This window comes from Myotis daubentonii, chromosome 10, assembly GCF_963259705.1.
Source record: "Myotis daubentonii chromosome 10, mMyoDau2.1, whole genome shotgun sequence".
Classification (NCBI taxonomy): domain Eukaryota; kingdom Metazoa; phylum Chordata; class Mammalia; order Chiroptera; family Vespertilionidae; genus Myotis; species Myotis daubentonii.
The window spans coordinates 48,384,104-48,505,133 of record NC_081849.1 but is presented as its reverse complement, the minus strand read 5'-3'; the positions used below and the strand labels follow the sequence as shown (position 1 = coordinate 48,505,133).

General features: G+C 37.8%; 4 protein-coding genes across 6 annotated transcripts; 1 reads left to right on the top strand and 3 right to left on the bottom strand.

Annotated features, from left to right (window-relative positions):
• Nucleotides 1–26,292: 26,292 nt before the first annotated feature.
• Nucleotides 26,293–30,316, bottom strand: LOC132242949 (guanine nucleotide-binding protein G(I)/G(S)/G(O) subunit gamma-11). 3 transcript variants are annotated; one of them, XM_059712330.1, is made up of 3 exons: nt 30,299–30,316; nt 29,766–29,907; nt 26,293–26,724 (listed from the first exon to the last, which is right to left on the bottom strand). In XM_059712330.1, the coding sequence occupies exons 2-3, from the start codon at nt 29,859–29,861 to the stop codon at nt 26,599–26,601; spliced, it is 222 nt and encodes a 73-aa protein (XP_059568313.1). In that variant the 5' UTR covers nt 29,862–29,907; nt 30,299–30,316; the 3' UTR covers nt 26,293–26,598. The 3 variants fall into 3 exon arrangements, with proteins under 3 accessions (XP_059568313.1, XP_059568315.1, XP_059568312.1); XM_059712332.1 differs by lacking the exon at nt 30,299–30,316 and adding an exon at nt 30,182–30,254; XM_059712329.1 differs by lacking the exon at nt 30,299–30,316 and having other exon boundaries at nt 29,766–29,951.
• Nucleotides 30,317–33,817: 3,501 nt separating this feature from the next.
• LOC132242948 (guanine nucleotide-binding protein G(T) subunit gamma-T1-like) lies at nt 33,818–39,672 on the bottom strand (the record flags this gene model as incomplete). Its single annotated transcript, XM_059712328.1, has 2 exons — nt 33,818–35,630; nt 39,550–39,672. Coding segments are annotated over 2 exons (252 nt in total), but the record flags the coding sequence as incomplete, so codon positions are not given.
• Nucleotides 39,673–48,167: 8,495 nt separating this feature from the next.
• On the top strand, nt 48,168–52,148 carry TFPI2 (tissue factor pathway inhibitor 2). The gene is made up of 5 exons (XM_059712327.1): nt 48,168–48,348; nt 48,571–48,753; nt 49,588–49,767; nt 51,009–51,179; nt 51,521–52,148. The coding sequence occupies exons 1-5, from the start codon at nt 48,273–48,275 to the stop codon at nt 51,595–51,597; spliced, it is 687 nt and encodes a 228-aa protein (XP_059568310.1). The 5' UTR covers nt 48,168–48,272; the 3' UTR covers nt 51,598–52,148.
• A 6,069-nt stretch (nt 52,149–58,217) lies between these two features.
• Nucleotides 58,218–59,573, bottom strand: LOC132242946 (tubulin alpha-1C chain-like). The gene has a single exon (XM_059712326.1). The coding sequence runs from the start codon at nt 59,571–59,573 to the stop codon at nt 58,224–58,226; it is 1,350 nt and encodes a 449-aa protein (XP_059568309.1). The 3' UTR covers nt 58,218–58,223.
• Between the last annotated feature and the right edge of the window lie 61,457 nt (nt 59,574–121,030).

Genomic DNA, 121,030 nt, shown 5'->3' with positions numbered 1-121,030 from the left:
TGTATGTATGTTTGTGTGTATGTATTGTCACTTTAAAAATCTCAAGCTGTTTTTTAAATAGGCCTCTAAAGGCTAAATTTTTGAAGAGGAATGATTTCCTTATTCAGAGACTAGAAATATCTTCATCCATAAGTACTACAATTGTATAAACCTAATCTAAACAAAGAAATAGATTGGGTAGATAGAAAGGGAGAATAAGTAAGAAGAAAAGAGAGGGAGGAAGGAAGAGAGAGAGGGAGGAAGGGAGGGAGGGAGGGAGGGAGGGAAGGAGGAAGGAAGGAAAGTAGGAAGGAAAGAAGGAAGGAAGGAGAAATTAATTTTCAGGCCATTTATAATGGATATACAATACAGAGATGGGAATAAGCAGGTTTACAATTGTTTGTATGGAAATCACAATAATTAATAAACAATAATACAAGAATAAACTCCATGTTTCACACACGCACAACTGTAAACCTCCTTTTGCTCACCCTGTATATATACACACCTATATACAAACATAAATGTATACATGTCAAGTTATGTTGCCATTTATCTAGACCAAATGGTTTGGTCAGAAAATTTTTGTTATATTTAGATATTAACACATGTATCTCTCTGTAAAATTTCTACCTACAACTCATTTTCAGTATTTGTGATAAGGTGTTACATAAAACACATGGAAATTCCTCAAAGTATATATATCTGTGATTTTCCACTACTGTCTCATATCATGCCTCAGATCATGCCAGGCACTCCATCTCCTCTTCTGTGCTCCATTGGGTGCACTCAATTTTGTCTTCAACAAAAGTTGTGTCATATGCCCATTGTGCCCTGCTGACAGTCCATAAAATAACCTGTTCTGATGAGCGGCCCATCTTTTCACATCCTGCCGATTCTCTTTATCCTTTATGTAATTCTGACGAACCACTGTGAAGACAGCCAATTGCCGGTCCCTGGTCACACATTTGTATGTGTGTAGGAGGGAGAGAACACCGAGGCATGGGATAAACTCTGCCCTTTCCCATGTTTCTCAAACCAACAACAGGTATAACCCGGTCAACCTCCATCGATGTTACTTTAACAAGGAGGGGGAGGAATTCTCCCTTTCCATCATAAAAGTTCTAATGAAAGAAGTACTCTGTTGAGAGTAGGTCTACTTATTACGGATATCTGGTATTGCCCTTCTCCAATATGCATATTCTATTAGTAACAGAATAACAAAAACATATTTTAAAAGGGTAAAGTTACAAACCCTTGGGGAGAAAAATGACTTGTATAATCAAAATGCTACCAGGCACTTAACTGAAGCAGCTCTGGCGGGGATAATTATAATATAATTTATCACCAGAAAGCACGCTAAGATGCAGAATACATAATCATCTTATCAGTAAGCTGAGAGCCGTGGCAAAACTCATTTGAATTAAGAACCCAAAATGTAAGTCTCAAGGAAATTATAAGGTGTCAAGCAATCAGTAAAATTGAGATGAATGCTAACAGTCTTTCAAGAGGTAGATTGGATTTTTTTTTTTATTAAAATCTGTAACTACAAAGGGTTAAAAGTGTACTTCAAGGTTTATGAGTCAGGATGGCCTTTTAGGGATGTATATGTACTTGAAACAGAATAGAATTTTCTACTTCTTTTTTCTTCTAGAGAACGATATATTTAGGTATCACAACTATAAAAATGAAATTATTTCCATTTGCTGGGAGCCTAAAAGTGCATCATACAGGGCCTACACTACATTAAATGCACAGTGTTTAGGTTTTCTCTGCTAGAGTTCCTATTTTGTTTTGTTGTTAAGGGACTTTGTGTTGTGCATAAACCACCATCATGCTCTTTTAGACAGAAGCTCCCCACAGTCAACTGCACTAAAAATGTAATATCTGGCACACTTAAATAGTACTTTGTCCTTTTTTACCATTTTCACCTGTGCTTTTGTAAGAGCACTGCCCTGGGTAGGGTAGGTAAGAGCAGTCTCTTCGCCCCATCCAATCTCCCAAGGAGAACTCCATAAATGCCCTTCTCCCTGCCCCTCGCTCCTCAGCACAGGCAAGCCAGGACATATTTCCAAAAGAAACTGTTCTAACAAACAACAGAAAAATAAGCAAAGGAGCTGCAGAAACGGAAAAATACATTTTAAAGTGCAAGTGTGCAATCTGGGATACCTAAAGACTGCAAGAAAGAACTGGTGACAAAGAAGAAGGAAAAATGAGATTTATGCAACTCATCTTAATTTAAAGCCTCCGTTTTGCCTTTGATTGGATCTGTGTGCTTGGATATGGTGGACCCTCCATTTTTGTTTTAATGTGTAAAATGTGATGAGTAACTCTTACTTTACAAGGCTGTTATAAGGATTAAAGTTATGGATGCAAACTTTTCTGTAAATTCCTGTGATGGAATGTCAGGCACTTTTTCACCTGCAGAAGCCGTTTTGATCAGGAATAGCATGCTGCACCTGCTATAGCTGACACTGCCCTTCAGGGTGGCAGAGCTCCCTGGTCAGTTCAAATCTCAAAAGCAGATGAAGCCCTAGCTGGCTTGGCTCAGCGGATAGAGCGTCGGCCTGTGGACTGAAGGGTCGCAGGGTTCGATTCCAGTCAAGGGCACATGCCTGGGTTGCAGGCTTGATCCCCAGTAGGGAGTGTGCAGGAGGCAGCCGACCAATGATTCTCTCTCCCTCTCCCTTCCTCTCTGAAGTCAATAAAAATATATTTTTTTAAAAAAGAAGATGAAGTCATAGCACTATCTGTGACCTCCCCAGGGAGTGCTGCTCTGTGTCTGAGACCCTGGCCATGACCCACATGTAATAAGTTAAAAAAAAAACACACCACCACAAAAGTTTGGCCTCATCCAACAGTCCTGTGCCCCTGTGATCTTGCCCTTCCCCTTCTCTATCCAATTTTCAATTTCTCTCCCAGGTGAGACTTCGTGTCTCCTTCGTATTTCCTTTGAATAGCACTGAGATCAGACTCTGTAGAGCCCTCTGAAGCCAGTCCCGCCCTGTTCCAGTTGCGCAGTTCTATACACAACTGAAAACCTCTATCCCTCTCCCAGTCTTCCTTCAGGGGTCGGGGTGGGGGAGTTCTTGTCAAATAAGGACAGTTTCCCAGCACGGCAATATCTTATGTATTGAGAAATAGTCCTTTGCATACATTCCCTCCTTCGTAGTGCCTTAGATCAGCGGTTCTCAACCTGTGGGTCCCGACCCCTTTGGGGGTCAAACGACCCTTTCACAGGGGTCGCCTAAGACCATCAGAAAACACATATATAATTACATATTGTTTTTGTGATTAATCACTATGCTTTAATTATGTTCAATTTGTAACAATGAAAATACTTCCTGCATATCAGATATTTACATGATGATTCATAACAGTAGCAAAATTACAGTTATGAAGTAGCAACGAAAATAATTTTATGGTCGGGGGTCACCACCACATGAGGAACTGTATTAAAGGGTCGAGGTATTAGGAAGGTTGAGAACCACTGCCTTAGATCCTAGCTGTGAACCAAGCTCGGTACATTAGTCTCTACACAAACCACGGCCGGTGCAAAGCCTCATTGTAGACATGAGGAAGGGCTGCGGAGAGCAACAGCCCTGCCTTCACCACAGGGACTGAAGGAGGAGCAGGAGAACCAAGGAATAACTTCCCGGGGTGTTGGTCTGTGTCAACTTCAAGGCCGTGATGGTCTGCCCCAGAGGGAAGGGCGGGAGTGTTGAGAGGGACCCACAGTAAGGTGCATGAAAATTAAGTCCTTTTGTGTCTGAGGGTGGAAGAAACATGACAAAAATTCTCCTGCTCTCCTTACCCTACATTAAATATAGTTAGTCACCCTTATCGTGGCTTCACTTCCCGTGGTTTCAGTTACCAGCAGCAGTTCAAAAATATTAAATAGAAAATGCCATAAATAAACAATTCATAAGTCTTACTTTTTTTTTTGCCCTTCTGAGTAGTTTTGGGAGATCTTGTGCTGTCCCATTATGCCCTGCTTTCCCCCCCACCGCCCCCGACCCCCGACCCCAGGACATGAGTCATCCCTTTGTCCAGCGTCTCCTGGCTGTACATGCCCCTACCCCCTTAGTCACTTATAGCCATCTTGGTTTTCATATCAACTCTGTCTCAGGGCATCACAGGGCACACATGAACTAATTACTAAAATTCTGTGACATACTAAAACATATTTTTTGCCAATATGACAACAATAAGTATAATTTTGATTCATTCACACTGGATGGCTATTGTTGTGGCTGTTGTCATTTTCTATTAGACAATCTAAGAGAAAAGAGGTCAGTATCCCTGACTAAATAGTCAGGTATTGCATATTTTAAAAATTCTTGTGGCACACTGGTTGAAAACTGCTGCTTTAAGTGAAAGGGTGAGTACAGTTCCATAGGATATTTTGAGAGAGAGAGAGAGAGTGACACACACATTCACATAGCTTTTATCACAGAATATTGTTATAATTGGACTATTATATTATTAATTATTGTTAATCTCTTACTATGCCTAATTTATAAATAGACTTTATCATAGGTATGTATATTTAGAAAAAAACATAGTACATATAGGATTCAGTACTATCTGCGGTTTCAGGAATCTGAACATATCCTCTAAAGATAAGAGGGGCTACTTTATGTTATTTTACACACAATGACCAGCATTCAATAAAAATAATAATACACATTAAAAAACAAGAAAATACATAATCAAGAATAAACAGTCAATAGATAAAAATTCAGGTATGAAACAGTTGTAAAAATGATCAGACTGGGGCTTTAAAATAACTATTACTATAGACCAGTAAGAACAGCATAACATCAATAGCTCTCTATTCAAGCAGTAGTTCTGAGTTTGCTTTAAAAACCATCGCCAAAAGCAGTGTCTCAGGGAACTTATTGGAAATTCAAATTTTGGGGTCTCACTTACACCTACAGAATCTTGGAAGGAGGCTGCCAGGTGACTGTAAAGCATGCTAAAACTTAAGGACCACTATACTATGGAAATTGAATTCACTACCATAAAAAATGATAACACAGGGCCCAGATTTCTCCATTCATGGCTTAAACTTTTTGGATAAAATAACAGCAATGCAACACAAGCATTTTCAGAAAATAAAGGAAAACGGAACTCTTTTGAACTCATTTCAGGAGACCAGCATAACCTGGATACCAATCTGATAAAGATGGTACAGAAAAAGAACACTATAGGCCAGTATCCCTCACAAACTCATATCTTAAGAATTTTAACAAAATATTGAATAATCTAATTTTATATATAAAAGGACAATACATCATGGCCAATGAGATCTCTCCCAGGAATGCCAAGTTGGATTGAGCAATAGATATTCAGCCATGCAATTCATGATATTAACAAAATGAAAAAAATATTATAAGATCCATTTAATAGATGTAGTCAAAGCATTTGACGAAACTCAACACTCATTAACGTTAAGAATTCCCACCAAAGTAGGAGTAGAAAAGAAAATTCTAAATTTTTTCAAAGGCATCTACAAAAAACCGACAGCTAACTTCCCATTTAATTGTATAACATTGTGCATAAAGCTCTTTGAACAGTGCCTGGTACAAAGTAAGTACTGCAGAAGGGTTTCCAATAAAGTAATTATGCGAGTTTTTAATTGGTCTTGTCAGAAATGCTACAAGTAACTACATGCTATGGAAATTTATAATATAATATTAACTTTTATCCTGACAAAAATTAGATGTTCAATAGATGTTCTTTTCTTTGTTTTTGTTTTTTGAGTACTACTTTCTTTTAGCAATTTACTTTATATTTGGTTTTGAAATCTAATGTTGTTGGAATACTCTAGTACAGGAAAAGAGATTTTGAGTCATAAAGTTCTTTTTAAATGCTTTTACTATTTTCTTCTTCTTCCCAGAAGAATGGATAATGTCTTCCTTTTTTCATGGACTGACAATCTTTGCAGCAAAACTATAGGTTGTCTGATGGTGTGACTATATGTGTTTCTGAGAGAAAGGAGGGTGTATGATGTATTTAATCTTTTCTGCATATTGAAGTCCTTTTGTATGTTTTCCTGCTTTACATGTCTGTCTGAATGAGGCTCCGAGTTAATTACATCAGGTATCACTAAAGTACATACTTAGGTGATGGCTCAGTGGTTCCAATTGGACCTGAGTGTCCCACTAATGTTTCCCAATACAGACCCATTTAGAAAAGTGCAGTATTTCTCTCTTTCTCTTTAGGCGTGTGAAAGATAGAGGTTTTCTTCCTTAAAAAGTTGCCTTAAGGGTCAGGAACTGTCCCTAATGCCTTATTTCAAACTCTCTAAACTTTAGTCCTCTTTAATCAGAAAGAAAAAACAACAACAACCCACCTTTATCCATAATAATTCACATCCTCACTACAGTGATAGGATATTAGTGATATACTAGTATTATCCCCATGTTCTAGATAAGGTGACTGAGTCAAAGTGAGACTAGGCAATTTAAAGTGCTTTAGCTAATAAGTGGCAGAGCTAAGTTTTGAATCCAGGTAGACTGGCTACAGACTTCCAGCTTTTAAAGAGTGTCACTCAAATTAAAATTGTTTTCTTGATGTTTTCATTAAACTGTAGGTTTCACAAAGCCACCAACTATTTATCTTGCTCACAGGACCTAGCACATAGTAGAGATCTAAGAAAGATGCTGAATGAATGAACCATATGAATGAACCGTTACCTATTCTTATCCTTGATTTATATATGAGGAAACAGAGACTGAAGCCAAAATAATCCACTCAGAATCAAACAAACAGACAGGATATCCAAGATTTAAACCTGGACCACTCTGATTCCAAATCTTTTCCTTATTCCTCTTAGCACAGCACACTAACTCTTCTTTAGATAGTTTAAAATCTCCAAAAGATTACTAGATAGCAAAAAAGCAATGGGGAGAATTTGTTATTTTGAGAGGTTATTAAGTCACTTTTGTCATAAGGCCTTTATAAAATAAGATAAGCAACATAACCTGCTGACAATGGCAGTGGCCTTGAGGTACCTGATGATAATCATGATCATGAAGAAGAATGATTACTTTTAGTATCAGGGAAAAAAAAAAGAGACGGAAGTTATACTTTTAGGACATAATATTGTTTACTTCAGCTAGCCCATTAGGAATCATGTATGAAAACTTCTTGAGATGTTCTGTAATGAACAGACATCGTCTGGGCAAGTGAAAATTTCCCTCAATTCATTAATAAAACATCAGATATTGATTCAGTACTGTCATTAAAACAACATTAAAAAAGCTATTTGTTTATTTAAAAATTTTTAACTTTTTAACTATATCCTTGACACTGTATGAAATATCCTTAAATAGGAAAGGATACAATAAATGTAAGTTAGATTCAAAGATATCGATACAATCCTAATAAAGGATAGATTTACTTAGATTCTTTACAGATTCAAAGGTAAAAATGGAAATATTTTGGCAGGTGGCTAATTGGTAGTCTAATAGGAACAACATTCAGGTCACTAGCCTCAAAGTCAGAAAGCCAGTATCTTAACAACGATGTTCAGTGTAGTCCTATCCTGCTGTAAAGGAGACTAAAAAGGAATTGGAAAAGCAGCCATTGCTACCACTCAGGGTCAGCTACAGGCCTGGCCAGGGCTGTCCATGTAAATAATGGTCTGTTGCTGTCCAGACAAGCCAGTGACTCATTCCCAGACTTGCCCTCTGGATAAAATCGTAATTCCTGGAAAATTTCGCAATTTCTGCCTCATGGTGTCAATAATAAAAAAGTGCAAATGTATGTTTAATGAACAAATAAAACATTTGTTTTGCTGGTTTGAGTCACCTAATCTAATGCTTCAATCTTTTGATCAATAAAAGACTAAAATACTTTCTACTAACTCTTCAAGTAGCAAAAAAAAAAAAGGAAATGGTATCAGGAAAATATGTGTTGACAACAACCTTTGAATAAAGGCCAAAGGAAAGTAGATGATCCTTACTTTTATTCCTTTTTTCCTTCCTTGCTTCCCTTACTCATTCATTCAACAACGTTTTGAGCATGAACAAGGCCAAGCATGTGGCACTGTATACTGTGATACCAGCCCACTTTAGGAGGCTAGGACACTGCACTGAAATATGGTGGGTAATATTAAAAAGAATGATACGCTGAGTTCAAATCATTGTGCTAAGTGAGGTGAGATGAAGAGAATTTCTGGCTGGGGTAATCAGGTAAGGCATCAAAGACCCTTCTGACTCTCATCAGTATCATAAACCATTTTTTAAAAATACACAAGTCTTGCCAGACGAGGCATGGCTCAGTGGTTGAGCATCGACCTATGAACCAGGAGGTCACGGTTCGATTCCCGGTCAGGGCACATGCCTGGGTTGTGGGCTCGATCCCCAGTGTGGGTTGTGCAGAAGAGAGCCGATCAATGATTTGCTCTCATCATTGATGTTTCTATCTCTCTCTCCCAACTCAATAAAAACATATTTAAAAAAAGCACACGTCTTCTGTTTTCCTCCACTTTCCTCTTAATCAGAATGGATATATTCCATTATACAGCACTTCAATAACACCCTAGGTCACATTCTAAATGTATCTATGTCCTGATATTTTGATCTCTTTGGTCTTGAAAATAAACCCACCTTGCTTCTATTCTTTGTTGGCATTCCAATAATTTTTTTTTTCATATTATGCTACAGTCACATTACTTAGCAGTGACTATTTTAAACCTCTATTTTAAGGTGACTACTGAGGCTTTCGATCTAGGTGTCAAAGGTTGAGTAGAATTTGACAAGATGAAGTATAGAAGTAGAGGAAATCAATCTCAATATTGAAAGTGGCAAAACAAAGACACAAATTCATTTTAAAAAAAAGAAAAGACCAAGACAAATTTCATAATCAGGAAGTAATCCCCTTGACTTGAGCACAAGCTTTAAAAATAAGTTGAGCCTGAGTCATAAAGGCATTTGGCTGTCAGATAAGACAACCATTCCCACCTAATCAATAATAATAATTCCGATGATGGTTTTCAGTAAGAGTATCAAAACAATGATTTAAGATTACAAATCTCGGGGCTTTCTGAAAGGTGGTTTTATGGAGAAAGGGAAAAAAAACTATAGAAGCTGGAGCATGAAGTTGGACTATAACTATTTTAGGCTTTCTGTGTTGGTATGATAAAGGCCTTAATCAAGATGACAATGAAAGCTGGAAGAAAGAATGGGCCCAGAAAACACGCTGAAAGATAGCAACTAAATTTGATTAGCAGGATATACAGCAGATGGAAATTCAGACTAAAAAGTCTCTTGAAGGTTAAAAGTAGTTGGAAAAAGAGAATCACTATTTAATGTTCAGAAGGGGATTAAAAAATGTAAAACCAGCATCTAGGAAAGAAACCTAGGATGCTCATATTAATTTAAAAGTCATCCTCAAAGAGATGGTAGCTGAAAGGTTCAACATTGAGTTTTACAGAGAGAAATGTAGAGAAAGAGAAGAAAGTCAAAGATAAGTCTTTAGGAAGTATATAGTGTTATGGAAGTGAACAAAAAAAGAACAAGCAAAGACTTAAATTTTAATTTTAATTTAGCCAGAGAAGCCAAGGAAAAGAAGTATGCTAAGAATGCTTCTGAGAGGCCCAGGAGTGGGGAAAACACTAGGCTCATTCTGAGGGTTTTTAAATCCTTGTGAGGGATTAAGAAGAGAGTGATGAAAACAGCTCAGTCTTTGAAGAAATGTTGTGGTTAAAGGGAAAAAAAAAGTTATAAGTTGCTAGTTTAAGGAGGAAGTAGAGTTGGTGAAAAGTTTATCCTTTTGCTGGCTTATTTTAGGTTAAGAAAATCCTGATAGCATATTTATATAGTGTGGAGGGGAAACTGTTGGAGGGAAGAGACATGATATGCTGAAGAAATAATTAAGTGATAAACATTTTGGACTGAGAGAAGCGAAACAAATTTAAGGAATAGGGGGAAGATAAATTATAGAAAAAACAGGAAGGATCCTTGTCCTTCCAGCCAGTGCCAAACAGAGACTGGTTGTGAGGACCTGGGAAAGATGTGCTCGGAAGTCTTTTCAAAATGGATGAGATAATGTTTTAGGGCATTGTTGGAAAAGAAAGATGAGAAATCAGATCACTTTCAGTTATTCATCTCCTAAGATGTTCATGTATGAAACAGAAGGACTGTCTCAACAGTTCTTCAGCATTCCTTTTGAACGTGATTAATGATAAGTTTTGCCCAATGATTGCTGTATCTGTTACATCTAGAAAAGTCGAAACCTGGGAAGGCAAATAGGTATAGTCTGTCATGTCAACTCCAACTACTAGTAAACCTGCAGCTCTATTGGAAAGGGTTATGAGGCCTGCTCTAGGGCACCAGAAGAGCACCCTGTGATTGATTGGCAATGTCTGCTTTGGACCAAGCATAGGGGGTTGATAGACTTGCTAAATCAGGAATCATAACTATAAGTGATTCGGTCTAATTTTCTGATATACAGGTCAGAAGTATGACATAATTTAAATATACATCATAGGTTTATATGAAAGTAGAAATGTCAGGCAAAACCAACCTACTTTAAGATTCCTTAACTTGAAAGATTTGGACTTCAAAACTGGGTTTTGAAACCCCAGAGTGTTCAAGCAGAAAGACCAGATCCCACTCATTTCTCTAAACTGTTTTCAGATTTCATCTTTCCTCCTTCCTCCAAACTCATCTGGGACTGGCTTGTAAACACATTTGAACTTTACATTAAAAAAGTATAAGCAAAATTTGCACTGCTATCCAATATTGGTTTGTCTGATATTTTTTTCAGCAGAAAGAAACACTCTTCTGGATCAAAAAGAGTTCAAAATGTACTCTTTTAAGTGGATAAAGTGAGAGAAGATGGTAGGGAGAGGGGAGAGTAATGGTATCTCTATCTGTAGAGAAGTCTCTGCAGATGTGGCAGGGTAGGTGGGATCAGGGTGGCAATACCCTTCTACAAGGTGGCCCCGATCAATAATGCAAATGTTGGTCAGTGGGAAGAAGGCTGGTATGGTTGGAGCAGCAGTCCTCTTCATTTGCTTCAATGCCTCAATATAAACTGGAGATAGACATGACTTATAGAAAAGAAAATCAAAGGTCCATCATTTTATTAAGATATTTGATCAAGGATAGAAATATTAATCTATTTCTTGAGTCTAATTAACTTTTTTATTGACACTGTTGAAACTAATTTCTGAGCTTCAGAGTTGCATTGTTGTTTCCTATACTATAAAATTCCTCTGCTATTATGTAGTTCATTGTTCATGTGAAGCTGTTTTTAAAGGAAACACAGTTCTGTCTTGATAACTATCAGGAAACTGCCAGATGTTTCCTACTGTCTACGCCAAACCAGTCAACACTATGATTATGCTTTCACTGACACAGTCATGGACTGTCTACCTCCCAAGCCTCCCCCTAATACAGAATCCAAGGCTTTAGCACACAGAAAAATGTGTTATTTAATTAGAAAAAAACACACAAAATACAACCAAAAAATGAGGAACATCATTCTAATATTTTACCTTTCTTACTAAAAAAATATGTAGTAGTCATATTCAAACTCTTAATTTGAAAAAGGAACAGACTTGCTTTCTAATATCATGGGACACTTCCATAAATAGAACAGCATTTACTTGTCTTCTCTTTTGAAAATGGAGAATTATTTAAGAGATTAGAGGGAAAACAAATTAACTTGTTTAGGAATATATTAATGTTAATGGTGTTTATTGTGTACAAATAGTTATTTTCTTCAGTCAATTTATTCATCTTTCTTACCAGTCTTTGCATTGGTGTTCACACTTAGAACTGCCTTTCCCACCAAGAATACACATAAAAGAATAACATTTTAAGAAAGCCTCATTGCTAAGTAAGTTTGTTATTTGAACAACCCAGAAGTAGTTGTAAGGCCCTTGCTCAATGTGCATTCTAGCCTTGGGCCACCTGGACAAGGGAAGAGTGTGGGGAAGGAAGACAGAGTTTCAGACAGAGCTAATGGCGTATGCAATGCAACGATGGGGAGGCCTAAAAAGCTTACGGCTTACTTAGCTGTCAGCCAGCAGTCGCGTGGGCGGGCATCTACCGAAGAATCATGGGAGACAAATCTAACGGGGTAGATTCAAAAACGTGTCGTGTAGAACCTTGAAGCCATTCTGAGTAGTCTATACTTATATCTGTAAACAGGCAAAATAAAGCCATTGACGTTTTCTGAAAGGGAAAGTGTATTATTGGATCAATAGTGAGATTCCTCGTGTGAAGGGTCTGAAGGGCAGGATCATGGCACGTCTGTGTGTAAGAGCCTGGAAAGAGTTGCTACCAAACAAGGGGAAAAGCTCCAAGAGAGTGGGGCAGGCAGAGGAACATGGTGGGCGAGGTTTCAAAGTCAAGGGACAAAGGGGCTTTGAGTGGAAAGCAGCTTCCAACGAGAGAGAAGGTCACAAGTGAAGGGGAACTTAAATGCACTAGGTTTGACAGTTGGAAAGCCATGCGGAGAAAGTTAGTGAGAAGGGAAGGGACGTGAGATTGAGAGATTTCAAAGAATGAGTAATTAGTGAGGAATGGAGTCGGGCAAACGATGCAGGCAGTGCTCTATGAAGTGGAAACAAAAGTGAATGAAAGCATGGGCAGCATTGCTCCCACAGGGAGCAGGAACAAGGGAAACTTTCTCCTTTGGCTTTATTGTTATAATTGTTGTTGTTATTATTGATTTGGGTGGAAAGTGCAAGTCACATTTTTAGACAGAAAAGAGGAAACCAATCAAGGGTGGAAATTAGAAAATCTAAGGTATAGAGCATAACATGTAGACTTAATCCCAGGAGATCCAGGGGTACAAGAGCTCAAGGAGATAGGCTTAGCAAAATAATAAAAACAAAAATAATTTTGAAAAAGAAAATGTTTGTTTCTTCATCAGAAAAGAAAGAGACCAAGAAAGAAAGATGAGCATTGGACACTTTCTCAGGTAGAAGGAGAAAAAGGGAGAAAGTGCACATCCGATATTTCAAACCTTTGTACTGAGTAAAAGGGTAGGACATTTGTCAGCAGGATGGCAGGCTGAAGGAACGCTGAACTGTTGAACAGAAAAGAGAAAGATGGTTAACTGATGCAATGGAGAGTTCAAGAGAGAAGTAAAAGATAGGTAACAGTGACAAGGAAAGAAACCCCAATGCAGCAAAGGGCCTAGACAAAGTTAGGGGTTTTTCTCCATACCTAGTCAACATCCTGGGAGCCAATAAACTCCAGACTACCATGGCTAATTTTCATTCAAAATTAACTGGAATTTGGAGGTGAAATAGAAAGAAAATAGAGGAAGGGCAGGAGAAATGTTGAAGGGGGACTGGAGAGCAAGGCTTGGACAGAAGGATGCTGGGATGACAGTACCAGAGACAACATGCCCAACTCGAGGTTCTTTCCTCTTGTACCTTGTAAACTCCAATTCTTTGAGTGAATAATACCGGCTACATACAGAAGTGCCCTATGAGAAGAATTTTGGGGAAATAAAGAAGACTCAGAGGAGAGAATAGTGGCAGGAGGTGATATGTGAGTGGCCTGGAGGGATGAGTTGTGTAGATTCCAAACCAGAGGTGACCTGGAGAAAGTAAGTCTCAGGAATTCACACACAGGCCTCAGCTTCCCACAGGACATAACAACAGGAGAGCGGAGTGATTTTTGTCAAACTCTTCAAGGATGGTGTGAAATGATCTGACATTGAACTGATACATGTATGATCTTAAAATGCTGATCCGGACTGGATAGAGGCAAAGAAACCCAGAATGAGGCGGCGAGGGGCGGGGGGCAGAGGGAGGGGATTTTGGGAAAGTGGAGGGACTATGAAGGTGGATGTGGACAAACAACAGTAACCTGGGGGATTAGAATTAAAGCAGAAAAGTATCATTAGACAGCTTCACAGGGCATAAAGGGATCAGAATGTCTTCCATGTGGTAGCAAAAGTGTGTATGTCATAAGGTGGAGGCTTAGGAAATTCACAAGTTTGTGATTGAAGATGAAAGAATTTTAAGATAAAACAGTGCTGACAGAAGTAAAGAGGAAGAGGAGATAATGAAACACAGTAGCAACTGCAATACCAAAGCAAATGGACAATACTGATAGTTTGATATTTAAGTTGGTAATTTATCACAAAGCAAGACGTGGGTGTCATTATATTCTACAGTCTGCCCCAGGGTGCTGCTCCCTGAAAGAGGGTCAGGGTCCAGGCCTGAAGTGCTTTTGACCTTCTGGCTCAGATGATCCAGAAAAAGAGTCCTTGTTTAAATAAATCATCTAAGAGCAGCAGGGGTCAGGTCCCTGACAATTTGTCAGGCTTAGAATAAGAAGGGAAGGGGAGTGAAGTGCATCAGTAATCAGCCTGCAGAGATGATCTGGGAATTGGACGAGGTACTGACCTCCAACCTTTCATTACTGTCTTCTACTCCCACAACCCCCTACCAGGCGCTCCCCTATTCTCCATTGTCTCCCCCGCCCCCAACACACAATTTTTAAGATTCTATCATGAACCTCAGAAAGTGCAGGACAAACTGGCCTTGGGGGGAACTACAACTGACTGAATTATAATAGGCTCAGCTCATCAGTAACCTGGGGGATTAGAATTAAAACAGAAAAGTATCATTAGACAGCTTCACAGAGGATAAAGGGGTCAGAATATCTTCCATGTGGTAGCAAAAGTGTATATATCATAAGAGGACACAGCACAAAGAATTTTCACAAAGCAAACACAATTGTATATTTAGGCACCTCACCCAACACCAAAACCTTACCAGCATCCCAGAAGCCCTTTCCTATTCCCTTTTGTCACACCACACACTTCAGAGCAACCACAGTCTTGACTTCTAACACCGTAGATTCATTTTGCATTAAAAAGTTTACTGTCAAAAAAAAAGTTTACTGTCATTTTGTACACATTTTTTAGTACTCTCCGGACATAGCTCAAAATAGGAATTATTAATACCCCAAATTGCTAAGATGCCAACAAAAATACTAGTATTTTAACACTTTGAATAGCACAGAATAAAGTAGCATGGCACAGTGCAATAGTAGGATGAGCACAACTACTATTGTAATCACCTGGGTTAAGGAGTTTGAGAAACCTAAGGTTGAAGTGTTAAGAATCATCTCATTATTTTAGAAGTTGGCAGGAGAGTAAAGGGAAGGGTGGAGTCCAGGTCTCTGATGTCATCAAGGAAGAAGCAAAATTAGCAGGTGACTGCCTCCAAGGAGAGAGGATGGCAAAAGTAAGCAGCATGAACTTTTGGGTTTTTATGGAGACTCATTACATTAGCATGATTGATTACATTATTGACTATTGGCTATTGATTCAACCTCCAGCCCCTCTGGCCTCCCCAAAAGTCAGGGGATGGAACAGAAAGTGTCAACCCTCTAATCACAGGGTGGGTTCTGCTGGCAACCAGCCCCCAGGCTTAAGTCCGTTCATTAACATAACAAAAAACACTTTGAGGCTCTCCTCACTTAGGAAATTTCAAAGGTTTTAAGAGTTCTGGGCCAAAAATGGGCAGGCACAAAGACCAAATATGTATTTCTTAATATAAAGCACAACAGCACATGAAGTTTAATACTTATATTGCCTACCTCTCAGGATCCAATGAAGTAATGTGATGGGGCACAGAAAACATCAAAGGACCATACAATTAAAAGTCACTGTTAGTGTTTTTCAATAGAACTTATTGTGGTGACATTGATTAATGAAACTATATAGGTTTCAGGTATACATGTTCTACAATACGTCATCAGTACGTTGTATTGTGTGTTTACCACCCCAAAAGTTTATGCTTATCAATTACGGCTTATTCATCCCCCCAAATCCAGCTCTTCCTAGAATATTGAACACATGAGGAACAGGAAAACATCTTTCCTATTCTCACTGGTAAATAAACAAGTGAGTCTCCTCATCTGTAATCTGTAATCAGGGTTTGAAAAAAGAAAATAAAAACATTTCAAAAAGGAGAAAATACAATTCAAAAGGGAGATTTTTCTTTAAAAACTTTAAATGGTCTGAATTATGAAACAGTCAGAAAAGTCTTTTGATTTCAGTTTTAGGTGCATTATCAATGGTACTGATAGGAATTATACAGAGCCTATTTTTTCATTGTTTCTTAATCTCAGATTTCATTTTCTAGATGTGCTGACCCTAAGTGTCTGGGGGAAAAAGATAAATTTGGATTCCATAGTGCAGTAAACAGCAGTAAAACTCTGTTAGGGAAGTATTATAGCAAAAATCTATTCAAGCAAAGTTCAACCAAATACTACATTAAACTGCAATTTTGGCTTAACTCAGTTTTTAAGAGTTAAAGGAAGTTGAGATTAGTCTATTCAGGTTTTGAAGAATGAAGAGGAGGAGGTAAAAGAGTATGAGGGGAGAAGGAAAAGAGGAAGACAGGGAAGAAAAGGAGAAAAGAGAAGGGAGAGGAAAAAGAGGAGAAAAAGATGCAAAAGAAAACTAATATGTCGACAATGTGGAAAGTCAAGAAGGTACATGGGATTCTAACCCAGTGTCCTATTTCTTTCATTCTCATCCATTATCAACCTCTACTTATTAAAGGTTAACTAATGCCATGTACTGAGGGGAATGCAAAAGATGTATATGGTGAACTTTATTATTATTGTATACCAGATAACCTGATGGATTCACATAAAAGGAATTAAAATTAGCTTCACTAGAGAATGGAATGTATAACATCCAAGAAAACAATATTAAGCCGAAACCGGTTTGGCTCAGTGGATAGAGCGTCGGCCTGCGGACTGAAAGGTCCCAGGTTCAATTCCGGTCAAGGGCATGTACCTGGGTTGCGGGCATATCCCCAGTAGGAGATGTGCGGGAGGCAGCTGATCGATGTTTCTCTCTCATCGATGTTTCTAACTCTCTATCTCTCTCCCTTCCTCTCTGTAAAAAATCAATAAAATATATTTTAAAAAAAAAAAGAAAAAAGAAAACAATATTAAGCAAAGAGAAAATGAGATTCAAGTGGAATCAGACTCTCTGGCTTCAAATCCTGGTTTTATCATTTAAAGCCAGTATGAACCTGGGAAATGTACCTAACTATCCAAATCTCAGTTTTGTCGCAGTAAAATGGTGATAATCCTAGTCTAAATTTTATAGGGTCCTTGTGAAAATCAAAGAATTAACATGTACAAAGCCCATAGCACAAAGTCCGATAAACTGAACAAATGTTAGCAAGAAGCAGGAATAGGTACAGGAGTAGGAAGAAGCTTCTAAATAAGGAGACTGCACACCTGCTTCTCTCCTTGTGGCTTTGCCACTAATTTGCAGCACAACCTTCATAAATGCCACAGGCCCATGGTTTCCTCATTGTAGCAGTTAGAAGGACACAGTTCCCCAAATCCCCTTCACTTCTGCTACCCATGACAAGGCCAGGGGTCCTCGAGACCACCCTTAGTCACGAATTGGCGAGGATGATTCCCAGGGCTCACTGAAAGCCGCTTTGATTGCCATGACAGTGCATTACAGCTCAAAGACATTAAAATCCGCCACGGGAAGTGATGCACAGGGCAGAGTCCAGGAAAGTTCCAAGGACAGAGTTATGCATTGCCCTCTCCCAGTGGTGTCATGGACAGCACCACTCTCTCGGAAACATTGTGTACAATACACAGGGAGTGTTGCCAAACAGGGAGATTCACTGAAGCCTTGGTGTCCAAACTCTTTACTGGGACTCCATGGTGGCCGGCTTCAGTCTCCAGCTCTGCACAGGCCAAGCTGATAACCACGTGGCTCAAAGACTCGCCATACATCACACTATACTACTTTCGATCCCGGCCAAGTCCTCAGGCAAAAAGACACTCTTGTCAAACAGGACATTCAAAGGGCTTAGAGAGGACCTTCCAGAGGAGGCAGGGAAAGACCAGACTTCTCTTTGGACAAGGTTAATGTCTTCACTCTATACTATCCAATGTTGACCTTCCAGCTCTAACACTCAAAATCAGCTTTTACTGACTGCAACCAACAAAAATTAATTTTACATGTTGACTTGAACACATATATTTATAAGAGAAATACCCTTTACTATATGGAATATATGCTGATATTTTATTAAAATATTGGTAACATTCCACTAAATTGACCTTTAATGGGTATTAATACACAGTTTGAAAGCATTGATGTAGAGCAGAATCCTGTGAGCCAAATCCAGCTGCTTGTTTTTTATAAAAATGGTTTTACTGGAACACAACTACAGCCGTTCATTTATGTATTTTATAGTCTGTGGCTGCTTTCATATTGGAGTAGTTGCTACACTGATAGCACAGCCTGCAGAGGCTAAAATATTTACTATTTGGTTCTTTACAGAAAAAGTTTGACAACCCCTGATCTAGTGTATCATTGTGATTTATGACCCCAAGGAAAATACATTTATAAAATTGCCTATATTCCTTCCAATTTATGACAAATGCATAACCTTACACCCATCTTTTTTTTTCAGTTTATACAAATGCATGTTAATGATTTGGGAAATGTCCTTCTAAAATGGATAAAAGAATCATATATTTCCGGGGTCAGCTACCGAGTCAATGGATGCACTGAGGCTGTGTCATACTTTAAGCTCATGCTATGCGTGCCCTCAGATTTGGGATTGTGTTACTCATTAATCAAAAAGTATTCACTAACTCCTTCCTTTCCAGATAACCCACACCCCTTCAGCTATAGCAAAGTATGAGGAATTATGTGAGAAACTTTTGGCATTGTAAGAGAAATCAGAAACCTGAGAAATACTGGTTAGGATTACTCTCAAAGAGAAATATACTTACCAAAAATAGAAGTTCCAACACAGACATATACCCAAAGAAATATCAACAGGAGTCCCTCTAAAGACCAAGTTCAGACAGAATGTTCAAAGCAATTCAAACACAAGCAAATTTGGGAGGTGAGGAATAAATTAAATAGCAAACCCCAATTCTCTGGACATCTCACTCATCTCAGCCATCTAAGGTAGAATGCTAGAAAAGGACTAGAAAAAAAAAATGCAGGCTGCCCCAGGGAGTGAGCTAAGAGCGGTATACTATTATCAGTTTCTGAAATATTGGCAGGATTGGCTTATTATAGCTTTTACCCTCACTAGACTGGCTGATCAGTGTTGGGGACAGAAATAAAAGCTTGTGACTTCACAGAGCCTGGCTCTTTTGAAAATGAGCTCTACGTAAAGAGGAGGTAATGAAGAGGAGGTGATCCAGCTGCAGCAATTGGTTGTATTCTACAACATGCGAAAAGGATGTAATCAGAACCTGCGGTCTTCTGCTTCCCAGAACTTGAGGTGTCAATAAACTGGGTTAGCCAAGTTAATTTCAAGAGGCTGCTCCTTCTCTCTTAGGTGCAGTTCAGCTCTGCCATACAAATTGTGAGGGTTTTCAAGTTATGGAACTCTCACATTCATCGCGATGCTTTTCTTCTCACAACAGATTCTAATACCCCCTCCCACCTTTGTGCAATATTGTGAGTATGTGTCCTGACCATCCCCATAGTTTGTCGGTAGCATCAGAGTCTTCTGGTTCATCCTAATGAAGCCTCTTTTCTCACCTATCCCTAGCTTATTCCTATTGGCTTCCACTGCCTAAGGTTGAAACCACAATCCGAATCCAATGGTGTGGATAGATTGTAAAATGTCACCACCTTTCCACCCTTCTTTGTATCTATGCCTGTTGCCATGTGACTTGGCAGTTCCCTCACTCAAGAGAGGGCATATAGTTTCCCTCCCTTTGAATCTGGGTTGGCCTTGTGTCTTGCTTTCTACAAATGAATGCAGTGGAAGGGATGGTGCCCTGGTTATTTCTCTAGGCCTTACGATACCATTTATGCTTCCACTCTCTTCTTAGAACCCTGCCACACTATGAAAACAAGTCCAGACAAGACTGTTAAAAGATGAAAGAACCCAGTCACCAACTTTGCCCCAGTTAACTTTGAACCAATACCCAGCTAACAAGTCAGCCTCCGGCTGATCCATCAGGGGACTGCAGATGAATTGTGAAACCAGCCAAGATCAACAGAGCCAATCCCAGATAAAATGACTGGCCGACTCATAAGCAATAACAAATGCATTGTTCTAAGTCATTGAATTTGGGGTAATCCGTTACCCACAACAGCTGAAAAAGCATTTCAAAGACTTTTTACCAAAGGCAGTAGACCCCATTATCTATAGGTTTCCTCTGCTCTTGTTACATAAACTTGGTAAGTGCTTTTTTGTTTTGCCAAGCTACTCTCAGCAAGTGAAATTTCTCCCTCTTTGTTTAATATTTCACAAATTATTTTCTTTCACTTAAGCTACTATGTCTCCTACCATGAAATGTTCCCATAAAAAAAGTAGAAATGTCCTAGTCTTTCATTATTTGTTCACTTATTACCCTTCCTTTTCTCAAACACTTAATCCACTTATACTTTGTAAATAAAATCGGCTTAATTAATAGGACTTGATTAATGTCACTACTATTTGTTTCAACTGCCAGTTACTAGAATGAGGAAAAATATTGGCTGAACTTGTCCATAGACTGTCATGTTTACAGACTCCTAGTCCATTTGTTGAATCAAATTAAACAAATGGTTTTTAAATGTCTAAATTACTCCCTGCTCCAAATTGAAAACCCAAATGTTAATAAATATTAATTTATTATACCTTATATCTACTTTTATATTAAAACTAGAGGCCCAATGAACAAAATTCAGTTCCCTGGTCGAAATCCCAGTCTAGGGGACAATTTGCATATTAGGCTTTTATTGTATAAGATAATATATGTAAATAAGAATCAGCTGAAAGCCCAATTGCATACAATCTTTCAAAGATTAATTAAAATTAAAAAAGAGAAAAGGGGAATCTGGATATTGGCAATTAAAGAGCATGCACATCCATGTTGTGGTGCTCCTCTTTAACACTTAACTTTAGTTATAAAGAGGAAACATTTAGCAACAATGACCTTTGAATATTTTAAGCAATTAGTGAACTACATCAGTATTAGAGTTTTTAGATTACGTTTTCAATTTGTTTAAACGTTTCTCTCCTCTTCCTTCTTTCTCTCTTAGATTGAGATACATAGACCTTTTTATTCTATTTTATACTATTTCAAAATACTCAGTAAAACAAGATCAACTCCCTTTCCTTACTTCCCTACACAGTACCAAAGAGAACTGTGAAAATTTGACTAAATATATTGTTTCTATAGAATAGATATATTTTTCATGTATTTCTATTTAATCTGATTACTTCCAAAAGGGATTTGAAGGTGTTCATTGATGAATATTGACCAATGCCAATACACAAGGACTTTTTATGGATTTAAAGAGCTCTACTCATAGCCTTGGTAATCAGGCCCGTTAATTCCCAAACCAACTCTGTGGTGTAGGTCATTAACATCATATGCCTCAGGTTGACTATAAGAAAAGGCTGAGATGACACAGCTAAAGCCTATGGCTACACTTATTAGATAAAACACAGAGATTAAGCTTGATCACTTATTAGAAAAGATTGGTTAGTAACTTTAGGCATTTCTCTAGGGCTGACTGTCACTTAATCATTTCTATATTTCCGAGAAACTCCTTACAGCGTGTGAATTATTTCTTCTAGGCATTCTATCATCATTCATGTAGCTTCTATCAGATAAAATTCTGGCACTAAACTGAGAGAGTATATTATTCAGCAAATGAGAAAAAAACTATTTGATATATAATTAAAGTTTATCACTGTTATAATAATTGGGTCATGACATTATTTTTATTATGAAAGCAAAATTTATCTACTTGTTATAGGTTAAAATTGTTATATTAGGCTGTGATGAAAGATAATCAACCAACCAACAACTAAAATAAGCTACTATAAAGTTCTATGTCATACACCAGGGCTAATATTTTCTAAGGCTATAGCAGCTGACTTATTTTACCTATCTATGCCAAAAGCCACTTTAGAAGATTGCTGTGCTAATAGTTCTTTTTTTTTTTTAAATATATTTTATTGATTTTTTACAGAGAGGAAGGGAGAGAGATAGAGAGTCAGAAACATCGATGAGAGAGAAACATCGATCAGCTGCCTCCTGCACATCTCCTACTGGGGATATGCCCGCAACCCAGGCACATGCCCTTGACCGGAATCGAACCTGGGACCCCTCAGTCCGCAGGCCGACGCTCTATCCACTGAGCCAAACCGGTTCGGCCTAATAGTTCTTTTAACTCTGCATATGCATTGGCTTCTTCAAGAGAGGTAGTTTTGCATAATGTAAGGCATAGTCCCCGTTTTGCCAGTTACACTAGTTATATGACTTTGTTTAAATTATTTACCCCATACATAAGGTACTTGTGAGAATTAAAAGACATAATCTTTGTAAAAAGCTTACTTCAATACCAGACAAATATTAAACAATTCATTTGTATAAGCTATTATCATCACCATAATCATCATCCTCAAAAAATACAAAAAAACCCATTTTCCTACATATCCTAACTTATATATCATAATATACTGTCTCCACTGATATCTAACTTATTATCATTTCTATAAAATCCATGATATTAAGGACTTTGTCTAACCCACCACTGTATCTTTTAAGACTAAATGAGTGCCTCATACATACAAAGAGCTCCAAATATTTTTGTGGTTGAATGTTCTTCCCTTTAGGACGGCCCAATGCACAGAGTAGGGTATCAGAGTTCGTTCTAACCAGAGAGCACTTTTCTTCTGTCACCATCCCACTTCTCTCTATTAAACCAAAGATATCTTCTCAGTAGACGCTGTTCTTCTAGACTGGTATTCAAAATAGGGGTTTATTTCTTCTCATTATCATCCTTCTAAGACTCAGAGGGGATAATGATGAAATATAACTATTACTAACTCAATATCTTTGTTTTACTTGGTAGGCTAAGCTTAACAGACCAAAATATACTACTCGTCAAAGCATGTTGATTACACAAACTTATTTCTGATTGTTTAATACCAAATATACTTACTCTCCAAAGCCTAAACATAGCACTATAAATTTTGCTTCTATTTTTTATTTTGAAATTAATTTTTCTTTTAAAACCAGATAATATATTCCCAGATTCCAAAAGTGAAGACTTTATAGAAAGATATACCATGAGAAATCTCAATCTCATTCTTTCCCACCTGGTTACACCAAAAATTGGCCCTAACAGGTAACAATTTTTATTAGTTCCCTGTATGACCTTCCAATGTTTCTTTAAACAAATAAAAGCGGACAAAAATAGGCACATTAAAGGTGCTGAACATCACTAACCATCAGGGAAATGCAAATCAAAACCACAATGAGATATCACCTCACACTTGCTATAGCTATTACATTATTATGTTATGTAATTATGGCTGTTATGGATATTATTAAAGAGACAAGAAATAACAACTGTTGGTGAGGATTTGGAGAAGTTGGTGCTGTTACTATGGAAAACAGCATAGAGTTTAATCAAAAATTAAAAATAGAACCACCAGATGATCCAGCAATTTCATTTCTGAGAATTTATCAGAAAAAAACAAAAGCATTAACTTGAAAAGATATATGCACCCCCATGTCCATTGCAGCATTATTTACAATAGCCAAAATATGGAAACTAAATGTTCCTCGATGGATAAATGGATAAAGACAATGTAATATATTTATATATACACAATGGAATATTATTCAGCCATAAGAAAAGAAGGAAATCTTGCCCTTGATAGCAACAACATGAATGGACCTTGGAGGGCATTATGCTAAACTAAGTCAATTAAGTCAGACAGAAAAAGACCAATATTGTGTGTTTCACTTACCAAAAAAAAAAAAAAAAAGAAAGAAAGAAAACCAAATTTGTAGATACAGAGTGATGATTACTATAGGCAGGAAGTTGGGGGTGGGTGAAATGTATGCATGTGATCAAAAGGTACAAGAAAATCTGACTGTAAATATCACAGGAAATCAAGAAAATACAAATTTAGGCAATGATAGCAGTTTGCATGCAACATATAAAATAAATGTCCTTAAAATACCAAGTATGGGTGAGCTGGTACTGTAGATTATGCCTAGAAATGAAAAAGCCAATTTTGGCCCTAACCGGTTTTGCTCAGTGGATAGAGCATCCGCCTGAGGACTCAAGGGTCCCAGGTTCGATTCCGATCAGGGGCATGTACCTTGGTTGCGGGCACATCCCCAGTGGGGAGTGTGCAGGAGGCAGGTGATTGATGTTTCTCTCTCATCGATGTTTCTAACTCTCTATCCCTCTCCCTTCCTCTCTGTAAAAAAATCCATAAAATATATTTTAAAAAGCCAATTTTGCTAATTTGAGTTCATAGAATCTAAGTCTCAATACACAAAGCATAGTAACTATTTTATCAGTTACCAAATGATTTCAAACTTAATGTGTATATTAGGCAGAAACTGAACATATGATTTAAATTGCACTTAAATTCCCACTTACTGAAGGTTCCTTTTGTAATATATCCAAATGAACAGTTACCATATTTTTTCATTTTCTTCATAATGCAAGCTGGTAAGTTTTTAGTGGAAAATCAAAATGATTATATTACATTTCTCTAGGTCTGCTGAGTTACTATGATGAAATAGAAAGAGAGAATAGAATTAGATCTAGTATAAACATCTACGTGACTATTTGTTAAGGAAAAACCAGAAGTGGGCTAATTTGTCAAATGATTGAAAGTACATGAAAAACAAAAACTAGGACTTGGAGATGCACATGAATGGATAGTTGAATGTGGCTACCAGAAATCCAGGATACTGCCTTGTAATCCGCAACTCTCAAAAAGTTAGGAGATAAATGTATTGACTTAGCCCTCCAGGAGAGAAGCACATGATTTTATCTGCTTTACCAAGAACCAGAATTGACATCAGCTTTTTTATGCAACTGAAGAAAACCTTGTGACTTGAAAGGAAACAGCTCTTTCAAGTAAAATTCAGAAAGCACCAAGATACCGAAATCCCCTGCCACCTAAATGTTAAATGACTAATAGTAGAAACACATCCCAAATACTAATTGTTCTATGGCTGTTGGAGAAATGCGTATGTTTACTATTCTTAAACTCACCTTGGAGTAGATGATGCTTTGGGCTAAAATTATCCTGGGGCCCTTAGTAATTCCAGTTGACGCCAGCACTTGGAAAAAGGCAGGAAACTGGCGGAAATAGTCCCTTCTCTGTTTGCTGTAACCTGGTCTTTCAAATGCTGCAGGGGTATCCTGTTCTCTTGCAGCGAGGGAAAGGAAATAATCTCAGAGTAAGGGTGCTGATGTGCTTTAGGAAGCGGCTAGAGCTCACATGACCCTCTCTGACTTGATAAGATACACCTATGCATCTAAGCAGGAGAAAAGGCCTCATCAAGGAGAAACCTGGGCTTCTGGCTCCACATTTAGAATTGCTGGGCGAGTTAGTAACTAAGGCCATTTGAGCTGAAGCTAACTTGCAAAGGTTTTGCTCATCTGTTTTCTGGTTCAAACCTGGAGCAATTTGCATCCAAAAATTAGACAAAAGCGGGGGGGGGGGGCATAAAATGCTCAAGGGAAAGAGGAAAGGTCCCTTTCTTTGTGGTCCAACCTGCACAGTTGCCTTCATAAAGGATCCAAACAGATCACATACTCTGGCTAAAACCGCTGCAGCTGTGATCACTGTAAACAGCTGAGCCACAGACTGGGAAAAGGTATTTGCAACACCTATTATTGACAAAGGATGACTGATCAACATTACATGAGGAATTCCTACAAGTCGATGAGGGAAAAGGCAAGCTAGAAATGGGCAAAAGATGAACGGGAGACTTTGGAGGAGAAGGAAAGGAGGTGTGCTTGACTCAGGGCTGACTGCAAAGGCTGGCAGGACAGGGTACAGAGCCACGTGTCTGTGCCAATGCCACACAGCTGGAGGGCTGCTATGCCCAAGAGCTGGAGACCACATGGGAGATGCAGTGCCCTGAGGGTGAACATAGGGAGCTGGCCGAGGGTGCCCCTCATGATCCCCAACCCCCAAGGCCACGAGGACAGCAACACTTTGAACAAGATCTGTGTGATGATAAACTGAGGAAGTGCTAATGTAGTTGTGGTTTAGCCTGGTTCCTTCCTGACTCAGATAATCTGACTCCTGTCACCATTAGGGATTCTATTCCCCCAGTTCCCAAACAGTGAATGTTTGAAAACATTGCATTAGTCCGAACACAGCAATGTAAAGCTCTTGATAGGTCTGAAGCAGAAAGAACTGGATTGGAGACCTGATCTATCAAGCCATCTCATCTTTGGATACATGTCCCAAACACCCAAACTGTGTGGGGAGAAATAGTAAAGTGAATGCAAAAAAGAAAAGCCTTCTTAAATTGCCAACACTCATTTTCCAGTGATAACACTTTATTTGAGGCATCAAGCAATATACTGAAAGAGGTGAGTCATGCGCAAGTAATGTCCTTATTTCCATAATTGTACATTTGATACTCTCTGCCCTCTTCAAGAGGGTGGGGAGTGAGCAAAGATGAGAAGCACATAGCTTTTATACAAAACCGTATCTATGTAAGTGCTTGAGAAAGTCCGCTTTTAATTTAGTTTTTCCTTCTTTAAAAGGCATGTCGGTTTTATTTCGGAAAACTAAAATAAGCTAGTTCTGCCACTGAGGATACAGTTTCTCCCCAGAGTTACTTATGAAATAATGCAGCTGCCTTTTTCTTTAAAGGGGTTCTTGTCTTCTGGAATGCCTTTCACCAGAGGGTCCTCTCCAGAACGTTCTTCAATGTAGTTTTTTATTTCTTCAGAACATTTAGACACCTTGAAGTGGGGGAGGGGGGAGAATGAATTAGGTCAGGATTGTTCAAACTGTATCACCAACTTTTAGTGAAACGAATATAATTGGGTATGACCAACATTTACAGTGAGACTAAAAATATTAGAGTATAGCACGGAGCATATATAATATAATAAATGATACAATCTATGTAAAATATATTTCTAACTATGGGTTAAAGAGTCACTGTACTGAATAAATTATCCTCAGCAATTTCTATGCATTGTGGCTCACATGATTTCCTTCCTCTGCTAAAATGCAGTTAGTGACGTGTCCACAATATTTTAGGAACTGAACAAAACTGTGCTTTCAATTTTCCATGCTAATGAACAGGTGTAGTAGTAAACTCCCAAATGTTTTGGGGTATACCTGCCAAAATTCTCATTTATTATGGGTGTGTGCCACGTTCTGCAATTTCACTGGAAAGTCTGACTGGGGAAAAGGCTGAAGTTGCCCAGTCACACCATTCTGTCTCTGCTCAGAATTCCTACCTGTTAGTTGCTTGAGGGCCATGGCCATAATAAAAGACTTGTCTGAGACTTATTATGCTAACCTGAGATTCTTGTGTGTATGTAATCATTTAAAAACTTTATCTGAAATGGAGAAAGGATTAAATAGTTCCCTTAAAAAGTGTATCCTTAAGAGACAGGTTACAAGAGTGAGTTTTAAAAAAGTATTTAAAAGGAAAGGAAAAGAAAAGGATTCATGTCTTAATGAAGGTCTCTATTACTAGTAAGAAATTAGAAGCAAAAATTATAGAACTCAAGCAAAATTCCACAGGAGACCACCTAAGACTAGACAAAAATATTCCCACTAAATTTTTAATTACTAATCTTCAAACTGTTTTTGGTGGTAACCACTAAAACATGTTTGCATGTGTATCCCAAATGTATATAATTATTTACTTGGAAATAAATGCAGATACTATTGTGTCAATACATCATTCATAATTACAAAACATAATCTGGAAATTATTTAAAAATAGAGGTGAGAAACTAACCAAAAATATAAATTTTAATATTTTACTCCCATATCCCAAAGACTCCTAGCAACACCAGTGTGGAGGCCACTGATCTAAAATTTAAAAGTAGGTGATGCAATTATCTGGCTTAAAATGTAGCAAAATAAAACCCTTTCAAGTACCATTCCCTCAGGTCGCATCTGCTCTCCATCCTTGCTGACACTGAATTCTCAAAAGTGAGATGCAAGTATCCATGACGTGGGGTCTGTGGTCCCAGATAAATTTAAGGATAAGATTCAAGTTCCCCTAAATTGCATCCGTTCTTAAGGAGGCTTCTTCATCAGGTTTCCAAAGAGATCTGTAACTGCCAAAGTACTCCTCTGATGCCTTTCTTCCCACAATCAAGAGGATGTGTTTGAACAACAATTAGCTGGAGCCAGAGTCCAGCCCAGCTGTGGGCAAACTACAGCCCGCGTTTGAAATGAATAAAACTAAAAAAAAAAAAAAAAAAAAAAAAAAAAAAAAAAGACCATACCCTTTTATGTAATGATGTTTACTTTGAATTTATATTAGTTCACACAAACACTCCATCCATGCTTTTGTTCCGGCCCTCCGGTCCAGTTTAAGAACCCATTGTGGCCCTCGAGTCAAAAAGTTTGCCCACCCCTGGTCCAGCCTGTGAATTTCATGCCCTTGGCCTGAGCAGAACCCACAGCTCAGACATGAACAACTGATTGACAGAATAACCGACGGGCATCACAAGACGGTGTTCCAGTAACTGTTCTATCATTCGCTCTGGGGCCCCGTTGGGATTCAAGTTTGTGGTTGTTTTTTTTTAATTCTTAAAAGTAAGAGGGTTGAATGATCTCTAAGAGCCACAGTGTTTGTCTAGCACTAACATTCTATAATTCAAAGTGCATAATGAAATACGTTTGACTATTATTATTAGGATTTCAGTGCCTCTCCCGCGATCCCCTATGGCTATCCTTGACATTTTCTCTCCCTCTGGCATACAATTGGAGTTTCTGGAGTTGGAAAGCTGAACTAGCAGGGTGTGTCCTGGACGTGGATGATGGGGAACTGGCAGGGAGGACCTGCTAATGAATATTTCCACAGTCAGCTGCACCATGGCCCTGCCCAACTTCTAAATCGAAGCTTTAAATAACTGGGAGATATTTGTTTCTTTTCCCCCATAACTTCTGCATAGCGATACTAGATATTAGGATGTTCCAGCTTTGTGACAACACTTTACTTCAGTATATGCAACTCTGTTTAATATGTAACCTCTAAGTTCCATTGTGTGAAAAAAACTAAGGGGTCAACACATGCTCTACCACTGGGCGTTGCCAGCCACCAAATGGGTCCCTTAAATTTCCAAGAAACAAGCCTCTTCATTGAGTCAGGTAACTTTGGTTTTTTTCCCCTTTAAACACAGCAGTTTTTATAGCATCTCAGTATATGTGTATTTATCAATAAACCGATACTACTGTGTTCGTTCATTACTTATAAACCGGACATTACAGAGGGATGAGAGTTACAAATAAATATGGAGATTGCAATGTTTTGCTTCCAAGCCCCAATGGGCCGTTCACTGAACACCTCTGGAAAGAGCCCTGTGAAATTCAAAACTAGGTAATTCAAGACTTTAAATTGTGATTTTAAAAGGCCTTTCAGAGACCATCCTTCCCATGACGAAAAAGATCAAGGAAGTAAGCAGCCATCTGTCTTCTTCCTACAGCTTGGGGTTTTGAAACCGACGAACAGCAGGCACAGTTTCTTGCCCGTTTCCCCAGTCCAGGCGCCTCAGATGTTCTGACATTCGGCTTTAAATTACTCATCAGACCCCTGCTCTCTCCTTCACCTCCTATGATTTCCACATCAGCTGGCAGTTCCCAGGCGCCACCAAAGCCCTACTCCCAGCTGCAAAAACAACAACAACAACAACACACACACACACACACACACACACACACACACACACAGCCGCCACCTACTTGTTTTACGGCAACAAACCAGGAAAAGCTGGCCCTCGGGGAAGGAACAAATCTGGGGCAGCCCATTTACCTGTTGTCTCTGCAACTTCACTTCTTTGCGAAGTTGCTCCACTTCCATCTTCAGCTTTTCCTTTTCTGGCAAATCTTCGATGTGCAGGGCCGGCATCTTCGCCCCAGAGCCGGGCCCAGGGACAGCTCTGGAAGTGGAGCAGCTGGAAATGCGATAAACCAGGGCGCGTCCCAAAATAACTGCTCACCCCCGCCCCCCGCCCGCCCCGCCGGAGCTGGACGGGCCCGCCCCCCGCGCGGTGGTCCCCGGCGGGGAGCCGCTGCTGCCTCGGCCGGCCCCTCTCGCCAGCCCTGCCCTCCGTCCCGAGAGCTTAAAACCCCTGATCGCGCTCTCCAACCCCCCAAACCCAGCAGGCCTGTCCCAGGGAACCCGGGGAGGTTCAGCCCAAGGGCCCCGGGCCTGATTGCCGGCCCCACCTCGCCCTCGGGGGACCGTCCTGGGCTGGGGCCCAAGGGTTGGGGTTGCGCTAGCTAGCCTCTGGAGAAAAAACAAACGTTTTACTTTTTGTTCCTTTTTTTTTTTCCCTTTCTTACCCTTTCCCAAGTCATATCCGGGCTTTGTTTATGAAGCAAGAAAGGGGGACACTACCCGGCAGGAAATAACAGCTCTTCACTTCTCCGAGAGTTTCCAAAGGATACAGCACGTAACTTTTCCCAGTGACTTACACACATGTATTGGGGGAACTGTGGGCGCCGGAGAGAAGTCCCAGATGGAAAATGGAGCTGGGCTGTGACCTCAGAAACACCCGCCACAGCTGTTGGTGTCTGGCCCTCCAGTGTATTAAGGAACTGGGAAGGACTTTGACCCACATTTGGGGACCAAAGGGGGACCAGGGTATGGATCTTAGTTACAGTTTGCAGGGGCATTTTCTGACATTAAATACTTATCTGCATCCTGGATAGCAGCGTTTGTATTGGGGAGTGTTTTGTAATGATTGAACGGTAAGTGGATGATACCAGAGGAGAGAGCAAGAATCTTAATGTTCTCCCCCCAAAGATTTCTTCCACTCCATCTGCCAACGTGTGGGCGACACTTGACACCAAGGACTGTGAATTCCTGATTCACAAAGTATTGGTTTCTCCCCTTTCTGGAAAGCAGTATTCATCTAGCGGCCACTTTGTAAAGCCAGGAAAAGTGACGGATGTGAAAAATGTTTGCCTGCAATAAAACCTTTCCCTTGGACTATCAAGGAAAACCTTGTTAGTGCTGCTTAAAGAATTAGAATGAAAAATAAAGCGTGAATGTGAGAAAGCTTCCCAAGGTCAGATGTTTTCCTTTCTCTCCGGGACGACCTCCTGCTGACTGAGTCAAATTCAAGTTAAGAGTGGAGGCGTTAACTGAATTATTTCAGGGAACTTGGACTTAGCTATAGTCACTCCTCATTTTGTAAGCAAAGGTTTTGTTTGTCCAAAAAAAACAATGATCTACTTGCTGAGTGCTCCCGGATTCTAGTTTCAGCTCTGACACTGGCCATCCCTGGAAAGGTTACTCCCTCCCTCCCCGCTCCCTGATTCTGATTTTCTTAATGTGTAAAATATGTGATGGGGCAAGGGAGAGGTGAATTAGCTAGGGTGTGTTTCCTTTCTAATTGTATTTATGTCTCTACATCTGATACATCACTTTCACGAAGAAAAATGTTAGGAGGTTCTTTTTTTGCATTAGAAACACCACACATTCCAGGATCTCCCTGGCTCAAGGACGTTAGGTCAACTGATGGAGTGTTCCCTGTTGGTGAGCTATGAGCCAAGACAAAAACTCATGTTTCCAGAACTCATACATTTTTTTTTTTGATTCCCCATTGTTTAAATTGAAAAGGTTGGTTAAAAATAGCTTAAATAAGTTAGTGAAAGTAGTTAATGTGGCCTAAATTAAATCAGCAGCAGCATCCAAATGAAATAAATTGGTTAAGTAAATGAATGTCAGTGTGTCTGTTCCAAATCATAAAAATAGAGCTATTTTGGTCTGGAAATTTCTTTCCAGTGAAATCACCTGGTTGCACGCAGTGAAAAATATTTATAAATCCATAATGGTTCTTTAACTTCTTCCACAGTGTTGTGAGACTTAAATTAGAGATGAAATATATATTTGTCTATTTTTTAAAAAGTTTTATTCTTATTAAATAATTCATATGCTAATATATTTAAGTAAATGCTTGAACTAAATGAATTAGGAAAGTCCCATGATCACACAATCTTCTGAAAAATGTTTTGTTGTTTGGTTTTAAGTGGTAAAATGATGCAAATGCTTCAAAACACACACACACACACACACACACACACACACACAGAGTCTGTAGTCCCTATTCCTAAGCATGGAATTTACCTCCCAGAGAGCAGTCATGGCAAGTAATTTCTTGTGTATTCTTGTAGAAATATTCTATCAGCAAAAATTTTTTTGATAAACAAATGTAAAAGCCATATCAGTTGCATCCAAATGTACTTTTAACATTTTACATGTACTTTATGTGTTACCCCTAATCAAAGTTAGTGTGCAAAATATGTGTAGAAACCATCCTGCAGTGAAAATGACAGGTGTAATCAGAAATAAACTTTTATTATCCCACCGTCTGTTGACAAATGTTTTAAAGAAGCTGCCAGTCATAAAAAGCAGTCAGAGGGATGTAAAGTACAGCATAGGGAAAATAGTCGATAAAATTGTAATAATTATGTATGGTGTCAGATGGGTACTAGACTTAGTGAGGCGATCACTTTGAAAGTTATATAAATGTCTAATCACTATGTTATAGCTCTGAAACTAATACAATATTGTATGTCGACTGTAATTTAAAAATTAAAAAAAATCATTAGTTCCATAAAAATTTTTAAAAAGAAATCTTCTTAATAAAAATAATATTAACCATGTGGTTATTTTTACTTTTAGAATATAAAAGTGCAAAGGCCATGAAATATTTACCTTGGAATGTAAAAAAAGGAAAAAAAAAACACAATTCTTGGACTATTTTTCTGATGTATTAATAAGTATGTTGTTAAAAATCCATATAAAGAATATCATAAGAAAAATTTGAGGGCAGCTATATTAGAGTTGATTTTATACTAACTTGAATTAAAAGAAGATCTTTTAATCTTGTGATCTTTGCAAAACATAGATCTCTTTGCGTCTGTTTGGTTAGGGTAAATAAATGTGGTTACCTCCCAAATTATGCTCCTCTAAAATTTATAAAGTAAGTGGTGATTGTTTAGGCCATTAAAATGATGATTTCTTTAAGGAAAGTATTTAAAATACATTTCGTGCACTCTTGGTTCATTTAACATTTGGTTCAATGTATCATAACTATCACATGGGCATTTTCATAAACTGACCTATAAGATTCCTCTTCCTGATGGAGACACTGGGAAGTCTGATGCTCCAGTTACCTTAACAACTAATAATTCGTGGTATCAAAATTATTCCTTTCATCAATTACGTTCATACAAGACTTTAATTTTCATTGCATATAATTGGTCATTCTCATTACTCGGTTTATAGTTTCCCTCACGTGTTTTTAGGAGATTTGGAAGTTTAATATTAGCCTTGTTTTAAAATGTGGTTAACATCAATCAATCCAAATGAAAATAACAGTGAATTTTTTTCTTACTAAACCTTTAAAACTTACTTATGTATACAAAACACCCTGAAAGGGCTAATATCTCAAATGATATAGAAAGTATGTCACTTTGCCCGTTCTCACTAGTGATATCAGGTAGTTTTGTTGAACAGCCAAATGCTAAGGCTATGCCTGAAGTATTTTTTGTCTTCCTTTAGTTTTACCTCATTCCATTTAACCTAGTAATCCGTGTCCCTGAAATAACAACTTCTGGGGGAAAAAGAATCATTTACTGCCACTTGTAGTTGCATGGGCTATGGGACAGCCATGATTTCATTTCCTTCTCCCTGGACCATCTTTCTCTATACTTCCTTCCTATGATTTTTATCTTACTCAAAATCCCGCTGACAATCTGTATTTTTAAGCAATCGGAATTTTACCCTACTGCTGATTTAAGTAGTAAGCCAATAAGATTCTGAATTATCCTTAAATTAAACACTTAAGTCAATTAAATTTTAGAGACTTTATTAGTTGATTTTGCAGTTACACAGATGAATGGAACTTCCGGCTTGGGAAATTTACAATATGTTATTGAAATTAAGACAGCTATACAAGCTATAAGAAGAGAAAGCACAATAATGTAAAATCACTTAAGAGATACACAATACACATTACTCTTGGAATAGAGTGAGGGACAGAGGAGATAATTTTTATTAAGTGTCAGAAGAAAAATAGGATTTCAAATGGCTGAAATGAGATGGAGCAGAGGAATATTTCAGGTGGAGGGATTCGTAGGACTAAACTCGAGAAGATGGAAGATGGGGAGTCATGTGAGGGATTACTTAATATTTAAGTGTGTTGACAACAGGAAGTGTGTAGGGCTAATAATAATAGAGGACATTTATAAGGCTTTCTTCCATATATTCATCTTTGCTCTAGCGATTTTAAATATTCATACAATAATAGATCTCTTTCAGAAAAAATAATAGCTAATTCTTATCTTTTTAAAAGAATAATTAGCATTTCTAATCTATTACAAAAATAGCACTGTAAATGTAAGAGCGCAACAAGGAAATACTCGCAGCAAAAATAGTCATCTAGTTATCTATTAATACTCGCCACTTGTTACAGAAGCAGAGGCGTTAGCAGCGCAAAGGTAGTGAGGTCAGGCGTAGGCAGACTCAAGGTGAAGCTAGGAGGAAATCGACTAGCAGGAGGATGCGGATAGCTACTTTTCTATCGTCTTGCCTTCTATCGATGGGACTGGTGAGAGTTATCATGGGGATGCTATGCATGTAGTCCAGTTCCTTTCCCAGTAATAAACTAACACCTAGTGGGTCTTACTCTATGCCAGGCAAAATGCTAAGTGCTATAGTCACCCTAGTATCACAGTTAATCCCCAGGACAAAGGGGATAGCACCATTTCTTTCCTTATTCTACAGTAGAAGAAACTGAGACTCAGAGAGCTTAAGTCATTTATCCAAAGTCAGTTAGGCAGTTGAGTGCCAGAGCCCGAGCTGTCTGGCTTCTCATCCTCCTCATTCTGGTGCTGGTTACACCTGCTGTGCCCTGTGACCATACACTGAACCCTCGATCCAGTTGGCATTCCAGGGGAAAGTCACATCATTGATGACAACTAGAACTGGTAAGAATGGAGGAAGAGGTTAATGTTAAAACCATCACTGCTCGCTTTGGGTTGAAAGATAAAGAGAAACAGAAAACAAACCATCAACATCCAAAATCTTCACAGCACACATTCTGCAAAGATCAGTCTTATGAATCAAAAGAATAGACTTCCTAATTCAGTAAGCAAGAGAAAGGTTGAAAAAATATATACGTCTAACCATGAAATTTCCAGATGGAATATTATGAGTGTTGAAAAGGAAGTGAAGAAACATAAAACAGTAACTAAATGCTGGCAACCAACATAATACAGACTCATTCATAGATCACAGTAGTTACTGTTAAAGAAAGGGGTCAGTCAACATTATTGTCAATTATGCGTTAGACCCTGTGCTAAATAAACATATTAAAACATAGACTTAACATTATCACATGCCAATTTTCATTAAAGATTTATACTAATGAATTTTAAAATTCGTTCACATGCTTAATGATACTATGACATAGGATGAAAAATGAATGTTGTCATGAAAGCTCAAGATATTCCAGGGATTTTTATTTTTATTTCTTTATGAAATCACGCAGCCTCCCTTGATCTCCTTGTAGGGGTTTTTGTCATCTGGGACACCCTTCAGCAGTGGATCATTGGCAGCATTTTGTAGGACGTACTCCCGCAGATCTTCACAACATTGGGACACCTTAAAGGAAAGCAGAGAGAGATGACTCATTTGGTTTAACATACAAAACTGCAGAATCCAGGAATGTATTTACAATACTAATTTCTGTGTGTTCTATCTTTCTAATGGGATTCTGCTTTCTGTCCACACTTAGGTACTTTTTAGAAGAGAAGCGGAAATAGCCGCTCCCTCCCCTCCCCTCCCCTTCCCTCCCCTCCTGGATATCTCCTGGCAGAGAATAAACAGCTGGCCACACTCCAGCTAAGGGCTCCCAGCAGACACAGAGATCAGAACACAGCTGGCAACACAAGTCAAGAATGTCACCAGAGGGAATATTAATGAAATATTTTTCCTCATTCCAAAAATGTGACCTGTAAAAGTGGGAGGGAATGAATAATTGTTAAATTCCAGGCTTATCAACCCTGCTGGAATCTCAGAAGTATACGCAGATAATTTCATTTTAATCCTATCTACAGTGATTGATCATGACAATGTACCTGAAGGTGAACTCCAAAGGATTGGGCACCTTCGGCTGATTTGTTCACATGGATCCCAGGCATGTAGAGCAGAGCCTACATTTAGTTGGTGCTCAGTAAATAAATATTCGCTGAACTGAATAAGCTGTTTCATTTATAAACTTGCTCCTCATTCCTCTGCACCCTTATGAAGAAACAGGCTTTAGGACCTTAACGGACACAGCCAGAGCCTGCTAATGTACCATTTAACATATCTTTTAGGGAGAGGCAATGTTTTATACATATATAATATAAGTGTGTGTGTGTGTGTGTGTGTGTGTGTGTGTGTGTGTACATTGACAGGTACATATGGGAACAAGGTATTCATTTGTTTAACTTTCAACTTGCTTTGTTTTCACTTAATATATCATTCAAGACAATAACACAAAAAACTTCATTTTTGGCAGTCCATTAAGTGGTCATTTCATAAGTTATGTAACCAATTTTGTTTTTGTTTTTTTAAATAAAATCTTTATGCCAATTTTGGACACAGATTCCAAGCAACATTAGTCGTAAGATTACAACTCTGCAAACTCATTATTTACATTGCAGAACAAATCATTTCTAACTGGGGCAAGGCATCAGTTATGTGGCTCCTTCATAGAATGAAACGTGAAGTTTGTAAACACTTTTGAAATATACAGTCATTTAGGTTCACTTTGGTTTTTTCCTCAAAAATTCAAAACTGAGATTTAAATTCACTTTTCTTTTCCTCTCCTCCTAACACCAGCCCATTGGCTCCAACCAGAAGTCAGGAACAGAGGTTTAAGTTGCTGTCCTAATGCAGGACTTTGACAGCGTCTGGCTAGGGTCTCTATGTGAATGTATGTGTTTAAAATTATTTCAGCAAGGCTTCTTATTAGTGCATATGGCTTAATACAGGGTTCCATGGTATGTGGAAAGCATTCACAATGGATTCAGGCCACTCCAGGTTTGAATTTTGGCTCTGCCCTCTGACCAACTATGTATCTTAGTTCAAGTTAAGTTACTTCCTCTATGAAATAGCAAGAGCAACAGTAGCTGCATTAAGTGCCTGGCATACGAAGATGCTCAGTAAAATGGTAGCTATTTTTAGCCATCACTCCAAAGATTATCTTTAGTCTGCCTATTGCACTGACTTATAATCATTGCAAATCTCCCAGCTTTAGGAACTGGATGCAGAGTTGGCTGGCTGACCATACTGCACCCTGACAACAAAATAGGTCGAGGTATATTATGGACCAGTCTGGTTCATAGATATTAATAGCAACTAAAAAAATAATAATGGTAGAAAGTACTTGCCATATTCTAGGCATTGCACTCAGAATTTTGTATATATTATCCCACTTATTCCTCCCAATTGCCCTCTGCATTAGATATTGTCACTATGCCCATTTTACAGAAGAAGAAACAGAGGCACAGGTAAGTTAGATAACTTAGGCGAGTGTTACACAGGGAGTAAGTCATGGAGTCAGAATCTGAACCAGAGATATGGCTCCAGAGCCCATCCACTTAGCCATCCTGTAATGACACTATGTCATCCTCTGTCAGGGTGTTGGGTTCAGGACCTGGAGGTTCCGTGGTGTGAGTGTGTGTGTGTGTGTGTGTGTGTGTGTGTGTGTGTGTGTGTTCGGCAGTCTCAGATTAAATTAGTTTGACTTCTAAGAGTAAGAAGATGTTAAAGAACAGAAAAAGGAACTCAAAACCCGACAGATGGTGATGTATGCACTGTTTACTACGAGTAAAAATTCCTAGGTGAACTTGCCACAAGTGAATAATAAACATGAAGACAGCCAAATTGCCTACAAAACCACAATCCTGAATATATAAATAATAAACACCTTTTGGATGTTTTAAGTAAAGAAGAAAAAAATAACTCTCCTTTCCTCCAAAATTTTATTTTATATTCCTGAAATTATAAAGGTAACGATTTGAACTTTTTGGTTATGCTCCAAGCTTTTCTGCTGTGTATAGATTTAATTTTATCTTTCTAGCAAAATACATTTTGCCTCGATAGGAAGGGCAAAAGGGAAGTGTGAGATATTTGTAAACATCAAAAAAGCCAAAATTCTTATTTTTATTGGGAGTAAGAGTATTGAGCACAGTTTACATTCCTTTTTTCACTTTGGCCTGATAAAATGAGTTTTAAAAAAATATATAAAAATATACTTTTATCACTACACTTGTGAAGGAGCTTTTGTTTATACTAACTTTCCTAAAATGAGCAAATCTAAAAATACATATCTACATTTTCTAAACTCCATGGGAACTTTTATGCCTTTGCCATTTATTCTCCTTTAATGGCAGAGAATTCTTGATAACCATTTCTAAGACTTGTCAGATGTTTTTGGGAGGAACTATGAGTTCTTGTGCTTGAACTAATTTATGCTTCTAAACAAGGAATAGAATGTACTCATTCATTACTGGCTATGAGAGTACTAGAGGCGATGACTTCTTGGTTAAGAGTATTTGCACAATATCAAAGATTTGCATCAAATAAAGAGAAGCTTCTCAATTTAGAAAGATAAAAACAAAAGGCCAATATGCATTACTTTATTTTATTGCTTAGCCAAAATATGGTCATTGTCTCATATTCGTTTCTGTTCTTTTCTTTTCTTTAACAACTCTAAAAATGTAAAAGCATTTTTAACTTAGTGGTCATGCAAAAAGAGGCAACATCTGGATTTGGATCATGGAAAATAGTTTGCCAATTCTTTGATTTAAACCTAAATCAAGATATTATTGTGATTATTCATTTTCTTAATCTCTGATAAATTTTTACCTGCACAATTTATTTTTAACTCCATTGAACCTCTTCAGTGAATGGTGTGGGGCCAGAAAAATAATTTTCCTCCTAACTTTCTAGGTTCTTGGCTCAGAAGCCCTTGTAATAAATTTTTAAAAAAGCAGATTAATAGGAAAAAACCAAACAGAAGTTTAATAACATGTATACCTTCTGTATACATGGGGATACTCAGGAAAACTGAGTAATTCCCCAAAATGGCCCAAGGCAGCTCCTTATATACCACCTCCATCTGAAGATAAAAGATGGGTGGGAGGGTGGGACTGAGGACCTTTTATGAGAGGTTCCCAGGCAAAGCACAGCAAACTAGGATAAGATTGTACAGATTGAAGTCCTTACCGCCCTTAATAATAGTTTATAGAGATTTAGTCACCCTCCTCTTCCAGGTACAGAGAGGAGATACCCTCACACATGGAGATTTCCCTTATAAATGTCAAAATCTCTTACCAAAGGGCAACTTCTGCTACGTTTTCAGAGCTTCTCCTGTGTCTGCTGTTTCTCAACAATAATCAGACTAAAGTAATCCTTATACCAAAGAGGCATATTTGGGGGTAGCAAATTCTGTACTCTTTCAGTGGTTTCTAATCTGGCCAATCCTACAGTATCTCCAGGTGAAAATATAATTCAAAAGAAAACAATTTACCTTCATTCTTTCCAGTGCCGCTTCTCTGCGGAGCTGCGCAACTTCCTTCCTCAGTCTCTCCTTTTCTGCCATTTCTTCCATATTGACTGCTGGCAACCTTTTCTTGCTAAAAGGTAGAAAGTTAGTTCATACACCTGGATTGTGGAACTTGCTTCAAGTCAATGTTAGCCAACCCTTCCCTCAGCTCTTAACTTGCTGAGTGAACTGTCTCTTTCTCTGTGTGTTTGATAATCAATTTCTCACGAATGCTCTCCAAACAATCCTAGCACTGAACACCAGTCTTGGGATTTTAAAGCTTCTTTATAATCTTCACTAATATGATTAAACCAAGCACTAGACTCTAAACACCTGCTAGTAGGTTTGTGAGGGGAGGTCAGTGTAGTCAGTAGGTAATCTTAAATACCCAAAGATCCCCCTTCTTTTCCTTGATTTTTTTCTTCCCCCCCCCCACAGTGTCAAAATTTGGATTTCCTACCCTCATCTCCAGCTCCAAAGCCCTCCACTATATAATTTATGCCGTTTAAGTTTGTTTAAGGTCATTTTGAGGACTCCCCATTAATCCCTTAAATCACTAGAGTATTTAATCTGGTATTAACAGAGAACCATAAAAAAGTGTCATTGCAAATTCTTTATAAGTATGGGATTGAAATAGGCACCGATAAAATGGAAATAAAGTGAACAAACAACTTGGTTACTGAAAAATAATGAGCACATTACTTCAAAGCATTAGAATACTTGGAATTTGTATGTAACCGTCTCAAAGATTTAGACAGCAATGATGAGCAAATGTGGCAAGATATAGGGGGCCTAGTGAGTTTGGTCTGTCGATATCATCATAAAAGACTAGACTCTTCCTTTTGCACTCTCGGTAATCTCTTCTCCTTCATTATATCTGTGGGCCATGGGAAAGATGGCACAGTAGCTTGGTGGTATCTATATGAAATTGCCTGGAAGATATTTCATTAGAGCCAATGACATCATGCTTATAATCTCCACTTTTTTCTCTTTCGTCTCTGTGACCCTATTTTTATTCAGACTGTGCTGTCTTTCTTGTCACTTACTGATAGGTGGCATTATAAGTGCTCTTAAAGGATGGCATGAGGACATGATGTGGCTCCTTTAATACCAGGTCTAGTAGATACTCTTGGTGCCCTACCCAGATTCTCCTTTCCGGAGTGGGTATTCATCATCTTTCCAACAGCTGTGGGTTTTGACCGCCAAGGGAAAACCTTCTGCATAGGTTTGTCCTTGGCTTATGGGAACCACTTCAAAGGGTGATGCCTGGGATACTACTGGCCCCTGTAGGTGACCGGTCGTAAACGGCTGGCTGAAGTGAGGTTCTCATAGCCCAGACCACCTGACTCTGGGCTGGAGAATCTTGGTGTAACCGAGACCCATGGGTTCAGGATGAAGCTAGACATCTGAAGCCCCACATCTGCCTAACTGTTACTGCTTCATCCTGCTTTCCTCCTTCTTTCAGATGTTTCTCCTGAGCACTCACCCTCCATGAATCACTTGGACAAGGGTCCATCTTGGCTCTGCTTCTAAGAAATCTAAGACACTGGATAATAAGGGCCTTTACAAGAGCACACATATCTTTCATAACTTTTATGTACTTACTACTGCCTATTGTTCTGTAAATTTAAAGAGTGAGGAGCAAAACTCTTACCTTTCTCAAGGACACCCAGACACACGAATAAAAGTAGTATATACTGTCTATAAGGAGAGCCCAACTGCTCAGAGTTGTGTTAAGTTCAAGGGTTTAAAGAATTACAGATATAACATCCTCTAATTTAATCTCTATCCAATTTTGGTTGATGAGTCAAAGGTTGTCTAGAGAATTAAAATATCCAAAATATTAAAATATCCAAAAATCATACAATGGGTGGCAATAGAGCTGGCGCTATTACTTAGGTATTTGTATTCTGGCCTGATGTGTTTTCTACTCCAGCACACTTCTCTCAGTTACCCTTTTTCAACTAGCATAAAGAGACTTGTCTTTTTATACTCCACAATTACATAGAGCAACAAGGAGAGTTTACTACTCACCCTTTCCCATTCCTACGCTGCTGCCTGGGCTGCTTATATTCTATGCTTTCAGGTAGGGCTACTTCTCCATGGAAGTCCTAAGTGGGGCTAGATCAGATTGCTGGCCCTCTTACCAAGCATCCTAACCCCATCTTTATCAGAATATAAGGAGAAGACTGAAAACATATAGATCAACAAGCTAAGGTAGTAGCTAAGCTAACCCAGAGGAGAAACATACCCCCATTAAATAGAAGGCATTTGCCTTTTACATCTTCCTCCATCCTACCCTTAGAAGAGCTAAGTACAAATAAAAGAGGAGGGGAAGGACATATCTCACAGTCCTACCCTATCCTTGAAACAGTGGTTCTCAATGGGGGCAATATTGCCCCCTAGAGGGACTTTTGAAAATATTTTAGGTAGTTTATGGTTTTCCACTGGTTTTTGTGGATGTGGGTGAAGGGATGTTGGTAGCCTAAGTGTCTCACCAGCATCTTTAAGAGTTTCCATTAGGTTTCTTGCTAATTTATTTTATAACTAAAACAGGCTAGTGTGAAGTTCAAAGACTACCTGCTTTCTTTTTTATACTTTATAGATTAGCACATTTTGAAGAAAACTGGACAAATATTTAATTTTTAAGGGCTATATTATGGGAAAATTACTAAAATTAGTTTTTGAAATCCTTTGTTTTATACAGAGAGCAATCATAGATTCTTTGAAATAGAAATGTTGCCAGTATACTTTAAGTATTTTGAGTTACAAACATTCACCTTGACACATTTTTTCAGATACAAGTCAACTGTGTCATGTATAATAAACTTGTAATCATGTGGGTATAAATTTCCTTATTTCTTATAGTACTATTATGTGCTAGACACTATTCAATATAGATGATTAAGGGTAAAGCAGAGGAAAAAACTTAGAACTTACATTATAATGAGGAAAACAAAACCATGAACAAGATAAAAGAATAAAACCTACCTTGTATCAGATTGTGATAGGGGATAAGAAGAAAAATAAAATAGTGTACTCAACTCTCTACTAATGCAGACCTTTCAGTTCAACTCTACTTCCCCTCCTCCCCACTAAAAGTCAATAAGGGAAAAAAATAGTGAGAGTCCTAGGATATGTATGCCCCTTTCAAACTGCAGCGACTGCCTCTTCCAAAAGGCAGGGTTGACCCTCTCATGTGATTTAAGATACAAAGCTTTTCCACATGAAGCTATAAGAAATGAACATTTGGCGGGCTTAGGCCTCCTTAGTAAGTAATGTATAACTACCATGGGATTTGGGATAGAGTATAAAAAAATGAGAGTATTTTTACAAGAAAGGGTGGCTTTATACTTGGAAAGGTCAAGGTCCATTACTTTCTGCTAAATATAACCCTGAAAATAAAGACTTTAGTACTTAACTCTCTCAATCCTCTAATCTGATTATTAACTTTGGCAGATGTCTCTCTTAGAGCTTTATAACAACATATTTAAATTGTAGCTACCTATTTGTTCTCAATGATAAACGTTATGTTTGAGTGAGAAAGATTTCTGAGATAGAGCTGTCCAGGAACTGAACTAGGGTTATGAGAATATGTTGTATATGATAAACTTGAATTTGGTCCTCACTAATGTAGACAAAAAAGATGTGTGCAGAGTGAGCCCAGGGAATCCTGATTCCGATGGACTGTGCTAGCTGCATAGCTTTGGCCAAGTCCCATATCAATCTAGAACGTCAGCTTCCTTTTTAGGAGAGTGGGGAGACTACAGATCTTCCTTAAGTGGTTACTCCAGGGGATTTAATGAACTAACAAATACAAAGTAGAATGCAAACTCTCAAAAAACATTATATCCATCATTATAGTTACTGCTGTAGAGGTCCCCCAGGGTATACAGGAATTAGGGGAACAGAACATTTCTCTGCCTTTCTCCATTCGTGTCATGCCAATCTCCTGGGGACTGGTAACCCAGGCTAGAATTCTGGGTGGGTGGTGAGGTTGCACTGTGCAGGAAAGGTCTTGGATTAAATAGTCCAAAATGTAGCCCAACCTTCTGGATGTCCTACATAGTTAAATATACAATAATCTGGGCGAGAGAAAAGATGGCCAGCACCCTAAGTAAGCATGACATTTGAGGAAGCACACACGTAGCAAGAAGAGACAGGGGTTTCAGAGATTCTGCCCTCCTGTAGAAGACAATGCTTTGCTAGAACCACAGCTCCTGAAAGAACCAACCAAAGCAACGAGCTGATGAAGGAATGAGTCTCTGTGTCCCATAAGTATTGAAGATGGGATGTTAGATATGTTTGTGTAGGTGGGCTTTTATTTCGAATCAAGCTCTTGCTTAATTTCATTTATTTCCTCTTCTGTGGTCCCATAGGACCTGACCCATATTTTTAATGGTGTGCTAAGAACACTAGGTTATATCATGTTCATCAGTCCACCCTATTATGTTATGAGATCCTAATGTAGTTATTCACTCCAAATACCTAGCACAAAGTTTGGCACTTTTAAAATATTTAATTTGCTATTTGCTTCTTTTTTAAATAGGTGAATGAAAGGATGACCATGGTAGGAGACACATTATACACTCCAGGATCTCGTTCTTTCTAGAGAGAATGAGCCTAATAAAATTAAGCATAGGGAATGTCTCCTCCTTTCACATGGCACCAATTTATATAATAACACTCACATATGTGCTCTGAGTCAGACAGAGGGCATACTGGATAAACATTTCCTACACGCCCAACTTGCTAGAAAAATGCCTCACTGGTGAAGCGGTCGCCTAAACTTTAACAAAATCCTCCTGACCCCTAATCTCTTAGAAGAGATTAACTGGATTTCTTAGCAGATGTGTAAACTCTTCGTTGGTGCCAGCTGGACTCACTTCAGGCTTTATTTTGTCAGGGCTTAAACTAACAGGCAGCAAGAACTTTTTTTAATGAGTTACCAGTGCAATTCCTTAAGTAACTATTTTTTATAATATGGATCCCAAATCACTGGCTCAATGAATTCTCTTCCTTCACACATGGGCTAGACGTGCCAACCTCTCTAAGGTGTCTGACAGAGAGGAAGATCATGTGCCTCAATCCTTTTCTTGAATTCATCGTTATCTCCCAAGCCTGGGAGGTTCTCAGAGGATAGAACATCAAGCCAAAGACTTGGGAATTCTAGGAGTAATTTTGTAACTCTGTAAAATGGAAATACTGGAACAGACCTTATTTATAGTTCCGTTTGGCATTCTAATTGTAAGAACTCCAGGCCTTATTTTGCAGAACTCCAAATTACTTTGAGCCTCTGTGTTTAGCTGCAGTCACCCAAGCTGTCACTTGGTATTGCAATGACAAATCAGTCTGGGTGACTGTTCTTCCCAGTCCCCTCCAGCTTTGCATTTCCTGTTGACTTTGGGTAAAGGAATTGCTCTCCTCAGCTATGTCGTAACCTTTGGCTTAGACACTGGTTTAAGGGGATAGAAGTACAATGACATCCCTGTGGAGGCTGATTGTGGTGGTCACATGGATAAATTCAGCAATTTAAAGTAGTTCCAGGAAGTTTAGATTCTCCTTTACATTGGAAGACTTTATTTTTTTTTCATGGACATGAAAGTACTCAAGTGATTCACAATAAGAGGACCTATTTCCTTTCTGATAACCTGGCTTGATGATCTCAAATTTCTAACGACCCTGCTTGTTCAATGCTCCTTCTTCCCTGTCCTTGTTCTGTACTCACAGAGGTGTTAAAGATGCACCCTATTTGGCATAGAACAAGGGAAGGAAACTAACATTTCTGGAATATCTCTGGACATAGGTTTCAGACACAGACTCTGCACCACAGAGGGATGGTGAAAAGCCTGGATTTGGCCTCTTCCCGTCCCTTCCCTTTCCCCTCCATGTGTTTACACAGCAGGCCTGAGTAGACTGAGTACTCTGCTCTGGCTGAGAGACCCTGAAACTCCTTTCTCCAGAAGAGACCATCACAGAGTGAGTTCTGATTGTGTGATTCCTTCTAGGCAGAGAGGTGGTCTCTGACCTCAGCCAAAGAGAGGAGCTGATATGAGCCAAGTCACAGATTTCAGTCCTACAAGAACGGTTCCTATGGCTCTATTGCCTGGATGTGGTTGATGCCAAGGCACAATAGGAACTGGGCCATGAGAGGATGGGGTGGATTCTGCACCTGTGTGTGAGGAGCTGAAGCACGTGTCTCAGAGCATCTACTCTAGGCACTTTCCCTTTAATCCTCAAAACACACCCCTAAGGCACAGTTATTCTATCCATTTTACAAATAAGGAAACTGAGCCTTAGAGAGTTTATATAACTGGTCCAAAGGAGCAAGGGATAAAAATCCAGGTCTTCTTTGACACATCATGCAATTTCCCAAAATATTATGTCCTAATTCAAAAGATTCCTCTTTTTATATGAAGCAAAAAATGATCAAAACATGCCAGCAGCGGAGAACAAACAACAGAAGGGACAATAGTCAATGCTGAATGACAAGTTTGACTCCAAATCAGTCCAATTAATTGTAGTCCATTTGGAAGATACATTTAATCATATTCAGAAGAATGGAAATAGGTAAATCTGAAGTGGAATTAACTTTTCTCCTGAACATGATCCCGATGAAATGTTTGGTAAGAATTTCCCTCCCCTGGTAATAGTTGGGAGGTACTGGGAGGGTCTAATCTGATTCTCTTATGAATGTGTCTTTCTAAAACCAGCTGGCTGTCTCATTCATTGGTGTGCTAAGAGCCAGCTTACACTGGCTCTGACAAACTGAGGGTTGAAATTGGTCATAGTGGGGGCATTTGCAAGATGGAAATCAATAAACTATGCAAGCCAGAGCCATTCTTCTTCCTGGAAAGCTGTTGTTAAACATCTATCCTTGTATTTCTGTCATTCTTAACCATAAATATCTGGTAACTGACAGCATAAAGGACATTGAGTATTTCCAGCCAGGCTGGTTTTCCTTAGGAATATGATTCTATGCCATGATGTCAGAATAACTGAAAACTAGCACAAGAGGCTATGATGTGCAAAACAGCCAGACTATTAACTACTGTGAGCATACGGATTCTCAGAAATTTGGATGTGAAATCCTGTAAATTTGCTTCCATATCCTCAGGAGAAGCCAGGAATTGAGAATATTGAATGGAACAAGAAGAAAAGGAGGAGGAAGGGAAGTCACATTCATCAAGAGAACTCTTTAAAATAGCCTCCAAAATATCTTTAATATTTCATGTAAAATACCAGAGTAGATCATTTGTTTTGTATAAATAAAAAGTTAGACTCCCCCAGTCTGGTGGCTCAGTTGGTTGAAACAAAACCCCCTACACCAAAAAGGTTGCAGTCCGATCTCTGTTCAGGGTGCGTATAGGAGGCAAACATGTTCTCTCTCTCTCTCTCTCTCTCTCTCTCTCTCTCTCTCTCTCTCTCTCTCTCTCTCTCCCCAATATCCTTGGGTGAGGATTAAAACAAAGTTAGACTCAGGCCAATATGCCAAAGGAATAGTAATGAACTTTAACACATGTACTGACACTGTGTGAGAAGGGACTGATCTGTCCTGATCAAAAAAACATAGCTACAACTCTTACACGTGCTTGATGGGGGTGTAAAATGGTCTTATCATTTTTGGAAAACGATTTGGCAGTTTCTAATATTTCTAAATACTTTACCCAAGAGTAATACAAGTTGTATGTACACACTAAGCAGCTTTACGCATAATGATCCCAAACTAGAAACAACACAAATGTCCAATAACAGGATATTTGTGGAATATTCACTAATTGGAAGGCTCCTCAGCATTTAAAAGGAACCAAACTACACAGCAAATGGATGTGTCTCAAAAAAAACACACAAAAATAAAAATAAAAAAGCAGCGGAGCAAATGAAGTACAAAATAGTACTTGCTTTATGGTTTTATTTGCATGAGACTCAAGAACAGGCAATACCACTCTACGGTGATCAGAAGAGTGGCTGCCTCTGGCCTGAGGATGGAAGGATTGTCTGGAAAACGGTATGCCTGAATTTTCCGGGGTGCTGGGAATGTTCTAATTCTTGATTAGAGTAGTGATTACAAAGGTATACACAGTTATGAAAAATTCTTGAAACTACACTTAAAATATATGATGAGCCTTTTATTAAATGTAATGTGGACCTCGATTGAAAAGTGTCTGTATGTATACCCGTATAAATGTAAATACACATATACTTAAATTTCTAATCTAATGAAAGGGTATATTATCATGAGCCTCGGCCCCCTGAATTTCACACTTTCTCCCTGCCTTTGAAATACGTGGACTTCATGCTTTCAAAGGATAGATTCAGTCTTCGGGGCGAGGCTACAAGCTGGAACCTGATTAATTACTTCCCTCTACGTTGTCCATTTCCCATCACTGACACAGAATGCCCCATGTGGTCACTCCCGCTGGACGCCAGAGAAAGTTGGGGAGACAGGTTCAACTTGGCGGGGAATTCCTCTCCCAGCACACACCCTCCAGTGCCAGGATCACCGCCTGCGGGCGTGAATCAGCCTCCCCGCCGGGCTCCCCACAGGCACGCCCCGCCCCGTCCGTCCGGGGTCAGGAGGACACTCACCCCTACATAAAGCCCACACCCACCGCCCGGCACACAGGCCTCCGAGCCGCACGCTGCGCGCCCTCCTCCTGCCGGGCACTCTGGGGATCCTCCTCCCGCGGGCTCCGAACCTGGACACCATGGACCCTCTTTGGACCCTCGGGCTGTGGCTTCTGCCCCTGCTCCTCATGGGAACGGCTGCTCAGGATCCCCTAGGTATCGCCCCATCCAGGACCCCCTCATCCCTCTGGCTTCCTCCGGGCCCAGCTGCCGTGGCAAGGGTGCCCCCCACCGGCTCGCTCCCCTACTTTGCCCAGGTGCCAGCCGCCCCAGTTTGTACTTTCTCTCTCTGCAGAGGCCCTCTGCGCCCGGGGAAACCTCTCCTCCCGGGGAAAGTGGCTGATCTTCCCTCTCCCGGGCTCTCTGTCCCTCCCGTAGGAAACAACGCGGAGATCTGCCTCCTGCCCCCGGAGGTGGGGCCCTGCCGCGCCCGGATCCCCAGTTTTTACTACAGCAGGTACACTCAGAGCTGCCGCCAGTTCATGTACGGGGGCTGCGAGGGCAACGCCAACAACTTCGAAACCCGGGAGGCCTGCGAGGAAGCTTGCTGGAGGATAGAGAGTAAGTGGCGGCATGCACAGCCCGCAGGAGCAGCGAGCTCTCCAGGTCCCATTGTCTGAGGGTGAGCCTGAACGCTCCCCGAGACGGAGCGGGGCTCGCTGCTTTGAAGTCATCACAAGTTTGCGACGCGCTGTCTGTCTCCTCATTGGCATGGATCATAATTCCGTGCCTGCGCAGACTCAGGGCAAGATGCCACCTTAGGGCAAAATAATGCCAGGGTGCAATGTATGAGGTGCAGCCTGCGTGCTTTTCTGGATTTGTCATTAATTCTACGCCTATAGTTTCTACGCCTCCTTGAGAACACCATTTCCTCCTGTCAATTACCCATCGATCTGAAATACATTTAGTGGGTTCTATTATTTAACTGTGATTTAGCTAAGGATAACCTTGCTTTTGTCTCCTCATAGCCAAACATGTCTGTGTGAGCACAAAAGGATATAGTGGAGGTTCAAGATACTGTTTCCTATTTTGATTATGTTTATTCTTCCTGTGAAGGCCTGTTAACAGAACATGGGGCTTTTCCGTTCAATGGATGGAGTCAGGGGAAGTGCCTATTCCTGTGGATAACTTATTTAACTTCGTGTGTTCTCTGAGAGAACGGTCTTCCTATTGAATTGGGAAGATCACAGCTCAGTCAGGTCTGCAGACACTTCGGTTAAAAAAACAAAAAAGCGAAATAGCTGCTTCCTAGAATGGACAGCCTTTGGGGGATTTACTCTCCCAGCACTAAATATGATGTCATTCCCCCACCCAGTTGTTTCTGAAAATAGAGTAAAATTTGGAAAGTCATACTGAGAAGACTAATTTTTGAACTGCTTTTTGTCCTTCCCTTAGAAGTTCCCAAAATCTGCCGTTTGGAAGCCAGTGAGGGGCATTGCGGGGAGTCCCGAGGAGACTACTTCTTCAATCTGAGTTCCATGACATGTGAAAAATTCACGTCTGGGGGGTGCCACCGAAGTGGGAACCAGTTCCCGGATGAAGCTACTTGCAGGGACTTCTGTGTACCAAGGAAACGTAAATAAGATTTCTATGGTGTTTCTATTTCATTTCTTTATTAAAGACTTTAGGGTGAAAAACTCAATTCAATGTGAAATTCACATGGTTTGCGTTGTGGCAATTTCATATATAATATCAGTCTTCACACTATTGCCCTCTGAGGGAGTATTATTATTATTGCCATTTTACCTATAAGAGTACAAGCTGGGAGAAGTTAATAACTTGCCACATTCTCAGGCCTGCAAAGCAACAAAGCCATGATTCAAGTTTGTGCTTCCTCCTCTGCATTGTTTCTTTAAAACTATTTCTCATCTCTTTGATTTACACATAAAATTACAGTAAGTATTCATTAATGCATGCCATGACCTCAGGTTTGCATGGACTCAATTGTATGCACAAAATAGTAGAATGTATACAGATTTAAGATGGTGAAACTTGAAAGTTTCTTTCTAAAGTTTTTGGTTACATTTCTGTATCCTTTAGAAATTGCAAATTGTGGAGCATAAAGAGATCTCTATCCCTCTTTTCTCTCCTCCCCATTTCTTATCTACAGTCCCCTACGCCCACACACAGTCCCTTAAATAATGGGTTACTCTGGCAGCATTTAATATTTGTAGAGAGAGACAATACAGGCATTTTCCTGAAGCACAACAGAGATACATACATGTTGATAAATAAATTCAACCACAGGAAATTTGCGTTGGCAGAGACTTTGATAAATCTCTATAGTTATAATACTGTGTTGAATATACAAACTCTTGAATTAATGAGGAGATGGTTGTTGCTGATGTTTTCTTAAATTGTCTGTGTAAATGTAAATGTTTTAGTGGCTACCTGGGAATTAGATACATGTATTCATGATTAATAATGGAAGGAGTACTGATAAACACATTGAAAATAAAACTACCAACACGAGAAAGTTTACAAAACATGTCATATATTATCATTTGATATGCATCCCATTTTTACCTGATCATATCTGTTTTTGGGCTTTCATTTCTTTACATAATCAAATGATATAAGGACATAGCTTCAGAAGAAATTCTGTTCAGTTTATCAAAAGTTAGAATTAACAAAATACACCATGTAAAAAGCTTTCTTGAATTTTGAGGCACACTTTTTAAATGATTTAAAATGGTATCTTGGATTCAGCATGAAGCTTCCATGGGATTATATTTTCTCCAGTGACTTTAGTAACCACCACAGCTTATTAATTCCGGTATCACTGTATTTCTAATTGTATTGTCTTTTGCATAAAGGTCCGTCATATTGCTACAGTCCAAGAGATGAGGGACTATGCTCTGCTAACGTGACTCGCTATCATTTTAATCCAAGACACAATGCCTGCCAGGCCTTCACCTATACTGGCTGTGGAGGGAATGACAATAACTTTGTTAGCATGAAGGACTGCAAACGTGTTTGCATGAAAGGTAGTGAATTTTTCTTACTCAGTTTTTAAACCAACTTTATAAATAATTCATAAGCAAAATTATATTTTATGTATCTATTTTACTAATAGCATATTGCCATTTCCAGACTACGTCTACATAAATGGCACGTTAGTACTGACCGGTTTTGTGAAAATGCTTATTCTGGCTAGCTAAGACTGTGTTTTAAAGTTATAATGCTATTAACTGAGTGGACAGTACTACTGACTTTGTAATCACTAAAAATAAGATGAGGTCGGTTTGTAAACATATTGGAAATGGCGGTTTATAGTGGTCCTACAGCCCGATGTGATGTTGATTTTTTTTGTTGTTGTTGACTTTAGCCTTGAGGAAGAAAATAAGTAAGAAGACGCCAAGGTTTTTCTTTCCTGATAGAAGACTGAAACTTCAGAAGAAGTGATATTAACTGTTGTTTTTTTAATGTCATCTGATGAATGCAATTATTGCCTTATATCTGAAGAATAATATGGTAACATGAGTAAATGAATAATTAGTGATTTATTTACCAGTTTTTATTGATCAAAGTTACTGTTTAAAAACTTTGCCCATTTTTATACATAACTAGCTGCTACTCAAATGTGAAACTGTTATTTTTATATTTACCATATAACTATTTTTTATGAGGTTGAAGTCTTGTTCTGCATAAGAAAGCAAATATGACTCACCCAGTTTTGGAGGTTGCTTTTTTGATATTAGACGCTGACTGCGACTGAAAAACAAAGACAACATAATCATGTTCTTTTAATACATATGAACATAAGAAGGACCAGTAAATACATTTTCTTTTACATTTAAAAGTTGGATTATATTTTAGGTCCCAGGTGACAAACTTGCATATTTACCTATAGCTTAAGAAGTATTACAAGTGCTATTATTTAGACACTGCTAACTTACTTCCATTTCTGTGGTATCATTTACAAAATAATAAAATAAATTTTTGACCGAATTAAAGAGCTTGTAAATTTATTAAAATCAGAAATATTCTCAAGGGAAAAAATTCTCTCTTTGTCTCCCTTTATCTATCTATGCATCCATCTATCCATCCATCCCCACTTGCAGGTTTGTGTTTGTGTATACATATTGATAGGTGGCTTTTAATAGTTTTCCTGTTATTACATTATTTCCTAAGACTTAATGAATTGGAGACCACTGAAGTTAAAATTGTTTGACTGTTCAAGGCATTTATTTACATTACACCAGAGACTATGCATGAATTTAATAATTTAAATTCCCACTAATAAATTATTCTTGATAAATCTGATCATTCCAGTTAAACAGTTTTCTCTTTCTCAATAATAAATAGATTTTTTTAGTTCCTACATTTTCTTGGCAATATTAATATGTTTAAAAGTATGCACTTGATGTAGCAAAATTATAAGTGCATTTGCCCTTTGTTTAAGCAATCCTTTTAAAAATCAATTCCAGCCTTGGACAGTGTTCTGAGTGGTCAGAGCATTGGCCTTTGCACTGAAGGGTCACAGGTTAGTCAGCCGTGGGCAAACTACGGCCCGCGGGCCGGATCCGGCCCGTTTGAAATGAATAAAACTAAAAAAAAAAAGACCATACCCTTTTATGTAATGATGTTTACTTTGAATTTATATTAGTTCACACAAACACTCCATCCATGCTTTTGTTCTGGCCCTCCAGTCCAGTTTAAGAACCCATTGTGGCCCTCGAGTCAAAAAGTTTGCCCACCCCTGGGTTAGATCCTGGTCAAGGACACAACGTATCTGGGTTGCAGGTTGATCCCTGACTCTAGTCAGGGCCCTTGCAGGAGGCAACCAATCAATGTGTCTGTCTCACATCCATATTTCTCTCTTCCTTTCTATCTCTCACATCCCTCCCTCCACTCTCTCTCTTAAAAAAAAAAAGGAAAAAATATCCTCAAGTAAGGATTAACAACAACAACACAATCTATCCTAAAGGTATTGTGATAAAAATATAAAATGGTATCTGCCTGAGGACATTCATTAATGCATTTTTGGGGATAACTGAAAACTGGAAACAAACCAGATGCTTATAAAACAGGGGATTGGTTGAAGAAATGATGGATGAGAAATGAGCAAAATATCTATATAGATATCATTTGATCCTCAGAATACATTAAGAAAAACAGGGTTGAGAACAATATGTATAAACACACACAAACCACAGAAGATATAAAGATAATAAAAGTGGTTGCCTCTGGGGGAGGGAGGAAACAGGATTAGATAGATAAGGAGATAAAATGTATGTGAATAGCCCTGGCTGGTTTGGCTCAATGGACTGAGCATTGCCCCATGGACTGAAGAGTCCCAGGTTAGATTCCAGTCAAGGGCACGTACCTTGGGAGGCAGATTCAGCGACGGCCCTGATCCGGAGGCACAGTCGAATGTGGATGAGCAGGGCATGGCTGCATCCATCTCAGAGATGTCTTCCTCTTTCTTTGTCACTGTCTCCACTTCACAGAGGTCTTCCACTTTCATGGTCTCAGAGACGATCTCACAGATGTCTTCCTTCTTCTTTGTCACCGTCTCCACTTCACAGAGGTCTTCCACTTTCATGGTCTCAGAGACGATCTCACAGACGGTTTCCTCCTTCTTTGTCACTGTCTCCACCTCACAGAGATCTTCCACTTTCATTGTCTCAGAGACGATCTCACAGACGGTTTCCTCCTTCTTTGTCACTGTCTCCACCTCACAGAGATCTTCCACTTTCATCTCTGTCTCCATCTCACAGAGATCTTCCACTTTCATCTCTGTCTCCATCTCACAGAGATCTTCCACTTTCATCTCTGTCTCCATCTCACAGATGCTTTTCTCTTTCTTTGTAGCCATGTCCGTCTCACAGATGTTTCTCCCACTCTCTAAAAATCAATGGAGAAATATCCTTGGGTGAGGATTAACAACAAGAACAAAATGTATGTGAATGTACATAGCTATGTAGTTTTGATCATAGAACATGCAAATATTTTACATACTTAAAACCCCAAATTAAAATAAAAAAGAATAAAAGGCATTCCCTCTAAAATTGGAAACAAACCAGTTAATGAACCCAAATGAACACCAAATAGTAGTATAATGACACAAAGGATATATAATTCTTTTCAGTGACTTTTAAACCCAGTATTGTGATTATATATCTTTTGGGGAATACACTCGTAAGGTTCAAGTAAATTCTGAAGAAATTTGAAAATGCATTTAGCAAACATCATTATTAGTAATATTGATATTGTTATTTTGAAGCTATTGTATATAGAATACTATGCTATACTATATTTTCTGTTAGAAAATGTATTTACATTTCTTTAGAAGTCACAATTTTCAGTGTTAAGAGAAAAAGATATAAGTATAAAATTAAGAAATTAAGGGAAAAACTATCAACTTTTAAATGGAAATTACAAATATTAGTATGAATTCAAATTTTCCCCCCCAAAAAATGTTTTTCCACTCTTCCACTGAAAAGTCCTTGAAGGAATGACAGCCCAGCAGCAGTAGATGCACCTACTATCCAGCTTGTGGTCTCTAAGTACCATTTTCCACTAAAAGGAACTAGGGCCAGCGCTCGGGGAACCTGCTGAGCCCAGGTCTGGAACGGAGAATCACAGGTAAGGTGAATCTGGGCAACCCTATTCCAGAAAGCAAGGGAGCTACCAAGGACTGCTAAATCACGTCACACACACGGAAAACAAACAACAGGCGGGTAACTAAAACGCGACACTCTGAGCGTCAAAACAAACAGCCACCACAACATAGACGTATTTAAATATGAATATAAAATTAGTTCATAAGGACACACACACTTCGTTGGTCATTTTTGGAGATTTCTAGGACATTCTCATTGCATTGAAAAATGATGAATAAACAGAAAAAAAAAATAAAGCATTTATCCTTCTCTCTTTTTTATCCTTTAAAAGCTGTACCAGAAGGAAACTAAATAGTGTATGAAAGAATGTCACTCATAAAAGAATCTATAATACATGTATTAAAGTGTTATAATATACCCCCAATGAAAGTATGCATCTGGGCAACAATCACCCATGAATGTGGAAACCATGGCTGGCCGGTTGATGAAGAACAATATTATGGAGGAATCAGAAGAATGCCTCTGAACCCATAAATAATAACAACATCACTAACAGTGTGCCAACAGGCAGTACTGGCTACCTAACGGGAGGTAATATGAAGTGCACACCCCTTCCCATGAAGTAATCCTATAGAAAGAGACAAAAAAACAACTGAACCTGAAGTTAATTAAGCTTCTAGATCTTACTATCATATTGTCCGATTATAGGGGACTTTTGGGAATAAAGGCGCAAGTTCGAAGAAACCACAAAAAGTCCATCAGCCAAGTTCACAATGTTGGACACTCGATAGGACAAAGAGCTCAGCTTCTCTAACAAACCAATGAAATTTTAAAGAGGAGGAGGAGGAGGAGGCAGTGCTTTTAGAGATAAAAGCAGATGCTTTTAAAGGAATTTTAGTTGAATTATGACTGTTTGTGGTGGTTTTTGAAAATGATCATGGCAGAAGGATCTTGTGTGTGCTCTAGGGTTGTCGGATGAGTGATACAGAGCCTTTGGGACTTGGGGGGTTCCCAGTGACACAGAGAAGCTTGATTGACACCGGCTTCCTAGAATCTCCCTGTACTCAGAGCCCTCCGCCGCAGCTCTCAGTTCGGCATGGGTAGGAAGGAGATGCTTTTGATACAACTATTCTAATACCCCAAACCTCTGCCATTTTATTTTAATGAAGATTATTTCATAAAGCTGTTGTAGGATGTTCTGCTACCCAAGGGAAATGCCTTTTTGCCACCATCAGCTTGGAGACAAGTCATTATTGTGGTTGCAGCAGACAGCTTGATTAAAAGGAATGTCTCATTCACCAAAAGACAAAAAAGGAACAAGGTAGCTTTAAATAACACAGTCTTTTATTGAAAAAAAAAATTACTCTGGACTACCACTCATGCCTCCTTTATGCACACACATTGTCACATGTTCAACCATAGACTCTGCAATGGAGCCTTCAAGATTGCCTGGCTCACATACCTCCAAGAATAGATGCTATCTCCCCTAGCAGTCTCGTGGACCTTTAGCTAACAATCTTCCCAGTGAGGGGGATGTCCCCAGGGAGTGTAGCACAAAAGTCAACACCCGGATGTCTATTAGTCCTTCTTTGGGCTTCTTAGGAATCTATGGACTCCATCCAAGTAGCAGGAACTTGTCTTTACAAGTTTCATGTTTCTAGTAAAATATAGGTTTTGTGATATATATAAGGTAAAGTGCAGAGTTGTAGCTTTAAAATATTATTTGTCTATATATTCTGTTATAAACTTAGTGATGGAGGCAAGCAAATGTGGGAATCAGATTCATCCAAAATTATTTCTTCTCCCTTCATTCACCAGTTCAATTAGCTGCCAAGTGTATCGATTCAAGGCTATTTTAACCTTAGTTTAGGAAAATTATTCTCCCAAGTTTCCTTCCTATGTTTGCTCTATATCCAACCATACACATTGATGCCAGGGTAATAATTCTGAAAAAAAAAATTTTATATGGTTATTTTTCTGTTTAAAACACTTTAGTGGCTTCCTATTGCATCTTCATGTTCCTGTCTAAGCCCCTAGTGTGTCATTTAAGACTTCTTACAAGTAGATCATGACATTCCTCTCTGGATTGATCTGTCTCATTTCACTGTCACCTGTAACCTACAATTCGGTTACACTAAATTATGTTTAGTTTCCAAAGCATGTTATACCACCTGATTGTTCAAATTATGTGCCTGAGAACCATCTGGGGAGCCAGGGACATTGCAGCTCCTATTGCCCCATGCCCACAGGTTTGATTTAGTCGGTTTGAGTTGGTACTCAAATATGTACATTAGGAAGAATGGCTACAGATGATTAGGATGTACACTAGCATCGCACTTTGAGGACAACTGTTTTATGCCTTAGCATAAGGTATGTGTTTTTTTTTGTTGCCTTTTCATCACTACCACCCTAAACAATGACTTCCCATGACTGCCACCTCTGGTCCTACAACTTCCATGTCTCTTCTCCATCCCAATTCCCCCCAGTAGGCTTCGATGCAGTTGGGGTAAAACCCTCTTTTTCTCAGGGTAACATTCTAGTTCACCAATTGTAGGATCCCACTACACACTCCTGTTTTTTGGGTAGTCTTCACATTATTTCCTCAGTTACATGTAAATTGAAATGTATGTGTTTCTTTTCTTTTAGTTTTGCCCAAGATGCAAGTATGGGTAATCTTATTCTAGCTCATTATTCTGTGCAGTCTTTGGAGGGTATGTGAAGAGATTACTATTTAAGTATCCAAATTACCTAAATTTGAAATCCCAAACATTATGTTAAAATAATATTTTAAGTTTTAAAAACCATAGATCAAATTTTCTTTTAACTTACTTTTATCTTATATTTGTATTTCATAATGCATGCAGAATAAAAATTACATGTTGACACTACCTTCACAGCCTACGCTTCTTAACCCAAGGATGCATTTTTAACCTATGTTACCTAGTACTCGATGCAAATAGAATCTTTAGCAAAGACAAAAATTGCTAGAGATTTGTAGTTGAGTCTAGCTGTTCCCCCTAAAACTAAAACAGAGTTTAATCTTTTGCTTAGACGATTCTTTTGATATTGGGTACTGAAGAGGTCTATCCACTGTTCTTAGCCATCCTCTCCTGGAAATTTTTCGTCTGAATCACAGCACTATAACTCTCATGATAAGTTGATATTCTACATTCTGTTTTAAAGTAGGATCCCACTACACACTCCTGTTTTTTGGATAATCTTCACATTATTTCCTCAGTTACATGTTAATCTTTTTTGATAACTTTTACTTGTAAAATACTTTTTTTTTCACACAGAGAATTTGGCTATACATTTTAGGAATATATTCTCAGTGTTTTATTTTTACTTTTATTTTTTAAATAAAACATCACTTTTATTGACAAGTTATAGCAAAACGGACTTCACAGAACAACAGAAATAAGACAGTCTCAAGACATGGAGTGTAACATTGCAGCAAACTGATTAATTCTCTTCATCCTCATCCCCTCCCTCAGTACTATCAGCTCCAACTTCCTCATAATCCTTCTCAAGGGCAGCCATGTCCTCACGGGCCTCACAAAACTCTCCTTCCTCCATGCCCTCACCCACGTACCAGTGGACAAAGGCACGCTTGGCATACATCAGGTCAAACTTGTGGTCCAGGCGAGCCCAGGCCTCAGCAACAGCTGTAGTGTTGCTCAGCATGCACACAGCTCGCTGTACTCTGGCCAGGTCTCCACCAGGTACCACAGTGGGAGGCTGGTAATTAATGCCAACTTTGAAGCCAGTGGGGCACCAGTCCACAAACTGGATGGTACGTTTGGTCTTGATGTTGGCAATGGCAGCATTGATATCTTTGGGGACCACGTCACCACGGTAAAATAGGCAGCAAGCCATGTATTTACCATAGCGAGGGTTACATTTCAACATCTGGTTAGCTGGCTCAAAACACGCATGGGTGAGCTCTGCTACAGTTAGCTGTTCATGGTAGGCTTTCTCAGCAGAGATGACAGGGGCATATGTAGCCAGAGGGAAGTGGATGCGGGGGTAGGGCACCAGGTTGGTCTGGAATTCAATCAGATCGACATTCAGGGCTCCATCAAACCTGAGAGAAGCAGTGATGGAGGACACAATCTGGCTAATAAGGCGGTTAAGGTTAGTGTAGGTTGGGTGCTCAATATTGAGATTTCTAAGACAGATGTCGTAGATAGCCTCGTTGTCAACCATGAAAACACAGTCAGAGTGCTCCAGGGTGGCATGGGTGGTGAAGATGGAGTTGTAGGGCTCAACCACAGCTGTGGAGACCTGGGGGGCTGGGTAAATGGAGAACTGCAGCTTGGACTTCTTGCCATAATCGGCAGAGAGATGTTTTATCAGCAGGGAGGTGAACCCAGAACCAGTTCCCCCACCAAAGCTGTGGAAGACCAAGAAGCCCTGAAGACCTGTGCACTGGTCGGCTACTTTCCGAATTCGGTCCAGGACGAGGTCGATGATCTCCCTGCCAATGGTGTAGTGTCCACGGGCATAGTTATTGGCAGCATCTTCCTTGCCTGTGATGAGCTGCTCAGGGTGGAAGAGCTGGTGGTAGGTACCAGAACGAACTTCATCAATAACTGTGGGCTCCAGGTCTACAAACACTGCCCTAGGCACATGCTTGCCAGCGCCTGTCTCACTGAAGAAGGTGTTGAAGGAGTTATCTCCCGTCCCAATCATCTTGTCACTTGGCATATGGCCATCAGGCTGGATGCCATGTTCCAGGCAGTAGAGCTCCCAGCAGGCACTGCCAACCTGGACACCAGCCTGGCCAATGTGAATGGAGATGCACTCACGCATAACTGAGACTCTTAGGGCTCCGTGGGCCTGGAGGCAGTGAGGGGATGGTAACAAGGACCTCTCACTGGCAGACTACTAAGGAGTCCGGGGGAGAAGTCTCTCAGTCTTTTTCTATTTCTTGAATATATTGCAGCTAGTTGAATGATGGAATATCATCAGTTTAATTATTACCTGCTAAAAAGAAACTTTTGTTTCAAATATAGTCTACAATTTAAGTGAACAAAACAAAGCTATTTATAACTTTTTAACAAATATTCCTGCCTAAAATAAAATGTGGTAGATATTATTTTCTAAATCAAACTTTTGTATGCAAATGTCATTTCTTAAAACTAGTAATCAAGGCTAGCCTAATCTCAAGGTTCAGTGTTATTATGCTTCAAGGACATAATTACCTTTAAAATCAGGCTATTTCTAAATTATTAAATCAATAGTCCTAAAATGTATTAAACATTTAACTACTAAAGCCAGGGATCTTCTTTAAAAAACAAACAAACAAACAAAAACAACTGGTTATTTCTGGCCTTTCTTTTCTAAGGAATTGTATTGATTTTTATAATGAAATCACAGTGCTTTATTTTTCTTTAAAAGTAATTTCTTCACTATTTGGGTACATTTATTCTTCAACTAGATTTTAAAAACTGTTTTTTTTAAGTTAAAAATAATCCCACCCCATTAATTGGATTTATATAACATATACACTTCCCATAGAATTATCATCTGTAAAGTGAAAAATTTATCAGGAACACAAAGAATACAGTAGGGTCATATTTCTATCTTCTTTATTTTATCAAATCATATGATCCCCCCCCCCCCCACCCACCCCAGATCCTACCTTCAAGACTTGTGGAAGTCCTAGTACCAATCTATGATAGTAGAGTTTGTTAGTTTCACTTGGATAGTTTAAGATCAGTGGGAACTGAGAGGCTTCTTCAGTTGCAAATGACAGATCTGGACATTCAACCTTAGACTCAGGGAGAAGCCTGCTCTCTGTCCATGTTCCCTACTTAAGCTTTTATGGAACAGGAAGCACTAGCAGCAATCATCTGCACCTCTGCTTCACTTCTCTGTGCTGTCAGAAGGGTAATTTTTTCAGTGACTTGTCCAAATCAACTGGTCCTTCAAAGGAAGATGGCTTACATGGGATTCATATTGTTTGCTAATGCTGGAGCCAGAGATACTCCTCAGCCAGGCAAAGCCGGGACTTAACTACTTGTATATAGCAAGTACATTCATTACAAATCATAGCAGGTGAATAATAATTTAATTCTATATCTGCTTCTCACCACTTAGAATAAATGAACTACTAAAAGGGTGAATTACAAAAAAATAAATAAATGATCTAACAGATGTATCAATATGGGCTTATCTATACATTCTAAAAAATAAACCTTATTTGAACATTAAAACTTTTAATATAGTGCTGAACTAACTTGATAAATTTTAAAGAAATTGGCCTAAAATCTGTTGTTTTTCTCTTCCTGATGCTGTCAAATTTTGGTAGTGTTATCCTCAACACCCCCCTGGGTCTCCAATCTTGAAGATTTCCCCATGAAATACAGTCTGTTTTAAAATAGTCTATCTTTTCTATATTCTGGCATTTTAAAATATTTTATAAGATTTGGTTAGTTTTTGGAGAGTTTTAATAGCTTACAGGTTAAACTGTCTGAGCCTATCACTCTTATAGGGGTTGTTCTTTGTTAACTTTTTTGTTTTATTTATGACTTTTCATTTATTCAAGCTTTTTATATCTTCTCGAGCTGATTTTAATATTTTCCTTTCATGTAATTTGATGAAGTTTTCAAAAATTTTAGCCCTGAATTTTACATTATATTGTTTTAAGAAAATTTTTGTATTTTATCCTTGATTATAGCTTTGTCTACCTTATTATACTTTTAAATAAACATTTAATTAAACATGGTTCTACTTTTTGTATGTGTCATAACAAATAATTTTCCTTTTATGTTTATTAATTCCAACATTTTGTTTTTGTAAGTACGTAAGTTTTCAGGTGTTTTTTTTTTTTTTAGTTGATATGGCTTCATATGGAAGATTTGAAATGTAATAAGAAATTAACTAAAAAAGTAGAAATCTGTGGTTAAGTTCAAATATATCCATGCAAAAACCCAGTAATGCAAATTTTAGAGTGTGGTTAAAACATGGTAGAATTAAATTGAAAAATTAAGCTTAAATGGAAGGGAAACTGATTGCAATGATAGTATTCTAGGAAAGTACATTTGATTGTAGTAGGTTAAATATGGTCACTAAAAATATATAATATGTGGTTTCCAATTTTTTTAAAAAAATTAGAAACAATAAATTCAAATGAGGGTGAGAAAGGAGCAAAAAAGACTCAAAAGATACAAAAGCCAGGACACATAGAAAGCAAAATATAAGCTGATAAATATAAATTTAACAGCAACTACAGTAAGTGCACTCAGAATGAATTTTAAAGACAAAGATTACCTATCTGAAATAATAAATTTTAGCTCTTTGCTGTTCAACATGGACAAATATAAAACACAAACAAAAAGACTGACTGTAAAAGAATTGAAATATACACTAGGCAAGTACCAGTAAAAAATAAATTGTATCTCTATTAAAATAATGCCAAAATTCCATCCAATATTCAAATTAAAAAAAAAATTTACCAGGAAATGTAACTAATCTAACTTCCATGCATGTAAGGTCTATCTACTTATAGCAAAACTGTAAAATGTAACAGAATTATAAAGAGAAATGAACAAATACAGGGTGGGGCAAAAGTAGGTTTATAGTTGTTCATATGAAAAATAATACAATCATTGATAAATAATAATACAAGAATAAACCATGTTTCATGTACCCACAACTGTAAACCTACTTTTGCCTACCACTGTACACCTCCATAGTGGGAAATCTTGCTAAACTTCTCTCCATAACTGAAAGGTCAATACAGAAAAAAATCACTAAGGATATGTAAACTATTAAACAACTCCAAGTTAATACAATATCATTGTAGTGTAAAAGCAGCCATAGACAATACATAAATAAATGGGTGCAGTTGTGTTCCATTAAATTTTATTGGCAGAAACAGGTGGCTGGCTGGATTTAGCCTGTAGACCAGTTTGTTGACCTCTGTTCTGAAGCATTTATACTACCCAAGAGTCAGAACAATGGGATATAACTAAAAACTAAAAACACGAAAACCCCAAAACCCCCAAAGCAGAAAAATATGAAGTAGAATCAAAGATAAAGGGAAAGAATAGACAATGCCAAACAAACAAGCAATCCCTGGTAAACTGGCAATATTAGTAAAATGGATATATTTTTGGCAAGATTAACAAAACAAAAACAAAGAAAGGAGACCAAAAATAATAAATATCAGTAAGTATAGCTGTGAATAGAGATGACAACGATAATAACAGCATATTTGCCACAATTTTTATGATAACAAAGCAGAAATCTTAAATTGAAAGGACACGGGCAGGGCGGCTCAGAGTGCCATCCTGTGCACCAAAACGTTTCAGGTTTGATTTCAGGTCAGGGCAATACCTAGGTTGCAGGTTTGATCCTCCCATGGGAGGTAACTGATCAATCTCTCTCTCTCTCTCTCTCTCTCTCTCTCTCTCTCTCTCTCTCTCCTCTCTCTCTCTCTCTCTCTCCTCTCTCTCTCTCTTTTTCTCTTCCTGTCTCTCAAATAATCAATAAAAACATACCTTCAGGTGATGATTTAAAAAGAAAATTGAACAGACACAATCCAAGAAGAGAACCTGCAGCCAGGCTCGCCATGACAGAGAATTTGAGGGAAAAGGAACGTTGGGAGCTACAAATGTTTTTAACTGTAGAACTGAGACTAAAGAAAAGGTGAGAATAAGGATAATAGAATGGAATGATGTTGTTTTCTACTTAATGTGGACATGAAACAACTAACAAAAATCAGGAGGGAAAAGAAAATGGAAAACAGAAGCAGCTGAGATAGCTGGGAATCAAAGGGTATCACTCAACAGCTGAGAGACAGAGTAGTTGGGATAAGAACATTTTTACAAATACAAATACTAAGCTCATACTGTTGACTAAAATCATGCAATAACAACTAGGAGGATAGAGGATATGAGTTAATTCTGCTGTAGGGAACAGATAGGTTGGGACTAAAAGAAGAGGGAACGGAGAGCATTTTATTTAAGTAAATTTAAGTGAAATTACAAAGCAGCCAGTGGAAAAGAACTGAAATATCACAGAAGCGGAATAAAAAGGAAAGAAAACAGAACACCGAGTAAAATATGTATATTTATAAAAGCAGAGGAGCCCTCCCGTTTTCAATCTGGCTTATGAAGAGCTTGGGAGGTGTCATTCTGTCCTCATGAGAAAAAATAACTGGACAAACTATAATCAACTACTCTTCATAGATCTATTAGAAAATTGAGGCCACAGGATAAACTGCTGCCACTTCCTCACCCTCCAAAAAATTTTTAGAAGTGAATACAGAGCATAACAGCTTACCAGGGGCAGAGACCCAAGAGCAGAAGCACAGGGCTGAAGCCAACAAGGAGTAGGGACATTTAAATAGAAATTGACTAATTGCTGGAGCCTGAGAGTGGGGTAATTGGAGATTAAAAACTCCTGGGGGGTGGGGTGAGGTTCAGTGGTTTAGTATCAACCTATGAACTAGGAAGTCACAGTTCGATTCCCCAGTCAGGGCACATGCCTGGGTTGCTGGGGGCATGAAGAGTCTCTCTCATCATTGATGTTTCTCTATCTCTCCCTCTTTCCCTCTCGCTCTCTAAAATAAATAGGAACATATTAGAAAAATAAAGCACAAAAACTCGTGGGGGCCCAGCCTCATACAGGTAAACATAGCCTTACCATATGATCCAGCATTCATGCTCCTAGGTCTTTACCCAATGAGTTGAAAATGTATGTCCAGTAAGAATCTGCATGGGTTTTCTGCTTCTTTTTTCAGTTCCATCAATTTTTGCTTCATTTATTTTGAGACATTTTTGTTTGGTGTGCACCAGTAATAACATTATGTGTTTCTGGTAAAATTGATCCTTTTCTTATATTCTTTTTCCTTTCTGGCAATTTTTTGAAGTCTATTTAATCAGACAATAATACCACTATTTCTTTTAAAAATTAATGTTTAAGTAGTAAGCATTCTTTTCTCTCTTTTTACTTTCAATTTACAGTGGGGCCTTGACTTACGAGTTTAATTCGTTCCAAGACCAAGCTCGTTAAGGAGCTCGTTAACTCAAATTACTCTGTCAACTCAATGCAAAAAATTGGCGGAGAGACAGCTGGTATCTCAAAAAACTCGTTAGTCGGGACACTCGTAAGTCAAGGCCCCACTGTACCTATTTTACTGAATTTGAAGTATGAGTTTCTTGTAAACAGTCTATACTTGGGTCATTTAAAAAAATCAATTCTATCTTTTGCTCATTCAGACCATTTACATTTATGGTAATTATTGATATATTAGAACCAATCTGCCATTTTATTTGTTTTTCATTTGCTCCTTCTTGTTTTTGTTTCTTCATTTCTCTCTTCCTGCTTTCCTGTGGGGTATTTCAACATTTTTTTAGGATTCTACCTTGACTTATTTAAGGTGTTTTTGAGTGTGTATCTTTTTGTATAGTTTCCACAGTGCTTGCTTTGAGAGTACAATATATACATGCGACTTATAATAATCTATTGGTATCAACATTTTACCACTTCAAGCAAACTGCGGAAAGCACATTTCCAATTAAGTCTTTTTAACTTTCACAACTTTTAAGTATAATTGTCTTGAGTATCGGATGGCATTAAATTTTTTGTTTTAAATATGATTTACAAAACTGATGACAAAAAGAATAGTCTATTATATATACTCCTATTTCTTCCTTTTCTGCCATTCCTTTTTTCCTGGTACCCACGATTCTTTCTTTTATAATTTATTTTCTGTCTGAAGTACTTGCTTTAGCCAGTCTTTAAGGATAGTTTTGTTTATATACTCTTGATTTCTTGACAGACTGCCCTTGACATGACACCTGATAAAATCACCCACTAGTCTATGTTTAGTTCTCCTGGGCAGATTTCTACAAGTTATGTTACCACAGTCCTCAACAGTTGGCTCTACAGTGGCCTAGAAAGGATCCTGGGAGGATAAATAGCCACCTAGCATGGAAATGACACTTACAGATTCTGTTCACAGTCTATTGGCCAAAACTCATCACATGATCTAAACTAGATGCAAGGAAGCCAGGAAATTCTAGTCCCTGGATGGGCACCAGCTTTCCAACAGCTCTAACACTATGGAGAGAGAGCATAAAACTGTAGTGGTTCTGTAAGTGGGTTCTGCTACCACCATGATGTAAAGTGTGTTCATGTTCAATTTTTCAAGATAATTACAATTTGTTTTCTAAGAGGGGATAACAATTTGTACCTCTACGAGCAGTGCAGGAGTTCCAGTTGCTCTGCATCTTTGTCTATATCTTTGATATTGTGCAAGTCACTTCATCAAATGATTGTACAGATTACCAGTTTGTAAACTATTTTTTGAAAATGTGAATTCCTGGAAGGCTTTTCTGAAATAAATCAGTTAATCACTTTATGATGAAGTAAATGAATCATAAATTTAATATTCTATTAAGGTCAGGCCTATAGTGTCCAGACTTTATTCTCTACAGCCCAGCCATCTTTCCTGAGGTTTTGTAATTTTAGATGTATTTGGTGAAAGCTTTTTTACTGTTTCTTTTCCCACCTGTAGATTTCAATGCTTACCATAGTGTTTGTAAATTATTGGCAATTAATAACTATCCTTTGAATGAATTTCAAATTAATGTACAAAATAAATACATTAATTTGTAGGAAGCAATCACAATGCAAAGCTTCATCATATACTTGTATTATTTCAGGTTGGACTCATTGGTTTGTAAAAAGGACTTGAATATCATCTTTTTTCTTTCTTTCTTTTTTTGGCAATTACCTGATGATATAAATGGCCTATTTCCCTGTCTTTGGAAATCAAAAGCAGAAGTTAAGTTGTGCCAGACTGTGTCACTTCGTGTTTAATCACCATAGTTATCTATTGTGAGCAAGAAATAACTTGTGTAACTTTCTCTAACTGCCATGTTTCCATTCTTACCTGGAAATTAATCACTATGTGGACAACAGAGACTTGTTCAAACAGCACTTGTTCACTGTGAAACTTATAAATCAAGTACTGCAAACATTCTCTCTCTGAGAAGTTAAGGAGCAGGAACTACAAAGTTCATGGAAAAGTGACTCATGGAAAAGTGACATGTCCTTTAACCACAGAGTGTGAGAGTAGAAGATTAGTTTAAATTTTATTTTTTCAGGTCTATTACTTTTAGAATAAAGGTGTATAGGAAGAAGGAGGTTACGAAATACAAGTTAGCATGCAAAAGTGACTCCTTTTTGCCTTTCCTATTAAAGCTTTTCATAGACTATGAATAGTAGATGATTACAAATAGATACTTTGATTTGCTATAGAAATGGAACAACTACATTTGTTAGGGAACAGAAATTAACTTTGTGTTTTATTTTTCAGAATAATTTCACATTTCTTTTTATGTTAAAAAATAAGTAACTTTTCCTTCCTTGTAATGCCAAGTGTAATAAAAGAGAGATTTGGATTGCTCAATGCTGAGATATACTCCCTAGTGAAGTCCATTAATCACATCTTCTAGAGAAGTGAGTTGTGCACTGTTTAATGCTGAGATCACATTATCTCCTCAGGTCAGTTTGTTCAGCTTGCAAGGCCAAGGGTTCACACATCATTAGGCAGTTTCACTCACTCAGTTGCAAAACTGACCTGAAGCCTGAGATGGATAGTGCTAAAGGGGAGTGGCTGATGTATCCACTCTCCCAGGGCGAAGGGCAGAGAGAGGGCAAAGAGAGGGCACTACAAGGGACGTTTTAAGGAGCAGCGAGAGGTTCTGTTTTAAGAAATTCTGGGAACAAGACTCCAGCTTCCTAAGGCGATAGATTTGAGCATTTTAGTAGGAATGAGTAGTTGCTCTACTACTAAAGGCAGTACTTTATTTTTATTGTTTAAAGTATTACATATGTCCCCTCCCCCCCCCATTGACCCACCCACCCACCCACCACTCACACCCCCAAGGGCAAGCCACCACCGCCCCAGTGTCTGTGTCCATTGGTTATGCTAATATGCATGCATACAAGTCCTTTGGTTTATCACTAATTCCCCCACCCTCCCCCTCTACATAAAGGCAGTACTTTAGCAATAAATGCAGGGGCTTCTTTGAGATGTGCTGGTGAAGGGATTGACTTGTGTCCTCATATAAGGCGGGGGTGAGGGGAAGCCTTTAATATTTGCTCCACTACGTGGGTGGGGAGTCCACCATACACACTGCAGTCATCCAATGCTTCCTAAGCAAGGGAGTCTGGAAAGCATTCCACCTGGGGCTTCCTCCTGCCTCGGCCGGGGCAGAGACAGACCGCAGGCAGATGCAGGTCTCAGTTTTGGTTAGAAACAGAAGCATGGTGGAGGGAGTGGTGGAAGCAGTTACCAGTGGTGATGGAGAGTTTTAGGTGGCTATGCATGAAGTAGACTAATGCCAAATATAAAGTTGCCTTAGGAAGGGTAGTGGGTGTGAGAAAAGGTATGTCTGTCAGTAGGGACCCGTTGTAAACTTGAAGCTAGAGAGAGCAGGACGTTTTCCTCAGTGCAGACTGAACACAGGTGTGATGTGCCTGCCCTTCTTGGTCTAGAGCTCTCTCTGAGTCGTCCGTAATCGATGGGGACGTGAATGTGAAACATGCTGGAGTATCACTGCTGGCTGGCAGGAAGAGAGACCAGGTCAGAAATGGGGAAGGGACAAGCTTACAGAGAATGACGTGGAGTAATCTACGGATCCCTTTTCCATTGCACTACTGCATGTCAGCATGACTGGAGAAGCCAGGGACTGAACACGCGAGGGGAAAACTTCCCACTCTTCCAACTTTTCTCTGGGGGACATGTCCCTAAAAATACTCAAGGAAAATGGATACTCAAGGTTAACCTGTCATAACTGGGTAATTCCAGCACCTGGCTCTACTCTTTCTGGAAAGGTCTGAAATGTTTCCATATTTAAGAAAGTACAGGGTGAATGAGTGTGTACAGGTACTTGAGAAGATGTTTTTCTACTCATATTTCATGAAACAGTTTTATTAAAACTATTCACATCTATAAAATCAATTCAAAGAGTGTTTTGAATCAGTTACGTTGGTCAGATTACATCATTTTCTACTTCTGTCTAAATTGAGAAGTAGTGCTCTTTGACTCCGTGGGTGGTATGGTCACTGAATATTTTTTCTAAGCTACTGGTACCCATTTGCACAGCATCCTGACAGATATTTTCCCAGCACCCTATAGGTATACATTTATTATCTTCATGATATAAGGCATACTCGTCTACTTTTTGTTTAATTCTTGTTTTCAGGTATTTAAAAGTAAAATTTGTATACAATAAAATGCACAAAACTTTAGAGTATAATATAATGAATTTTGATAATTCTGCTCAACCATGTAATTCATATCCCTATCAAAATAAAGAAAAAATAGTTCTATCATCCTAAAATGTTCCTTCACAGAACTTTCCACACAATTACATCCTTCCCGCCCCCCCCCCCCCCCCCCCCCGAGATACCAAATTTCTGATACTTTTCCCTCTAGTTTACTTTGCTTAATTGGAAGTTCATGAAATGGTGCCATCCAATATGTACTCTTTTGTATCCAGCTTCATTCAATTAACATAACATCTGTGAGATAGTATCCAGTAGTCCTTTATTATTATTTATTATTATTATTGTTATTATTATTGATTCCTTTTTAGAGAGTGAGAGAGAGAAACATTGATGTGAGAAACATTGATCAGGGATCAAACCAGCAACCTAGGGAATGTATCCTGACTGGGAATTGGACCCACCACCGTTTGGTGTACGGGATGACACTCCAACCAACTGAGCCACAGGCCCAGGGCAGTCCTTTCTTTTTTTTATTGCTGAGTAATATTCCATCATATGAATACTACACAATTTATTTAGATTTTTTCCAATGTTTGACTATACTGAGTAGTACAAATTTTATAAGGATGTGTTTTATTTCTCTTGGGAAAACACAAAGAATGGAATAGCTGGGTCACTAGCGAATGTTTAACATTATCCAAAACTACCAAACAGTTCTCCATAGTGGTTTTTATCATTTTACACATCCACTAGCAATGTATAGAAGTTCTAGTTTCTTCACACTTTTAGGGTTGTCACCCTTTTACATTTAATCATTCTAATATCTCACTCTGCCTTTAATTGGCATTTCCCTAATGATGAATGCCATCGAGCAACTTTTTAAGGTTTTTCCCCCCATCTTTTTTGTGAAGTGTTTTGCCTGCTTTTTAATTGAGTGGTTAGTTTTCTTACTGTTAGGTTATAGGAATTCCTCATAAGCTCTAGATATAACTCCATTGCTAGATAAAAGCTGTGCAAATATTTTCTCAGTTTATGGCTTACATTTCAGTTTCTTAATAGAGTTGTCAGGAGAGGGGAGAATTCCCCCTCTACCCTTCTTTAGCAGGATTAATAATAAAAATAAAATTGACACACGACTAGATTAACAGGAGAAAAACCAATTTACTATGTATGCATGGGAGAACCACAATATGATGTTCAGATCATAAATATAGGGCTCAGAGAAATGATCAAACCAGGCAACTTTTATACTTCCAGATAAAGGAATAATAAATTTATGAGAAACTGACAGGGACAAAGAAAGTTAGTACTCACTAGAAAGGAATCTAACCGAGGTTTGGATATTTGTTAGTGAAGAATCTACCCACAGTAAATTAGTAAAGAAGCAATAAGGTTTGATTACACACATTTTTGGGCACTGAGTTGTTTGGGTCTAGTGACAAGGGATGTCTTCCAGGTGCGAGGAGGATACATTCCATGAGGCAAGAGAGGACCAAGGTACCCTTTGGGCATTGGCTGCTTGTAAGTAACTTTAATTCAAAGGATTCAATTCACCATTATGAGATATTGTGGGACAGACTGTCTTGGTTTCCAACAGTTTTCTGGTGAGTAAAACTTTTAATGTTAATTAAGTCCAATTTATCAAAATTTTAAATGGTGGGTTTTTTGTTTGTTTGTTTGTTTGTTTTGCTTTCTAATTCTGGACTAAAAACATATTTTGCATACCTCGGATGGCAATGGTCATCTATATTTTGTTGAGAATATTTCTGGCTGTTCCTTGTTTAGTGAGTTTTGGTAAGTGGTGGTTTTCCAGAAATTTGTCTATTTTATATAAGTTGTTAAATATATCAGCATGAAGTTCTTTATAATAATTTCTTATTATTCATGTAATTTCTGCAGGATCTCCTCTTTCATCCTGATATTGGCTAATTTTGATGTTGTTTGTCTTCTTAAATCAGTCTAACTGTGGATTTATCACTTTCATGAGTATTCTGAAAAAATTCATTTTTTGCTTTGTTATTTTTTTCCATTGTTTCTGTTTTCTACTTAATTGATTTCTGTCTTTATATTTGTTATTTCCATTTTTACTTACTTTGGATTTACTTGGTTCACTTTTTTAAGCTTCTCATTATGTAAATTTTAAATAATTGATCTTAAATCTTTCTGCTTTCCTAATATAAGTAGTTAAAGATGTAAATGTCTAAGTCCTGCATTAGCTGTATTTCATCAATTTTGATTTCAGTTTTAAATATTTTCTAGTTTTCCTTGACATTATTTCTTTGACCCATGGATTACTTAGAAGTGCATTGTTTAAGTTTCAGATAATCAGACTTTCTAGATATCTTATTATTATTGATTTCCAATTTAATTTTGTTTTATCTGATAATATACTCTGTGATATTTCAATGTTTATATTTATTAAGACTTGTTTTATGACACAACATATAGTAAATGTTCCAAAACATTTTAAAATAAGTGTTATTTCACAGTTTTTAGGTGTAATGTCCATAAATGTCAGTTAGGTCATGGTTATGGGTAATGTTGTTAACATCTGCATCCTTTCTAAAATTTGTGTACTTGCTCCATCAATTACTGTCAAAGGGTCAGAATGTTTAAGTATTATTGTAGAATTGCCTATTTCTGTCTTTACTTTTGTCTGTTTTTCTTTCAAGCATTTTGAAACTCTTATTTGATGCATATATATTTAGAATTGTTTTGCATTACTGATCAATTAATCCTTTCTCATTGTAAAATGCATTTCTTAACTTGAAATTTTTTTCTGATATTAATATAACCACTCCAGCTTTCTTATATATACTGATTGCTTTCATAATCTGTTTTCCTTTTATTTCTATCTCTGAGTTTTTATTTATAGTACATGTCTTGCAGACTCTTGATGGGATCTTGCTATTTTATCCAATCTAAAAATATTTTCCTATAATGTAATTATTTTTCCAAACAATTACTTATTTGTTTTATAGACATGATTAAAAAACTGTTTGTAAGAAAACTTTTGGATTTAATAAAAAATGGCAATAACTGATACATACATTAATTCAAAATATGTATTGATATAGTTGGATTGAGGCTTACCACTTGCTATTTTTTTTCCTTTCTCTTATCTTTATTATTCCTTTTCCCCTGCCTTACTTTTGAGTTAACGAAATTCATATTAGCATTTTATTTTTCTCTTAACTTTTATAGCTATTATCCTTAGGTTATTTTTCTATTGGTTGCCTCAGGGGTTACATAATATATTCTTAATTTTTACCACCTACTCAGGGTTAATATATTCTTAATTTTTACCACCTACTCAGGGTTAATTTTGCACTACTTCATACAAAATATAAAAATCTTACAAAAATATATTTTTAGTTCTGCAACTCATATACTTTATGCTATTTTGTCATATATGCATCTACATGTATTTTGAACTGTAGAGTAATTTATCTTTTTTAATATAAGAGAAAATTTTATCTTTGATGTTAATCATGTATTTATAATTTTTGGAGCTCTTCAATGCCTTCTATAGATTTGAGGACAGATCACATCCCTTCTACCTAAAGAACTCAAATGGATTGAGACACCCTTTGTCCACAGGCAAGGAACCAGTGCAGTGTCTCTTAGGACTGTACCATCACAGGTAAGGAAAAGAGGTTTTCTCTGTGTGTTTTTTAACATATTTTTATTGATTTCAGAGAGGAAGGGAGAGGGAGAGAGAGATAGAAACATCAATGATGAGAGAAAATCATCGATTGACTGCCTCCCGTACTGGGGATCGAGCCAGCAACCCAGGTGTGTGCCCTTGACAAGAATTGAACCTGGGACCCCTCAGTCTGCAGGCCAACACTCTAACCCAGTGGTTCCCAAACTTATTTGGCCTACCGCCCCCTTTCCAGAAAAAATATTACTCAGCGCCCCCTGGAAATTAATTTTTTTAAAAAAATTTTAATAGCAATTAAACAGAAAGATATATGTATTAATGTTTCTACCTTTTTCGTAAAATATAGTAAAGAAAGGTGTAAATTAGAAACATTGGAGTTTGAAATTATGAAACTATTTATTGAGCTCAGAATAGAAAGGTAATACAAAAAAGTTAAAACAAATGCACCTGTGGCCATCACCGCCCCCCTGGATCGCTGCCGCGCCCACCAGGGGGCGGTAGCGCCCACTTTGGGAATCACTGCTCTAACCATTAAGCCAAACCGGCTAGGGCTGGAAAACAGTTTTAAATTATGTCACCTTTTTATACAAAGTAGATGAAGAGTTGGCGCCAACGTGAAAGACCAAATTATATAATATTAAAAAGAGGAACTAGAGCAGTCCATATATATTTTTGATCTAAATTGTTTTAATTTGCATTCAGAATTGGTTCAAATCAGCTCCTTATGCCACTCTGGTGACTGAACTAACTTGCAGACTATGTCAAAGGAAGAAAAGAACAAACCAAATTGAGATTCTACAAAGTTATCTCTGTGTAGCAAATCTGTGCTCTTGATTATAGGGTGGAATACAAATAATTGAGCGACCCACTCTTGGATCTAACAAATTATCAGTTTTCTTTGATGCATACCAGAGTTCTTTTTTGCCCAAAGACAGCTATTATCATTTACTTGCACTGATAATAGTTAGAACATATTAATATATATTTATATTTATATCTCCTTGTCCTGCTTGCTATTGGGAGAATAATAAACAACATTGAACAACTTGAGAACTATAAACTTTGGGCAATGTAATCTATGACCTTTTCAAAGCATTTCAGCTACCTGTCTTTAATGCACATTCCACATTATTTTGCTTTTTATGTGAAAATTCAGGAAAATATACTGGTTGAATCTTGAGCCAGTGCATCCCCCCCATCAAATATGATATTTCATTTGATTTTTTAAAAATTTAATTGTTATAATTCCTCTATTTCTTGGAAACATGAGTCTGAGACCAGAGTTTAGTTAAGATTCTCTTTCCTTAACCTGATTTTCAATTTGGAAAAGGAATTTTATTGACCTTTATTGGGAACACAGATGCTAAATTGCCAAATGTCTTAGATCTAGATAGATGTAACTTTAATCACCTCTCCTGTTGGTTTGAACTTTGAATCTGTCAAGGTATTGATTTGGGTTTGTCAGCATGATTTTAAATAGCACCTAATGCTGTTTTTCCCAAATTTTTACCAAAGAAGCACTCTTTTCCCCATTATTTTCTTTTTTCCATGAACATGTGTTTTAAAATATTTTGATCCAACAAACCAGATTTGTTAGACAGTAGCTTGTGTTGCCTTATAATAACTAACTATAATTTTTGTTGATACTTTTAAGTAATGGAAAATAAATTGCAAGCACACACTTAATTCTTTTGGTTAAGTCAAATAATTCAGAGGCTCAGTGGGGATGTAGTAAGTAAATGAGGTAGAATACAATGGTTTCCTTGATAATAATATCTATCTTATTAGAAACATGTATAAGAACTTCAATAAAGATACAGTACTAACAGGGCCAGTAAGTTCTGCTGATATCTAGAACAGAAAACTGGCTGCATGATATAGTTACAAATAATATTATATGGTGACATTTTATTGAACATATATACATACGTTTACATATATATACATACATAAACATATATACATATATATTATTTTTAAGGCAATCTGCAAGGTCAAAGTAAATCTTACAGAACATTAAATATTTAAATGTAGCCAAATATTCTCAACATCATTGTTTCCCCAGATTTTCCCCTTCCTGTCATGTTAGCTGTTTCAGCTTTCATGGCTCTGTCTTGGTACAAAAATATTCTTCCTGTTTAGAGATGACAGGATGTCACCTCTAAAGTGCTTTTATTTATAAAGATTAAACTTATACTCTATTATAGTTTGATAAAATTATGAAGTTTGTATTTTTTTCTAGTGCATTTATAATTAAGTTTATTGGGTTAGTAAGATTATCTAGGTTTCAAGTGTACAGCGATTAATCTTTTGGTTATACCATCTTGTATTTTCTTAGATCAACCATTGCCTGTTATTTAACTTTGGGGAAATAACCAATTGGAAGTAATGAAGTTTTCTCTCTTGGAACCTTGGATTTTGAATATCTTTGAAAAAGAATCTTCCACTCAGACTGTACGGTTATGTAAAATCTTTTTGTTGATTATGTTCACTTAGCTAACCAAGAGAAAATAAAATGGTTTGCTTGTTATGTCATTATCTCCAGAGTAAATTATGTGGATGCCAATAAACTCTCTAAGTTCATTGAAAGCAAGAAGGATTAGATTGCAGCATGCAAACAAATAATTTGCCATGATTGCTGCTTATTTTCAAGCACATCTTTGTATATAATTGGTTTCTTTTCCTTAAAAGTGGTCCAGTTTTGTGCTTCATAGTTTCATGTGTAAAAATGGAGATATAATTTTCTAAAGTTGATTAACACAGCACACCAAGGAAACAGTAGCAGCATTATTTATTTTATTAGATGAGAAAGGCTTATTGGGCAAGGGGAAATTTTTCTCTGTCTCCTTCCCTGAAACTGCTTTCAAGCCAAATCTGTAAAGAAAGAAAGTCCAACGGCTATATCTGTCAGTATTGGGAAAGCAAAGGATGGTAGGTAACCACAGAAAAGGAGAACAAAATTGTAATAACTGCTGTGGTTACCTTATGATAAAGTGCAAGAAAGTCTCCTGAAACATCCCAAAGGAGTAATAACATGTCCTTGAACATACTCAAAGCACAGTCAACTCATCACAGAGATTTCCTTTGGGATTTCTATAATGGCCATAATGACAAATCTGGTATGTTCACATAGACCCCTAAGATATAGCCATGACGTTGTGCCTTTACATTGAAGAAGAGTAGAATTTGCCACTCCAAAATATGCCTCTTTTGGATATTGATTTTTTTTAAGCTGGTTAATTTGTAGGTGTAGAAGGCTCAGGAAGAACTTTGTACCTTATCCCTGTCTAAAAGAATTTAAGGCAGAAGGCCTGTTCCATGTCAAATCTCAGAGGGAAGGTGGGGTGGGTGGTATGGGTGGGAAGAGATCAACCAAAGAACTTGTATGACCCTAGCTGGTTTGGCTCAGTGGATAGAGCATCGGCTTGCGGACTGAAAGGTCCTAGGTTTGATTCCGGTCAAGGGCACATAACAGGTGTGGACTCAATCCCCAGTGGGGGGCATGCAGGAGGCAGCCGATTCTCTCTCATCATTGATGTTTCTATCTCTCTCTCCCTCTCCCTTCCTCTATGAAATCAATAAACATATATTTTTTTTAAAAAAAGAACTTGTATGCATATAGACATAGATAATAGGGTGGTGAAGGCCTAAGGTGGGGGTGAGGGTGGGCTAGAAGGAGTCAATGAGGGGAGGGGGAAGGGGGCATACGAATACTTTCAACAATAAAGATTATTTTTATAAAGAAGGCCTGTTCCAGGAAGGAGCTATCACCACAGATAACTATAGAAAATTCCTAAGTGTGATAGACAGGGAGGAGGGTTGATCAAAATCTTTTCTTTGATGCATTGTCTCTAGATGGCCCAGCAAACATGAACTCTTTCCATGTACCTGTAAATTGACTTCCATGTGAAGCCCCAGGCTCCTAGCTCCTCAGTCCAGCATAACAAATATGTCTCATCTGGCCTTATTCTTTCGAATTCTTCATGCTTCTGCAATCCCTTGTGTGTATGTACTAAAACTTGATTTTTCTTCTGTTAATTTGCCTTCTGTCGTTTTAATTACTCAATCAGCCATAAAAACCAAGAGGAGAAGGTGGAATTTTACAATATCATATCCCCCAAAGATTCTGTGCTTAACCTAATAACTGGAATTGGTTTTGCCATGTTGATTAAATCTTAAATTCAGTTCATTATAGATAGTTATGCTGAGTCAATTTAAAGGTTGAAGAAATATCTGGAAGATCTAGAAATCTTCCTGCTATCCCGTGATGGCGAACCTATGACATGTGTGTCAGAGGTGGCAACGCGAACTCATTTTTTTGGTTGATTTTTCTTTGTTAAATGGCATTTAAATATATAAAATAAATATCAAAAATAGAAATCTTTGTTTTACTATGGTTGCAAATATCAAAACATTTTGATATGTGACACGGCACCAGAGTTAAGTTAGGGTTTTTCAAAATGCTGACATGCCAAGCTCAAAAGGTTCGCCATCACTGTGCTATGCACTTTGTGCCTATAAAAGTCCAGGTCACTTGGAATCCTGTGAACCTGAATATAAGATGTCGGATATCTGTTCAGCATACACATACCTCCTAACCAGTGGTTCTCAACCTTCCTAATGCCACGACCCTTTAATACAGTGCCTCATGTTGTAGTGACCGCCAACCATAAAATGATTTTCATTGCTACTTCATAACTGTAATTTTGCTACTGTTATGAATCGTAATGTAAATATCTCATATGCAGGCTGTATTTTTATTGTTCGCGACCCACAGGTTGAGAACCGTTGAGGGCTAACCCAATAATGAAAAATATTTTAAAGACCAAATCAAATGCAAAATTTGGGATGAACTCAGTGCTAACGATAAAGCAAACAGATGGAAAAAACCTGAAAACTTTGGGTTCATATATTCTCAAGGGCCAATGACTCCAAATTGAAAAAGAGAAATGCAAAATACAATAAGGCGTCATTATGTTATTCTAACGAATTTTGATAATGATAAGAGTCAACTTAGCACCCACAAATCCTGAAAAAATAAAAATTATCCCACAAAACCATTCAAAAACCTTGTTGAACACAAACCAAAATAGTCTAAGCAAATAACTTGTAAATGATAATTACAGTGGAAATGACACCGTAGTGCCAAAGAGAAAGGACAGATTGTTACATCATATTAGAAGGGAGTTCACCATGAAGACCTCCTGAGATCACCATCCTCTGAAGGGGGCTGGTGGAGCTGTTTCTCATTCAACCTTCAAAAAGCAACATCATGGTCTTTTGTATTTTTTGATGAAACAACAAAGCACTTTTTCTCTCTCTCCTCTTTCTCTCCGCCTCCCTCACTCCCCTCCCCACCCCCATGCAACAGAATTGTATCCACATTTAGCCTTCCAACAATGATTAAAACTTACTGAGTCTGCTGACAAAGTTGAATATTTTTTCAGACAAAACCCATCCTAGAAACTAAAGATTAGTTTGCTTAGAAGTTTCATTGCTGCATGTAGAAGCATGGCAAATCTTCCCATGTACAGACTCAGAGAAAGGAAATGAGGTGAAACTTGGGAACATGACCTTAGGTTTCTGGTGAGATTTTAAATTTAGTCTAATTAACATGAAATGAGGTCACCTTTTCCAAATTCCCAAAACATGTCTAGTGAATGGAGATGCTTGAGATGTACATAATTGCCCATGTTAAGTAAATTGCTTTGTGAGAGTATTAGGTCCCTTAATCAGACTTGGGAGGAAATATGCAAATTAATTATTTTTCAATCAGAAACTAGAGAAGAGATTATCCAAAGATGAATAGTTGAAATAGTTAGGTATCTGATTTTTATTTATTCTCAATTTACCTTTGAAAGTAACACATTTAAGATAATTAGCTCATAAATACTATAAATCACTTTCCTAGCGAATACATCAAATCTATGCTTATAATATTCCAAAACAAATTTCTTTTTAAAAAAATATTTTTTATTGATTTCAGAGATGAAAGAGAGGGAGAGAGAGAGAAATATCAATGATGAGAGAGCATCATTGATCGGCTGCCTCCTCCATGCCCCCACTGGGGATCTAGCCCAAAACCTGGACATGTGCCCTGACAGGGAATGTAAATGTGATCTCCCGGTTCATAGATTGATGCTCAACCACTAGGCCATGCTGGCTGGGCTTTCAAAAGAAAATTTTTAAGGGAGGTTTGACTTCCAGCTATTTTTAAACTGCTTAATCACATTGAATTGAATAAAATAAGCTAAATGGATGTTAGCAAATAATAAGAAATAAGTTCTGATTTGCTTGTTATTCATGTAAATCCCTGATGGAGTCACATGAATAAAATGGAATTTTTGCTTTGGGTGATTTCTTATGCCAACAATTGTTAGCAGTGAGTATGATGAGAACTGAGAGAGACTCATGAGCAGCAATGCAACAACCCTTCCTTCTGGAGCGGAGGATCTGGTGAGCCAATCTTCCTGGTGAGGGAATGTGTCTTGTCCATGGCAACCTGGGAGTCCTTCACTTGGTTTATTACCTTTCCTGACCCCATGTCTACAATGGCATCTTAGGAAATACATAGTAGTCTAAGTTCCAGGAAAAAAATATCAAAACTACATAAACTATTCTTATAATACTAAAGTAAAGAAAACTCTTGTACTTTATATGACAACATTAAGGTATGAAGATAATCAAATTGAATAATTTTCGACAAAAATGCATTTGGGGAAGGAAGTCACCCAAGTCAATATTTTGTAGTCATTACAGAAACCAGATATTTACCCAATAATTCTGTTAATTTGGGCAAAGATACTCTACAAATGATAAGGGATAGTTTAGAGAAAAGGTTAATCCGCCACAATAGATTCCTACAAGTGAGGTAAATATAACCTCAGTAAGGCCCATCACAGTTTTTGGGAAAAACTTTTGAGTGACTTTTTGAGGGTTGCTACTGCTATTTAAAAAGGATTCAAAAAATGGGCAAAGGACCTAAATAGACACTTTTCAAAAGAGGACATTCAGAAAGCCAAGAGACATATGAAAACATGCTCAAAGTCACTAATCATCCGAGAGATGCAAATCAAAACAACAATGAGGTACCATCTCACAATTGTCAGAATGGCTATCATCAACAAATCAACAAAAGACAAATGCTGGAGAGGATGCGGAGAAAAGGGAACACTTGTGCACTGCTGGTGGGAATGCAGACTGGTGCCGCCACTGTGGAGAACAGTATGGAGTTTCCTCAAAAAACTGAAAATGGAACTCCCATTTGACCCTGTGATCCCACTTCTAGGAATATATCCCAAGAAACCAGAAACACCAGTCAGAAAGGATATATGCATCCCTATGTTCATAGCAGCACAATTTACCATAGCTAAGATCTGGAAACAGCCTAAGTGCCCATCTGTAGATGAATGGATTAGAAAACTGTGGTACATCTACACAATGGAATACTACGCTGCTGTAAAAAAGAAGGAATTCTTACCATTTGCAACAGCATGGATGGATCTGGAGAACATTATGCTAAGTGAAATAAGCCAGTCAATGAAAGAAAAATACCATATGATCTCACTCATTTATGGATAATAAAGACCATTATAAACTGATCAACAAAAATAGATACAGAGGCAGAGCAGCACTGAACAGACTATCAAACTACAGCAGGAAGGCTGGGGAGGGTTGGGGGGCAGGGGGGGGGGTAAGAGATCAACCGAAGGACTTGCATGCATGCATATAAGCATAACCAGTGGACATAAGACATTGGGGGATAGGGGAGGCTGGGGGAATGTCAAGAAGGGGAAAAAAGGAGACATATGTAATACCCTTTGTAATACTTTATGCAATAAAACAAAATTTTTTTAAAAAAAGGTATTTTTCTACCTGAATGTCTCAGATCCTGTCCCTCATATAATTAGAGTCCAGTATTGTAGGTTGGAAGGAGCTTACCACCGGAAGAGAAAGACATTAATATTTTTTAAAGAATTACTATAAGAAGGATATCACCTAGGGCATATATTCAGGATTATGAGAGAAAAGAACAAGAGATTTTGAACATGGAGATAGAAAGAAGAGAAACTTTAACATGTCTAAAGGAAGGTGGGTTAGTAGAAAGACACAGAATGAATTTTTAGGACCACAAGACCCACATCATAAAGGAATCTGGGAGAAGGATAAATTTGAATCGTCAAATTTCGGTTTGGAGGTGGTCTCTGTTGAACAGTCATAAGGGGAATGAAAAGTTTGACAGGAAAATAACAGCTGTTAGAGTCTGTCCTTCATAGAGTTAAGAGTGGGTTTCTGAAGATTCCCGGTAAGCATAAAATCACACGCAATATTGGCAGATCCTGTTTCCAAATAAAAAGTCTGACAGGCAGAATTTCACATCTGTCGGTCTCTGGATGACCACATTTCCTCCTACAAAGAGCAGGAAGTATGCCTGGGTAAGAGAATGGGAATGGAAGGTGTCCATTAAAACGGATAACATTCTGTCGCTGGGTGGTCCTCTTCCTATTGACAACTATTAATCAGATTGTTGCTTTGTCCTGGATGGGGGTGTCAGGACATCAGACTTCCCTTCGATCTTGAAGAGAAGCATCATGGTATTTTCTTGGTTGGTGTGTTTCCTTTCCTGTGATCTTTAACAATGTTAATATTATTACTCTGGTCCTTTGCTTAAGTTCTCACCTTCCTTCTGATACTTTGCCCCTGAAACAGTGTTCCTGAGAGATCTGTGCAATGACATGGCTTTGGTACTGCGAATCAGGAGCTGCTCATTTCAGAGGGTAACTTCCCATTGGCAAAGCCAGTCACCTCCTAGGCAGAGGACCCGAGCCTAGACAAAAGCCACTAAAGAGGACATTTATGTCTAACTTTTTGAAAAGCTTAGGAGATAATCATTATGTTTTGCCCAGAGCACATTTTTTTACTATAAAGAGTAATACTACAATAAACATTCTGCTTTTATAATGCTTACATTATAGAATTTTATAGTGGAAAGAGACCATTAATACCATGAATACTATGAATCCAATGGTTTCCCAATTATAGGAGTTGAATTCCTTTTTCTAAAATGAAACCTTACATGGGATTCTTTCGTCTCTGTGCCGCTTACTCTGACCTAGTGCCATGGTCGTTTAGAGAAGGAAGAGATATTTCTTTGATGTTTCATCCCTCAATGAACTTTCTATGAAATCTGGTATCATTTCCTAAAGGAGTTCCTCTATTTTCCATTTTATCTGGGAGATCCATCTCACATTTCTTCACAAAAAATCCTTTTTTTAAAATATCGAGCCCATGGGTGATGTCCTTCTAATAGATTTCTTTTGGCAGCTTTCAAAGAGGGAGAGAGTATTCTTGATGAGCAAATCTCATTAGCAACTCCCATGAACCTCCTTTCCCTAAGCCTAAATAAGTTATTTCCCAGATTTTAGGGTTCCTATCTTTCTTAAAGGGATACTGAGAAAAAAAACCCAACACAACACAACCCAAAATGACATATAAGTTAAGGAAAAAAATCCTGACTATTTTTTTTCATTATCCAACAGTATAGAATGATATAGACACAAAACTGAGTTCTTTCTTAAATAATATAGCTCAGAAAATTCTTAACTCTCAAAAACATATATTATCCATATGCAAAAATACCCAAATTGGAATATTTATCTAACAATCTGAGCACTGGGTAAATGAGAAACTATTTTTGTGTTGTTGCTGGTGTGAGTGTATGTGTCTTACTAACACATGGTGATATTTTCTACCATCTCAATCCATAATAGAAATTCATCTTAGAAGGGCACAGTGAGGGAAATATATATTTTGCAAAGGTGGCCACCTGAAACTAATAAGGAGAGTCTAGAAATTTGAATATTTAACACTGTCCTCAAGTTAAATAATGACAAACTATGAGATAAATATTTATTTTCTTGTTTCTTTCTTTTCTCTCTCCTTTCTTGCTCTCTTTTTTTAAAATCCCATTAACTAATTATGTTTTTTGCCTTGTTGTGGTTTTTTATATAGTTCAGTGCTGCCAGTTAGCCACCTATATGGCTCCTCTGGAGCAAATAGAATGTTTTCTTGTTTTTTGTGACTGACAGGAGCAGAACAAGAAAGTAATTCCAGCACAAATATTTGGTTGTCTAGGAGAGTTTTCCACAAAACAAAAATAAGATAGAAAACAGTAAAATAAAAACTTTGCTCTCAGGGACAGCTGTCTGGCAAACTTTCTTGCATTTGCAGAGTAATTCCTGAAATGACAATCCCTGAAGAAGCTATTCCCCTGGTTTGCATGGCTTACCAGGTCAAAATGGAATTTTCTCTCATACTTGCCTGGCTCTCTCCAAATATCTAGTAGTCATCCCCCAATCAGTGTTCATTCTAATTGGCAGAAGCTTCAGTATTCAGGCAAAAAAGATTATCACACATCACAGTTCTTAGTCTTCCCACACTTGACAAGCTAGGCTGTACAATATTCATAGCAAAATCCCCAGTGCTAAAATTGGTATAAGAACGTCATAGCCTCATAGAACTATTTCCCTCAAGTAAAGCAAATTAATTTTATGGTTGAATTAACACCATGCCCATACATAAAAAATGAAAAGGGGAAAATTGAATTCTCAAAATCATTATTTCCAAAACTTATCTGAAAATTATGATGCATTGAATGAAGTGCAACAGGATAACAGGAGATACAATGCAACCTTGAATTTAAGTAAATACAGAAGGTAATGATAATGCATTTACCATGGTGTGATGGGAAAGAAATATATTTTTTCTCCTCTTTGACTACATCCCTTCATCGGAGTGGGGTGACTTGCTTGGGTGATATTTAGGGTAGTTGGAATCTCAGAATAACTTGGGTGAATGTTCAAGCCAAAATAAACTTGCATTGTTATTCAATCTCTTGGTTTTTCAGGATCATTAACTCAGTAGGGATGATGGAGAGCTGCAGATCTCTGATCTGAACACCAACCATAGTATTCTTTGGGGGTTTATTTCTTATACTTGCCTTTGAGATAGCTGCCATCCTTTCATAAATTGGAGTTTTGGTGATTAGCATGGTAGATGTCATGAATCTGGGGGTGGGGGAGGGGAAGCGGGGGGAGATATGTCCAAGAAAGGAGGACTAGAGCTAGGAATTTCAGTTCTGAGAAGAAAGCATTTCCACTAAGCTTGAAGTACTAAAATGTAAGAAGTCAGAGTTCTCTAGGCTGAATAGGTGCAGAGTTGGAAGCCGTGGAAAATTAATCCTACAGGATTCATTTGGTTTTAAGGAGGAGTTTCAGGGAGATTTTAAAAAAAAAAACCTATTGCTTGTTTTTAGTTGATTTAAAACAAATTACTTATTCATTTATCAAGTCTCAGTTGAGCTGGAGTGTGTCTTCAAAGATAAAAGACTGGAATCCTAATCCCTAAACTACCTTTTGCATCCAATGAGCTCTTAAAGCAATCTAAGGACAGAATTTTTAATAGTAGCTTAATGTTAATTGGTCAATTTATTTGATTTTCCCAATAATGTGCTTCATATTTGCTTACAGGGATGTTCTGCATGCTGCTTCTTTCATTACCTGCTGCGGCACAACTACTAGTGCTCTAGTGGTTTGTGTTCTGCTCACACACTGAACAAGTCTTCTCCTTCTGTCTCTTCAGGCAAGCAATCTCTTCACTGCAGTCACTTATCTCTAGTCATAGAGAAGATCTCTCTCTCCCTCCTTCTTGTTCTCTCTCTGCTATTACTACTAAATAAAAGTTAAAGTTTGAGGAACTTCCTATGACATGATCATGGTAGCAGTGTGTGTGTTTTTTTTAATTTCCCTGAAACTCCTCCTTAAAACCAAACTAGTTAGCCATAAGAGTAAAAAGAAAAAACAAACAAACAAACTCACATGACATTTTCCAATAAATTTTATGTCACAATCCACAATCAATCATGTCAGTCAATGTGGGAACACTAGAGTCTTTGCAACAAAGCCAGGAATAATAAAAGGACACCCAGTACCAGCCCCTCTGTGACATAGCATTGAAGATATTAGCCCATGCAACTAGAGAAAAACAATTAGAGACCAAAGGGTAGAAAACAAAATGTAAAACTAGCATCATTGGTGGGTGATATGACATGATAGAATTAATAAAAAAAAAAGTTAAAAATCTAAGAAAATTTAGTAAAGGAGAAGGATAAAAAATTATCATATAGAAATTAATAGTCTTCATGGATACAAATAATCTGTTAGAAATATAAGAAAAGGTCCATTTACAGTAGCGAAAAATTATTAAAAATACTTAGGCAAGACCATAACTTAAAATATCTTAACAAAGCCTTAACTTTAAAACATTACTAAAATTATAAACTACACTTGAACAAGAGTTTGATACATCATTAATGTATCAAGTCAATATTAATTTATAAGTTAATATAATTCTATTATATTTCCAAAAATGTTTTAAACCATATATGGTCATTAAATTGATATGGAAAATATAAACAATCAAGAGTAGCCAAGAAAACAACAATTCATGGTAAAAATTATCGGCAAACTAAGATGGAAACTTCCTTGAGGGAGGGAACTAATAGGAAGACCAAGACAAGGATGCTTATTCTCATAAATTCTCTTCAGCATTGTACTGGAAATCCCAGCCATTGTAATAAGGCATAGAGAGGAAATAAAAGGCATACAGACTAAAAACAAAGAATTAAAAATGTTTCCATATTCTGAAGCAAGATTGTTTATTAAAAAAAAAAAAAGTAGCCAGAGAACCTTTGGAAAGAAATAAGCAAGTGAGTGAAGTTGCTTCTATAATTTAAAATGTGTGCTGATCCGTGAAGTGACAGATCAATGGAATAGCATAGAAATTCCAAAAAGAGACCCAAGTATATGCAGAAAGTAATGTATGATATAAACAGGCTTCTCAAATCCCTGAGGGAAAGATGAACTTTTCATTTAGAGGCACTTTACACTTTGCATAGTAAAGTAATGCTTTGTGGTATAGTGATGTAAAACGTAACTATGCTAGCCGATATCAGGTAAAGCAATCTTAATAGTGAATGAAAAAAAATTATACTTGTTCTGTGGTCTTTTAACATTTATTGTCAAAGCACTGGACATTCTTTCAATATGGATTATGACTGTCTAGGGGAATTAAAAATAGTAAAAGAAATATTTATTTCATGCACTCTAATCCAAAACATAAGAAGCACTGAGAATGAGAGCATTTCATTTCTTCATAAAAATGTATCAAATAGTTTTAACAGTGCTACGCTTCTTCTCACCATCACATAACTTATGAAACAGGGAATCCATCTTTTTGAGGCCCTGGAAAATTGTCCGAACCCTAAGTTTGAATCAGCTTCCAAAATTGTATCCTTTGTACTTTCAACGCTATGAAATGCCCTTGAGAGTTCCAATGTACTCTTTTTCTTTTGCTGGCACCACTTCCTCTGGGACATCTTCATCTTCTTTATCGCAGCCACATTCCACATTTATGTCATCAAGTAATTTTGGCTGCACATACAGTCTTTCAAATGGTAGAGTGTCACCATTCCCACAGTCAGCTACTTTTTTTTAAATAATTCCATTTATGCTTGATTCAAATCTACTTACAGCATTATTTCGTTACCACACTTTTATCTTTGCTGAGCAATTCTCTCTCAATTACTTACTTTTGTAAAATGTCACATGGATTTGTCACTGGGCGATAAGAATACAAGACAACTACATGCTTTACTGTCTGTGCCTGAAAGCAATCATAGATGTACAGTGACCAATTACCAACAGCCTTTGAAAAAGTAACATGATCTGTCACTGATCAAGATGTATATCTGCTATTTATGTAGTGATTTATAAACTGAAGAGCCAACAGCAAAGTTTGTACTGTATATAATTATTCACAGATAATATACTGTGGTAACTGAATTTGAACTATGTTATTGAGAGACAATACTATTTAACTAAACCACAGTAACTAAAATCCATGCATGTTTGAACCACGAGCACTGGCATTGCTTGTCATTGTTGTTTGTAAACTGATTGGCCATTTGAGAAAAGATAAAAATCATGTTTGTACCTCACTACCAAACTAGGAGGCTAAACTCCATAATAGATCACAGTTCAAAACATAATTTTAAAAAATACGCATAAACTAGCAGAAGCTATAGACTACCTTAGAGCTAGACTTCTGTAGTGAATTGGTATGGCAGTTAGGTGAGTTTGCATGGGATTTGTATGAAAGCAGTGGTAATGAATCTGTGTTCATTTTCCTAATACTTTGGCTTTTTATTGTTAAGTAAAAATTTTGGAGATGTGAGGTTTATATATAATATTGGTTATTCTTTATCTTCTTGATGAAAAGAGGCTGTTTTGGTAGAAAAGGGAGTGAGCTCCTACACGCCCATGCCCATTTACCAAATTTGTGACTGGTGAGAGGCTCTCGTGCTAGGAATAGCAGGTAAACTTTATGTACCAATTCACCTGCTTTGTGTCTTCAATAGTCACAGCTTGCTGACTCCATCTCCCCGACCCCTCAATGCTGCAGTAGTACAGTCTTGGTAGGTAGTTCAGTGGCAGCTTTGAAGGTAAAACTCTATCTGGTGGGACAATACAAGAGTATTCTTGGGGTGGTTCCTGGGCATTCCAGCCTCCAGCTCATTTTTTCACCTGCCACCCAACCCCCAGTTTTGTTATTTTTTTCTAAAAAAACTTTTATTTTTATTGATTTTCTCTATTTGTTTCTATTATTTATGTCATTTAAGTCCATTCTTATCTTCATTATTTTTTTTCCTTATGTTTGCTTCGGATTTAGGTGTTGTTGTTTTTTTCTTTTTAGTTTCTTAAAATAGAAGTTTAGATAATTACTTTAACAATTTTATTATTATGTTTTAATATAGTAGTTTTTATACCTGCATCACAGTTAGCACTTGCAATTAATCTACAGCGCTTTCCTGAAATTCAAGGTTTGAGAATCCTGTTTATTGTTAAAATAGTGATAACTATTATTTTTTCTGGTCTAAGAGAATTTTCCCCCTAGGTCATTTAATCCTATGAACTGTGGACCATTATTATCTAATTTTTACGAAAGATGAAGTTCAGACTTATAGAAATAAAATTATTTTCCAAGGGTCTTACAGCTCCTATAAGCCAAGACAATATTCAAGCCCAGAGTTCTTGAGACTATTTTTTAAATTTCTAAGCTCCGATTTTTCCTAACCTCCCCTTCTGTTTGTTATCCCTTAACTCATTGTTCCATGCTACATACGGATTAGGAGTCTCACGAAGAAGAGGGCAATAAAAAAGGAAGAAGAGTTCTTTTTCTAGTCACAGGAAGGAAGTAACATTCTAATGACAAGAAAAATGTTTCAGGTTTTTTTATATTTTGTTAATTTTCAGTTTTGCAAGCCAGGAAAACCTGATCAAAATACCCACCTATCAGCATTGCTTCATTTCACTGGGATATAAAAAATTTCAGGTATACAATGATTCCTTATTAAATTTAAAGTCATGGATCAGATATATGAAAAAATACTGTGAGGCCTTTCAAACACCATCCAACTGCCAGTTTTCCTTGTGAAAGACCTATTCAAGGTCACACAAAATTAGTGGGGAGCCAGAATAAAATCCAGGTTTCAGTTCCCTAAACTGGGGCTCCTTCTATTGCTCAGCCCTTACTTATAAGCACGTGAGCCTGAAAGATACATGAGGCACAGTGGATAAGCTTTCTTAGTGTCATAACTTAATTTTAAAAACTTCATTTCCATTCAGTGAGAGTGACTCAATTTGCCAATACCTAGATTTACTTAAAGATTTTAAAAGTTAAATAAAATAAATAGTGGCTTTAAAAATCCTTCATGTGGGCCAGACATGAAGTAGTTTGTGAAATGAAATGTCAAATACACTACATTTTCCAATAATTAATCATTAACTACTTGTCTCTATGCTAAAACTGGGCTTTTAAGGAAAAAATTTTACAAACTATAATTACAGCTTACAGAAGCAAAAGGTAAAAAAAAGAAAAAGAAAGAAAAAAGAAAGTTTAGCAGCTTAATGGGATTTCTTATTGATCCAATATAGCATTTTGAGAATGTTTTCTCTTCATCAAAAGGCTACACACATAAACCTAGACCACCAGTTCAAAATTATTGATGTGTCATACTAATATGTAACTTAAATCAATGGTCAGGCTCTGAGGCACCTAAGTTCTAGACAAAAGTCTAAAAGACAGATTTTTTAAGGCGAGTAAATATATGGGATGTTGGGAATGCATGAAAATCTCTCTTGAAACTGAGAAGTGGAAACACTACAAACCATTTCCACTTCAATGAATCTACACTGAGTTGTGTAAAATCACTACTTGTAACGAAAATGAAAACAGAACTGATTTCTTCATTTCATCACTTGAATAAATCAACTTTGCAGAATATTTCTTTAGTACAGGTCAGGAAAAGACACAGTCCTTTAAGGAATTCCTTTTACAGAGTTATAACTTATTCTTTCACTCATTGGATTTGTATACTGCTCTTATATACTAAACATGTTACAGCTTTGTCATTGCTTCTAAGCTAAGGCGGGAAGTGATGTGAATATTCTCTGGAAAGCAATATTAAATATTTGGTTCAATCTATGTGGGGGTTATAGTTTAAGCCATAAGAAGTAAATATTGATATTTTTAAGTATCATTGTAGAGTCCTAGATGCCCTAGTTGTAGGGCTTTCTATTGCTTCTCTCACATTATTCCATATTTTGATCATACTAGGCTACCTTTTCTAATTTCCAAGAATACCTTGTGTTAGAACAAGAAATGGTGAGCCAACTATGAAAAACAAATACCAAATATCAGTGGCCTAGCATGATACAATCTGTTTCTACCTCATCCCTGTTGGCTGCAAATTAACTAGTTCCTCAAGAATGTCTCAAGAATCTAGGCTCCTTCCATTTTATAACAATGCCACCTTCCACACACGGCCTCTGGGGTAACCACAGAGGAGTGTGGACAAGCGTGCAGGAGATTTGTATGGCAAGCTTCCAAATGAACACATTACTTCTGCCTAGGACTCAGCAACCAGGGTCCAGTCATATGGCCACAATCTAACTTCGCGGGAGGCTTAGAAATGTAGTCCTCCTCGGTGTTCAGGGAAAGGAAAGAGGAACGGTGAACACAGAATTATTTTCCGTCACATTCCCTAAACAACAAATCTGCAACTTCTAAACATTTCAGGTTGTCATCGGAACCCTTGAAAGCTGGATATTAGTGGTAGAAGGGGAGGTTGTTAGGGATAGATAAGTGGAGCAGGCAGGGCACATAAAGACATGTGATAAACAAGAGCTGTCAATCCCTATCAACCATAGTATCTTCTTTCCTTCTGTCCTCCCAACATTCTTCCTTTCTTTGAGGTATCAGCTTATCAGCCACCCTCCTGGTAGTTCTCAAAGAGCCCCTTGGACTGACTTTAGAACAATCTGATCTTGTCCATAGAGTGCTAAGTCTTTTCAAGGTTTCTAGATATCTTGATTTCTACTTCATGAAGAAACCAGATAACCTTAATAGAGGCAGCAGGAGGCAAGAAACAAAATATGCCCAGAATTTAAACTGTTAACAGAAATAAATGTCTTTTTGTTGAGATATGGACGTGCACAATTCCGAGTCACTCTTATTTAGCTGCGTAGTAAAATAAACTTGCAAATTACTGTGTGGTCATATTACGTCCTGCTAAGAATCTAGTGAGCTGATAAGCTGATACCTCAAAGAAAGGAAAAATGAAAATTAAGTTAGAAATAAAAATGAACAACCGAGGGCATTTAAAAAATAAACTTCCATCTTATCAGTCCCTTTCAAAGGCTCCAGTGATGGGTATTGTTGTGAATGGAAGTAGTGATTTTCTTTTCAAGGTTTTTCATTCAGTAAGATGACAAAGGTATCTGAAATGACAGATCGGAACCCACGGAGCATCAGTGCGTTTCCTGCTGGCAACTTAGCAGCTTTTGTAATTGATGTGACAGTGTCTGCCATAGACAATCGACATGTTACTCCATCTCTCAAACAAATCTTTTAAAAAAAAGATTTCCAGTTTTACTTTTTTGTAGATATTAACATTCCCCAAACAAGAGATGGTAGCGATGACAGGCTACATATTCTAGGCTTTGACAACATCCTGCTCAGGAAGATACAAAACAAATTGCTGGCGATGTGACTTTGTCAGCATACCTAATAATTGACTCAATAGGACAACTCATAATTTGAAATCTTTCTCTAAAGGCCTTTAAAAAAGGATTCCCCTTAGCACAAGGTGGACACGAGTGATGATAGACATGTGCTCATGCCTTCACCATCACTGTCTCAGAGTTTATCTTCTTGCTTTGAAAATAAGGTAGTCCTCTAATATAGCAATAAAAGACTGTTCACACCTTGCCCTGTCTCATCTTTTTTCACTCAGATACCCTGAACTTGAGCCCCATTCAATTCACTGTTTCACAGTGTTTCACATTGATCCTTCGCACTTCTAGGGTTTTTCTGCATTAGCTCTTCTCTCACCCTGGAATAGGTTGTATCTGTCAGAATTCGTTAGGTTATGTTACAGTAACAAATGACCCTTCACTTATCAGTGCCTTAAAACAATAGAGCTTTATTCTTCACTCTTGCATTGTGGACCGGTGAGGCTCACCTCATCAGAGTCACCCTGACACCAAGGTTGGTGGAAACTTCATCTCAAATTGTGCTCCATGATCACAGCAGAATAGAGAAGGGACCCTGCCAAATAGTGCACTGGCTTTTAATTTCTTTACCTGAACTTGTCCATCACTCATTCTACTCGCATTTCCTTGGCCAAAGAAGCCCACATGGCTATTCCTAAATTAAAAGGGGATTGTAAGTGTATTCCTATCATGGAAGGAAGAATGTCAGATACTTTTGTTGAGCAGTACTGATGACTACCATTTCAACCTTCTCAGCAGGTGACGTTTTCCTCACTTTTCAAGATACATACAAATGACACCTCCTCTGGAAAGCCTTCCATAACATCTCAGGATAATTAACTGCCTCTTTATCTTTACCATTAAAATATTTTGTAAAAACTTTCTTAGAATACTTACCATATTGTGCTCTAATAATCTGTTACCATCTCTGAATTACACTGAAAATTCCTTATTCACATTGTTCTGCCAAGTGCCTAGCATAGTTGCAGCATGTGCTGGGTGCTTGTTAGATGCTCCTTCTTGAAGGCTTGCTTGTCCATTTTCCTCATTAGATCATTAGGTCACTGAGGACACAGACTTTGTCTTTTTGCACCATCTGAATCCTAGTGTCTTGCCACAGTACTTGGCACTAGTGGATGAATTTACCTACTAGATGTTGAATAAATTAAGTGATGAATTGTTTTGTTATTAAACATGTTTTATTAGTGGTGTAGGCGAGGTTATGCTGCAGTAATAAAATGGTTCCAAAATACTGGATAAGTTAGCAAAGTGTATGAATTGTTCGTGCTATATATTCTGTGTGGGTGAGCAAGGAGCTCTGTTCCATCCACCCAGTCAGGGACCCAGGCTGAGCTAGGTTCTATGTCTTATAGCTGAATCACCTGTAACTCCAAGTGTTCAGTTACCATGGCAGAGGAATAAAACACCAGAGAATCACAGCTTTTTAATTCTTCAGTCTAGAAATGGCCTATCATACTTCCACTCATATTTTCTTTTCATTGGCCAGAACTGATCACATGGCCCCATAACTGCCGAAGGTGGGAAGAATGGAGAAACAAATGGGATAATCAGTGTGATGGCAATATTCTCATAATAGAAAATAAAATGTTTTCAATATGGGAAACATAATGTTGGCAAGTAATATAATCACATTTCTCTAGCACTTTCCTAGTGGGAAGATGCCTGAACTCAAAAGCTGGTATAAAATTCCTACAGACTTAAGAAAATAATCAAACTGCTGTTTTGTGGGGAAACAATTCTTTCACAGACACTTAAATGACTTTCAAGTTAAAATGAATCTGCCTTCCAACTTCCCATTAAATAACTATAACAATAAAAACAATGCAATAACACTAAAAGCTAAGAATAATATTTAGCTGTATACTAAGACTAGAAGGAATTTACAACATTGGAAATGTTGTCGGGTTTCGGCAGACAAGCCTGGGTTGTGTCAGCACAGGGGCCTGGGAGGGAAAACTTCTTTAACTTCCACATTTCCCCTTTCAGGGATGCTGAGATTTCACTAACCAAACCTTGGGAAGTTTTCCACTATTATATAGCTATTATTTCATCAGGCAATCATAATTATGTCCCATTTTCTCTATTTTCTTTATGGTTCCAAGTCTGAAATACAGCTAAACTATGAACAGACAGGTAGAAGCCTTGCTTCCTAGGATGTCCTCTGATAGAGTGTGCTGGTTGTGTGTTCATCTGGGAAAAGTCATAGAGATGCCTCAGACTCTCTTTTCTGTGTATGAAATACAGGACAGCAGCAGAGAAGTAAATGTTATCACACTCCAATGGAGTTATATGAGTTGGATTGATGCTGTCCTCTTAAACCTGCTGCTTAGCTATCAGGATCACAGAAAGATATTCTACTGCAACAAAGTGGACAATGGGAGCTCAATGAACACATTTGCTGTGGCAATACATAATTCTGTTCAGAACATTTCACATTTAAGGTTGAGTAAAGCAGAACAAAATGGAGCAAATAAAAACTATAAAAAATGTACTTCGATATATTTCAATGCAATTGAAGTACAGACTATTCCTCAGTGTTTGTCCTCTCTCCCAATCACATATTTTAATAGCAACATTTCTATTCTCTAAGCTACTTTTAAAGCCTTTTTTTTTCAGACTTCCCAATTTAACCAGGTTGGTCAAGTTTATGCCCAGCTTCCAGGTCAGTTCAAAACACATGGTGATCTCACTTAAATCAGACACCACGAGCTGAGAGCAATTTCCAACAGTCTGAATGCATGAGTTGATAATGGATTAAAAAAACAACCTCACTGTCAGCATGCCACTTTCAAAGCAAACTCTGCCTCTTAAAGTGTCTACAAAGTGTTGCATCATTTCTGTATGAAAGAGTGGTGCAAGGAACTTTTACATGTGTGCGGCTGATCTAAATAAAAAGTATTTAATGCTTCTTCCCCAAACTGACCCCTAATTCTAGCCTCCTGGCTCAGCTGTCATATGCTAATTTAACCAATTTTATTCTACTTTTGGTTTTTCCTATGTATGAAATATGTTTTAATATGTGTGTCAGTGGAAGAAATGAGAATTACTCCAGACATAAAGTGTTGGAACAACAGTTCATGGATCACTGGAATTAAGTGCTATTAGAATTAGACATGTCTAAGAGATTCTTTCCACCATTCATTAAAACAGCCTTTAAACTACGAAGGAGAGTTCTGAAGATCAGAAAAACGAAAGAAGCAGAAAGTGCTCTGAGAGATAATATCATTTATTTCCAAATAGAGATCTACTATCTCTAACCCTAGCAGGGACAGTGTGATTTGGGAAGAAACACACAAGTCTTTTGAAATGCCTGGGCTTTAACCCTGGCTATTCTGCTATCTGAGTTTGAGCAAAGGTATTGTCTTCTCTGAACCTTGGTCCCCTTGCCTGCAAAATGAAGATAACAGTGTCTTTCTCAGAAAAGACATTTAAATACCAAATGAGATAAGCTATGAGAAAGTCATCTTTAAAGTCTAAAACTCCATAAAGTTCACATGCTCATTTAGCCAGTGTTTGCCTAGTACCCACATTACGCTGTGCACTGTCCTGGGTATCATTGCATATTTCTCCACTTGGAATACAGTGGTGAATGTTGAGTACATAAGCTATTATCTTTTATAGTTGGCTTGTTAAAATCCCACAATATCTAAGAAACAAAAGGCTTGTTTATTCAGGTAAGTTGTCATTTAAAGTTTTGCTCTGATCCTTCTGTTTTCCCTTTGGCAGGTATCATAAATACTTAGTTGTCTTCTGATGTGACCCAGGAATCCACCAAAGCATGTTTTATAGCACATCATCTAAACTCCCCTCAGCTCACAGTCTACAATTTTCCTTGTCAGTTCACTCCACTGTGAAGAGTTGTGTTCAAAACCCCTCAGTAATTGAGTCTGACTCCATTTTTGATGTTTAACTGGTAAGAGCTTTTAGAACTCACCTTACCTCTTTCCTTTCTACCTTACAATTCATCAAGCTGGTAGGAAAGCCTAGCTACTCCCTCCTTTGAACGGAGGTTCAAACCACAAAAGCTTTTTCCTACCATCCCGTGATTATCATAAAAACTCCAAACAAGTCTCTTCTCTCTATTCTCTCGAGCCATTTTTTGGACCTGGTTGGGAAGCCTGTTCTCCTCTCCCCAGAAATTCTCCTTATGGAAATAATCATCCTTTTTTTCATGCCTTCCTGATGTGTGCATGGGGTCTTCAGACTTGACCTCCAACCTAATTTTGGTGGGGGTCCTGCTGTGTCTGTGTATGCTCCCTGTCTCTGCCGAATGGCCACAATCGCCTCTGAGAGTGGGATGTTCTAGACAATAATCACCATCACTGGGGTCTTTCTTCTCTTTGCTTGTGACCTGGTATGTTTCACCCAAGTATTTACAGTCATTCTATGGAGAGGTCAGGTGAAAGAGATACATGGGCTTTGGGGGTGGTAACTCACATGGAGGAAAAATGTGAATAGCAGTCATTATTTGAAAATTCAAATTCCTTAATCCCACACTCTAAAGACAGATAGATGGCTCACTAGGATCCTACAGATGCCTTTGACAGTGCCACTGTTGCTGCACTCTGTTGCTAGAAAGATACTTATCATCAGAAGTACAGGCAAAAGTACCCGTAACATTCCTGTAGCACCAATCAAGAATTAATTCAAGCATTGCAGAGGGGAAGTCCCTAATTCTAATGAAACTGATTTGAGTCTCTCTGGAGGAAGAAGCATATAATATGAGCTGAATAGAGAAACCCACTGAAGTATGTCTACTAACAGGAAAAAAAAAAAGGAAGAAAAGAAAAAAAGGAAGAAATCAAGCAAGCTAGATATAGAGGAAGAAAACATGCAAAAAAAAAAAAAGAGGTCCATATTTGAGGCAATCAAAAAATCCAAGTTACTAAAATAATTTACATAACAAAAAGAAAAAGAGAAAAAGATATTGATAGTTTTTTGTGCTTCTACAGCACAGGTTCTTAATTAACTTTAACATCTGCTGAAATGTACCAGTTGGCAAATCTTCAGGCCTTAATCAATATGATAGCTCAGATTACAGTTACACTGGGAAATCCCATTAAAATGAAATAATGTACCCCCCTGTAATCTTAGAGAAGTTATTGAAAATAAAGTAGAGGACATGTGCCTCATTTCAGCCACTGAAACTACTATCTGGCCTAAATTACCCATATTCATATCACCTATTGCCCCAAAATATTCTATAATAAGCATAAATGTCCAGACCTAATGAGCAGTAAATGAACATTAAATTGTATTTGCACTTACAAATTAGCTTGAGACTAGGTAGACAGTCTCTTTGGTTAAGATAGTTAATAGGGGGGATAAGGACACATATGTAATACCTTAATCAATAAAGAAAGGAAAAAAATAAAATAGTTAATATATCTCGAGGCAGATTAGAATTGGGGCCTTCAAGGATTGAATTACATTATAAAAGCCCTATTTAGAGGAGAGGTGATTATTCCTACTGCTTCTCCATTTAATAGTCTAATTTGGCCCTTTATACTGAAAAGAATGAATGGCATCACACAATAGACTACTGCAACCTGGTCACTTGATTTCATGCTTTAAGGTCCCCATACCCAACATTATTGACGTTTCTGAGTCCATACAAATAGCAATAGCTAAATATTTTGCTACTGTAGGTTACAACAAAGGGGTCTAGAATCTGTCCAAATTATGTACAACAAGCACTCCCATTAGTGTCCCCACAGACTCCTTTATTGTAGAAGCTTTAGTAACTAACCTTGTCTCATGTCTTTTGGAGTCTCTTGACCATCTACAATGGTAATAAGCTGCAAATAGACTTCTGATGCAAGAAAGTACCCTCCCTGACCCCCACGCTATATGCCACGATAGTGTAATTTCTTGCCACACACCAGGCATGTGACCCTCCACACCCAGCTGCCTATCTTTTATTGAGTCATGGAAGCAGCAACCCTCAAGTTCATCATGACTACTGAGGCTCCTTGCTACAGGATAGAGCCAAACATATCCCACCTTCAGGAGGATGTGCCCTCCTCTGTCCTTAGTCTCTTGTTATTTACTAGAGTGCTATGGGAGGTAAACCCTCTCCAAGTCCCTCTGGTTACCTGAGTTCTCGGGATCAACTGAATGAATAGCAAAGGCAGTGTGTAAACTTTAAGGATGACATTATCACCATCACAAATGACGGAATTCACTGGAGAGCAGCAGCTTTTCATCCCTTAACCTTAATAACCCTGATAAACGACGAGACACAAGAATCAACACAACTGGTCAAACTTCAGGCACTGAAACACTGGATGTCAGGCATCTCAGGCCTGGATGCCTTCGCCAGTCATCAGCCCTCTCCACACAATTTTAGTCTCCAGAGCCATTGCAAACGGTCTGGCTGTCTGATCCACCCTATGGCACCAACAATTCCTTATCCACATTGTTCCCCTTGGGGGTAAAAGAGCTTTGGTAATTTCTTGCCTCATGGGTACCCAAAACATAAATCAATGTCACGTATGTCTCTAAACTTACTAAAGCTACATCCTTGCCAATACATACCTTATCCTCCTCAGAGTTCCAGACATAATTAATAGTGACCAAGGCACTCGCTTTACTTTTAAGAATATATATAATACTGGGCTTATGAAGAAACCATTCAAGAATCTTTATTTATTTATTTTGTTTTTGCTCTTGCCAGTCTCATTTAATAGCCCTCATCGAGCGCAATAACAGCCTACTTAAATGAGTTTCAAATTCAATGACGTTAACATGGTGCATTTCAGTCATCAGCCAAATATCAGGGGATGGGTCGTAACACAGAGATTAAATGCATTTGTAGATGTTTGCTTGCTGAAAACATTTGAGCTTCACCATGACTTCTTCCCCTTTGTCTCACATCTGGACCAGCTCATAAGATAGCCCAGATGCTCCCTTCTTTGGCATAAAATTCAAAAGAGGCATTGCCCTTTTCTGACTCCAGTCCCACCCCTTCTCCCTACCATAAAAATTGCAAGACCGTCTCCTTTCCACACTCTTTTAAGCCATTTTGAACCAGCTTGAGAAGCCTGCCCTGCTCTCCTCAGAAAACCAGTGGTGTTATTAGTCTCAACATCCAAATCAAATTTTGAGTAGGTGTCCAGCAGGATGGTTATAATACCTTCCTGTAACAAAAGTTTCTTTACCAATGCAAAATATGGGGGGGGGGGGGACGGCAGCGGAGGGAGGGGGGAAGGACAGAGAGAGCAAGGGAGCAAAGGGAGCACTCCTATGTGTATAGATAAAGAGAGAGGAAGCAAAGTGACCAAGTGAAAATGAAATGAATTGCCAAGTGCCCATTTAGATAACAAGCAGGATAGTGTTATTTACTGTTCCATTCCATTACTGACATTTTCTTCTACACGACAGGTTGCCATGACCCCTCATTTTGTAACATTTCATGATTGGAATTTTGCCACATGACATTTTACTAACCACATTTCATTAAACATGCATCTTAACCCTTGACATTTGGGCACTGATGACATATTTGGACTTGCAATCAGAAACCCTTTCCTAAGATGTAAGAAATATTTGAGAGTCTATGAAAAGGATGGAGATGTCCTCTCTATATTTTAATAAGACATTTACCATTTCTCAGATGTAAGATTTCCTATTAATATTCCTTAGGTGCAAGTTAAAATATGAGTTTCCCCTCTATTATGGTTTACTTAGTACATATTATAATCTTAGTAACTACTATAGTGCTGTTCAGAAGTAATATATTTTCTTTGATGGACTATAAGTAGCTTATAAATTTTTAATTATTCTTGGTCAGTGGCATCTACTTGCCAAGTGGACTTTCCCCACAACTTAATTGAGGTATAACTGATAATTAAAAATTGTAAGCTCCCCACTGGTCAATGCAAACTTCCAACTCCTCCCTATTTCATGATGTACTATCAGAATCAGTTATTAGATATTACTAGAAAGCTTGGGGGATCCGCTGTCTTTGAAGCAAATGCTGTTCCTACTCCTGCAATTTGGCTTTACCAGAAACAAAATGGGTATCTCCATCACTCTCTGACTTCATCCCTGTATTTCTGTTGAGCTGAACTCTCAACAGGAGAAGGGATGAGTGATAATCACACTGAGCCAGACAGATGCCATCGCCAGAGAATTTGTACTGGGGCACAGGGACTGTAATTAGTCTCTTTTGAGCACCTGGATTTGAAAGTTAAACCAAGCCAAATGGGACAATTCCAGTTGAAATGGATTCCCTTTTAAATACAAGTCAATACATAAACTGGCATAGACTACAAACACATAAAAAATTAGGAATTGTATGACATAAATGTATTCAGAGAGATTTACTATAATAGACAAATCTTAATGAGAACCAGAAAGTATCTATAGCTGTGCAGAGAGACAAGACTAAAGACAGAAGCAGAGACCCTATGGCACAGAAATGGCAAGAGTATTCATGATGCATAAGATAGACTAGTTTTTGTTCCAGTCATTTATTTGGCCCAGTTCTGGCCCTTACGATCTATATTGATATCCATGTATCCATATAATAAATTTCCATATTGATATTAGCAGCTAAAAAAAAGCAGAGGTGGGGGGAATTTGGTGAAGGTAGTCAAAAGGCACAACTTCCACTTATAAGATAGATAAGTCCGGGGGATATACTAGTAATGTACAACATGATGACTAAAGTTAAAAATTCTCTGTGGTATATTTGAAAGTTGCTAAGAGCAAATCTTAAAAGTTCTTTTCACAAGGGAAAGATTATCTTTTTATAACTCCATGAGGTGGTGGATGTTAACTAAACATATTGTAATAATCAATATATACATATGTCAGGTCATTATGCTGTACAACTTAAACTTGTACAGTGTTGTATGTCAATTATATATCAATAAAAAGGGAGGGGGGAGCATATGCTATTGATTTGAACCAGATTGTTCCTCTAAGAAAAAAATGTATGTGGTTTCTACAAATTGGAATGTCTCCTTCACATGTGGTAGTTGTATTAGTTATCTATTTCTGCATAGGACTCATTAACCCTAGAACTTAGCTGCTTAAAACAACAAACATTATTATGTTAGGAATCCTGGCAGGCCTTAGCTGGCTGCCTTTGGCTTAGGGTCTCTCAAAGGCTGCAATCAAGGTGCTGGCCAAGGGGACAATCATCACAAGGCTGATTTCCAAGCTCCCTCATGTTGGCAGCTTGGATGGCTCCAGTCCTTTGGGAAAGGTCACAGCAAGATAGGTGACCTCCCTCAGAGCAAACCAGCAAGTCAATACAGCTCAGATGCCACATTTCAAGTGCTCCTATTGGAGAAAACCATATGGCAAGGAACTAGTGTCTCTGGCCAGCAATCTAGGAAGCCACTTGAGGGCTTCTTGGAAGCATATGCGACTACTCGAATCTGGTGATGACTGCAGCCCCAGCCAACACACTGATTGAAGCCTTTTGAGAGACGTAGAGCCAAGAAATGCTTCAGAGAAGCAATTGTACACAAATGTCAACCAAAGAAAGTTTGTGCTGTCCTATCAAATATCAATTAAAAAAGACTTTATAGCAAAAAGTATAACCATAGATAATGAGGGGCCTATCATACTAAAACAAAGGTTTATTCTCCAGGAAGATAAAATAACTCCAACTTTTTATGCACCCGATTTATATAGCCTCATTAAATGTAAATCAAAATTTAACAGCAGTAAAAAGATAGACAAATGCACAGCTATCATGGGTCAAATTTACATTTTTTGTTAGCAATTGATTAAGCAGACAATATATTATTAAAAAACATAAACATTGTAAGCATTTTTATTAGCAAAACTCAGCAGAAATTAGAAAATATCTCATAGAACAGTCATTCTTCCCAAATATAGGAACACAAACATTTTAAAAAATCACCATATACTGTGCCATAAAGTTAGTCTGAATGTATTTCAAGGACTGAATAAAAGAATAGTTAAAAATACATAAAAATGTATATTGTTACCTCAATTCAATTATAGTATAAGTTAAAACACCAACTACTAATCACATATTTCACATTTTAGAATATTATATAATTATTTATTAGTTTATTTTACACTTTCCTCTACTGGAGAACTGAGTTTTTTAATTTTTGGAATTTTGTTTGCTTGATTGCTTGCTTTTTGTTTTCACTGATGTATACATAGTGGTGGTCAATATGCATTTGTTTTTGCTGATGTTGATTGTTAGGATCAAAAAGAGAAGTTGTAGGTCACCTAGAAGACTAGCCCCCCACCCCAAATTTTTGGTTGTTTTTTTTTTTTTAGTTATGGCTGAGCAACTACTGACTGAGTGCCAAAGCAGAGTAGAAATGTATTGACACTGTGGCTAGGGTAGTGGGAAAGGAGTATGGTCTTCCAGGGTTAGCTGTTGAAAGGGGAGAGGTTGACGAGATGGCTGCAGAATACTGATGGAAGCTAATGCAAAATTACTGAGGTGCTGAGGGTAACAATGAGAACAACATTGTCCTACTGAGGGTGGGGACTATTGCTTAAGTAGTTAAAGGAGTATTAGTAAAAATGGTGATTACAATAAATTATATATAATGTTCTCTTTGCACATATATTCTAACTTCTTTATTGTCTTTTCAGCTGTGCTTAATATACTGTTAAACTTCTATCAAGTTTTTAATATTATATTTGACATTTTTAATTGTTTGGTTTTAGAATTGCCTTTTGGATCTTTTTAGAATTTCCAATTCTATACATGAGTTCATAATTTTATGTGTCATATCCTTAAATGTATTGAGCATAGTTACTTTAGATAGTGTCTGATAGTTATTATCTAGATCTCTCCAGATTCTGTATCTATTGTCTTTTATTTATTTTGTTTTTTAAGTTACATTCTTATATGGTTGGTTAGTTTTTATTCAATGCTGGATATAAATAAAAAAAATTAAAGATAGTTTGATCCCTGATAGGATGTTATATTCCTCCATACAGATATGAGTTTGCTTTGGGCAGATAGTTATGAACACTAAATATCCTGGAAGTCCTTAATCCAATTATAGATTAGGTGATTTGTAACTGGGTTTCAGACTTTTATTTTGCTCTTACTCTTATTTCTAGGCTAGAGGTTTCAAGATCCCCACCAAAACTTGGAGGGTTCATATACACACACACACCCAGTGATCCCTGAATTCCCAATTCTTGCTTAGCTCAATAAGTCCTACTGAAAGTCCCGTCAGCTTCTCTGCTCTTTGCGCTTTTACTGCAATTAACTGATACTCCATGGGGAAAATTGTCCCCACATGACAACTTTATCACTTTGGATTCCCTTCTCTGTCCTGATGTTTGCTCCATAATTCTTCCTATCTTAGTAGTGATCTGATGCTACCTTCAATAAGATGCTTTGTAATAATTTACCCAGCTTCCTAAACTATTCTCAGTGGAAGTACTGGTACAAATGACAAGTTCCGCCATTACCACAAGTGGAATCACATTTATTTGACCTCTGGAGCAGTATAATTTCAGAGTTCTGGCAAAAACTCATGGAACTTATTGTAAATAAAATCACAATTATCATTTGATATTAGATCTTATACATCCTGGTAGGTTGTTACTCATTTTTAATTACACAAATAAAGCAAAAGCCATTTGCACACATGGAAGAATCTTTCAAACCTATCACAAGTGACTAAGTTATCTTAGGGTATCCAGAGTGGAGATTTAGCATCAAAAGAAAAATAAGAGTCTAGTCTTGACCAAGTGTCTTCTACACATTCTTCCTCTTTTCTCTCAGTTCTGATATTCCTTCCTATTTATGCCTCAGACATAAAGTGTTAAATGCTAGAGATACATTCATACCATGTTCTCTCCCTTCCACTTGCCACCACCCATCTTCAATTTCTCTTCTTATCACCTATGCCTGACTCTTTACACAAAAGTCCCATTTGAGATTACTGCAGGCCTACCTGGCCAGCACTCTTCACTAACTAAGCATGCAGGCTTATGGACCAGATAATATTCTGTTTCATGCCTTCCAGAAATATAAAATTGCTGAGGTTGGCCAGTAGGTTCAGAAACTTGTCTGGGCATCAGTTTATGTGTGGGTGTGTGCCTGCCAATGAAAGTATGTGATAGTGACTACAACTTTTGACATCAACATTGATTATGGATACAGAAAAACTGGCAAAATGAAACCAGGAAAATGAAAAAAGTAATTTGTCTGCATAGAATTAATGCTAATTACTGTCATTTCTGTGAACTACTTAGCAATTATTCTTAATTACCATGTAGCAAAATAATGATTATGTGCGATTAAATATTTACTTTAGTAACTCTTAAAAACCCAGAAAACTTAGCATTATCAGCATTAAACATTTCCTGGATTATACTATCTGGTGACTAAGAATGGATTCAATTAAAAAATTAAAAATGATAACTCAGATTTTACCACCTTGATTTTTTCATATGCATGATGTTTCCTATAAGCTTGAAAGTGGACATTTAGTATCAGAAAGGAGTTTAGGAAGTCTGGACATAGCTATCCTCACAAACATGAGATGATTTCAGCTTCATGCAAATCCTCTCTCCCAGTTCCCCTGTATTCCTATGATTGTCTGAGAATGTCTCACGTGTGCTTATAAATGAGCATAATCAGGGCAAAAGAGTCCTGGGAAGGGTCCATGTTGCTCTTCTAGGCACTTGTGTCTGTTCCTGATTGCTGCTGCACTAGGGTAGTCTCTGGACTATGCCAGTCCTCTGTTTGATCTCTCTCTCTCTCCAGGGATCAGATCCATCAAGGTAGGAGAAGTCTTGTATTCCAAATATTTTACAGAACTTTGGGGAAAAATTTGATCATGTTTCATTTATAGTTTCCTTTTTCCCCGTAAGACTCAGACATGGAGAAATTGGACTGAAAGACATGTCTGAGTGGTAGACACTATGCAATATTCATAATCACCTCTTCTTCTGCAGTGATTGCTTCTCTGCTGCAGGTCAACCTTTCCGAAGCAAATAAACAGCATTGCCCATTGGGCTGTCATTCGATTTCTTCAGACAGGCTCAGAGATGTCCAAGCCCCAGTGGCTGGTGGACATGCAAAATCCTAAATTCAAAATGACATTGCTTCTAAAATAATCAAACTGTAGAGTATATTTAATTTCTAAAAATACATCTGTTGACATTTATTTAATATAGCAATATCTCCAAATGTACATATCTGAAAAATCAAGAAATATGCTTATTTTGAAAACTGAGTATTAGTTCACAGACATTTTTCTTCTATCCCTAAAGGTATCATCATGAGGTTGGCTTCCTCGTTAACTGATATAGGTTACAAAAATCTGAAAATGTGATGATGCTTTGAATTACTTCCAAATGGAAAAAATTGGCCAGATCTAGCTACCCTCAAGTTTGAAGTAAGATGAGCATGTATCATTAGTCCTACTTATTCCAGTTCTGAAGGAAGAGCAGAAATCTGCAGTCACCCCTGGCTCACAGAGAGATGCTGAAAATTATCCAGCCCCATTCTGTGCCTCTATTCTTTTTCTACTTGTCAGGTGGAATTTTTTAGAAGAGCTAACTAGACATGAGTGTGTCTGTTAACTTAATGTTCAGTCCTTGGCTAAACATTTCAATTACCCACCAGAGAAGTATTTATAAAATAGCAATTCCTGAACCCCCTGTTAACCTAATTAAATCAGAGTTGGTTACAGGTAGAGCCTGGAGAATGGTAGTTTTTCACGTAACCCTGCATAATTCCCTGGTGGATCCAGGAATGGGAACCACTGCTTTAGGTGACATGAATGCGTGGGAAGGGATTTTTAGTGTTCACTAATGCCAATTCTATTCTTATTTCTTGGCACTTCTCATTCCTTTGTATCAAGTGAAGCCACATCACAAGCTTTTGCCAATGGACTATAGGTGAAAGCAAGTAGGACACTTCCGAGTTTAGCCAGCAAAAAGCTCTTGCCTGATTCTCTAGCCATCTTATTTTTAATGGCAATTTTGGAAACTCCATTGAGATGGAAGAGCTGCAAAAATAGAAGCAACCTGGATCCCTCAGTTACCGATTGGAGAACTGCCCTGGAGAGTGTCCTAAAGTTTACCTAAGAAGAAAGAAAATTCTGTTGTATTATGCTATTAAGATTTCATTGTATTGTAGTGTTGTTAATCCTTAAGCCTAAAGCCTTGTTATTTAATGTTAGTCCACAGACTCATAGTATTTACATTACCTAGGGGCTTGTTAGAAATGTAGACTCTCAGGCCTCATCCTAGAGTTACTAAATCCCATGGAGATTTTTGTTCACATTAAGGTTTGAAAAGCACTGATCTGGCATATTCCAACTAATCCCTTATCCTTTTGTGTAATATCCTGGGGGCAAATGCACAGCCGGAGGCAAAAGCCAGTCAGGAGCATCTCTGGTGCAGTCAGTCAGTTATTCATTCATTCATGCACCATCTATCTATCCTTCTACCCAGGAACTGAGTGAATAAATGTTATTTTTTTTGAACTTTATTTGCCAAATATTTGTTGAGAACCAATAATCAAAGACACTGTAAGTATAATAATGAACAAGTCAGTTAAAATTGTACAGATAAAATGCATAAACTAGCACAGAATACAAATAAGTAAGCAAGCAAAAATGATATAGCATGGGGAGTTCCATGATGGCCAAGACAGGTGGTGATGGATACCCATGAGAAATATAAGAACGGTTTCCTAGGAGATATGATATTTAATCTCAGATGTGAAGGTTGAGTAAGAGTTATTCAAATTAAGTTATGGGGATACTATTAAATATGGCTGAAATACAGTGAGAAATTGTATAGAAGGATGAAGAGCATGGACAGGTGAACAAGGACCTGGGTTCTATGCTCAAGCATACAAAGAAGAGCAAGGATAACTGCAAAGAGGGTTAAAATAATTGTTCAGTGGCATGAATAAAATCTGTATTCAGACCACTCAAGTCTTGGAAGAACTCAAGTAGGGTGGTCCACTGAAGATCAGCCAGTTCTACAAGGATATAAATATTAACTCATGCCCCTGCCCAATTTTTTTTCACTTCAGGTGTCAGGTAGAGAATTGTATAGATTTCCATTGAAATCAAAACATTCTGCCCCACTGTTTGTTGCCCTTGGGTCTGGTGAATTGGGAGATGAGCACCCGTTTCTCCTACAATCATAAGGAGCTTTTCCCAAGGCATGTATTGGAATGGCATGCTAATAGCATACGTATTGAAATATGGTTGGAATAAAGTCAAATTGGTCATGACTTGTTTACTTGTAAGAACTAGACAGGAAGCTTTGAAGCAGTAATTTAAATATATATATAAGTGTTTAAACTACTAGCATAACCATGGAAACAAAAGGAAAGAGACTCAGAATATGATACTTTCAGGGAAGCTATTGGTGATTGAACAAAATGGTGTCTCTATTTCAATTGACAACTTTTCCATGATTTGCCTGTTCCAGGACTTCGGAATGCAAAATAGGCTTGTCCATCCATCACAAGATCTTTTGTAGTAATGACTCTCATTCCTGATAACTATTTTCCAAGTGGCCTTTGGGGATCAAAGCCCTGGGTACATGGAAAAACCCCCACAAATTTATGGACTGTGAACTCTGAAAAACTCTATATCAGAGCCTTCATTTAAATGTTGCCAGTATAACTGCATATATCATGATAATAGACTTAGAAGTCAAAGCCCATTATTATGAAATCCAAGAGTAATCCTCATTCTTATATCACTGTTATTTTACTAAACTGAACATTTCTAGTCATCAGGATTTAAAAATATTTGGTCTAGCTGAAATTTCAGCTGCATCTAATACATTTTGATTCAAGCATAAGGCAAAACTTTAGGCAGAGTTTATAGCCAGAAAGTGGGCTTTCTGGCTCAGGTTCTCTCCTCTTCAAGATATTCCTCCTCACGCCTTGAGATCCGTTGTTGCCTGAGCTGTGTCTCGCGTTTCCTCACCTTATAAAGATGGAAGACATTTTATGGATCATAGCTGCCTACTCTGCCCTGCAATTATGGCTCACTTTTGGGCCAAAGTCACAAAATGAGAATCTGACATTTCATATCTCAGACATTTCATTTTTCATAAACGTGGCAATTTCCTCTCTCCAAATTTTAACTACCCTCCCAAATCTACCTGCTTCACTCTCTAGAGCCCTCAAGAAGTTATTTGTAGCAGCTTATTTGTTCACAGTTTAGTATTTATTTATTAGGAACTCTGTGATGAGTTTTCCTTATCACATCAGGAACAGGATATTCATAGTGTTTTAACTAAAGAGTATATTTTCATATTTGGAGGGACTCGCTGCCCTCATCTCAACTCTGACTCTGGATCACTGGTCTCTGCAGGTTTCAGGGAGGCTGTTTGCCCTGAAACCTCAGTTTTCTAATGAGACCAAGAAAAGTCATTGATTTTCAGGTTGTTCATCTTTCACTTATAAGGGCAGGAGTGATAACTTCCAAGTTCTTAGATGTTGGCTTGAAACTAGAAGTCCCCATTATTTCAAAACATTTTATTCCGTTTTTCAACTTCAATTTATGGTGTTCTTTTATACCTTCAACTAAATAGCTTAATTCATATTGGCTCGTTGTGCTACATGGTGTTCTCTGCCTCCAGTGTTTGTGTGTGGTGCATGTATATGTATGTATGTGCATGTATGTGTGTGATATTTATTTTCTATTTTCTTCTCAGTATGTTATTGAATGGACTCTGGGTTCCTTATTCTGTTCATGAGGATGTCTGATATATTCGCTGAGTAAACAACAGCAGATGATCCTCAGCGGGTAGAGGGACTATTTATAAGGTTTATAAAATTTCCTCCTGAAATTTACCAAATTCTTACTTCACTAGTTTCTTCTGTTTTCACAGTAAAGTGCAGTCTCTTTAATAGAGCATGTGGGTTTTTTCTGTCTTCATCTTATTTTCGGAAAATATTTCATTTTCTTAGAGGCTTTCTTTCTGCCGCTTCCATCTTTTCCTTTTGCCATCCGAGGGACAGGCTTCTTCCTGAGGTGCCGCCTCGCCCCTAGGACAGTGGCTCCGCAAGGCTGCGGCTCCCAGGCTGCACACTTTCCAACCTCTTAACGTTCACGGTCAAGTGGCAGAGCATTCTGATCAGATCTTGGACCTGCTCTTGTTCTCTACATTTCCTGAGTCAGGATAGAGACGACTTCCTCCGGACTCGAACCCTAACGTGTGTCTGTGTCCCATCGCTCCTGTTGCACTCTCTTCCCTTCTGCTCCTTTCTTGCCTGACCGTCTGCTTTTACGTGAGCCCATGAGGCAATTCCGCTGTTTTCAGATTTTTATTGATCTACCTAAACATAAACTTACAATTGTATTATCACCTGTCTCCCAGCTGTACTGTAGGAATAAGCTATGGGTAGCTTTATTTGCTGCCTGTTTTGGTCTCTATGGTTTTATTTTAGAAGATGTGTGGAAATATGTGAAATTTCAGTAGCCCACCTTATTTACCAATGGGAAAGAAAGCCTTTTTACGAATTCTCTTTATATTATTTTTTGACCCTTACAATAAGCCTTTGAAATAGATATTTTCACCCCTATTTTGCAAGAAGCTTTGAAGAGCTATTTTACCTGAAATACTTCCTTGGGAAATGATAAAGTCAGGGTTAAACACATATTTAACTCTACAGTTCTTAACTATCATACTATACTACTGGGGTAATAGTTTTATGCCTAAGAGTGTAAGGTGCTGGAGTCAGATTGTCCAAGTTAAATTCTTGACTCTATCACATGCTAGCTGTGACTTCCATAAGCTATAGAACCTAGAGAGCTAAGAGTTTTTCATCCATACAATGAGGATGACATAGTACTTTTCCTTATAGAAATTTATTGATGTATTGATTTATTTTAATCCTCACTCACCCCAGATAGGTTTATTGATTTGAGAGAGAGAGAGAGAGAGAGAGAGAGAGATGGAGATGTGAGAGATGTGTGAGAGAGAAGTATTGATTGGTTGCCCAGACTGAGGATTGAACTCACAACCTAGGTATATGCCCTGGCTGGGAATTGAACCTGCAAGCTTTTTGGTGTACAGATGGCACTCCAACCAACAGAGCCACCCTGCCAGGCTAGGAATATCTTAATATTAGGTGAAGTAATCCATGTAAAGTTCATAGCACGTATTAAATAATTAATATGCATTGTTTATATTGATGCATAAGGAATATTACATTAGTTCAGACTTTTGATATCTTCACAATGTTATGGTTTCTAAATTTGAGCACATAGTCCAGCCCGTGTGGCTCAGTGGTTGAGCGTCGACCCATTAACCAGGAGGTCACAGTTCGATTCCTGGACAGGGCTCAATCCCCACTAGGGGACTTGCTGGAGGCAGTCAATCAATGATTCTCTCTCATCATTGATGTTTCTATCTCTCTCTCTCCCTCTCCCTACCTAACTCTAAAATCAATAAAAAAGACATAAATTTGAGCATATAAAAACAACAATATTGTCAATTTGACTGTAGATTTATTGAGGCCAAATTCAAAAGGAACTTCAGTTTGCCCAAAGTCTATTCTGTACTTGAACCCACAATAGCTACTTGCATTTTAGACTTCCTCTAAGAGAAAACTCTTGCTAATGGCTTTTAACATTGAAGGTCTAGCTGCACTCTAAAAGCACAGTAGAATGCTGCTGCTCTATTCCTCTGTTCATAGAACAGGTTCCCTAAAGCATCTTCATGCAATCAGATTAGATTCCATTGTTTTTAGTAGCACTGAAAGGTAGTTGAGTTACAAAATTTGCCACTGAAAATGATAATGTAAAGAAAACAAATGTATCTCATGTTGATCACACTAGAGGTACATATTGAAACAAATATTCCTGAATCAAGTTAGAAGAATCATTTTAATATAGCTGATCAATTGGAAAATTCCATGATACTGCAATAATTGCTGCCAAGAGAAAAGGGCATGACTGTTTATTTGAATAGCTTATAATCTAATGTCTTCTAAAATAAATTTGAGGAACTGAAAAATTATAATTTTTAAATAATTTTTTAATATAAAAATATCCAAAAATATTTCAAAGGGTAGAATTATTGCAGAGCTTTTCCTCCAAACAGTTTGATCATGAGTTGTCCATGGAAAATCACCCCCCCCCCGAAATGATGTCTGACATTTCCTCTAATATAAAAAATGACATTTCTGTCCACAGACCAGAAAATTGTGCTATCACAGTTACAAAAGAAAAGTTAGAGTTTATTTTTAAAATGGTAAAATGCAACCTAGTACTCCCTCTCTCTAGGATTTTATGCTTTAATATAATCTTACGTCCACTTTAGAACTGCTGAAAAGTTGGCAAGGCGGAAAAGATTTGATATTCTATTATACTGTAAATCTGCAGTATTTGTGAGGTTGCCTAGCCTAAAAAATCATAGGTACTTCAAACATAAGAACTATTCAGAGTCCTAAGCAGTAAAGTGGTTTGCAGAAGCATTTTTCAGGAAAAATACGTCTCTTCAAGTAAGTTGGAAATGCCACCGTGAATTAGAGAAAAATGTTCTTACTTACCTCTATAGCCAGTGTTAGAAAATTAAATTATATTGTGCATCCTCCCAACCCTAACATGCATTGTAGGATTGTGGTTTACAGAATTGTTGAAATTTCTGAACTATTATTAATAATTATAGGTTAGTGCAATGCTACTTTTACTTAATTATTTCCTGACCGCCCCCCCCCCATCTCTCCAAATCTAGGAATACATATACATTAAAATAACCACCTGCTAATATATGTCACTCTAAGCGAAGAGTAGGGTGGAGTGGAGGATTGTGGGGTCATTTTGGTTAACCTTACATTTTCTGCCAATGGTAAGAAATAGCAAAGGGAGGAGACTGGGTAAAGCATGAGGGCTGGGAGGTCATGCGATGCAGCAAAGCATCCACCTTCCATTCTGCATCGAGTGACACGGCCGCTCTCCTCTCGGAGTAGCTCCTCTTTAATCATATATTCTCTAGCATCTTTAATCTATAAATGACTTTATTGCTAACAGTTCAGAAGTAAGGCATGAACATGTAATATACTCAGAAGCACACAGTTCTGTCATGTCACCACAGCTGAGAGCAATCCATGCGGAGAGAAGGACTTGATGAACTCATTGATCTCTTACAATTCTAAAATTGGTGGATATAATGGAAATTGCGCTTGACAGAGCTTCAAGAGACCACATTTAATTTCTTGACAATATGTAAAATGGTTTAAAGTGAAGGACACGTCTATATAGCACATGTTTGAAGATGCACGGTGGGCAAATCAAGTCACCAACAAGAGACTTTTAGTTTAATGCTGATGCTGTTTGCTTAAGTGTAAAGGAAGTAAACAGGCCTGACTTGAACTGCTTTGTATTGTTTGTAGCACAGTGTGATCTATAAGAATATTTTGATAACATTTTTAATAACATTGATTCAGCACTAAACTATGTTTCTAAAAATATAATAAGTAAATGGTGGCCAAATTTAAAATGTAGATGTACTTTAGCATTACATTTGTTTACATACCTACACACATGCAATTACACATATCATTATACTTGTATTCTGAGATAAGAGATCTGTTTAAAGGCACATTATCAGTTCAGCAGTAGAGTGTTAGTGCAGTAAATGATATTAGAGAAACAAAAATGAATGAGATGTGTTCCTTGTCATCAAGAAGTATGCCATATTACTGGAAAGGTTTCAAAAAGTAATCTAAATGCTCCCAGCCATGCAAAACTCTGCTAAAAAAGAGTTTTGTTTAATTTTTTATATAGAGATGAGTGTGACCTATCTGTGTGAAATTTAGCCCCCTCAACGTACCCCAGTTTTTGGAGAGTCTCCAAGCCACACATTATTCTGGAACAACCCTCTAAGTTGATATTGTTCTCATCTCTTTGTTCTGTCATGAGGCTGGCACACTTATCTGAGAGCAGTGACACTGCTCAAAGTCAAGTATGTGTTTGCCTGGTCACCTTTATCCTTCCTAAAATTTCAATCTCACCCTAATAAATTTAATAATAAAAATAAAATTCCAACTTAACCAACTTTAATTCAAAGATTATGATTAAATTGGAATTATTTTATATTGTGAAGGAGATAAATATTATTCATTCTCTCTCTGTGTGTATCTATCTATCTATCTATCTATCTATCTATCTATATACACACACATAGATATATGTATACATATGTATACATATATTTATGGGTACACATCATATATATAGTTTCTCTACATAGTTTGTATTTGATATATATACACACAAATATATGTATATGAATAAAGAAATAAATATATAATTTACATATAAAATTTAAAAATATATTATATATGTAGTTTCTTTCTACATATATTTTTTTCCTAGTGTACTAGTGACTAAGATATATGGTTATTGTTCTCAAGGAGAACATAGGTCATGAAAGGTTTGGAGATAAACATAAATGACTACGATACCAATAGAAATAATGCTCTGTGTAAGAAATGCAAATAAAATTATATGGAGATCAGAATCAGGAGAAATTCCTTATGGTTGAAGGGCTCATAGATAAGGTGACAATATAATTTATCATCTAAACTTGCACAGTTTAAGAATGAAAGGGGGAGCAATTGACAATTATGCCAGGAAAACAGGTGTTAACCAGGATTGCTGTGGCAAATCAGGACAGAAGAGTCACCTTGGAGGGAGAGTCTGAGAGAAGAGATGGCATTTCATCTAAGAATTGAAAATGGCTAAGAGCTGGACAAACAGAAACAGGGTGAGGGTCATACAGAAGCAACAAGTCATAGACATGATTTTTAAAAGATGGATTCAAAAAATTAAATATGATACATTTTATAGACTAAAAGAACCAGCAAATACAGGTGCTATTTCAGGATCCTGGAAGGAATAAATTAGTGTGATCAAACTGAGTAATTTATAAAGTGATTATTTATAAAATTCCATGAAGGTCTGGAAAACTATTAAATAATTAAATTTCCCACACTGATACAAACTGTGAGCTGTTTCTACCCTCTAAGCTTGAAGTGGTGAAGGGGAGCTGTGTTTTGGTTTGTTTGTTTGTTTTTAATTATATTGATTGAGAGAGAGAGAGAGAGAGGAACATAGATTTGTTGTCTATTTATTTAATGCATTCACTGGTTTCTTTTTATAAGTGTCCAGACCAGAGATCACATATATGTGATCACCTGAATTATGATAAAGAGGCCATTAACATTCAATGGAAAAATTATGGTGATTTCAATAAATGGTGCTGATTCAATTAGATATCCAAATGGAAAAAAAACAACCTGATCCTTATCTGTTATTTATCCAAAAATGAATTTCAGATGATTAGTCTATCTAAATAAGTAATATATAATCTTCATAATTTTGCATTACTAAAAAGTAACAGTAAACAAGTCACAAAGATTACTAACTATCAATAGATGGATACATAGAGAAATAGCTTGAGGACAGATGTATCAGTGGATAGTTACAAAGGTGATAGGTTAATGATAGACAGTTTAGTAAATATGTAGAAATCTTACTATATAGATAGATCATGGGGTAGGTGTGCGAGTGTGTGTGTGTGTATGTGTGTGTGTGTGTGTATTTTCTGGGAACATTCATTCAAAAACTGTTAACAACAATGAACTTTGTGGAGGGACTTGGGGTGAGTGAAAGCGGTAGGGGACAGAGGTCTTAATTTGTACATCTTGAAATGTTTCCATTTTCGAAGGGTACATTTTAAAATATCGATAGAGTATTATAAAATTACTAGGGGCCCGGTGCACGAAATTCGTGCACTGGGTGTGTGTGTGTGGGGGGGGGCGGGGAGTGTCCCTCAGCACAGCCTGCCCCCTCTCACATACTGGGAGCCCTCAGGCGTTGACCCCCATCACCCTCCAATCGCAGGATCGGCCCCTTGCCCAGGCCTGATGCCTCTGGCTGAGGCGTCCGGCCCGGGCAGCGGGGACCCGCAGCTGCAGCGGCCCCGTGATCGTGGGCTTCGCTTTAGGCCCAGGCAAGGGACCCCTAGCTCCTGGGACTGCCAGCTTCGACCGTGCCCAGCTCCCATCGCTGGCTCCACCCCTACTTCCTGCTATCACTGGCCAGGGCGGCAAAGGCGCCTGATTCTCTGATCATGGCCCCAGGGCCGCCTTTTCCCTGCCCCCCAGCTCTTAGCTCCCCCCTGGGTTTCCGATCACTGTCAGTGGCAGGGGGCTTCTTCCTGCTTTCCCTTTCGCCTCCCTGCATTGTGCCTACATATGCAAATTAACCGCCATCTTGTTGGCAGTTAACTGCCAATCTTAGTTGGCAGTTAATTTGCATATAGCCCTGATTAGCCAATGAAAAGGGTAGCTCATACGCCAATTACCATTTTTCTCTTTTATTAGTGTTGACTAGGGGCCCGGTGCACGAAGATTCGTGCACGGGGGGAGGGGAGAGAGGGGGGTCCCTCAGCCCGACCTGTACCCTCTCCAATATGGGAGTTTCTGTCTGTCTTTTCAATCATATGAGCGAATTGTCTGAGACCCCCCAACCCAGTTTGGTTTGTTGCTCACAAAATAATAGAGTCTTTTTTTTTCTCTTTGCTCCATTGGTGGAGATTTCCTGGAAGTTTTAGGATATCTTCCCTTTAATTTTTCCTAGACACTCTGGTTTTACTTATGTCTCTCACCTTTGCTTTCCCTCCATCCCCAACCACAACAGTAACTTGCTCCAGGTACACTTTGCTCTAGTGTCTAGGAGAACTACGATTCCCAGCATTCCTGGTGCTCCCCCAGCTCTGGGCTTCTGCTTCCGGTCCTGGGGCTGTCACCAAAATTACTATTCCCAGAATTCCTTGTCCCCCCCACTCTCTGGGTTTTCCCTGACTGAGGGAGCCATGTCCCCCCAAGCCTCCGGCTCTCCTGCTCTGCTTTCCATTGGGTGACCGAGGGAGCCATGTCCCCCCAAGGGAGCGACCCAGGGAGCGACCAAGGGAGCTACGTCCCCCCAAGCTGCCAGCTCTCCCACTCTGCTCTGTGTATGCAAATTACCTGCCATCTTTGTTGGGTTGATTTGCATACCCACTCCTCATTGGCTGGTGGGTGTAGCTTATGGGCATGGCTTATGGGTGTGGCTTGAGCATAGCAGAGGGACAGTTAATTTGCGTGTTTCTTTTTTATTATATAGGATGAACAAGTTCAATATTTTGGTTTACATTTCATTGACTAAAAATCCCAATAAGTATTATTTAATATAAATCAATAAAATGTTTAATAAAGAAAATATGATTATGCCCCTCCCCTGTTAAAACCCCCATGGGACCCCTACTCCAAAGATAAAATGTCGTAGGCCCATACAATGCATGAAAGAGTCCCTGGAACAAAAGGCCCTTATTATCTGGTCCTACGTATCCAGCCTTTGTCTACATATCCAGCCATTTCAGACTTCTTCATCAACACCTTATGCTAGATTATACTGAACTGCCTATGCCTCTCCAAAAATATCATGTTGTTTCATAGGCCCGCGACTTTCCAAATGCACAGAAATTCCTCTGCTGGGAATGCTTGTATCTCCTTTTCTGCCTAAAAAATTTTTTTGTTTTTGTTCCTTTAAAACTCAGCTCACACATTAAGTCCGTCAGAAAAGTTAATTACTCCTCCTACAGTATTCCCATTACCTCTGTATTTACTTGTGTGTGTGTTTTCCCCCCTATTTTATCATCTTTGAAATGCTTTGTTTACTTTTTTATCTCCAACATTAGAATGTTGGCTCCCTATGGGCCAAGATTTCTCCATTTATCTCTGTATTCGCAGTACCTGACATGACATATAGCTAAGTAAGGGTTCAGTTAATGGGCTGAATTAATGAGTTAAAAGTCTCTGGTCTAATAAATTAAAAAATTGTACTGTGGTCACATGTGCACATAGAGACTTTAGAAAAAACTACAGATACCTAATCACATAAGCTGGACACCTGTAGAATGATTAGTTCTTACTAGATGAGCTCTCTTTCCAATAAATGGCATTTGATTGTTGAATTGATTGATGCAGTTCTCTACAACTTGTGTTTGAGTGGAAGAAAGTTCTTAGGTACACTGGATATTTCTGGGTTGCCTAGCAACAGAATTTAACCTTCAATATTGGCTACTTCCCTTAGTGGTTATGGAAGAACGCCTCATCAAGTCCAGCCAAACTGTCACTGATCAGCATTTTCAGAGTGTAATGTTTTTAAGCTGTTACAGAGAAGTGAATGTGCTATATCAGAGAAGTTTGAGCCAGAGTGATTTGCAAAATCTAGGAATAGGGTGGTCTGAAGTTCTGACTCCTATAAGCAGGAATAGTCTCTACAAAGTTTTCATGCTGCCATATCCAAGGGAAAAAAGCTCTTACTAACCAAGCAGCATATTACAAAAATCAAACTAACTAAAAAGCCTTAATTAAATAATAATAATAATAAACCTACTGGTCAAATTTGATGGGATCCTCATAGTAATTCATTTCTCTTCAAATAAAATCAAATTAATCTTTGATTTTTATTGAATTAATTAAATTGTGATTGAAAATGAAACAATGCCAAGAAATGACTTGATGATTTTATGAAAAGTTATAGATATGTAATTTCTTTTCCCACATAATATCTATCTTAGGAGATCTTATAGCTCTGATAAAGTTAAGTTAATATATGGATCTTTGGATAAATAACACCTTCAGAGAAATGGATAATGACCAATAATATATGGCATCATATTTATTTTACCAGTACAAAAGCCTGAATGGTTGATTCATTCAGTTTTCACTCATGCATTTAAAAAATGTTTAGTAAACATTTACTGTATTCCAAGTATAGCACCAGATGCCGGGGACATAATGAGGAGAAAAACAACAAGCAAGTCCATGTCCTTTCGCAATCACCAGTGAATCTGCTTAGTCATTTTATCTCTGCAGAACAGATTTCTCTGCTTCTTAGTCCACAACTTCAAGGTCATACTTCTCTTCCTCTGTTCGAAGACCAACCTGTACTGTACTGCTTTGAAGTCTAATTCCAAAATCCAGGAGAGCCAACCTGATTAGTCTCAATCATTTGCCCATTCTGGACCAGTCACCTGTGCAGAGGCAGGTGGTGTCGTAGTAAAAGCATAGCCACTGAGGGTACACCCCATGTGTGAATGGTCCCATTGAAGTGCCTGATTTGGGAATGCACCTTAAAAACACCTCTACAAATATATAGGTCCAGAGGATATTTCTTTTATGGGTTGATACATCCCAAATAATGTTTTTGGCCCTGACCAGTTTGGCTCAGTGGATAGAGCATCAGCCTGCAGACTGAAGGGTCCCAGGTTCGATTCCGGTCAAGGGCATGTACCTTGGTTGCGGGCACATCCCCAGTGGGGGGTGTGCAGGAGCCAGCTGATTGATGTTTCTCTCTCATCGATGTTTCTAACTCTCTATCCCTCTTCCTTCCTCTCTGTCAAAAATCAATAAAAAATATATATATATATTTTTTAAAATTAAAAAAAATAATGTTTTTGGAAGAATAACTTACAAAATTGCAGAAGTCCCAAGTTCTCCTCCTTCCACCAATCGCTGCCGCTCCATAAGTCTGGGTAGATGACTTGAAAAATGCAAATAATTTGTTCTATGAATCAGCCCTAGTCTCTCATGCATTTTTCATCCCCTTTGGTTTTATTATCATCACATAAATAATTAAAAGTGCTGAAGTATTTTGCATGTGAATAAAATACTCCTTTGACCCCACACTCATGAGTTCCTCTAGTTTATAGCTGGTCTTAGTTCTTCACCTCTTGCTCACTTCTCTACCCATCCCCAACTGTCCTCTCTTCCTAAAACTGCCTTGAAACTGCTTTTACCAAGGACTTGACTAACAGTTTGTGATAAGTATTAAGAAAAAATTTTGCCCTTATTTTATCTGACCTCTCAGAAAGATTTGGTTTCTTCATTATTCCCTCCAGACAGTAACTTCTATGACATCACATTCTCCTAGGTAGCAAGGATAAGATGTTGGTTGTGAAGAAGAACATTAGAGAGAAGGGAAGGGTCTCCTGGCTCTTAGTTGATGTCTTTGGACAAGTGTCTGAAAGTGGGTCATCTCTGTCTTCTCAAATTAGCATGTCTTCCATGCTCTTTGGGGGTTGCTTCTCTTTCTATCATGCCTCTAGTAGAAAGTCAAAGCAACTGTAGCATTCACTTCATTTTTTACCTTTTCTTGGGGATAATAACCCTGTGCTGCCTGTTGTCCAATATCTGAAAACAGTAGTTTCATATAATCTGTCCAATATTTTAATTGCTTATATCAGGGCATGTTTATTTTTGTCCTGGCTGGAAGTGGAAGTCCCTCATTATTATTATTTTTTAAATTATTAAATTCTCCCCAACATTTCCAGCGAAAATCTCATCAGACTCTTACCTTGTATGGCAACTTAAATAAAAAATACTTAAATAAAAAATAAAATGAATTGACCTTTGAACACGAAAGCAAACACAAGAAAAGGTTGGGCTCTCCAGACTTTGTAGGCTGGGGAGCTGATTCCAAGAAACAACTCTAAACAATGGAAAGGAAGCATAAATATTTGATGGATGGCCTGCTATCTATCACTGTTTCCCTTATTATTCTGTATGGTTTCCAAGAAAAGTTGGAAGATTCAGAACTAATTTGCTGGAAAGGAAATTCCCAGAATAAACTTCAATGTAAGAAAAGCAACTGCTCTCTAACTATTCCTTGAAATATTTGTGGTTTGTTGTTCCTTCTAGGTATTGATTTTTCTTTTGTGTATAACTCAACTGGTACTTTGTTTTTGTTCCAGAGAATCTGAAAAGAACTCAATAATCACTGTAGTTTTAAAATATGAACTTAAAAACTTTGTGCAAACAAACTAAGCATTACCAACCTGTACTGCAAGCTTCTTTTAAAAATATCCACCTGAACTCTGTGTCCTAAGTAGCGGAGTGGGATCTGACTCTCATTTTCATCTATAATCAGTGAGATAATGGATGGCGCATGATGAGTTTTATATCCATGGGTTTATTACTAATCAGGTGAAATCCTAGTATGTATAGGGTCTTCTTGAAAATTAATTGCAAGACTTTGCTAATTGATATTGACCCAAACCTGGGAACATGACTGACGACTGGGAAGGTAATGTTTAATTAGAGCCACATTTATTATTAGAAGAATAAGTATCCGAGATCTTAGATTTCATGTATTACCTCAAGGAGCACAGACTATTTGCTCAGCTGATTAACTAGTAACTTGGTGAGGACATATACTATATAAAGGTCAAAAGACAGACATTTCTTATAAATGCAGAAAACAAAAATTTAAAAATTCAGGAAGATACAAATGTTGGACTGGAATGGATTTCTTACTCACTCCTAACTATGCACCCCTGGGAGCCCAAGAAAATATTCTTTAATTAAGTCAGGGCTTCTTAATTCACAGACATAATCCAGTTGTTAGCTATGGAACTCATTGATTAAAAGGAATCAAACTATGTGAGTCCTTTTTCTAAGTCTTATTGTGACCTGTCAATATTTTTCATTGTGACTGTACTGGGAAAAGAGAAATATTTGATATTATGAAGATAATTAGATACTAACTCTGACCTAACACACATACCCAGAATTCCAAAACACTAATGTGACCAACCAGTTAATGTTAGGACTTACAATGGTCAAGTGATAGATACATTGATTTGATAGAAACATACCATACACAAGAATAAAAAATAATTCCCATACTGTGGAATATTCAAGTGTTTCATATAACTATCTTCCCAGTGGCAAATTAACATACCCTTGGTACCTGATATGTAGTTATTGACTTAGACTGTTTTTTTACTTATCTCAATAATTCAAAATAATCAAAATAGCACAAAATATCAGGAAGAACAGCACACTTTCATTGTCTTATTTCAGGGTCATGTCAATTCTCTTTCTCTCTAATATACAGTCCAGAAAGTTATTGATCATTTTGATATCCTACAGAACATCGTGCCATCCATTATATTGATATCATTATGTTAGCTGGACGAGTTGAACATAAGATGCCTCAAAACACAGCATGGAAAAGAACAGACAATAAATCCCATAAACATTCAGCTTGCCACATCAGTGAAACATCTAGGAATCCATTGGTCAGAGACATGTAAGGTACTCCTCTAAAGTGAGTGAAAATGGATATACATTACACTGTACAATAAAGAAGCACAATGTTTATCAGGCCCTTTGGATTTTAGAAGCAACATATCTGATATTTGAATTCACTACCCCATCCACCTGCTGAGAAATGCACAAGGTTGCCAGATTTAAGTCATGTCCAAAGCAAAAGAAGGCTCTGCAGCAGGTCCAATCAATGGTATAACTTGTCCTACCACTCAAGCCTTATCACAAAGCAGTCCCAGTGGTGAGAAACGTGTAATGCAGAGAAATATCACATGGTGCCTCTCACCAATCCCAAGAGGAACCTCAGTGCAGAATTTCCTCTACGGCCTGGAGTAAAACCATGCCTTCTTCAAATGAGGACTAGTTTCAATTTGAAAAGCCAAACTCAGATACAGAGGACAAAGTGATGTTTGCCAGAGATGAGGGGGTTTGGGGACTGGGTGAAAAAGGTGAAGGGAGTGAGAAGTACAGATTGGTAGTTATAAAATAGTTATGGGGATGGTAAAGTATAGCATAGGAAATATAGTCAACAATATTGTAATAACTGTATATGATGCCAGGTGGGTATTAGAAATATCGGAGCTAACACTTTGTAAAGTATATGACTGTCTAACCACTATTCTCTATACCTGAAACTAATACGAAATAATATTGAATGTTAAACTTTAATGGAAAAAGTAAATAAAAAAGTCAACTCCAGACTTAGTACTGGACTTCAGTAAAGACTGAATATATTCAGTCAAGATTGCATTTTTTGTTGTTGTTAATCGTCACCTGAGGATATTTTTTCCATTGATTTTCTAGAGAGAGTGGATGGGAGGGGGAAAGGCAGAGAGAGAAAAATCGATGCCAGAGAGACTCATTGACGGGCTGCCTCGCATATGTGCCCCGAAGCCTGCAACCAAAGTACATCAACTGGTTGCCTCCCACGTGTGCCCTCAAAGCCTGTAACCAAGGTACGTGCCCTGACAGGAATCAAACCTGCAACCCTTTAGTCCACAGGCTGATGCTCTAACCAGTATGCCAAACCATCTAGGGCAAGGCT

Coding starts and splice junctions, on each gene's coding strand:
- TFPI2 (XM_059712327.1), top strand. CDS start 48,273: ATGGACCCTCTTTGGACCCTCGGGCTGTGGCTTCTGCCCCTGCTCCTC. Junction 49,768..51,008: donor CTTCTGTGTACCAAGGAAAC/GTAAATAAGATT, acceptor TTTTGCATAAAG/GTCCGTCATATTGCTACAGT. Junction 51,180..51,520: donor CAAACGTGTTTGCATGAAAG/GTAGTGAATTTT, acceptor TGTTGACTTTAG/CCTTGAGGAAGAAAATAAGT.
- LOC132242949 (XM_059712330.1), bottom strand. CDS start 29,861: ATGCCGGCCCTGCACATCGAAGATTTGCCAGAAAAGGAAAAGCTGAAG. Junction 26,725..29,765: donor TGAAGTTGCAGAGACAACAG/GTAAATGGGCTG, acceptor CCCCACTTCAAG/GTGTCTAAATGTTCTGAAGA.
- LOC132242946 (XM_059712326.1), bottom strand. CDS start 59,573: ATGCGTGAGTGCATCTCCATTCACATTGGCCAGGCTGGTGTCCAGGTT.